The sequence below is a fragment of the Mugil cephalus genome, chromosome 2, assembly GCF_022458985.1.
Source record: "Mugil cephalus isolate CIBA_MC_2020 chromosome 2, CIBA_Mcephalus_1.1, whole genome shotgun sequence".
Classification (NCBI taxonomy): Eukaryota; Metazoa; Chordata; class Actinopteri; order Mugiliformes; family Mugilidae; genus Mugil; species Mugil cephalus.
Window position 1 is genome coordinate 868,772 of NC_061771.1, and position 144,179 is coordinate 1,012,950.

The 144,179-nt window shown below is 40.1% G+C and overlaps 7 protein-coding genes and 1 long non-coding RNA gene across 15 annotated transcripts; 1 reads left to right on the top strand and 7 right to left on the bottom strand.

Annotated features, from left to right (window-relative positions):
* Positions 1–28,841: 28,841 nt before the first annotated feature.
* septin3 (septin 3) lies at positions 28,842–57,282 on the bottom strand. 2 transcript variants are annotated; one of them, XM_047577424.1, is made up of 11 exons: positions 57,240–57,282; positions 56,880–57,104; positions 51,392–51,793; positions 51,156–51,284; positions 38,666–38,747; positions 38,324–38,461; positions 37,604–37,721; positions 37,363–37,458; positions 31,626–31,722; positions 31,485–31,536; positions 28,842–30,785 (listed from the first exon to the last, which is right to left on the bottom strand). In XM_047577424.1, the coding sequence occupies exons 1-11, from the start codon at positions 57,265–57,267 to the stop codon at positions 30,656–30,658; spliced, it is 1,497 nt and encodes a 498-aa protein (XP_047433380.1). In that variant the 5' UTR covers positions 57,268–57,282; the 3' UTR covers positions 28,842–30,655. The 2 variants fall into 2 exon arrangements, with proteins under 2 accessions (XP_047433380.1, XP_047433381.1); XM_047577425.1 differs by lacking the exons at positions 56,880–57,104; positions 57,240–57,282 and adding an exon at positions 52,897–53,085.
* Positions 57,283–60,681: 3,399 nt separating this feature from the next.
* LOC125003471 lies at positions 60,682–62,165 on the bottom strand. The gene is made up of 2 exons (XR_007112213.1): positions 61,904–62,165; positions 60,682–61,636 (listed from the first exon to the last, which is right to left on the bottom strand). It is a non-coding gene; the product is annotated as an uncharacterized LOC125003471 (long non-coding RNA).
* Positions 62,166–67,978: 5,813 nt separating this feature from the next.
* Positions 67,979–77,891, bottom strand: LOC125004614 (serine hydrolase-like protein). 3 transcript variants are annotated; one of them, XM_047579342.1, is made up of 12 exons: positions 77,030–77,885; positions 76,865–76,906; positions 71,690–71,803; positions 71,550–71,591; positions 71,145–71,164; positions 70,324–70,398; positions 70,099–70,208; positions 69,741–69,823; positions 69,622–69,656; positions 69,431–69,507; positions 69,204–69,291; positions 67,979–68,514 (listed from the first exon to the last, which is right to left on the bottom strand). In XM_047579342.1, exons 1-12 carry the CDS (start codon positions 77,040–77,042, stop codon positions 68,380–68,382), a joined length of 834 nt encoding a protein of 277 aa, XP_047435298.1. In that variant the 5' UTR covers positions 77,043–77,885; the 3' UTR covers positions 67,979–68,379. The 3 variants fall into 3 exon arrangements, with proteins under 3 accessions (XP_047435298.1, XP_047435297.1, XP_047435299.1); XM_047579341.1 differs by having other exon boundaries at positions 76,763–76,906; positions 77,030–77,872; XM_047579343.1 differs by lacking the exons at positions 69,204–69,291; positions 69,431–69,507 and having other exon boundaries at positions 76,763–76,906; positions 77,030–77,891.
* A 3,977-nt stretch (positions 77,892–81,868) lies between these two features.
* On the bottom strand, positions 81,869–96,372 carry serhl (serine hydrolase like). The gene is made up of 12 exons (XM_047579673.1): positions 96,191–96,372; positions 94,673–94,816; positions 94,169–94,282; positions 90,654–90,695; positions 90,548–90,567; positions 90,382–90,456; positions 84,845–84,948; positions 84,691–84,770; positions 84,058–84,092; positions 83,892–83,968; positions 83,720–83,807; positions 81,869–82,982 (listed from the first exon to the last, which is right to left on the bottom strand). The coding sequence occupies exons 1-12, from the start codon at positions 96,246–96,248 to the stop codon at positions 82,839–82,841; spliced, it is 981 nt and encodes a 326-aa protein (XP_047435629.1). The 5' UTR covers positions 96,249–96,372; the 3' UTR covers positions 81,869–82,838.
* Positions 96,373–98,216: 1,844 nt separating this feature from the next.
* Positions 98,217–102,077, top strand: mb (myoglobin). Of its 2 annotated transcripts, XM_047575888.1 has the most exons (5): positions 98,257–98,374; positions 99,274–99,519; positions 100,066–100,166; positions 100,711–100,930; positions 101,601–102,077. In XM_047575888.1, the coding sequence occupies exons 3-5, from the start codon at positions 100,084–100,086 to the stop codon at positions 101,739–101,741; spliced, it is 444 nt and encodes a 147-aa protein (XP_047431844.1). In that variant the 5' UTR covers positions 98,257–98,374; positions 99,274–99,519; positions 100,066–100,083; the 3' UTR covers positions 101,742–102,077. The 2 variants fall into 2 exon arrangements, with proteins under 2 accessions (XP_047431836.1, XP_047431844.1); XM_047575880.1 differs by lacking the exon at positions 99,274–99,519 and having other exon boundaries at positions 98,217–98,374.
* Positions 102,078–106,655: 4,578 nt separating this feature from the next.
* pane1 (proliferation associated nuclear element) lies at positions 106,656–112,055 on the bottom strand. 4 transcript variants are annotated; one of them, XM_047576845.1, is made up of 7 exons: positions 111,957–112,055; positions 111,820–111,867; positions 109,748–109,824; positions 108,864–108,962; positions 108,273–108,352; positions 107,331–107,422; positions 106,656–106,933 (listed from the first exon to the last, which is right to left on the bottom strand). In XM_047576845.1, exons 1-7 carry the CDS (start codon positions 112,014–112,016, stop codon positions 106,877–106,879), a joined length of 513 nt encoding a protein of 170 aa, XP_047432801.1. In that variant the 5' UTR covers positions 112,017–112,055; the 3' UTR covers positions 106,656–106,876. The 4 variants fall into 4 exon arrangements, with proteins under 4 accessions (XP_047432801.1, XP_047432773.1, XP_047432783.1 ...); XM_047576817.1 differs by having other exon boundaries at positions 106,656–106,892; positions 111,957–112,053; XM_047576827.1 differs by lacking the exon at positions 111,820–111,867 and having other exon boundaries at positions 106,656–106,892; positions 111,957–112,019.
* A 5,093-nt stretch (positions 112,056–117,148) lies between these two features.
* On the bottom strand, positions 117,149–124,244 carry zgc:158803 (LUC7 domain-containing protein). The gene is made up of 10 exons (XM_047578992.1): positions 123,686–124,244; positions 123,125–123,219; positions 121,638–121,736; positions 120,998–121,108; positions 120,671–120,814; positions 119,659–119,835; positions 119,358–119,530; positions 119,232–119,261; positions 118,870–119,031; positions 117,149–118,137 (listed from the first exon to the last, which is right to left on the bottom strand). Exons 1-10 carry the CDS (start codon positions 123,744–123,746, stop codon positions 117,906–117,908), a joined length of 1,284 nt encoding a protein of 427 aa, XP_047434948.1. The 5' UTR covers positions 123,747–124,244; the 3' UTR covers positions 117,149–117,905.
* Positions 124,245–128,037: 3,793 nt separating this feature from the next.
* On the bottom strand, positions 128,038–137,954 carry LOC125004736 (TRIO and F-actin-binding protein-like). The gene is made up of 16 exons (XM_047579599.1): positions 137,327–137,954; positions 136,815–136,954; positions 136,437–136,590; positions 136,276–136,350; positions 135,369–135,401; positions 135,070–135,138; positions 134,834–134,923; positions 134,594–134,688; positions 133,823–133,966; positions 132,566–133,154; positions 132,180–132,414; positions 131,456–131,567; positions 131,145–131,304; positions 130,822–130,938; positions 129,807–129,893; positions 128,038–129,693 (listed from the first exon to the last, which is right to left on the bottom strand). The coding sequence occupies exons 1-16, from the start codon at positions 137,759–137,761 to the stop codon at positions 129,526–129,528; spliced, it is 2,703 nt and encodes a 900-aa protein (XP_047435555.1). The 5' UTR covers positions 137,762–137,954; the 3' UTR covers positions 128,038–129,525.
* Between the last annotated feature and the right edge of the window lie 6,225 nt (positions 137,955–144,179).

A 144,179-nucleotide genomic window follows, 5' to 3' on the forward strand; every position in this document is an offset into this window, starting at 1 on the left:
CACTAATTATGCTTGAATATGATCAGTCAAAATCTAACTCTACAAGCAATTATTCACACTTGAAATTTATATTAGAGCTGATTAGTCCATGGGCCAGAGCCCAAAATTTCACTATTCGGTATCAGTCAAAGGGACGAAGGCTACCTATATTTTTTGGATAGATATATGTCTGTAGATAATTTTTTTTGTATGATAGCCTTTCCAGGTGAGTAGCTAAATATTGGTTATCAGCTCATGAAGTTAACCACCCCCTAAGGAAAACTGTGTTAGACGCATGTGCATAATCTGTTTTACCCTCATGATTAGGACTTTTCTCAATGTTAAATAATATTGTGTTTGGTATCATTTTAAAGGGGACCTTCTAAACTTCCATTTAAACCCAGTTGTGAACCTGTCTGATAAATATGGAGGTCACTGCAGCTCATCAAACCATCAAAAGCATACATTTTTTCACATTTTACGCCTAAACTATGTTCTTTCTTTTATTCCTGTAGGACATAGGAACATCAGAAACACAAAACACAAGTACCACAACATTCACCTGACTATAAGGTTTCAGAAAATATATAACATGCCCATATAATTTCATTGTGAGAATTCAAGATGGCGTCGGAGTCCATCTTTACCCATTTTTTAACTTTTGATCTTGACAACGCAGATGGTCATGTAATACCTCTTTTTGTATGTTTACAAGGGCGGGAAGTTCATTTCCAGGGTTATTTTTGAGATACAAGGTCAAATTCAAGGTCACTTGAAGGTCAAAGGTCAAATTTGGAATTATACTGTGCTCCGGTTAGAAGTAACCCCAGTCCACCACAACAGAAAGAAGCAGAGCCCAGGTAAATATCACTCCACCACTGCTGTTCTATCAATGATCACAATCAAAAACAAACAAAGGAAGGTTTGTTTTACTTCTATGATTATTCTATCAACACATACATTCACTTCAATTACCGTATTTTCTGCACTATAAGGCGCACCTAAAAACCTCCAATTTTCTCAAAAGCTGACAATGCGCCTTATAATCCGGTGCGCCTTATATATGGACCAATATTGAGCCACAACAGGTCTCGCAACTACAGTAAGCAGCCGCCGACTTCATTTTTTCCCCGTAGAAGAAGAAGCGCGCGGTGCATGCTGGGATATATGACTGTGTGAGGCGTGCTGTTTCATTTCCATTTGTGTGTTAATGTAAAGACCCCAAAATGGCTCCTATTAAGAGACACGCTTACGACGCAGAGTTTAAACTCTGGGGCGATCAGTCACGCAGTAGAACACTGGAATAGAGCAGCAGTGAGAGAATTTAACATTAACGAATTAATGGTGTGGAAGTGGAGGAAGTAACAAGATGACCTGCGCCAAGTAAAGAAGACTAAACAGAGTTTCAGAGGGAACAAAGCGAGATGGCCACAGTCATTCATCTCTTCACCGCGATGATGCCAAAGAGCTTTTTCTCCTGCGATAAATAACACCGCTCCGCTGCCCTTCCTCTCGTAACCGATAAACTACTGTATTTTCTGCACTATAAGGCGCACCTAAAAACCTCCGATTTTCTCAAAATCTGACAGTGCGCCTTATAATGCGGTGCGCCTTATATATGAACAAAGTTTTAAAATAGGCCATTCATTGAAGGTGCGCCTTATAATCCAGTGCGCCTTATAGTGCGGAAAATACGGTATATATAATTTGCTTCAGATGTAGTACTGTGGAGTGTGTAAGACTGTTTTAGTGGCTATCTAGCAAGAACTGAAAACTTACACTAACGTTAGCCTTGCTAGCATAATTTTAGCTAGAAAATTATGATGTTTGATGCAGCAAAATTTTGCATTCAGGAATCAGAGTATATCCTAAATATATTTGTAATGTACAGCAGCGGTCCCCAACCTTTTTTGCACCATGGACCGGTTTAATGTCCGTCAATATTTTCACGGACCAGCTTTTAAGGTGTGGTGGATAGATACAGGGCTTTCCACAAGCGCAGCTGACGGCCATATAGCCCACTGCAAAATTAAGTCCAGCCGGTTACTTTAATGACTATTATTTTTATAGCATCATTTACATTGTGATTCGTGCTGCTTGTAACGATAATCACAAATTACTCTGGTCACCGCCAACTTCATTGAACAAGAGAGAGAAACTCATCCGTGTGTGTGTGTGTGTGCGCGCTCGCGCACTCAGCGGCGTCAGTAGTGTGTCGGCGTCGTTGGTGGGGACAGAGATAATGCTTATTTTTTACCACTTTCACCAACCCGCGGCTCGCCTTTGGTGTGCGCCCCTCCCCCTGCACGGAAGAGTGCAGCCAATTGCAGCTAACAACTGTAGCATATGAAGCTACTTGTCACTTTCACACACATCATGTCACTTTCGCATAAATTCTCTTTTGTCTTACAACCAAAAGACATGCATTCATGTGTTGACTGTCCTGGCATATAACCACCGAATGCCTGGCCACCTGAGGTCAAACCAGAAACAGAGTGTCCGACCATTCCAGCATCGCTCGCTGTGTTCCTGTGCTATCTACTCACAGGCTCTAATCATCCTGTTCATGCAGCCCAGAGAGTTAAGCGACTTCTGCAATCATTTGGCCAAGACATAGTATATGCAGTTACATGTGGAAAAATCAAGCCTTCTAAGCACATTGTTCTGCCATTCAGTGTCACGTCATTAACAGGCAGTGTGGAGTTGATAAACATCCTCAACCGACTTGGGCACAGTGTATCCTATTCCCAGATGGCAGAGATTTACACTGCCTTGTGTTTTCAGAAGCTCTCGTCATCAGGGAGAGATATGGCCTTACCAGGTAACATCCATCCAAGAATATTTACAACTTTAGCCTGGGACAATATTGATTGTCTGGAAGAAACCATCAGTGGTGAGGGAACATCTCATAGAGTCAATGGGATTGCTGTGCAAGCAAAGCGAGTTAACCAAGTTCCTGTCCAACCCATGGCCAGTGTTGCCAAAACAAAGAAACGAAGAATTGATGCACCCCTGCCAATGCTGCCAACTTACAATGCCGGACAATGAGTGGGGCCACCACAAAGCAAAAGTACACATGTTGATACTGCTGCCAATACTCATCTTGCCAGAAACAAGAACACCAGTCAGTCAGCAGTTGGACTGGCTTCAACATCCTGACTCGAGGTGACATAATTTTCATCCCTGACAATGTAGGCTACCTGCCTACCATCAATGTTCCAGCAACACAAATGTCTACGGTCAATGAAGTGCTCAACTAGTCACTGAGCATCATGCAAGATTTAAGCCTAAAAGAGATTGTCTGTGTATGTGACCAAGCCCTGTATGTGAAGGCTGCTGAGATCACATGGAAACATCACAACAAGTTTCAGAACATCAAGGCTTGGGGTATTCCACACCATCTACACACTGATGGCAATATTGGAAAATGTTTCCAAGATGCTGGACTCCGAGACCTCAGCATTGAGTCTGGTGTGGTTGCAGAAGGCTCAGTTTCCGGTGTTATGGATACACAAGCTCCTGTATGAGGCTCTCATGCGACTGACATGCAATGGGTTCCTGTCTTGGTTGGAGGCAACTGACATGAATGACCTGGTTCACCTGGAATAGACGCTGAAAACAACTGACTGTCTTGGGAACAACGTCTCCCAAGACACTTTGAAGGAGGTTCTCGACAGCAGCTCTTGCACACGCATCATGGAACTGTTTGAAGTGTACCCCAAGTTCCTCAGAGATGGAAACGGCAGCCTCTTATCCTTCTGGATGTCCTATTTGGACATCGTTGAAATCTTGTTGGGGCTCATCCGAGCGTCTAGAGAGGGAGACTGGATGCTTCACCTGGGAAGTATTCGTGCAATGATCCCCTGGTGTTTTGCATATGATAGAATGAATTATGCACGGTACCTTCCATATTACTACACCCAGATGTGTCAGCTTCCCACCACACACCCAGATGTATAAATGGGGGCTTCTCAGTTCAACTGACCTCCACAAATCCTTTTGGTCGAATCCCTGTTGACCAAGCCATAGAAGAAATGGTGAACAAAGACACCCAGACCGCTGGAGGGACAAAGGGGTTCAGCTTGAAGCCAGGAACTCTGAGTAAATATTATTTAACAGCTGAGTACAGAAGCATGTACCTTAGACAGCTGAGAGACCTGACAGGCCAAAGCATGTCCAAACTATCCCATCCAGATCTACAAGGTCCAAGGATTCAAAAAGATGAGGCAGATGTCCAGTCTCTCATTGATGTTATGGAGAACAACTGGCTCAATCCTTTGTCCCCTGATGAGTCTGATCTGGTTAGCCTGTCCACTGGCTTCTTGGCTCCACCTGATGTAACCAGGGATCTCTTAAGAGCTCATGAGATCGGGGAGGAGGCCTACCAGGTTTTTAAGCAAACCAGGTAAGATAAGACCTCCTCTTCAAAATTCTATGACAGGATGACCAAGCAAAGTCTGAAAACATTCTCCAAGGTCAGCAAAAAGACATCTCATGTTATGAAAGGAAAAGATGTGGTTCTTGAGGCAGATAGAAACCTTTTCAGCCACATGATCCTGGTGGCTGAACACAGGAAGGTGAACATGAAAGATGCCCTTGCCCACCCACTGGGTCCTCTGCCATGGCCACTGGCAAATGCTGATGGATCTCTGCGAAAAACAAACAAGGCTGCACTTGCCAGAGAGCTGGAAAAGAATGCGTCTCCTGCTGAACAGATCCCAACACCATCTACAGCTATCATTGATGGGATGAGCCTGGTCCAAAAACTCAATGGCAACAACAAGACCTTTGCACAGATTGCAAAGTCAACCTTCACCTATGTTCTTCATGAGGGAGCAGAGAGTGAAAGGATTGATGTGTTTTTTGATGTCTACCGCCAGATTTCGATCAAAAACACTGAATGACTAAACCGGGATAGAGATATCACTCTCCAGTACAAGAACCTCACAAGTGGACATCACATACAGCAGTGGAGAACATTCCTTTGCAGTCCCTCAAACAAGACCAGTCTCATCAAGTTTCTGGTAGAAGAGTGGAGACGCCCATGATATAGAGAAATGCTGCATGACAAGGTGTTGTACATGACCTGTGAGGAAACCTGCTACATGATGAGTGTGAGGAAGTATCAGAGCTGTACTCAACACAAGAAGAGGCTGACACTCGCCTACTACATCATGCACTGGATGCAGCAAACACAGGCTCAAAAGCAGTGATACTGTCAGTGCATTTGCTGGTCGAGGGAAGCTGAATGCCCTGAAGATGGCAACAAAGGACACTATCTGCCAAGAGACTTTAGGTCGACTGGGGCAATCATGGGACATTAATGATGATCTGTTCGAAAAAATCGAATTGGTCACCTGCCGCATGTATGCTGCTACAAGCAACACTAGTGAGGTCAACCAACTGCGCTATCAACTTTTCACCACCAAAAGGGGAAAAGTTGAGTCCCACCAGTTGCCACCCTGTAGAGACTACCTCTATATGCATGCTTAACGAGCAAACTACCAAGCAGCTATCTGGAAATGCTGTCTTTAGGCTGACCCAGTGGTGCCGAGCCCTACTGGACATGGATGGACTGATGATGATGGCAAGCTGGTCATAGATTGAATGCACTCCCCGCCTGCACCAGATGTGGTCTTGGAACTATTGGCATTCAAGTGTGTTCATTCATGCCCAATGCCGAGCTGCACATGCCTGTCAAATGGTCTGACATGCACAAACATATGCAGGTTACAGACCTGTAGTAACCAAAAACTGCACGAAGATCCAGAGCCTCATTTTGAAGTAGGGGGGTCAGATGACGAGAGTGACACAGTGTGGTGATGGACTTGGTTTGGGATAGTTATATTATAGTTATGCTGATGTTAATATTGTTCAAATTATTAAAATATTTAAGTTTTTGAATCATATTCTTGTTTCCTATTTTATTGTGATATTACTTATTTATTAGCGTAGATGTTCATTGTGTATTTTAACAAATGTAACCTATAGAGACCACTGTGTGACCCACTGTGTGTATTTTGTAAAAAGAGACTTTGAAAAACTTCAGGCTCACAGTCACTTCTCACAATTTTATAATATGGATATATTATACATTTTCCAAAGTTAATTGGCTGATAGTTAATGATGTGCCATTAATCATATCAAATTTGACCTTCAAGTGACCTTGAATTTGACCTTGTATCTCAAAAATAACCCTGGAAATGAACTTCCCGCCCTTGTAAACATACAAAAAGAGGTATTACATGACCATCTGCGTTGTCAAGATCAAAAGTTAAAAAATGGGTAAAGATGGACTCCGACGCCATCTTGAATTCTCACAATGAAATTATATGGGCATGTTATATATTTTCTGAAACCTTATAGTCAGGTGAATGTTGTGGTACTTGTGTTTTGTGTTTCTGATGTTCCTACGTCCTACAGGAATAAAAGAAAGAACATAGTTTAGGCGTAAAATGTGAAAAAATGTATGCTTTTGATGGTTTGATGAGCTGCAGTGACCTCCATATTTATCAGACAGGTTCACAACTGGGTTTAAATGGAAGCTTAGAAGGTCCCCTTTAAAATGATACCAAACACAATATTATTTAACATTGAGAAAAGTCCTAATCATGAGGGTAAAACAGATTATGCACATGCGTCTAACACACAGTTTTCCTTAGGGGGTGGTTAACTTCATGAGCTAATAACCAATATTTAGCTACTCATCTGGAAAGGCTATCATACAAAAAAATTATCTACAGACATATATCTATCCAAAAAATATAGGTAGCCTTCGTCCCTTTGACTGATACCAAAATCCGGTCTGGCCCATGGACTATGATGGACTGGAATAAATATGACTGGTACAAAAGTTGTTAAATAAACAAGATTTTTATTAAAAAGTTACTGAAACAAGAACAATTGTGTTCCATTTTTTTCTTGTACCTGTGTGTGTGTACAAGAAAAAAAAATGGAAAAAATGTAAGTCAATGAAAGTGTTGTAACTCTGTTTTACTCTATAGCTCTGCAGTCTATCTCAAAGACAAACCACCATTCACACTTACGCCTAGGGTCAATTTCGAATCACCACTTGGCCTAATGAGCATGTCTTGGAGGTGGGAGGGAACCCATACAGACATAGGGAGAACATGCAAACTAGACTCAAACCTGGACCTATAGCTCTGACACAGGGTGGAGAGAGAGACAGAACAGCTAGCTGAACTATTGTGCATGAAAATACGGCGTGAACGGTAATGTGACTTTTATTTGATTATATTTATATATTATGTTTATATCACTGCTACACATTAAGTGGCGATCATTTTATTGTATTTTACACCAGACGTTACAAGGCTGCACATTTGCTTGTAGATTATCTCTCCATTAAGCTGTTACGCTAGGAGCGCCCCCTTCAGATTTGGAGAACTTCCGTTTGTAGTGACCGGTAATGCAGCATTTTTCGTTTGCAGATCGTTTCATGGTTTGCATCGTTTCTCTATTTGCAACGAGTTTCATGATGACGCATCTGTCTTTTTTTTTTTTTTTTTGCACCACGTTTTTTCGTTTGCACCACGTTCTTCTTTTTGTACTTCGTTAAGACTTGTGTTTGAGTTTGTGATTTTGCATCGCTTCTGTACTTGAAGCTGTTTTCTCGAATTGAGACGTATTGGGTCGTCCGTTTGGCCCGTGTCGGCCATCGTATTTGGCAGCTCAAAATATTTTTTTTTTCAAACTTGCACCACAAATATTAGAACATGCAACAGTAAGGCACAGTGTAGCATTAGCACCACTTTAGCACGCTAGCTAGCAACTCCAAACCATTAGCATCATCTTATCACGTTTTATGAAAATATTTATTTTCAAACTTGCACCCCAAATATTGGATCATTCCAATTCGCCAAGTTTTTTACACTAAATTGAACGATGACTATTTTTATTTTTGATTGTTAAAATGTGGTAATATGTTAAAAATTTGCTTTATATTTATTTTCCACTTTCATACTTTTTTTAATTAATTTCAGTAGAATAAAGCATAGACAGTCTAAGGCTATACTTTGTTTATTTGAAAGGCTGTAAACGCATCTCTTAGTGTTGGGATGTTCGTCAAGTGAACCAGTACACTGCAGGTCGCGAGTCAGCCTCTGTGTCATTGTCGACCATTGGTGCTGACACAGAGGCTGAGATGCCTGAAGCCCCGCCGGTTGAAAAAGCTTTCTGGACCAAACGACTTTGGGGAATGAACCACACGTTTATAATTACATTTATAAATTGTTTAATTTCCACAATTAAAACACACATTGTTTTACATTTATAATTTGCATCGCCTGCGTTGGACTTTTAATCACCGTTACGATTTTAATCGTGGGGAGTGTGGGTGGGACACACATTATTTTTATTTTATTAAATATTTTTTTATTAAACACAAATTATTTAACAGTACAGCCCAGATGCAATGTAAATTGTAATGCTAACGCCCGCAATATATATATATTTTTCATTTGTAATTTCTTTAATTTCCACAATTGGGGTGGGGCACACATAATTTTTATTTTAATAAAAAAAAATTTTAATAAACACAAATTATTTAACAGTACACCCAACATGTGTATGTAAATTTATGTAATTTTTTCCAACGAGGTGTGTGAGCCGGTTGGTGGAGGTGTGTGTTTGGGGGGTTTGGGTTGATATCGTATTTTGCTTGAAGTGACGATTCAAGTTGAAGGTACTCCAGAAACTGGTTGCTTCTGATGCTGTACTCATGGACCAAGTGAGTAAATGGGACCAGTGTGTTGTTATGGATTATGTGTTTTCAGTGTGTTATGCTTTTTTGTGACCATGTGGAAGGACAATGTGTTTTTCTTATTGAGAAAGTCAGGATTGTTCCAGAGCTGTGTGAAATTGGACGGTGCCAATGCTGAGTTTGTGACTTTGTGTAATTTCCACCAGGCTGTCAGAGTTGCTGAAATTCTTAACATTCTAAAACATTGATGTTGCTTGGTTGTCAGACTAAGGAATGGGATATCTGAGATAGTGATGTTATTGCAAGTTGCTTGTTCTACGTCTAACCAAGCGCTGTCTGAAATTTAACCGTCAGTCTGCCAAACTGCCTCAGAGCCTAGCTATATGTTTCAGGCAGAAAAGCTAAGGCATGTTTGACCAGTTCAGACCGACGCTGTACATTTTTTGTAACCATTAACTGCACTATGTAGTGCCTAAAAACTGGCATGAAATATACATGCAATATACGTGCAAAGGCTAAGGCATGATATAACCAGCTCACATTAAACATGAAAACTGTTTTACTATGCTATACACATGGTAGAAGTACAAAACAGGACCTGAAACTTTTCTTTGTTCTTTGAGTCCAGTCACAGCCTATCCATAGGAACACACGTCAAGATGCACTACACAAGCAGTTAACATATTTAGAACAAGAAAAACATCCATGCTGACTGTCACTGAATGTGTGGACACAGTGTTTGCCTGTTATGAAAACAGCTTGATTTTCAGCTGTTGTATCTTTGTATTCAGCTTCTGTCCATCCAAGTTCATATGATCTTCTGGAAAAACTCAAAGGTGTACTTGAGGTTTTCAGGAAAGGCTAGATCAAGGGCATAAATAAGCCCAAACAGCATGATGAACCCAATGATGATGCTGCCAACATTGTTGAGAACTCCCACGTCCTATGGCTCCTCATGTCCATCTTTTCGGATTGTGTAAATCCCCATGACTGTGGTGATGGTGTCCCTCTCTGCATCCTCGGCTGCAGTGAACTGAACAACAATGCACAAAACAAAAATAAGTAAAACGCTAAACAACAAACAGAAAATCATATACAACATATAAATGCACAGTTACTACATACAGCAGTGTAAAGCAACAGTTCATCAGTTGCCTTGGCCAAAAAAACTAAAGCTAATTCAGGCTGTAGCCTTCAACGTTTGACCTAAGATATCTGGCCAAGGTTAGGGATGGTTGTGTCAGGCTTTTACAGACTCTTCTGATGCACACATCAGTGTTGTTTCCTGAAGTCATTGGTTGTTTCATAGTATTGACCATAAATGACGCATGGAAATAGATTAGTCTCAGTATTATAGACTAACTAACCCCTGCAGTCAGAGCCTAACTTCACCTGCTGCATCATTTTGAAAAATGCTTAAAAAGTGGGCAGACACTGACAGAAGAAGGAGAGAGGAGGAGGTAAGACAGGGTGGAGCGTACTTCACAGACTGCTCCTCAGATTCCGGAGAACGTGGACTGCCTGAAACTGGAGCTGTCAGAGCCAAGGCTATAGCAGTGCAAGAGAGCTGTAGCAACATAATGTCAGCAGCTTTATGGCCAACATTTTTCAGTTTTAAAACTATGAAATTTCAATTATCCTTTAAGAATCTACCACAAAAAACATTCAGCAAAACTCAGGAGTGAGAAACCAAATCCATCCCCACAGGTATATGTGTCTGCGTGTACTGTGTGTGTATCCTTGTATGATAATTTACAGTGTGTACAGTGACTACTACGTGTCACTAGGTTGCAGTAATGTCCTGACGAGTAGAATGGAGGTGCCAGAAGACAGGAAATGCAGGATAAATGGAAAAAAAGATGAATTAGAGTATTTTTTATGTTGCAGGTTTATTATACTAAATGAGAGAATTTTAATAAACTTATCAAATATTCCTTGAAAAACACAACTGGGTCTTCATTGATATAGACAACAAGGCTTCTCAGGATTCACTCCCTCCTTATGTTGATGTCATCGCACTAAAACATGGGTGACAAATAAAAACATCTGGTTATGATGGTGGTGTAGGGATTAGAGCAATCTAAAGATCAGTAGGTTTTTGGGCTGTCTGTCGCATATGTAAAAAAAATAAACTGTAAAAGAAAACAGACATTAAATTTAGAAAATTATAGCTGCACTAGGTAGGTTTCAGAAATGATTAAGAACATGTAAGGTTTTCAAACACTGACTTTCCTTCAGGCCTCCCTCTTGCTGAGATTAAAATACTTGAATTTAAACCAGATTGTTGTTATCATGCTAGGTGAGTAGTACGTGCACGAGGACAAAGTGCCCACCATTTTGTTTTCGTTTTAGGACTGGTGTTAAAAGTATAAGTTATAAAGTATAAAACTTCTCTGGGTAACTGAAGACAAGACTAGTTTGGTGTTGACACAAGATAAGTTTACAGTACAATGTTAACGTTAGCTGTAATGTAGAGCCCAGCGTGGGTTTTCTGCATCTCGCTCCCGCTGAATTTCTGACCATTACCGCCTGCACCGCAACGTGTGTGTTACACACTTAGTCATCTGTTGTCTTTGCTTGTTTTTGTTTTGTTGTTGTTGTTTTTTTGTATATAGTTATCTTCTAAATATTGGCAAGTGTTTTAATTTTCTTTTTATGTTTTGCTTTTCGGTTTAGCCTCAGGGAGCTCAGGTGGCTTTCAGTATCTTTATGCACAAGTTGTCTGTATGGTTTCCTGAACTCATGATGGCCAGCGACAGACAAGACAAGACAGACAAGATTTTAAGTTCTCCGTCAATACAAAATTCAATGTCTAGATGAGCTAGAGCCATAGTAGAAACCTGTGACAAACTTAATCTAGTGGATACCTGGCATGTTTTACATCCTAAGGATAAAGCATATACATTTTATTCTGGTGTACATGAAACATCCAATAGAATTGATTTTGTTTTCACCCCTAAAATTTCATTGAGTAACATGAAGAGCTGCACTATTGGAGATATATTTGTATCAGATCATTTATATAACCTTAAATAATTTGAATCCTGCTTGTCAAAGCTTACCCTGAAGTTACGGCACGTTTCTGAACCATGAGAAACGTGGTTCAGAAACGTGAATTTTGAGAAATTCCTAAAACTCCAGTTAGACTATTTTGTAAAACTCCTGATGTTTCATCTTGTTTGCTATGGGATATTATGAAAGCCTATGTGCGAGGTCTCATCATATCTTACACTGCTAAATTGAAAAAACAAAAAACAAAAAAGTAGAGCAGAACAAAGGAAACTTGAACTATAACTACACGAACTTCAAACTAAATACAACTTACCCCTATCAGAAGAACTCAGAAATGATATACATGTGGTTAAGGCGGCACCGGAGAGTGTACTTACAAAGAAGGCTGAAAAATCTATGTTCTTTATGAGACAAAGGATGTATGAGTATGCTAACAAACCTAACCATTATTTGGCTAATCTTCTTTGAAACTGAGCTCCAGTCCACAATATCTCGTTTACCAAGGATTCAACTGGCACACATAGCTATGACAATAGAGTAATCAGTGAGACCTTTAAAACTTTCTATAAGCAGTTATACTCTTCACAGCTCAATTCACTCTCAGAGCAAGCTATGATTGACTTTTTTGCAAAGGTGGATTTACCAAAAATCCCAGATGATTTGAGAGATGATCTATGTAAACCAATAATCCTGAGTGAAATTAAGAACTGTATCTACTCCCCAACAACAAAGCCCCAGGTCCTGATGGCTTCAGTGCAGAATTTTATAAAAAAGTTTAATAAAATATTAGTTAATCCTTTATTGGACATGCTGTAATCCTCATTTGCGACTGGGGCTCTTCCTCCATCTCTTATGGAGGCCAATCTCTCTGGTACTAAAAAAAGGGGAAATCCTCTGAAGAGTGCTCTTCATACAGGCCGATATCTGGTTTAAATCTAGATTTGAAGCTTCTTGCAAAATTCTGGCCATGCATTTTGTTGTTTTGTTAAGTTACTCTTTTTCAGAATAAGAGCATAAGAGCCATGCGCCCATTAGGGGTCGATGTTGTATGTGTTGTATTTTACTTTGAAGGACTCTTCCGCCCCAAATGTGATTGTGTGCCTGACCTCCAACCGACAGATGTATTATAGATGAGTTCTATGCGATGTTTATTTTGCCAACCTTACATAAAGTGAAACTACGACTAAGACATTGTTGAGTGTTTTTCTCCAGTTAAAGTTACCACATATTTTTGGCAACAAGGATAAACTTTTTTTTGGATGTGTCGTCTCTGTTTTGTTGTGTTTTTTAGCTGTGCTAGGCTAAAGTGTGTTACTTAGCTGGCTAGGTGGTGGCTACGAGTGACCTGTGGACGGGACAGCACGAGAGGGGAGGCACTAGTGATGGGAACCATCGTTCTTTTTACTGTACCGAATCACTCGAATCAGTTCATTGGGTTCATGTTGGGTGTACTGTTAAATAATTTGTGTTTAATAAAAAAAATGTTTATTAAAATAAAAATTATGCGTGCCCCACCCACACCATTAAAATTGTGAGAGTGACTAAAAGTACAATGCAGTTTACATTACAATTTACATCACATCTAGGGTGTACTGTTAAATAATTTGTGTTTAATAAAAGATATTTAATAAAATAAAAATAATGTCGGTCCCACCCACACTCCCCACGATTAAAATCGTAACGGTGATTAAAAGTCCAACGCAGGCGATGCAAATTATAAATGTAAAACAATGTGTGTTTTAATTGTGGAAATTAAACAAATTATAAACGTAAAACAATGTGTGGTTCATTCCCCAAAGTCGTTTGGTCCAGAAAGCTCTTTCAACCGGTGGGACTTCCAGCATCTCAGCCTCTGTCAGTGCGTTTACATGCACGTGAAAAAAACGAATTATTGCCTTAATCGGACTATAACAGGAGAGCTTAAGTGCATGTAAACACGTTACTCCGATTAAAAGGAGTTCTCATTATCCGATTGAAACACCCAGATAATGTGATTGGAATCGGAGTTTTAATCGGATAATGCAGACAATCCGCTGTGGTGGCGTGTGACCCCGGAACAAAAATGTCCAAGAAAGCCAATCGCAGAAGAAGAAGAAGAAGAAGAAGAAGAGAAACGGAGCCATCTGAGGGATAGCGCGGATCTTACCTGCATCAGGAGTAGCGCGAACTGGATTCGCCACTGACCATGGAAGAACTATTAAAAGCATTAGAAAACATGCCTACAGGCAAGGCTCCTGGGCCAGATGGTTTCCCTGCCGAATTTATGAAACATTTCTGGTCAGATCTGGCCCCCTTGTTCCTAAGGACTGTTACATAACTCAAAAACACAGGTTGCATAAGATCCCAAATGAATACTGCTGCAATTAAATTACTTTTAAAACCAGATAAAGACCCAACACTCCCTTCCAGCTATCGCCCTCTGTCATTGATTAATACAGATATCAAAATTATTTCCAAAGCACTAGCATCTAGACTAGAGAAAGTAATTTCATCGATAATTCTCAATGACCAAACAGGTTTCATCAAAGGCCGACAATCTACAAATAACGTGAGAAGGCTCCTTAACCTGATCAGCATGTCCCAGTGTAGAAATACAGAAGTCATTGTTTTATCACTGGACACTGAGAAAGCCTTTGATAAAGTTAACTGGGCTTTCCTCTTTGCCACCCTTCAAAATTTCAGCTTTGGAGAGTCATTTATCCACTGGGTTTCTGCACTGTATAATTCACTTAAGGCCACAGTCACCACTAATGGTATCACATCACAAAGCTTCACCTTACAGAGGGGAACCAGACAAGGATGCCCCCTGTCTCCCCTACTGTTTGCTATATTCATTGAACCACTCGTATCAGCAATACGTCAGAACTCCAATATCCAGGGTATCCACTCATAAGATCAATTTATATGCTGACAATGTTTTACTTTACTTGCAACAACCTCAGAGATCATTACAGGAAGCTTATAATTGTATCTCAAAATTCTCAGCCCTCTCTGACTACTCAATCAACTGGTCCAAATGAACGATATTACCAATAACGGACACAGCATGGGATCCTGCAGACCATAAACCCCAACTTCCCTTTTCCATAGGAAATATCAAATACCTGGGCATAAACAACTCACCGAAATTGTCAGAGTTAGTGCAACTGAACTTTGATCCACTCCTGGAGAAAATCTGTGATGACCTGAAGCGCTGGACCAATCTTCCCATCTCTGTGATGGGACGCATAGCAACAGTTAAAATGAAAATTTTGCCACAAATTAATTACTTATTTTCCATGATCCCATTCAAACTCACAGCAAAATGGTTCCAGAACTTAGATTCTGCATTCACCAAATTTTACTCAAAAAACAAAAATAAGCCTCACCACCCTTCAAAAAAATAAATCGGAAGGAGGACTAGATGCACCGAACTTTACAAACTACTGCCTGGCAAATCAGCTACAATACATCACCAAATGGATAAACCCAGAAGCAGATTACAATTTGTGGCTAGAAATAGAACAGGCCGACTACCACAACATATGCATTTCGGACCGGCCCTTCATTACAATCACCCTTAAGCGTCATAACTGCTTCCAAAACCCCATTATTGCCGGCACTCTGACCGCTTGGTGGAAGAGTCTAGAGACCACAGGATACCAGCTGGAAACCTATGGGTTCTCCCCGATTTGGCACAACCCTGACTTTGTAAATAACAAAGTCCCTCTTCACCTCAGCACTTGGAAGCATAAAGGAATCACCCACCTCCATCACCTCTTCCAGGGGAACTTACTTATGAATCACACAGATTTATTTGATACGTTTGAAATAAGAAATGGAAACTTCCTCCAATACCTACAGGCGACCAAGACAATCAGAAAGAAAATCCCAGTGCTCCAGGACTGCATACAGCCACCACAATTCATCACCAACATTAAAAAACTCACACCAAAAAAGAAGAAAATCCTCTCTTTAATATATAAGCTGCTATCAATCATCCATTCAATACATGTACCAATATTAAAATGGGAAGCCGATCTTTCCCTGTCTACAGACTTTGATTTCTGGACTCAGATCTGCCAAAATATATTTAAAATGACAGCTGATCCAGTTTAAAATACTCCACAGATCACACACAACTCAATACAAGATGCATAAAATGGGCTTCTCCCAAGCCGACAAATGTACGCAATGCACCCAAAACAATTCAGATTCTTATTTCCACGCTCTCTGGCACTTCTGGTCACTAGTAACACAGAAACTCGCCTTAATTTTGGACTGCAGAATCCCATTAACCCCTAACTTGTGCCTCATTGGTGACCTCGAAACAATCAGTCTTCCTCACCATCTATCACAATCTGTCCTTGTAGCTCTCACCATCGCCAAGAAAACAATCCTAATGAACTGGAAGAACAAACAGTCACTAAACATTTCCCAGTGGTTGAACCTTCTTTCCGATTATATATCATGGGAGAAAATATCTGTTACCCGAAAAAATCAATTGACTCTGTTTGCCAAAAAATGGTCTGTGCTCTGCGACTCCCTCAACCTTAATTTACATCTTGACTTTGCCTGCTAGCTTTTGCCACTTCTGTTCCACTTACTGTAATGCTATAATAATATTTCTTTTATAGTGATGACTGTCATTATGGAAAAGATTTTATTGCCCTCTTCATCCAGGTTCACTAAAGAGGATCCCCGGACCACAACACCTTGAGCATGCATTAGGGGTGCCCTACTCCTTCTCACCCCTGGGTTGTCTTCCGGCCCTGAGCAGTTTACCCGGCTGGCCTCCCTCTCCCCCACGTGGGGTGGTGCTGGAGATTTGCCTGGGGTTCCCTGTGGCTTTGGTGCTTGCTCACTTTCCTGGGGTCGTGGTGTATCGGTGGCCGTCTCTCCCTGGATCTCCTGGTGGGCCTTGGCGGTCTGGGCTGGCAGGCTCCCTGTCCCCTCCTCTCCCTCCCCTCCCTTCGCCCGGTTCCTCCTCCGGCCCCTCCTCCCTTCCGCGGCCACGCCCGGCAACTTGGGGTCCCCCTTGTGGGGGGCTGCCTGAATACCACTCTGGGTGTGTCCGGTCGATCCGTCACGCTGGGGCTGGGGGGCTGCGGTGGGTGAGGTCTCCGTCCGTCTTGGATCCATCCTTGGGTGGATGGGGGGGTAGGCGATGCCATTGCTCAGCTGGTCGGTGTTGGTTCTTCTGGGTTTCCTGGGGGTCTGTCGCATCCTGGTTGCTGTGCTGGGCTGGGGGCGGGGTCTGGTTGGGGGACTTCCTGAGTCCTGGGGGCCCTCGCCCCGTCTGTGGGTCCCATGGGCGGCTGCTGCGCCTCGGCCCTGCCGCCGGGGACTTGGCCCTCACTTGCCTGCCTCCTAAATTGCACTCACCTCACACTCCACCATACACTATGTCACTTATTACACCCATGGCTAGGTACACCACATACACCCATCCCAAGTTTTTAATGCACCTCACCTTGGGGGTCCACCCAGGATCGATCAGGGTCAGGGCAGGCTGCAGGACAGTAGTGTGCTGCAGTCCTCTGACCGACCCGACCCTCCTGTTTGCCCCCTGTCTTAATGCACCACACCACATCCAGGGTCACAGGGTTACGGGGTAGGGGCTTGCTTCCTCATCAGGGGCTGAGGAAGCACAGTAATAGGGACACTGTCACTTTTCATTATCCCTTGGCACGGTTCGGGAGGCCTGGTCCTCCGCTGGCAGGGGCATCTTGGCTGGTGGTCTGTGGCCCCACGGTGGTTGGTAGGGGTACCTAACCTAGGTTCTCTGGTGTCCTCCTGGCCGGGCTTTGTCTCCCGGCGCTGCGTGGCAACGGATCTGTGGCGGCTCCCTTGGAAACCCGGTTGATCTGGTATCGACTGGTTTGGGTGGTGGCTCGGTGCTTTCCCTCTCCTTCGGTGGGGGGCTGGGGTCTCTCCCTGGTGGGTGGGGGCTCCCTCTTCCTGTGGTCTCCCTGGCCTGGGTGCACCAGGGGCATGGGGCCAGCACCTTGGCCCCCCTGCTCGGATGGCCCGTCCCTGGTTGGGCGCTGGGCCGGTGCCTGTCTGCGGGGGCTTTGCTGGGATCCTGGGGGAGTCCTCTCGGCGGGGCCTCTGGCTGCCCTGCAGGCGGGGGTTGGGTTTTGGGGGGGGGGTGTTGATGACGGTGGGTGGACGGGCTGTGGTGGCTGGGGGATATGGGGGGCCGCTCTGGCCTCCACCGATTTGTGCTCGCTTGGTTGGTCTGGGGGTGTTTGTTGTCGCTCGCCATGTGCGCTGGGGTGAGGCATGCCCCGTGGCTACGGTGGTTCTCTGGTCTTGTTACCCATGCGCCCCACACTGGGGTGGAGGTTCTCGGGGGCTGGGGCTTCTGACCTGACTCTGGACCCTGGTAATGGTCTCACTCATATTTAGGGAATGCCCACATGCATGTGTGTTGTCACCTGCCAGCCCGTACTGGATCACATCAAGAAGAATTGATGAGTCCCGGCTATTAAGGGCTGGATTATTGTTTTCACTCTATCACTACGGCCCTATGGCAGACTTCTCTCCTCTATAGTCCCCCCTGGACTCTCATCTCTCCAGAGATCTACACAACACCCCCCTGTACCCAGTCATACTTGAATGAGGTGACTTGAGAAGCACAGAACCCTACACACCACTAGTTCCTACCAGCACCACATGCCTCTCCTCCACCATCTATCCTTCCACATCTTTTCTGTCCTTTGTTCTCCCCCTCTATTCACTGAGGTGTAGCACTGCCCTCCCTGCCACACAAGGTTACTACACTCAATAAAGATCAACAGGATAGTTCCCAGGCAGGGCTGGTGATGGTCACACTCACGCACTGAACTAATAAAGCTTTCAGCTGCAAGAATATAACTACATCAACCTCATATAATGTTGACACCCTGTGGTGTTCAACTATGCAGACAAATGAAAAAAAAAAAAAAAAAACAATGAAAAAAAAAAGAACATTACGTACAAGATTAAAAAAATTACTGTTATCCTTCTGGTTGTTGTTTGAAATGCCGGTCTGCCGCATGAACGACTCTTGTTTATTATATCACGTCACCCGGAAATCGGGCTGTATTAACGAGGTATTGTCCCACTAAAAAGACACGTATTGCCACCTAGCATAGCCCGATTAAGCTCTGCATGTAAACGCACTGAGTGTCAGCACCAATGGTCGGCAATGACACAGAGGCTGACTCGCGACCTGCAGTGTACTGGTTCACTTGATGAACGAATCACTAACTGATCAGTTCGCGTACTGGTGGTTCACTTGGCGGACGAATCAGTAAGTGATCCATTTGCGAACTGACTTGAGTCAGTGACACAACACGAATCAGTAGATCACTAGCATTCATTGACTGGATCACTCTCCTCGACCCGACTATATTCCTCCATTTGCTGCAATATAGACTTAAGACCCAACACTAAGAGATGTGTTTACAGCCTTTCAAATAAACCAAGTACAGCCTTTGTGACTGTCTATGCTTTATTCTACTGAAATTAATACAAACAATTATGAAAGTGGAAAATAAATATTAAGCAAAATGATGGACAAAAACTACTGTATATTTTAACATATTAACACATTTTAACAATCAAATATAAAAATAGGCCTCATTCAGTTTAGTTCAAAAAACAAGTATATCAATAACAAGAAAATGGCATAAAAAATTAAAGATATGGAACGTGCATTAAAAATATAAGAGGACAACATAAATTTAAATAGGCTTAAATATGCAATAAAAATATATTTTTATAAATAAAAAATATAAAAACAAAACAAATATCTAAATAATTTGTAAACAAAAAATTAAAGAAACACGACAAATGTCAAACCCAACGTGAAAGACCCAACATTAGGAGGCACGATCCGTTGCAGAGGTGAGGTGCAGGGTGAAAGTGCAGAAGTTCAAAGGGGAAGGGGAAGCCTGGGCTAGGAAAAACGCATCAGACTCAAGCAACCACTCACCACCTAGACGAAGAGGGTGTATGTTCCTTTAACATGTTTGGGGTGGAGAACGGCTAGGAAAAACGCATCAGACTCAAGCAACCACTCACCACCTAGACGAAGAGGGTGTATGTTCCTTTAACATGTTTGGGGTGGAAACGGAGAAGGACCCATCTGAACCCTATTATGCCACAGTCAATGTAGGAGGACAGGACATTACGTTTGAGATTGATTCAGGAGCTACTGCATCTGTCATCAGTGAGGAGACATACAGTAGAACATGGGGGTCTAACCGGCCTCCTCTCAGACAATCAAAGCTCAGACTCAGGACCTACACAGGTCAGCCCATTCCTCACTTAGGAGTGTTTTTTGTGGACATTTCAACAGAGGGTAAAAAGGCAAAAGTCAGGTTGGTGGTAGCTAAAGACAGAGGGCCCAGTCTTTTGGGCTGTGATTGGCTTCGAAAATTCGTCTAAATTGGTATGACATAAAGTATGTGTGCACAACAGAGGACATTCTGCGCAGTACAGTGATGTGTTCAGGGACGAACTGGGCACACTGAAGGGCGTGACAGTAAAGCTCCATGTCAACTCTGATGAACTTTGATGTCACGCTGCTGTTTTTCAAGCCCAGGTCAGTGCCCTAAGCAATGAAGGGCAAAGTTGAGGAAGAGCACGAGCGGTTGCAGAGGCTGGGGATCATCGAGCCTGTCCAGTTTTCAAGGTCGGCGGCACGCATTGTTCCAGTTTTGAAAGAGGACAAACGGCACAGATATGCAGGAACTATAAGCTCATGGTGAATCAGGTCTCTAAGCTGGAGGAGTATCCGTTGCCACACATAGATGACCTGTTTGCAACCCTGGCAGGAGGGAAGCTATTCATGAAGCTTGACACGAGCCAGGCATACCAACAGCTGCTGCTTGATGAGGATTCAAAACAGTACGTTACAATCAATGCACACAAGGGATTATTTGAGTATAATCGCCTGGGGCCTTAATTATCAAAGTTGTGTGCGCCCAGAAATGTGGCATACACCCACGTCAATGTTCAGATATATCCAAAGTGAATTGACCGTGGAAATGGGCGATGACTTCCGCCATCATCATGGCTGGCGTACGCCGGTTTCAACAGCTATTGTTCCTTTGGCAACACTAAGAGGCGATGCTGAGGAACTGTCAATAATGTGAAATCAAGTAGTCCTCGAAGGATGTGCACCTCTGAGACACATTAATGCGCATGTGTTTGCAACCATGGGTGGATATAAAAGCATGCGCAAAGTGATGAAGAATACTCTATTAACAATGGCAGCCTTGGCTTTGTTAGAAGATTTCGCAAATGGTAACATTAGGCGTGAGAGAGTGTTTAGAGAACACGAAGATCTACTCGCAAATGACGACAACTGGCTCATGAGTCAATGTCGTTTACCGAGGCTAGTATTACTGGAACTGTGGGCAGAGCTGCAGCCAGCCCTAGAGCGCAACACAGCACAGAGCCAGGGGTTGTCCGTGCCCACACAGGTGCTGGCCACTCTGGGGTTCCTGGCAGCAGGGGCTTTCCAGCGAGAACTGACCGACCGGTCAGGAGTGTGTCAGTCAACCCTGACCCGAGCCATGCCAGCTGTGTGGGACGGCATCATCAGAATGTCATCCAGGTTCATCAAATTCCCATACAATGCTATTGAAGAGGCCAACATTAAAGCGCAGTCTACAGCAAGACCTGGTTTCCCTAGTGTAATCGGAGCTATTGACTGCTATAAAAGTGCCATTACAGGATTAATTTCTTTTTGTCAACATGAAACATTTTCATTCCATAAATGTTCAAATAATATGTGATGCACAAATGCAGCTCACTAACATCGTGGCAAGGTGGCCTGGTTCAACGCACAACTTGTCCATTCTGACCAACAGCATGGTTGGGAACAGGCTGGAGGCTGCCACGGTTGGCGCGATGGGTGGCTTCTAGGTCAGTAAATAATTTATCCGTTAAAAGTTGTTTTGTCGTAAGTGTTCATTTCCCACCGAAGCGCCTATAATTAGAAAAAAGATAGTGTGATTCATTCAAATGGTCTATGAACAAAGGAAACTAAATCTATTTTGCACGTTTTCTGCCTTCATTTGACCCCAGGGGACTGTGGCTACCCCTTGAGAAGGTGGCTGTTGACCCCTCTCACCAACCCCGGCACCGACCAAGAGAGGAGGTACAATGACCTCCAGTCCTGAACTGTGCAGTGGTGGAGAGGGCAATTGGCCCGCTGAAGGGAAGCTGGCGCTGCTTGGACAGGTTGGGGGGGAGTGCTGCTTTATGACCGGAGAAGGTGTACCGCATTGTAATGCATCGTGGCGTCCTGCACAATGTAGCACACCGCTATGGCATACGACTGCCAGAGCACATCCTCCCACCAGAGGAACTGGATGCTGGACCTTGGGAAGCAATACGGACCCGGTAGCATGTCATTTCAACCATGTAAAGAGGCAAGGACACAATTTAGCTACTTATTACAAGTGCATTTACTGCATTGCTAATGTCTCCAAGGATGGTTATTATTTGATCCAGACAATGATTGATGGCACAGTTCTGACAATTCCGTCTTGTGATTCCAGTACAGTTTAGGTGAGGACATGGGCAGTCGGGTGGACGTCAGCATCTGGCATGGAGTCACCGGGCGTGGGGTGCCAGTGAAGGCACCGCCAAAATTGTCTAGAATTGTCAGAAATAAAAATAAAGAGAAATTGAACATTGAACATGAGTCAACGTGTTTAATATCCTGGCAGCAATAATAATATTTCTAAGTTTAACACATTTATCTTGGGGATGATTTGTGTCACTGTAATGTCACCCACTATGACGGCCACTCTCTGACCCAAGAGTTGCCATGCAAACACGTTTTGGCAGTGTTCCAAAATCCTCCGCTTCACTTCCACCTTTATGTCAGACCATTTCTTTTTTATTTCCGTGTGCGCGCTGCTCCGACCCCACGGCATTAACAGTGTCGCACACTCACTCACTTTTCTTTTTTTGTGTTTATACCTGACAACAGACTACCAAATAGAGAATCACTGCGTGTCTCCACTTCATTTAATAACACTTCGACCTCAGACTCGATGAAGTTCCTTTTTTTCGCTTCACTCATGCTGAAATTCCGATCGTGCAGAGTGTAAAATCTGCGATGCAGGCCCTATTTAAATAAATTTCCAAATTTAAATTGGGGCGTGGACAGGGAGGAGTTTGGCACTCCTACATGTGTGCTCAATTCCATGTTGATTGGGATGTACAAACGAAAAGTGCTTGGATCCAGGCGCACGCACACTTTGATACATCTGATTTTGTTTGGGCGGACGCCAGTTTCTGGATTTTAGCGCACGGCATGTTTCAGTGAGAAATCCACGCAAGTCTTTGTTCATGAGGCCCGTGGTGTTTGGAGTCCCGCCATTTTCCAGTGAACAATGGACACTCTGCCGCAGGGGTTTCACATGTAGCAGTCTACCTGGACAACATTTTGATCACAGGATCCACAGAGGCGGAAGATCTGGAACAAGTGCTGAAGAAGTTCTCAGATGCAAGGCTACGATTAAAGCGCAGCAAATGTGTGTTACTAGCACTAAGTGTGACCTACCTGGGAGACAAGATCACAGCTGAGGGGCTCTGTCCAGTGTAACATAAAGTGAGAGCTATTAAGGAAGCCCCGAGCCCCAAGTGTGTCACTGAACGTAGATCGTTTTGGGGCATATTATGGCAAATTCCTGCCCGACCTCTCAAAGGTTTTGGCCACACTGTACAAGCGTCTTCACAATGACACTAAGTGGCAGTGGTGTGAGGAGCAGGAAGGAGCTTTTAAAGAAGTGAAAAGGCTCCTCCATTCATTGATGCTCCTAGTTCACTATGACCCAGATAAGGAGATAACCCTTTCATGTGACGCTTCGCCATATGGCGTTGGGGCAGTCCTTTCACATGTTATGGAAGATGGGTTGGAGAAGCCGGTCGACTTTGTTTTATGCATGCTGACAGCAGCAGACAAGGGATATTCTCAGCTGGACAAAGAGGGCCTAGCTATTGTTTTTGCTGTAAAGCGCTGTCATCTATGGCCGTGTGTTTAAAATCTATACGGACCATAAACCACTGATGAGTCTGTTCAGTGAAACCAAGTGCATTCCGCCGCTCGCGTCAGCTAGGATACAGCACTGGGCGCTCACACTGTCAGCGCCCAGTACACTATAGTGTACAGAGTGGGTAAGGATAATGCAAACGCTGATGGGTTGAGTCGGCATTACCTGAAACACCTAGATTAGAGGAATCTCCCTAAATAATCAAACGCATAAAATTTTGTTGTACGCTGATGATGTGTTTATGTTTTTAAGCTCCCCTGCACAGTCCATCCCTCCAGTTGACGGAACTAATTAATAATTATGGCTCTTTTTCTGGCTATAGAATAAATTTTTCTAAAAGTATAGCCATGCCGCTCAGTGACTTGCAGACATTGGATCCTGGCATTTCACAATCATTTTGCTGGTCTCCAGCAGGATTCTTTTATCTAGGTACAAAAGTTTCACCATGTGTAAATGCCCTATATAAATTAAATGTTGCCCCTCTCTTACAAACTATAAAACAAGACCTTGATAGGTGGTGTGGCCTGTCCCTATCCCTTTTAGGACGTATTCATCTGATCAAAATGAACATCTTCCCTCATCTTCTATATTTCTTTCAAATGTTACCATTGGTGCTGTCAAAAAAATGTTTTTACAAAATTGAATAGTGCTATTATATCATTTATCTGGCGTAAAAAGCGACCCTGGCTGAGGTACAGTTACCTATGTCTTCCTGTTAAAAATGGTGGCCTAGCAGCACCATTGTTTTCATATTACCGGTGTGCTGCACAGTTGAAGTTTCTTTTGGAATGGTTCATAGGTGACCTTGATTCTATATGGCTCAGTTGTGAATCATCTTCTTTAGGAACGATCCCTTTGCAGAATGTGTTATATATTTCTCCAGCCAGAGTTGCGACCCTAACAAAAGACAATCTGTTTTTAAAGAATATGCTGAACATGTGGCGTAAAGTCAGAAAATTGGAAGGGTATTGTTATTGTTTCTCTTTGTTAACTCCTATTTACGATAACCTGGACTTTCATCCTGGAGGGTGGTCCTGCTGATTGGAAGCACATGGTATCAAAGTTGTTAGGGACATGATTCAGGAAGACTCCATTCTAACATTTCAGCAAGTGAAAAGTAAATATGGGGTCACCCATAAGGAATTTGTTAAATGCCTACAGGTTTGAAGATTTATTCCCATGTGGGTTGAAAGATTTCAATGGGGGCCTGGCTATCTCACCAATAGAATCCCTTTTGCTATATGGTGTGCAGCCTAAAGCCTTCATTAAGAAGCTCTATAAGATTCTCTGGTTTCAATGTAGATAACTCTGTTAGAGTGAAAGACAAATGGGACTCTGACGTGGGTACAATAGAGCCTGATGACAGGGATTCCCTATGCAGCCATTCTTGGTATCTAATTCTGGCTGGGAAGGGCAATTCAAGATCTTACATAGGCTGTATGTCACCCCTGAAGACAGACCTAGAATGAACCCAACTTTGTCTGAGTTTTGTATTAAATGTCAATTTGCGGTCGGATTACTTATTCATTGTTTGTGGAGCTGTCATCTCAATCAGCAGTTCTGGATTGTAGTTGTTCAACAGTTTAATGTGATTTTCAAGAGTCTTCAACAGTTGAGTGCAGGGACCTGCCTGCTGGGAGTGAAGGACAAGTTACCTGCAGATTTTCACAACAGAGACCTTTTACACATTCTGTTACACTGTGCTCGGAAATGTGTCATGGCCTTATGGATCTCAGACAAAGCTCCCACCCTGAATCAGTGGAAACAAATATTGACTAGTATACTTATTCCATTTGATGCTTACTCTACAGCATTGAAGGATAAACCCTTTTTATTTTACCGGACATGGGATCCATTTCTTGACTATCTCGGTGCCACTGCACTTTGTAGGGTGAGGTCAGGACTTATAGACCTGACCTCAGAAAAGGATCAATCTCCCTGAACCTTTTATTTTCTTTTGCTTTGTAGTATTAATTACTAATGTATATTTTATGTTGCTCCTTTTCACAAATTCTTTGAATTTTTTTTTTTAATAAAAATAAAAATCATCACAAAAAATTCAACCTCAAATGTTCAACCTCCAAATTTCAACCTCTAAAAAGCTCACAAAGCAAAAAAGGTCACATTTAAAATACTAAATGATATTTATCCATCAAACCACTTCTTACATGTAAGATTTAATTGGGATAATAATCTGTGTGGATTTTGCACGAGTGACATTGAAACGGTGGAACATATTTTCTTTGAATGTGAACATGTTACACAATTTTGGGTATCGTTCAAAGCTGGTTGTTAACCAATCAAATTATTTTACATCTGTTAAACTGGATGTCGATTGTTGGAGTGCAATTAGAGGAGAAGAACTTGGACTTCCTGGTGAACAATTTGATCACGCTTGCTAAACATTTCATCCATAAATTCAAATACCATAAGGTGAAGCCCCACATCAACGGTTTGAAGAATGGACTCAAAGTATACAAGAAATCCTTGTATTACATGACAAACAAGAATGCCCAAAGACTCTTGTCTTTATTAGACTTATTTACCCTTGTGGAATAAGACCTTTATATTGTTCTTTCTTTTCTTTTCTTTTCTTTTCTTTTCTTTTCTTTTCTTTTCTTTTCTTTTCTTTTCTTTTCTTTTCTTTTCTTTTCTTTTCTTTTCTTTTCTGTGTCCTGATTGCCTGTTCAACATTATCAATCACACAAAATGTGTCTTAATTGTTTGTAATGTGAAGATACTTAAATAAATAAATAAAAACTCTGAAAAGCTGGACTTAACGTCCGGGTGACTAGGGAGAAGCAATCGATCTCCGTCTCTATTCAGCCGACATCTAGCCAATCAGATTACTCCATTGGACATGACGCGACACCGGCACATGATGACAGATCAGCCATGGCCACCAACAGGACTGGTTTTTGGTACGATTATTATTCTTCTTATTATTATTATATTGTGTTATTTTTACAAATCCTATTCCTGTAACTGCATCTTCTTTAATTTGATTGGGTATGACGCAAGTCTCAGTGATGTAGCACAGTTTGAGGGACTGAGACAAGAAATGATTCAAGGCATTTCAAGCATAGACCGGTCTATGAAAAGCTGAGATTATGGTGCATGCAATTTGGGTTATTGCCCCGACTAATGTGGCCACTGACAGTGTATGAGGTCCTCCTGACAAAGGTTAAGAAGCTTGAAAGGATGATTAACTCATCAATTAGGAGATGGCTTGGTGCCTTGTATGGGAAAGGCATACTGGAGCTCCCAGTAACTAGTCTAACAGAGGAGTTTAAGTGTGCTAAGGCTAGACTGGAGATGACTATTACTCAGTCGGAAGATCCAGTAGTCAGGCGGACAGCCCCTACGGTTGAAACAGGGAGGAAGTGGAACCCGAGAAAAGGGGTTCAGGAGGCACAGGTTGCCCTCAGGCTTAGGGATATCATGGGGCATGTGCAGCAAGGGCATAGAGGCCAGGATAGCTCACGAAGCAGGATTACGGATTTAGCGAGGTAACTTCAGGGTCAACCCTGGGTTTCGGGTATCACGAAGCTGGATACCCTTATCGAGGTGAGTTACCATGGTGACTTACTCTGAACAGCAAACCTGCTTCGGGTCAGGGTAACTTTCAGGATTTATCTGAATCGGACAAAAGGTTCCACCCACTGGCCAATCAGCTGTCTGGGAAAGTATCACGTGCCCTTTCATTGAAGACCTGATTGAGATTGGAGCCCAAATTGTGAGAAGAGCATTATGGTGTGAACGCACCTTCCAGGAGATAACCACACAAAGAAGAGTATATTTTAGCCATTTGTCCCTGCTCAGATCAAAATCAGGATCATTTCATTCAGGCCAACAACTTGATGTATTGATATGATGTAATCGTGGCATCAGCTTCCAGCTTTATCGTAGCCCATATAACATTATGGAATTAAGAAATACAACTCCCCAGGTGAAACGATGTTTTTGTGCTTGGTTTGTCGCCCGTTCTTTTTACTCCGGAGGGGTTACATCTGGGGGATTGTAATACATGTGATTCATCTATGCAACACAGTGATTGGGTTTCATGGCTTCTTAAATGTATACTAACTGAGCCATTGATGTGTAATTTACGCATTTATGCAATCTGCAATACCATGTCATTTGGCGTCTCTTCGATGCTGATTGACTTTTCGAGATTTCGAGTGAGTTTTACATTTTCTTCTTCATATTTGAGGAAAATCAGTCTCATGTATGCTGTCCTTTTTTTCTGGCAGATCAGCATTCATGATTGTGATTGGTCTGCTGCCTTGGAACCCGCCCTTTATACGTGCGCGTTCACTGATTCACAACAAGACAAACCTGGACTGATTTAGCGAGTTGATAACCAGTGTCGTGATACCACTTACCCAGATTGTCATTGTTCTGGATAGGTTCAGCTGGATAAGTTGGGAGTAAAACTGGATAAGTTGAGCTGGCTTTGTGATACAGGCCTCTGGTGAAAATTTCATGTCAACAGCACCTTAAGAAATATGTTTATGAAAAATTGTGATGTGTTCAATATTTTATCCGCTGCATGTTTTTATGAAAGATGTATGTTTATCTCGTTTCTCCTGCAGTTCTCTCTCTTTTTGGTTTCTACCTGGCTGGCCTTTGGCAGAAGGGTCATTCCATATAAACTAGGTCCTTTTGGCAAACCACCTCAGTGCTTTGTTCACGACACAAAAAAATGAAGCATGCAAAGTAAAGAACACTGCACCAACCATGAACCATGTAGGATGATCGAGTATGTTCTGGGGCTGCTTTATTGAATCTGGCACACTTACTTACTGCCCTTTATGCTTGCTGGCATTTAGGGCAGCAATGGAGGATTTTCACTCCAGCCTGTTTTGGACCAGTGTCTTTATAGAGGCCCAGGTGTGATGTAGGGTCTTCAACTCTCCTTCCACCGCCCTGCGCCAAGTGTTCTTGGTTTGGCCTCTTTTGCGTTTGCCATCTTGTGTCCAGTTAGTTTAGTTACTTTGCCACAAGGCAAAAATACTATAAAAAAAATCTAAATGTTCTGATGGTATAATACAAATAATCACAAATCATAAAACCATAGACACATATTTCCAAAAACATGGACAGTGCTTTTATTAAATAAAGAATAAATTACAATAGTAAGACATTAATGTATAAATAACTCCATATAACACTGGAAATTATACCTCAAAGTGTCACAGCAACTTTGCAAAAAGTGGTTATTAAATACATTTATACTGTGGTATTGTTTGAACAGGATGAATGATATGCATACGGTGGGCCGTTTTAGGAGTTAACGCAGCAGCGTTTCACCTTAAATTTATCAATTTAATGTACACATCACACATTCAGAAATAGTAATTGTAAGTTGCAAAAATGAGTGAACTCTAAGCAACATGGATACAAGCATGCACACACACAACACAGCAGAAACAGAAACACTTTTCTGGAAAACCTTTGACTGCACTAAAACCACAATAACTATCAACTATCATTTGTTGCAGACATCACATTTCATATCAAAATCATACAAACATGTATGACTTTTTAAAATGACACAATTGATAGATATTGAAAGATTAAATATTTTGTAGTTTTGGCATATTTGTGCTCTGCTGATGACAGAACATGGTAAAACTGTATCAAAGAAACCTTAAATATGCAGCTTAATAAATAAACTGATTTCAAATACACCTGCATATCATTGGGGTAAAAGGTTTCTTGTAAACTTGATCTGGATAAATATTTTGGTTATCACCATCAGTGGAGGCCCCAGACTGGACATGACACAAGGAGACTAAACTCTGCTTTAACATGGGAGAGTGTTGCCACCCAGTGGTGAACAGGATGACTTTAATTTTATAAAATTGGCAACAAACACCAGACTTCTGCTGTGTTATCACACTTGGGAAAAGACATCAAAAATATTTTATGCTCTCTGTTCACCTGTTATTAAGAAAAGATACAGTGATCACACCAATGATCAGATTTTTTTTGGGTGACAAAATACACCTTTTATGAATGGCCACCAAGATAAGTAAAATAAGGATATATGAATTGAAAACTCTTATAAATTCCAAATAAATAAATAAAAACAACACGACAGGGAATAGTGGTCCTCACTGACAGATTCACACCAAAATCTGAGATCCATCTTGATCAAGATGAAGAGGTGCAATTGCAAACTGATGGCACAAACAGCTAAAAACTTTTCTTTTCTGCAACCATTGTGGTTAATACTGAACATGCTGAGCTGCAACTTAGGTTATGGTGAATCACAGACTGACAGAATCCGCAGTACCTGTCATTCACAGAGATGCCCACATGAACTGCGTATCAGATGTGATTGATGTTGCAGACATTTACGTTGGTAGGTCTCTGCATTTATACAGGGAAAAGGAACACGAGAGAAAGTTCACTTGTTTGTGTTGCAGAGTTGGGTTTTAAGGATTAGGTTTAATATTTATGAAGTCACAGGGATCCTTTATGAGCAGTTGCTGTTGATAATTTTATATCAGCAAATTAAACAGGTGTGGAGCAGGCTCATGCATAGCCATCACACACAGGAATTTGGAGCAAATCAATGTTTGTGAAAATTCAAAATACCAAAACCTGTAGCATCATCATGATATACACAACATGGCACTTTCTAAGCTTGTAGTATCTGCACAATGAGATATGACAAGGAGTTGGCAGTAGATAGAATGTTGTTTCCAAATAATAGGGGAAATTACTAAAATGGAAATAGAAGAGTTTGATATGCTAACATGTGGAATGATGGTGGGAGTTTGGAGATGCAATGATAATTTTTACAAATTATATTTGTTTCAGCACATGCAGCAGTGCTGTGGTGAAAATGGTAATAATATTTTGTAGATTTATCTTTCAGCTGTGTGAATAACTACAGGTTGCTTTCTTGGGTGTCATTTGAAGATATGGGGTGCAGACCTCCATTCTCGTTCAGTCTCTTGGCACGGTAAGTTTCATAGTGAATGTTGTGAGTAACTTCCTTCAAATCCTGGAGGTGAGACCTGTGAAAGAGGAAAAGTTATTAGCAAACAGCATTATTGTATTTTTGAAACGCAGATTCTTATGTGATTCATTTAATACAGTAACAGAATTTGACACATTATATTCTACTATTAGAATAGAACTATTAGTCAGGGAATAAAGAAAAACAGTCAACTACGGTAATATTTTATTAAGCATTTGAGTCACTTCAGGATGGATCCAGACACAGGAATACAAATATTTGTATTTTTATGTATTTATTTATTTTTTTGCTTACAGGAGAATTAAACTGAACTTGTCCTAGTTTTCGTTGTTATTGTCTTTACCTATCAGTGGTTATCATGTTATGGTCCATGTATTGTCTGGTCAGTGTCCTGTCTTTGTTCACTAGCGGCTTTTAGTTGTGTTCTCTACCTGTTTTCCTAGGTAGAGAACACTGTACACTGCTGTACACATATAGTGGACAGTACCTCCAGATTCGATTCCCCAATGGGGAGCTCTTAATTATTCAAAATCTCGTTGCACTGTACAACTCATGTTCTGCATTGACAATAAAGGGTATTCTATTCTGTATTATTTTACCCCTAGATTTGTATTATTGTTAAAATATAAAGTATTGAGAAACATTCCTGATTTGACAAATTCATTTTTTTAACTGGCTTCATTAGTCCAACTTATTACACATTAGTATTTTACAACCTGTTTAAAAAACAGTTTACCTGATCAGAAAATCTCTCAGCTGAGCAAATTCACAATGGTTTGCATTTTCAACTGCAAGGGGAAAAAACAAAATCAAAGGACCATCAGCATAATCAGAAAGACACAGAAAGCAATTTAACAATAATTACTTTTTCACTTACCTTCTACGATCCCCCACGCTGTCTTCCTCCCCAGAACTCGCTTGCCATTCACTTGGTATTCTTTGTCACTCCCCACCACAGCAAAGGGCATTGCCTCCTATGGACAGGCATGCAAAAATGGTTCAATACACCCACGAGAGTTGCAAAATATTCATGAAATGAAATGAATGCACAACATGCCCTGATGTTCTGCTTAGAAGAAGTATGAGAGAGAGAGACTGGGTCAAGCTGTGTGAGAAAAGGGGCTGGGGAAGACTAATGTTCTTACAGCTGAGGCCAACAGTTTTGAGAATGACACTTGTAGGGGAATTAAATTATTAAACAATTAAGTCTAATAACTTCACTCGTCGAAAGGGGGCACCACTCACAGGTATACACTGTATCCTGTAAGAATTATTCAATTAATATTGGATCAATATTAATTATTAGTAATTAATCAATTAATTAATCTCAGTTATTAATGTCATCATATCTGAGGCTAATTACAAAATGGTGAATAATTAATGATAAACAATATGATGTATAACATAACAGAGTAATGGAAAATTATGAGAATTGTGAGAAGAATGAACGAAAAAGAGGACGCAAATGGAACTTAATTTCACAAAGATTTATATTTGTATAAGGTCTGTTTAGTGTTTTCACACGCATCAACTCTGCTGAAATATGAAGGTGATAGTCTGCATATGGAAACTACTTGGAGGCTGCTCTGAACAACTGGATCGGGTGACCAAATGTTGTCCTGGTGAGCGTGATCTTCCACAGTGGTATCGTCGGGGAAACCAGTGGTACAGGAATGTTGAGAGCAGATTGATGGACAGTCATCCAGGTCCGGACCTCAGTGTCGGTTGCAGCGGGAGTCTTCCTCAGTGATACGTAGACAAGGTGGCAATTATGAAGTTTAGCAGAGTTTGGTGTCGTGTGTTGAAAATTGGTTGTCAATGATGAAATTAAAAAATACTTCAGATGGCTGGTCAAAAATATCTACAAAAATATTATTAATGTGTGACTGTCTTGACAGATAAAATAAAATTCAGCCTGTACTTTGAAAAAGTTGCGTGTTCGATGTGGCGAGAATAATTCAAAAAGAAAACTTAAACACGCCAATAGGCATGCAACAAAAACTTTGAATTAAAAGTAAAAAGTTTCACAAAGACGAAGACGAACTGAAAAAGAACGAAGACAAAGAAGACTGAAAAACAAGTGAGAAAGAACTAAAGACTGCGAGAGAGAAATGAGACTGAGATTGTCCTGGCTCTTATCTTCCCTTCTCTCCAGGGTGTGTTGCTGTGTTACCTCTCTGTCTCTGCGTCTTTACTATGATTTACGTATGAATGCTTTCATTTCAAGAGTATTAAATAACCCAGAAGAACGATAAGAGAGACATGAAATCAAACACTTTCAATGAAACATCATATCGGCATGAAAACACGTTATCAAAAACATTCATTCATTTCTACGACTTTCCTCAATATCCTAATTCATATAGCTAAATAATAATAGTAAGTAACACTAACTAATATCAAGAAGAAGGAAAGGCAGATTATATTTGGGCTATGATAACAAATCTTGCTTTGTAGAATGTAGAGGTATTAAAACGCTATAACAGTAATACTCAGTAGAATTACATTCCAAAGACATTTCCTTAGCCAGCCTCTGGATAGCAGTATGGCTCCATGTTGGAAACCTATGATTAAAATACTCAAATGATAAGTTCGTAAAATTCTGGCTCAGAAAGACGAACAAAACGGTAAATTGTCTGTGAAGGTTCTCAGTCATCCAGGTCATGGTAATCCAAAAAAGCGTTGAATAAGTTAACCCAGACTGGAAATAACATCAGCCCTCGCCAGTGCAAAAACACCACCGTCGAACATCACCCCCCACGAAAGGAAGGCGCTAGTGTCACTGCAGAAGTACCGGGACATCACAATCCTTCCAGATGACAAAGGGAGATGCACAGTGGTGTTAAACACAGTGAACTACCACACAAAGATGGACAACCTCCTCAATGACAAGGACACGTACGAGACACTGAGACGTGACCCAACCAACATCTACAAAACCAGAATAATAAACTATCTACAACAGCTGGAGAAGGAGAAGGCCATCGACAGACTCTGTTATTACCGTCTGTACCCAGGGGAAGTGACACCATGTATTTATGGACTCCCCAAAATACACAAGGAGGGAGCCCCACTCAGACCCATTGTCAGCAGTATTAACTCTGTCACAAACAACATTGCCAAGCATTTGGCATCTATCCTGACGTCGTTAGTAGGCAACACCCCACACCAAATCGAAAACTCCAGGGATTTTGTGAACAAAGTCAAGGACGTCACACTGGGCCAAGAATAAACCATTGTGTCCTACGATGTTACTTCACTGTTCACCTGCATCCCCATGAGAGAAGCCACGGATGTAGTAAGAAAAAGACTACAAAAGGATGACACCCTGGCCTCAAGAACCAACCTCACCCCAGAACAAGTCTGTGTGTTACTCGACCTGTGCCTGACCACCACCTACTTTCAGTTCAATGGAGGTTTCTACAGGCAAAAACACGGCTGTGCGATGGGGTCCCCAGTGTCACCAATCGTGGCCAATCTCTACATGGAGGAAGTAGAGACCAGAGCTCTGGACACCTTTGCAAGTTCCACCCCCACCCACTGGTACAGGTATGTGGACGACACCTGGGTTTAAATTAAGACAGAGGAGGTGGAATCCTTCCTAAAACACATCAATGCAGTGGACAGCAACATCAAGTTCACCAGGGAGGACATCAGCGGGGACTGTCTGGCCTTTTTGGACTGTTTGATGCATGTTGAAGAAGACCAAAGCCTCAACATAGAAGTATATAGAAAACCCACGCACACAGACCAACACCTGTTATTTGATTCACACCACCCTCTGGAACACAAACTAGGAGTCATCAGAACCCTCCAGCGCCGAGGACAGACTGTACCCACTAGACAGGAAGGCAAGGACAACACATCAAACAAACCCTCAAAACATGTGGATATCCCAACTGGGCCTTTGTCAAAGGCGCAAAAAGATATCCCAGGAAAGATAGGGAAGAGGAGCACAGCAAAAGGAAGAACATCACCATCCCCTACATAGCTGGTGTATCAGAGAAACTGAGGAGAATTTTCGGAAAACACCACATCCCAGTTTATTTCAAACCTGGCAACACACTAAGACAAAAACAGGTCCACCCCAAAGACAAAACACCTAGGCAAAAACAGAGTAATGTAGTGTATGCTGTTCAGTGTAGTGAGGAATGTACAGACTTGTACATTGGGGAAACAAAACAACCCATCCACAAACGCATGGCCCAACACAGGAGAGCCAGCTCATCAGGCAATGACTCAGCAGTCCACCTCCAAAGGACACTCCTTTGAAGATACCAATGTATACCAAAAACAGTCCTGGCCAGAGAGGTCAGGTGGTTTGAGAGAGAAGTAAAGGAAGCCATCTATGTCAAAGTGTAAAAACCTTCTCTAAACAGAGGAGGTGGACTGAGATTTAATTTACCATCTATTTATAATTCAGTCTTGGCTTCTGTCCCCAAGAAGTTTCAACACCATTCACACCTTGAGCCTCCAGGCTCCCACTGACAATAGCTTCATTAGAGCTCTATTCATAGGGTAAGTAGTTCATTCATGAACTGAAGAAGCTACTCGGATGAGTGGCGAAACGTCTTCAAATTGTAAATGGTTTTGCTCTTATATAGCGCTTTTCTACTTACTCAAAGGTACTCAAAGCGCTTTTACAGTCAGAGACACATTTGCTCACACAAACACACACCATCACACATCAGTGCCAGTTGCACTGGGAGCAACTGGGGGTTCAGTGTCTTGCTCAAGGACACTTCGGCATATGGGACACTCGGGGGATCGAACTGCTAACCCTTCCGTTCATGGACCTTCCAGTTGACCTTATTCAACGCTTTTTTGGAAAACGGTAAATTAACACAAATCACAAGGTGGGTGTAGATTAAACATTGTAATTTTGTTACAAGTGTACATTTAATAGTTTGTAGGTCTAGTCAGAGATAGGTCCTCCAGTTCTTAATTTATTTACGACTATTATCTCCATGCGGTATGACGCCAGCACGTCTGTTCCTTATCTGTGGGGCAGGTTACACGTAATTGGGAGAAAAGTCTTAAATCCTTGTTTGTTAGCACGGGAATGTGCTTAAAATCTTGTTTTATGGCGTGGTTTTATGGTTTCAGAAATCTGCAAAGGAAACAAAAACAGTCCTGTCCATTATGGACTGTCCAGCGAAGTGACCCCTCCTTTCGGGTCAGGGGAGAAATCTGATGTTCTCTAATAGTCATTTTCACAAAGTCTGCTGCCTCATTTGATGGCAATTTGCATACTCCAGAAAAGACGAGTGATCAGATGAATTGCAATTAATTGTAAAGTCCTTCTTTGCCATGAAAATTAACTTTATCCCAAAGAAACATTTCCAATGCATTTCAGTCATTCCACAAAAGGACAAGCTGACATCATGTCAGTGATCTCTTGTTAACACAGGTGAGTGTGCTGACAAGAACAAGGCTGGAGATCACTTTGTGAGACTGACTGAGTTAGAATGATGAATTGGAAGCTTTAAAAGGAGGGTGGTACTTGAAATCACTGTTCTTACTCTGTTAACTATGGTTACCTGCAATTATTTGCTATTACTACTGCATCTAAATCAACCATTTAGTGGATCGCCAAGAACTTCAAGGAAAATGGTTCAATTGTTGTGACAAGACAGTCCAGCAAGCGCCAGGACTGTCTTCTAAAGTTGATTCAGCTGCGGGATCGGGGCACCACCAGTACAGAGCTTACTCAGGAATGACGGAAGGCAGGTGTGAGTGTATCTGCACGCACAGTGAGGCGAAGACTTTTGGAGGATGGCATGGTGTCCAGAAGGGCAGCAAAGAAGCCACTTCTCTCCAGGAAAATATCAGGGACAGACTGATATTCTACAAAAGGTACAAGGACTGGACTGCTGAGGACTGGGGTAAAGTCTCTGATGAATCCCCTTTACAATTGTTTGGGGCATTTGGAAAAAAGCTTGTCCGGAGAAGAGAAGGTGAGCGCTACCATCAGTCCTGTGTCATGCCAGCAGTAAAGCATCCTGAGACCCTTCATGTGTGGGGTTGCTTCTCAGCCAAGGGAGCGGGCTCACTCACAATTTTGCCTAAGAACACAGCCATGAATAAAGATGTACGATGTCTTTTCAACATGATGGAGCACCTTGTCATAAGGCAAAGGTGATAACTAAGTGGCTTGGGGAACAAAATATCAACATTTTGGGTCCATGGCCAGGAAACTCCCCAGATCTTAATCCCATTGAGAACTTGTGGTCAATCCTCAAGAGGCGGGTGGACAAACAAAAACCCACAAATTATGCAAGAATCAGTGCCATCAGTCTGGATGTGGCCCAGAAATTAATTGACAGCATACCAGGGCGAATTGCAGAGGTCTTGAAAAAGAAAGGTGAACATGGCACATATTGACTCTTTGCATTATTGTAATTTTCAATAAAAGCCTTTGACACTTTCTAAAGGCTTATGATTACTTCAGTATACCATAGTAACATCTGACAAAAAGATCTAAAAACACTGAAGCAGTAGACTTTGGGAAAACTAGTAACTGTGTCATTCTCAAAACCTTTGACCACAGCTGTACAGAAGAAGGTAATCACTGGTCAAATGCAGTGGGAAAAGACAAGAGAAGAACATCTTACTCTGATCTTGTCATTGTCGCTCTTGTCCTCCATGTCCTCGTCAAACTCTTTTTGTGGGTAAAACTCAATTCCACTCATCTCCAGCTCCTTCCTTACCTAAGGCAAAGGAACCAAAGCAAGGACAAAAATACAACTTCTACGCAACTGCAAGGACTCTCAATCATTGTTAATATAAAAATATTGATTATAGCAGCTTTAACAATTAATATGTAATGATAAGGACATTACTGGTAAAACACACCCGCTGTTTGAACTCCTGTCTCTCCTCAATGGTCATCGTGTCTGATTTGGCAATGACAGGGATGATGTTGACCGAGTGACTCAAGCGCTTCATGAACTCAATGTCTAACGGCCGAAGACTGGAATAGACAAAGTTAGTTAGTGAGTACATTTCAGGAGCTGTGACTCTTCAACAGCTGAAAAGACGACTGAGACAACAAATACTAGAAGGTAATATTGGTAATATTTCATACCTTTCATACCTTTTTCTGGTCTATCACAAAGAATTTACAGTGAGAATGTTTTTGAAAAGTTGGTGTATTATTAGACAAAGGTTGGGCCTCTAATAACTCCTGTTAGCTATCCTCTTGTTGTCAATTACCTCGCGTAAGAAGGTTGAGATATGCTGGGGCTAATACACAAAAGCCTGTATCCGTTTGTCCATTAAGGAGCAATTTCACACTTGTCAGTCAGATCTAATTGTTGGGTGTTCCAAGCACAAAGATAAGTGTGTTGTCTGTAATATAAAGCCACACCACTGATGAAGGGCTTTGTTAATGTGAAGTGTTTCTGTATAGGGCATTAACATAGTATGAACGTGTGTGTGTGGTTCTCTCCCAGCATGAGTGCCTCTGCCTGGAGATTAATAAACACACAAACAAACACATTTCAAGATAAGACACTTAAACATGGTTTGAGTGATCATGTCACTGATCTGTAGTTCTGCTGATGGCTAACTCACGAGTGTCCAGTTGGGGGGATAAAATAGAGACAGCAGTGCACCCTAGTGTCAGGGATGCGTTTCTTTCTGGTGATGTTGACCTCCTCCTTTAAGAACTTCTCAAACTGCTCATTGATGTACTTGGAAATTGGCTCCCAGCTGAAATAGGTCATGTTAAGAAAAGAAGAATTTACAAGCGTAAGACCATTTTCAATACAGGTTTGTCGTACTACATGCAGTGCAGCCCTCTCAAACTGAAAGTACAGTTTTGTTTGGTTACAAATGTATATTTGTTACTGGTAAGGTCAGGATGCAATTACAACATTTATATGGCTTTAATGATCTCAGACCTCAAAAACCCACCAGTTGTCATTATTAATTTGGTCTCCAAACCCTGGAGTGTCGACAACCGTCAGCTTCATCTTCACACCGCCCTCTTCAATCACTGTAAGCACATAAAGGAATGAACAAAAATGTTAAATGATAACTATTACTCCGTACATCCCACATGTTTGAGCAAGTAAACCTGTGCTCTATTAATAAAGGTCTTTTATTGAAACATTAGCCTGAAAGGCATTAGTCTGAAGGTACTGATTATGCATCTGCAAAAATCGGATAGTTACATTGTAACCCAGGTTCTCTGAGTGGAGAGACTATCTCTCCACCCTACAAATTCCATATGCATGGGGGACTGATCCCCATGGGGGCAGCTGATGTGGATTATTCTTTAAGACACACCACCTGTGGTGGCTGCGCATTAATTACACCTGTGGCTATATAGTCCCTATGCATGTGTGGCCTCTCCGGTTAACCTTGATTGGAGCACGTTACAGAGTGGCCATGTGGTGGAGAGACAGTCTCTCCAATCAGAGAACTTAGGTTACAATGTAACTATCCGTTCTCTATTGTGTCGAGACTAGCTCTCCTCCCTACATATTCCATATATATGAGGACTCTGTAAGACACACCGTGAGGAACCAAGCAGACAGACTGCTCCTGCGGGAGCCTAACATGGCAGTTGAGTTCGAATGAGACTTCACCGACACCAGAGTACTACCCCATGTGCTCAACTAAGAGAAAACAAGTGCAACCCTGTGATATCACATTGCATCCTCCATTAGCCAAGGAGCAAGACGCTACTAAGGCTACCCTGGCCCCGCCAGATGCTAAGGCCATGAATAAGACTGGCTGCCCAAGGCAGTTGGATCTGAAACAGACAAGAGTTGGTCTGTCGCTCTGTGGTCACGTGTCCTTTGGATATAAATTCTTAGGGCCCTGACAGGGCACAACAGTGTCCAGTCAATCCGCCCCGCCTCACCATCCTGGGTAGAGTTGAGGGGGTGCAATTCCATGGATTAACTGGCAGGGGAGTTGGTCCAGACCTTTGAGTGGAATGCAGGGTTTGGACACAACACCACCCCAGCATCACCCGGGAAGAAGCGGCAGCAATCCCAGGGATGTCCCTATAGGAGGGAAGCGATTGTTGAGAACCAGCTTGGTTTCCCCTAGACCGATTTGGTGGGGGATACCAAGACCCCTACAGCCTGATCCACGGGAGGAGGTGGGTCACAGCCAATTCTCTCCCAACCACGCACACAAGCCAGTCGCCTATATAGGCCTGACCAGTGATGGGCCTCAGCTGGCTTTTCAAACTGCCTGAGTACCAGCTCCAAATCGGGAAGCAGTGGTACCGAAAAGGGGCGTGGCAGACTGGCACCATCGTCATCAAAGCAGGAGGCCCTACGGCCTAGCTCTTCTTTTCATCGGAGGCATTGGACACGGAGTATAGCAGACTTTGCTCCTCCTGCCCTAGGGTGCCGGCTAGTAGATGGGGGCAGTCCCCTAGCTGAGAGGGAGGGCCATGTCGGCCATTCCCTAGCCGCACTAGGTGTATAGGGTGACTGCCCTCATTTGGTCATGCCCCACCACCGTTTTCAGCTGCTCCATCTTTTTTTCATGCCCACACTGCTGAGGCATAGCGGTTGGACACCTTCCAGAGAAAACTCTAACCCTGGCGGCCCTCACCCTCGCAGACAAAATAAAGCATTTCATGCAAGAGGTGGGGCCTTGGAGGGCCATGTGTGCATGATCCAGCCCTAAGCAATGCACACACCGCTCATGGTCATACTCCACTGGCATCTTAACGCCACAATCCATACACATGTGGCTAACAGGGCTGGACATTATTCTCTCGCAATCACCAGCGTGTGAACTTAAGTGACTCAGGCCCTAGTGGTATTTGAACCTGGGCCCTACAGCTCTCCAGTCCGTACTATACTGCCAATTGTAAGCTGTACAGCAAATAAACCATGCTACAACCACCAAGTGTGGCCAATCTTCACTTTAAACCAGAAATAACTTAAACCTTCAGAAGGACATAGAACAAAGCGTTTATCTACAACACAATAAAACTTAAGATAGTTCTCCGTGCTTCCCCACTACTGAGTCCAAACACTGCCAAGGCAGCTGTGCTTCGCCACCACGCCGGTCCAACGTCTCCTATGGTGCTTCTCAATGGATCATACAGCCACTCTGTTGGAGCCCAAGACCGGCAGCTGCCATCTCGGTCTGCATCTTCTGCTACAGATCTAAGGCTGCTGAAGGACGCTGTGTGGAGACATCCTGGGAGTTCCCACGGCAGCAAGGATCCAGATGTAGATATTTTCGACCGGCCTTCAGAAGTATTTTCCAATTTCCTTATCAACAACCACTTCTTCACATATGTACTTCTTCATAATGCCACTTTGTCTACGTAACACTGAGGAAAACTCCACTGTAACTGACGCTGAGGTCCAGACCTGGATGACTGTCCATCAAACTGCTCTCAGCGCTTCGTTACCGCCGGTTTCCCCAACAATACCGATGTGGAAGATCGAGCTCACCAGAACAGCCTTTGGTCATCTGATCCAGTTGTTTGGAGCAGCGTCCAAGGAGTTTCCATAAGTAGACCATCACCTTCACATTTGAGTAGAGTTGATGCGTATGATAACTAAACAAACCTTAAACAAATCTAAATCATTAATTTTAGAGACAACTGTATTGTTATTGGCGCTACATAAAAAATTTAACTGAATTGAATTGAAATTAGGTTCTGTTTGCGTTCGTTCAGACTTCTCACTTTCGTTAAACTCACTTATTTCGGTATTCTCATCACATTCCATTACTCTTGGACTTGGACTCCATCTACTCTACTTTGTAAATAAACCACATATTTCACTTAAGCTGTTGTCAGAAGGTCCTTGTGAGATGGAAATATGGGATTACTGTACTGAGAGCTGACGTCTCAGATATGATGAGATTGATTATTTAGGTAGAAATTTGGAGAAAAAAAAAATCACAGCTTCCTCCTGTAGGTGTCCTTACACTCCCTTAGTTTGACTTTGAGTTGCCCCTGTATCCTCTTCAACTCATCCCTATCTCCAGATCTGAAGGCCTGCTTCTACTTGTTCAGCAGATCCTTCAGCTGGCTGATGATCCAAGGCTTATTGTTAAGGTAACAGCGGACAATCCTAGTAGGAATTACTGTATCTTCACAGAAGATGATATATTCGGTGATGCAGTCTGTCAAGTTATCTGTCATTCCCAAATGGCTGGCAGAGGACATCCCAGTTGGCGTTCTTGAAGCAGTCCTGCTGAATTTCACTAGCCTCCTGACTCCACCTCCTAACTGTCCTTTGGGAAACAGGCTGTCTCTTAACTGCAGGAACATACTCAGGTGATAACAGGACCAGGTTGTGATCAGATTGACCCAACAGGGGCAGGACAGTGGATCTGTATTCATCTTTTGAATTAGCATACAGTAGATCCAGAGTTCTATTTTCCCGGGTCATACAATGAACAAACTGATGAAAAGTGACAGCTGAAGGAGGAACGTAAACTCCCACTGCCCTTCTTCTTACCTCTCTGGAGCGGTACTTTTTTTTGCATCGTTTATTTTGCTAGATGATAGTAATTTTTATTTTATTTGAATACAATCTTATTTTATTTGATCTTTCTAGTGTTTTTGTTGTTGGTTCCGTCAACTTTTCTCCACTGCTATGCTCTGCTTTAACACACCACGGCGCGCCCACAGCATGCTAGCGAGCTGGTTGTGCTCGGCAAATTGTGACTGGGCTACACAGGTACTTTAGTTTCGTTTTGTAGTTATGTTATAGTGTCCTCAAAATTCTAAACATTTAAAAGCAAGACTGAAGTGTATACATTTGTTTTAAATAAAAGTAACATCAATAAATTTAAGACCTTTCAAAATCGTATTTAAGACATTTTAGATTTTAAGAGCATTTTAGACTTTTTAAGACCCCACAGATAACCTGTATATAAATTAATACAGTCCTGCTCACCATTATTGGCACCCCTTCATTTTTTGCATAACCTCTACAATATCATCAGAAATGAATGGAAATGTACCAAATTTATATCATCAGGATCTTTTAATTGGAGGTCCAAAGTAATTTAATAAAGAAAATTGTTCTTTCAACTTACATATTGTTATTTCAAAGAAGAAACAGAAAAAACTGCATGCGCAGCAATAATGGCACCCCTGCAATATTTGGTTGCACACCCTTTGGCAGTGATGACAGTCTCCAAACGTTTTTTGCAGCCATCTATAAGCTTCTGGCACTTCTCAGCTGGTATTTTCTTCCACTCTTTCTTTGCAAATTGTTCAAGCTCTTGAACGTCTGCAGGTTTCTTTTCCCCAATGGCAGATTTCAGCTCATACCAAAGATTTTCAATCAGATTTAGGACTCATTGCTGGCTATTTTAAAACAGTCAATTTTTTCCTCTTCAACCATTCCTGCGTGCTTTTGGATGTGTGCTTTGGGTCTTTGTCTTGCTGGAGGACCAATGATCTTCAACTCGAATCAAGTTTTCTTACACTGGGTAGGACATTTCGCTCTAAAATCGCTTGATAATTCTCTGATTTCATGAGTCCTGTCAAGGCCTCCAGTACCAGATGCAGCAAAGCTCTATTTTTGTTTCATCTGTCCATAGAAATTTTTCCCAGGATTGTGGTTTGTCCAGGTACTCTTTGGCAAAGATTACTCGTCCCTTTTTATGTCTTTTCCTCTGCAATGGTGTCTTCCTTGGCCTTCGCCCATGAAGCCCCGTTTGGTTTAGTGTGCGGCGTATGGTACTTGTTGAAACCATGACCCCAGATTGTTCCAGGTTGGCTTTCAGGTCTGTGGATGTTTGGCGTGGTGTTTTTTTCCACCATTCACACCAACCTTCAAAGACTTCTGTCATCAATTTTTCTCTTCCCCCTCATGTCCAGGGAGGTTCTTGACAGTTCCATGCTTGGCAACTTCTTAATAACATTGCGCACTGTTGAGACAGGGATACCGAGGTCTTTGGAGATGGTCTTATACCCTTTGGAGGTCTTGTGTTTGCTAATTATCGCACTTCGGATATCCTTAGACAGCTCCTTTGTCTTCACCATTGTGACAAAGGAACAGGGGATAACAAATGGCTTTTTAAAACACGGAAGTCATCATTCATTGGCTAGTTCATGTCACATGGGCACAGACCATTTATCACAGGTGATTCTCATTTGTGATTTACCACAGGTGAGTCACAATGTGCTTCCATACTGATTAACAGCAAAAGGTGCCAATACCAGTGACACAGCAAGCTTTAAGTTTTTCTATTTTTTCCTCCCATAGTTTATTGTTTCAAATTGTTGTTTATCATTTACTCTTTTGTATCAAACACAAGTTCTCTATAGAAAAGAAATGTTTCACATGATTAATTTTTTTCAGAAGGTATTCCACATTATCTACTTAAACTTCATGGGTGCCAATAATGGTGAGCAGGACTGTATACAGTTGTGCTCAAAAGTTTACATACCCCGGCAGAATATTTGCTTTCTTGGCCTTTTTTCAGAGAATATGAATAATAACACAAAAACTTTTTTCCACTCATGCTTAGTGGTTGGGTGAAGCCATTTATTGATAAACAGCTGTGTTTTCTATTTTTAAATCATGATGACAACAAAAAACATCCAAATGACGCCGATCAAAAGTTTACATACCGCAGTTCTTAATACTGTGTATTGCCCACTCTAACATCAATGACAGCTTGAAGTCTTTTGTGTTAGTTGTGAATGAGGCTCTTTATTTTCTCCGATGTTATAGCTGCCCATTCTTCTTGGCAAAAAGCCTCCAGTTTCTGTAAATTCCTTGGCTGTTTTGCATAAGCCGCGTGCTTGAGATCTCCCCAGAGTGGCTCAATGATATTGAGGTCAGGAGACTGAGATGGCCACTCCAAAACCTTCACTTTGTTCTGCTGTAGCCAATGACAGTTCGACTTGGCCTTGTGTTTTGGATTGTTGTCATGTTGGAACGTCCAAGTATGTCCCATGCGCAGCTTCCGGGCTGATGAGTGCAAATTTGCCTCCAGTATTTGCTGATCACGTGCTGCATTCATCTTTCCTTCAACTTTGACCAAGTTTCCTGTGCCTTTGTAGCTCACACATCCCCAAAACATCAGCGATCCACCTCCGTGTTTTACAGTAGGAATGGTGTTCCTTTCATCATAGGCCTTGTTGACACCTCTCCAAATGTAACGTTTATGGTTGTGGCCAAAAAGTTAAATTTTGTTTGGTGTATTGTAGGCGAGATACTCATGGCATTTGTGCAGTAATGGCTTTCTTCTGGCGACTCAACCATGCAGCCCATTTTTCTTCAAGTGCCTCCTTATTCTGCATCTTGAAACAGCCACACCACTTGTTTTCAAAGAGTCCTGTATTTCAGCTGATGTTATTTGTGGGTTTATCTTTGCATCCCAAACAATTTTCCTGGTAGTTGTGGCCGACATTTTTGTTGGTCTACCTGTTTTAACAGAGCCCCTGATTTTCCATTTGTTAATCACAGTTTGAACACTGCTGACTGGCATTATCAATTCCTTGGATATCTTTTTGTATCCCTTTCCTGTTTTATACAGTTCAGCTACGTTTTCCTGTAGATCTGTTGACAATTCTTTTGCTTTCCCCATGACTCAGAATCCAGAAACGTCAGTGGCTGGATGAAAGATGCAAGAGGCTGTCTGGATCCCAGAAACTCACTCAGCTTTTATACACACACACTGATTACAAGCAAACAGATCAGAGGTGAGAATGTTACCTTTAGTAGCCATTCAAACCCATTTGTGTCAACTTCTGGCCAAAATAAACAGGGTATGTGAACTTTTGATCAGGGTCATTTGGGTAGCTTCTGTTGTCATTATGATCTGAAAAGAGAAAACACAGTCGTTTGACAATAAATGGTTTCACCCAACCACTGGGTATGAGTGGAAAAAATGTTTTTGTGTTATCATTCATATTCTCTGGAAAATGGTCAAAGAATCATAGATTCTGCCAGGGTATGTAAACTTATGAGCACAACTGTAACAAATAAATACAGTGCCTGGCCAAAAAAAGTTGTCATCTGGATTTAACTAAGCAAATAGGTACAAGCTTCGTATTGGATAATTACTGCATGGGCGATTATCTTTCAGCAAGTTATTTGGCCCCAACCGACGCAATAGGTAGCTTCTCATTTCTTAAACAACTATATCGAAAGACACATCCCGTGGTCGTACAAAAGATGTTAGTCTGTTTGAGAAGGGTCAAAACATTGGCATGCATCAAGCAAAGAAAACATCTAAGGAGACTGAAGCAGAAACTATTAAAATTGGGTAAAGAACTGTACAACGTGTTATTAAAAACTGGAATGATACTGGGGAACCATCATCTTCGAGGAAGAAATATGGTCGGAAAAAAATCCTGATTGATTATGATTGGCAATCACTTAAACGTTTGGTGAAATCAAATTGGAGAAAAACACACCATCCGGGTTTGCTTGCCTAGGTTTAGCAACGAATCACGCTTCTCAAACGCCCAAAAGAATGAGGTCAGCTGACTACCTGGAAATACTGAATGACCAGGTCATTCCATCAATGGATTTTTTTCTTCCCTGATGGCACAGGCATATTCCAAGATGACAATGCCAGGATTCATCAGGCTCAAATTGTGAAAGAGTGGTTCAAGCAGCATGAGACATCGTTTTTCACACATGAATTGGCTACCACAAAGTCCAGACCTTGACCACATTGAGTATCTTTGTGATGTACTGGAGAAGGCTTTGTGCAGTGGTTACACTCTCCCCTCATCAATACAAGATCTTAAAATTAAATCAACACTAGATGGAAATAAATCTTGTGACATTGCAGAATCTTATTGAAACAATGCCACAGGAAATGCTTGCTGTAATCAAAGCTAAAGGCAGTCCAAAGAATAAAAAAAAAAAAAAAACTTACAGTGCGTGTTTTTCTGGCCAGGCATTTTATACAATAAATTGAATGAACTGAATTGAATTTTTAGGATCTTTTCAGTTTTGCCACTTCCTTTGACCTTAGTAGGCTGTCTAGAATGACCACCAACTGCTATGACTTAGACAGCTTCCTAGATTACTGGTTCTTAATAATTAATAATTCTATTTTCTGACTTAATAAGTCAGCAAAAAGACACTCAAAGTAAAGGCTGTTATACTCCAGGATAAGCAAAAAGCTTGTCTTTTGTTCTCATGTCATGTCTGGCAACTAGTCTCTGATTGGTCAGAATTTTGAGTGGGTGCGGTTAATGTGGAAAAGTGGAAATACTAGTGGCCTCTCTTTGATCTGCCAGATGCTAATATTTGCAGTGTGACCGCTAATCTCTCTTGGGTAGAGGTTGGCATACTGTGTGGGTGCGTGCTGAATGGTGGGTGCATGCCGTGCACTATCCGCTGCGTTCCCAGCCAAAGGGGAGGACATGTTTGTTATTTATTTATTTTTTTGTCTGCATTTGTCTGCATAGTTGAACACCACAGGGTGTCAACATTATATGAGGTTGATGCAGTTATATTCTTGCAGCTGAAAGCTTTATTACTTCAGTGCGTGAGTGTGACCATTACCAGCCCTCCCTGAGAACTGTCCTGTTGATCTTTATTGAGTGTAGTGACCTTGTGTGGCAGGGAGGGCAGTGCTACACCTCAGTGAATAAAGGGGGAGAACAAAGAACAGAAAAGATGTAGAAGGGTGGACAGTGGAGGAGAGGCATGTGGTGCTAGTAGGAACTAGTGGTGTGTAGGGTTCTGTGCTTCCCAAGTCACCTCACTCAAGCATGACTTGGTACAGTCATCTCTGGAGAGATGAGAGAGTCCAGGGGGGTATGTGTAGGGTGTCCCAATGGAAGGAGAGAAGTCTGCCATAGGGCACGTAGTGATAGAGTGAAAACAATAATCCAGCCCTTAATAGCCGGGACTCATCAATTCTTCTTGATGTGATCCAGCACGGGCTGGCAGGTGACAACACACATACATGTGGGCATTCCCTAAATATGAGTGAGACCATTACCACGGGGCATGCCACACCCCAGCGCAGATGGCGAGCGAAGACCAACACCCCCAGACCGACCAAGCGAGCACAAGCCGGTGCAGGCCAGAGCTGCTTTTCGTTACAGCAGCTCCTACCCAAAGTGTACCAGTGTTAGGAACAAAGAGCAATGTAGGCAATAAGAATAAGTAAGAGAAATCGAACAAGAGAAACAAAGGAACACAAGGAAAACAAAGGAACTGGTACTAGACTTCAGCAGGAAGGACTTACATACACTTATTATCAGTGGCTCTGAGGTGGAAAGAGTGGACACTTGAGAGTGAACAGGAATGCTGCGTTGACCCGCTTTACACAATGACACTGATGTATTTGCCTGTCAGATTCTGATTTTATCACTGGACGTCCTGTCAGACTGTGTCATCGTAGAAGCTCCAGGGATGCGCACAGCTCAAAAACAGAGCTCCCATACTCCCATAAGAAACCGGTCTCTGACGGACAGAGATTTTTATCATTGTTTTTCAATTGAACAAATCAAATGAGTTGTTACACGATCACTAATGGAAGCACATAGGTGAATTAGCCCTATGGGAAATTGCACCGGGCAATCTTGATGTGAACTGCGCATGCGTGGCTGTATATACAGCTTGTATAGCGATGTGGCACACATTTTTATCGTTCATGGCAGAGCACTGGCAAGATCGGGAGATCTGCGAGATGCTCTCCATCTGAGGAGAAGAGGAGATTCGGCACACTTAATGTAATGGTGACGTTGGCAACGCGATGATGTATAAAAGGGAGAAAAAAACAGGCACGCAGCTCGAACAGCAGGAGGTCAGACCCAGGACTGCTGGCAATGTAAAAGTGCACCAAAGGCGGATCGACCCGGGTCTGAAAATCCTGTGTGAACCCCGTATTTTCGATGTGGAAGGAGTAATGGACTGCTATGGGAGGCCTCCTCAAATGCCTCAGAGACCTTAAGCTCCCTCTCAAGGTGCTCAGGAACTTTTACATCTGCACCACCAAGATCATCTTATGCGGGAGTATCACCACCTGGATGGTAAACTGCACCAGGAAGGATTGCCTGGCCCTCAAAAGGGTGAAACGTTCAGAGGAGCGGACCAGCAGAACCCCCCTCCCCAACCTGCCGAACATCCAACACAAAACGTTGCAGGTTGAGGACCAAGGAGATCCTGAAACAACCAAGTCACACTGGACACTCTCTCTTCTCCCTGCAGCTATCAGGCTGGCATTTCTGCTGTCTTAGGAGAAAAACTCAGAGGCTGAAGAAGAGTTTTTATCCCTATGCCATCGGTCTGCTCAACATTACTGTACGTTGCACTGTAATGATACACCTGCAATATTGTAAATGTACAGCGGGTAAAATAAGTATTGAACACATCACAATTTTTCATAGTAAACATATTTCTAAAGGTGCTACTGACATGAAAATTTCACCTGGTGTTGGTAACAAACCAAGTAATCCATACATAATAAACCAAAAAAAAAAAAGTTCAGAAATTAAGTTATGTGTAATAATGTAAAAGAGGGGGAAAATATTGAACACTCTCACTGATACTTATTTAATACTTTGTACAAAAGATAATCACAGCTTCAAGACACCTCCTATAAGGAGAAACTAGTCGTATGCATTGCTCAGGTGTAATTTTGGCCCATTCTTCCACACAAACAGTCTTTTAATCTTGAAGGTTCTTTTGGGCCTCTTCTATGAACTCTGATTTTTAGGTCTTTCCATAGATTTTCAATTGGATTCAAGTCAGGTAATTAGCTGGGCCATTCTATCAACTTTATTTTCTTTCTCTGAAGCCAGTTGAGAGTTTCATTGGCTCTGTGTTTGGGATCATTGTCTTGCTGAAATGTCGACCCTTGTTTCTTCATGTTCATCATTCTGGCAGATGGCAGCAGATTTTTCTCAAGAATCTCTCGGTTTTCCATCCACCCTCCTTTCAATTATATGAAGTTTGCCAGTACTATATGCAGAAAAACAGCCCCATACCATGATGTTCCCACCTCTAATCTTCACTGTTGGTATGGTGTTTTTGGGGTGATGGCAGTGCATTTTGTCCTGCAATCATGGTGTGTGTTATGGCATCCAAAGAGTTCTATTTTGCTCTCATCTGACCAGACATTATTTTACAGGCTTGTCCAAATGTTGTGCAGCAAACTTTAAATGAGCTTTAACATGCCATTTCTTCAGAAGTTGTCTTGCATGGTGAGCGTGCATACAGGCCATGGCCATTGAGTGCATTGCTTATTGTTTTCTTTGAAACAATTGTACCTGCTAATTCCAGGTCTTTCTGAAACTCTCCACAAGTGGTCCTTGGCTCTTGGACAACTCTTCTGATAATTCTTTTCACTCCTCTGTCAGAAATCTTGCAAGAAGCACCTGGTCGTGGCCAGTTTATGGCCGAATGATGTTCTTTCCACTTTTGGATTATGACCCCAACAGTGCTCACTGGAACGTTCAGAAGTTTAGAAATCCTTCTGTAACCAATGCCATCAGAATATCTTGCAGCAATAAGGTTGCGAAGGTCTTGAGAGAGTTCTTTGCTTTTACCCATTATGAGATGTTCCTTGTGTGACACCTTGGTAATGACACACCTTTTTATAGGCCATCAGTTTGGACTGACCCAGCTGATATTCATTTGCATTGATAAGGGGCAGGATGGCTTTCTGATCACTGATAAATTTTCACTGGTGTCTTTGCTTTCCGTGCCTTTTTCCAACTCCTTTTCTGTGTGTGTTTAATACTTTTTCCCTCTGTTAATTTACATTATTACACACAACTTAATTTCTGAACGTATTGTATTTGGTTTCTTTCTACGTATGGATTACTAGGGTTGTTACCAACACCTGGTGAAGCTCTCATGTCAATAGTACCTTTAGAAATATGTTTACTATTAGAAATTGTGATGTGTTCAGTACCTATTTTAGCCGCTGTATGTAAACACAAGAGCTATCCCCTTTTAAGTTTACATTTTCAGTTTACATTTTAAGTTTACAGTTTATAGAATAGAATAGAATAGAATAGAATAGAATAGAATAGAAATAATTTACTTTTCGAGAAAGTAAAATATTTCTATTATTTCTATTTTATTTTTTTTCACTTATATTTTTGACCTTGTGGGTTGTGAGGAATTATTACTGTTATTTATTTTACTACTGGCTGCAGGTACTAAAATACATATCACTGTGCATTGTACTATGTATAACTGTGCATGTGACAAATTATCTTATCTTAACTTATCTTTCTATAATAATGATATGTAACAAGCTTAAGCTGACAGTTAAAGTGCCTGTAGGAAGGGCAAAAATTGGCACATGCACTAATGGCTCCTGCTGGAAATAAACAGCAGTGTAAGTGGACTATTTGGGTTGTTTAAGAACATGATCAAAGATCATTTATTTTCTTCATCAAATTAAATGCAACTGAAACTTTCAATGAAATGGTCTAAAGAATGATCATCATTTCTCTTCCTGTACTCACCATGAGACACTGACTTTATCTCCACGGTTTTGGGGGTCTTTTCATCGCGGGCCCATCCCGCACTCCTCCTGCTCACCTGGGACTTGAATAAGGTGTTCACTAGAGTTGACTTTCCAAGACCACTGTGACCTGTTATAAGAGGGATGTGAAAAACAGGAAATAATATCAGTCAGCAGGACAAGAGAGACAGGAGAGTGCTACGACGTAAGGATTTTACTTATTACCATACAACTCACCTACTACCATGATGTTAAACTCAAAGCCTGTCTTCATAGTCTTCTTCCTCATCTGCTCAATGATGGTGTCAATGCCAATGTACCCTAGCAGAGTGGATCCCCCACTGGAGCTATGGGAGCTACCATGGCCATGACCACCACTGTGTGCTGCAGTGTGACTCCCACTGTGGCCAACACCATGACTGACACCATGAGTCACACCATGACTTCCCCCATGACTCGGGCCGTGACTCCCAATGGGCACTGGGATGCTGCTTGTGGGGGGAGCAGAGACACCGCCTCCTGCGATACCCAGGCCTTGGGGTGGAAAGGGGCTAGAGGGAGAAGGAGCTCCCACATTTGGAGGCTTGGCAGGGACGACTGGTTTGGGTCTAACCTCTGGAGGAACTATGTCTGACATGTCTAGATAAAAGGGAAAAGGAAAAACGTTTACAAAATGACAAGGAAGTAGGCCAGTGGAGCAATTCCTCTCTTTTCTTGTTCTATATTTAAGAAATGGGTTGTAGCACATGACACATATTATGGTAGAGAAATGCCAAAGATGTATTTTACGTAATTATCCAGTCCACTCCAGAGGGCAGATGCGTTTATTTATTATTGATTATTAAATACCTAACGTTCTTCAAAGAACTTTAGCAAATCATATTGTACGTGACAATCATATTACACACACACACATGTATATATATTCGTGCTGATATATAATCACAACTTCTTGAACATGGATAATGTATGGTTTGAGAATTTCAAATAATGAACTCAATGTTTGTGAGTTTTGGGCAATCAGTCAAACGAAATTATATAGACTCTGGGATCAAATATTTCTCAAACTTATATGATATTTTAAAGACCAAGACTGGACTGAAACCCCTCAGCTGAAACTCTTATCATCTTGTACAAGGGTGGCAGCAAAAATCTTGGGAGGAAATAAAAATCTACAGCCTTGATACCACCAGACTTAAGCAGGAAAATATGTTCTGTGAACTGAGGCTTTCAGTGAAGCTAACAGTGCACACAGGCAGATGGTAAAGGTAACAAGCGTCAGATTGAGCCAAGATGCTGATAACTTCAGGCCTCCAGGGTGTATGCACAGCCTGCTGCATACTGCAAGCCAGCCACAGTGGTACACACAGGTCATACAGTTCACAAAGAAAGCTCTGGCTGTCTCTTAACACTCGGTGGTCAGGCAGCCTGGTCCTCCCTCTCTGTCTTCACACACACTGGAAATTCACAGCTCATTAAATCAGCACCAGTCTGAGCTAAATGGACACATTAACACTGAACATTCACACTAGCACATTAATTATAAGAGCGAAAGGGTGTCAGTATATCAAATGAATTTAAACTGTAGCTTATATTTGTTGTTGTGCTACACACAAGTTTGCTCCACCAGTTTGTCGACCCCATTGTCTCTCTCCAGTCATGCTGGATAATAACGGCTAGCTCCGTTAGCTGGTTGCTAGCTATAGCCCGCTGTCGCTCGGCTCGTTCAGCCTCTTACTCACCAGTTTCCGTTCAGTTGACCTGCAAATCACTGCTCGACGAGAACACGGGCTTTTCTCGCTGCTCTACTGCGAGCTCTGAGTCCCAGCACTAATAACGCACATCCAGCAACAGAGATAACGATAAGACGAGCGGTCATGTGATGAGCTCGGGTACCTCCACTCTCCTTCCCTCTGGCAGTAAGCCCCCTCCTTTGGCGTTACCAAGGAGACAAGAGGAGAGGGAGTGGGGAGATGCAGCGCACATGCGCAATATAAACTCACCTCAAAGGGACATTTTTTGGTACAGTGTCTTCTGTCAGTGATATAGACTATTTATAGCGAAAAGATTGGACTGTGTTATAATTACATTTAAAAACAACACTCACCGGCCACTTTATTAGGTACACCTTGCTAGTAAAAGATTGGACCCCCTTTAGCCTTCAGAACTGCCTTAATTCTCTGTGGAATACTTAAAAGGTGTTGGGAACATTCCTCAGAGATTTTGGTCCATATTGACATGATAGTGTGATAGCACAGTTGCTGCAGATTTGTTAGCTGCACATCTATGGTGCGAATCTCCCGATTCACCACATGCCAAAGGTACCCTATTGGATCCACAGTCTGATGACTGTGGAGGCCATTGACAGTGAACTCATTGTCATGTTCAAGAAACCAGTTTGAGATGATATGAGCTTCGTGACACTGTGCATTATCCTGCTGAAAGTAGCCTTCAGAAGGGTACACTGTGGTCATAAAGGGATGGACAGGGTCAGCAACAACACTCAGGTAGGCATTTAAACAATGGTCAGTTTGTACTAAGGAGCCCAAAGTGTGCCAAGGTAGGCTGTGGCATTTAAACCATGCGCAGTTCTTTAGTGAGAGGCCCAAAGTGTGCCAAGAAAATATCCCCCACACCATCACACCACCACCAGCCTGAACCATTGATACAAGGCAGGATGGATCCATGCTTTCATGTTGTTTACGGCAAATTCTGACCCTGCCATCCGAATGTGGCAGCTGAAATCGGGACTCGTCAGACCAGTCAACATTTTTCCAATCTTCTATTGTCCAGTGTTGGTGAGCTTGATTTAACGGTAGTCTCAGTTTCCTGTTTCCTGTATTCTGCATTCCTTGGTTGTAACGAGTGGTTATTTGAGTTACTGTTGCCTTTCTATCATCTTGAACCAGTCTGCCCATTCTCCTCTGACCTGTCGCATCAACAAGACATTTTCGTCCACACAACTGCCGCTCACTGGATATTTTCTCTTTTTCGGACCATTCTCTGTAAACCCTAGAGATGGTTGTGCAAGAAAATCCCAGTAGATCAGCAGTTTCTGAAATACTCAGATCACCCCGCCTGGTGCCAACAACCATACCACGTTCAAAGTCACTTAAATCCCCTTTCTTCCCCATTCTGATGCTCGGTTTGAACTTCAGCAAGTTATCTTGATCACCTCTACATGCCTAAATGCACTGAATTGCAGCCATGTGATTGGCTGATTAGCTATTTGTGTTAAGTAGGAATTGAAGGCGTATCTAATAAAGTGGCAAGTGAGTGTAACACAGCCACAAATTCTACACAAATTCTCATGTATGATGAAACATATAGGTGGAAGTTTATTATATCAAGTATAGGTGGAAGAAGTAGCCAAAAACTCTAGCACTTAGAGTAGATGCAACTTGGTTATTGCACATGTTTAAGTACAAGGCAACAAAAATGCAGTTAGCATCTAGTAACAATAACTTAAGCGGATCGTGGCTGAGATGGCCAAACTTGACTTTATTGGGACTGTAAAACAAATAAAGGAGAAGCGTTCAAATTGTAAATTGTAAATTGAAATTATAAGAGTGGTGCTGATCGAAAGGTATGAGGAGATGGACGCGATATACGTCCACAGACCAGGGAGTGCCGGTAGGGAAGCTTGCCTCGAATCCATTACACCGTTGGCGTAGTCCTTCGCTAAGTTTCTTTTATTACATTCATTGTGTTCTGCTTGAAAGCTCAGAATTTCATAACGGTTGTTTTCTTTCGCTCACTAGTGTTGGGTCGATACAGTCCATTCACTCAAAAGATTCGTTCTTTCTTTGTTCGTCAAGTGAACCAGTACACTGCAGGCCGCAAGTCATCGCCGAGTCTGTGTCATTGCTGACCATTGGTGCTGACACAGAGGCTGAGATGCCTGAAGCCCCGCCGGTTGAAAGAGCTTTCTGGACCAAACGACTTTGGAGAATGGACCACACATTGTTTTACGTTAATAATTTGTTTAATTTCCACAATTAAAACACACATTGTTTTAAATTTATCATTTGCATCGCCTGCGTTGTACTTGGTGGGGCACACATTATTTGTTATTTTATTAAATACTTTTTATTAAACACAAGTTATTTAACAGTACACCCCCGATGTGATGTAAATTGTAATGTTAACGCCCGCAATTTTTTTTCATTTATAACTTTTTTTATTTTTTATTTCATTTATAATGTTTACTTACAATTAAACTACCTCATCTTGTTACTAGCTCGTGAAAGGGTAAGAAAAGAAAATATGTTTTTGTTAGTAAGATATCAGTAATATGATAAAAGTGACATTTAGAAATCAGCCACTGTATGTAATTGTACTAAGTAGGAAACGTTCCTAAACCATCTAGCAGTTTCATATATAACATTAACGTTAACTGCTAACGTAAGATTTGTGACTGAACTGTAGCTACATAAACAGAATGCAGCGTTGGTCAGAATCCAAGCGAACTGAAAATCGGTTGAAAATTCTGTGAGTTATGGTGATTTTTACCTCTGCCTCCGTTCACTAATACTGTAAGTAGACAAGGCTTCCCCCTCCCCAAGATGGCGGCCACGACGATGCATCGTTCCAATAGACAGAGACAGCGGGGGCAGAATCTAGTGTTTATATCTAAACCACAAAGGGCTCATACTGTAGCGTCCGACGGGACGTTAAAAGGATGACGAGGAGTGATAAGGAGTGAAAATATTCCGTTTATTGTTTTATTGCTATTAATATTTGGAACTGGAATAGTAACCATCGGTTTCTGTGCCTGGATTCCAGTTGTTTCTTAGTAATGCAGCAATCCATTTAGTCTCTTTTCTTTGTCAGTTGGAGATATGCTTTAACAACTGCTTTAATAATCATACTTTAGCACAAAATTAATTTTATACATAGCTTCTTGAAGTGGGGCTGTTGTTTACCCCTTCAAGTTATGAATTAAAACTTATCAGTGAAATATCAAGTAACTACTGTATGTAGTATGTTAAATGTATGCAGCGGAAAATACAATACCAGCTCTTTTCCCTAAATATATTTTAGCATCCTACAGCTGGAAGTACACAGTTGTTACTAATACAAATAATAGTGGCTGAGTTTGTTCATGAAACCCAGAAGGCAAAATGACAGCTGTGAAAAAACAAATGACTTTCCCTTGTGGTAAAGCAGAAGAAAAAAATCTGAAACAGTTCAAGGTTTTTGGTGATCAGGACCCTGCAAAAGTCAAAAAATAAATAAATTTAAAAAATATTTTAGTTTTGTGATCTAAAATAACTAGAATGCCAACAGATCTGTGACAACTACACAAACTCTCCACTGGTGAAATGCAGAAGCCATTTTCACAAAATACTGGTAATGAACAGTTTCCCCTCAGCTCTTTATTTGGGACATATACATGACGTGAACATACACCAATCACCCACAACATTAAAACCACTTACAGTAGAAGTAAATATCATTGACCATCTTGTGCATACAATGTTCTGCTGGGAAACATTTGGACCTTGCATTTGTGTGTATGTTACTGAGACATGCACCATTCGCCTAGACCAGAACAGGCAACCCCACCACATAGCAGTGACACTTTTTCATGGCAGCAGCCATCCCCAGCAGCATGCAACCTGACACACACACACAGAAAATATCTTTAGGAAAAGCAGCACAACGTGTTGACCTGGCCTTTTTTGGGATAGCACAGTAAAAACAAATTCAGCACAGTACTCACACTTTATCTCTGAGTTGCTCTCCCTTTGTCCCTCCTTTGCTTCTCTTTTTGCATGTTTTTGTTGTGTTTGTTTGACTCTGCAGAAAATTCCTCTGGTAAGTCTCCCTGGACTATTCACGTTGACAGAGTCAACGCTGTCATGTCTCTCTTCAGCACATCTGTTACTCTTCTGATAAGGAGCTTTCTCTTCAGTCTCTCTGCTATCCTGTTTGACCACCCCTTCACCTCAGTTCCCACCCCCAATAAATAGAACACAGTTCAACTCATAGCCACAAATAAAAACAAGACATTAAAAAAGCGCCTGTCTTGTATTAACTGATGGATTTGTTTTGAATTTGGTTTGGATATGTTTGTACTTACCCACATACACTGAACAAGGGTTGTACATCGTGACGTAATAGGGGTCCTCTGATCCCTCTGTGATAAATGCTCCGTCTGCTGCAGAGCAATTGAGTTGGTTTGGTAGAAGGGAAGATGCTGTTTTCTCCTCTGGTCTCTGGTTTACTCTATGCTGCAGCTGTGATGGCAGGTCAAAGGCCCCCTTTGAACTGATGCCAGAACTGTTTGTGTTGAATGGGCACTGTTCTACAGAAGGGGGCCAGCTTGGAATGCATTTCTCTGAGGGATATTCTAGTAACTTTGTTGCTCTCCCATGGAGGTCAGATTGCGCTGAAAAATCTTTCTGATTTAGTCCCTCGTCACTGACATTCACCTCTTTGCGATTTCTGTTTGGCCCAGGAGACAGTTTCTGATCCAAGTGATGTTTGTGTGAGCGAAAGTCAAGTTTTGAAAAAGCTCCAGGATGAGAGTCCTCCTGAGTTTGAGGTGCCAACAGATATGTCTTAAATTGATTTAATATGTGTGTGCACTGGGAAGCCTCCTTTTTCCGACCCATATCTTTCAAATGGCAGCTGTGAACCTCTGATAAACAGTCAGACTTCACATGCATCCGGGCAGTTTGACTCTGGGCCTTTGATGAAAGTCTATATTTCTGAGAGGACCTTATGTTTTGTGATGCCCCAGTTTGTTGAAAGATTTTAGATGCGTTTCCCACAACAGTCTGCAAAAAGTTTTCTTCCTGTTTTTTTCTGGGATTAGAAACTGACAAAAATGTTGTATCCACTCGCGTTTTGTCATGTAAGATTAATTGTCTCCTCCTTGTCTTGATGTTTGGTGAGACACTTGACTGATTCAAAAGAGGTTCTGGGGGAACTGACATTCTTGGAGTCACTGCGCTTTTCTCAGAATAGATTTGATGATATGATCTCTGATTAGAGGTAAAATCTGAGGTCTGTGTGTGACTGGTCTTCTGAAGGTAATCGGAGCATTTTTTTTGAAGGCTCGACTCAGTAGGCAGTCGATCAAATGCCAACTTTCTCTGAACAACCACAGCAGAATCAATCCCTTCACAAACAGATGTTTGTTGACCTGTGACTCTGCTTGGCTCAAATTCCTGTATCTCTTTGTTGTCTGACAACAATGAAGTGTCTGTATTCGTGGGAGTCTTCGGTGTATCTTTTGTGATATTTTCTTTTTTATTTGTTCTAAGTTTGTTTTGAAGGAAGCAGGGTGATGATTCTGGTAGTCTTGAGGATATATGATGCCAAGACTCTCTGCTCGTCGAGAGACAAACCCTTCTCAACTCAGCCTTGGTAAAATCCAGTAAGGCTTCTTGGTCAAGATTGTCGTGGTTTGTCTCATTTGAAGGCTCAACTTTAGTATTAGAGATGGGAATGGACCTAGCTCGTCTTTCTTTAGCAACAGGAGATGGCTGTTTTTCTCCTTGGCCATCTGAACCCATCCCCTGGCACATGGACGCAGGAGATGAACTCAGTCTGGGTGTTGGGACGATTAGAGTTGGAGATACCCTTAGCATTGGTTCTGGCTGCTCGAGTGACGGGGAAGAATCACTCAACTGCGAGATGGGAAGATGAAGATGATCACTTGGCTTTGATATGAAATTAGAGGAGAAAGCAGGAGAAGAATTTGGCTTTGGAGCAGGAAAAATAGAAATGCTGGGCTTTGTAGAGAGCGATTGAAAGCTAGATGACTTGGATCTTGTGAGGGTTGAAGCTCTCTGATTTGTCTGTGAATGCTGACATGATTTACCCCACAAGGACTGACTGGATGTCTTGGAGGAATAAAGCGAATCAAGTGATCTGTGGAAAAGGAAGAAAACTATAGTACATTAATTACTAGATTTTGTTGCACAGAAAAAATGACAACATAAAACATACATAAAACATAAATAAAAAACGAACATAAATTTACCTGTCAGCTGCTGGTAGTTTTGTGTTCTGTTTTTCAAAGACAAGTCCTTTCTCATCAAATGATGGGATTTGAATGGCTTTCTTCTTGATGACAGGAGACGAGAGAGAAAGAAGCGGTGACAAACAGTCTTTTGGGTGCTCCTTTGTTGGTCTACAGGAAGCAGATACTTGCGGGATCAAAGGTGGCAGACCATCAGAAACACTCATGCTGTTTCAAGCAACATGTAAGGAAGGGGATGAAAAGAAAGAGTAATTAAACAGGGGGAAGAGGAGAATTTAGGGGCCATCTGATTGTTAGATATTAATGTACATTATTTTCTTTAAACATTTCAGGAATGGTGAATATTCAGAACCCTATACTAAATTTAGTTCAAAGAACTGCATTCAAATTCATATTTCAAAGTATAGAATACAAAAAAAAAAGGTTTTCTATGTAACAGAATCCATTCATACCAATCTATTATCCAATATGTAGCAATTTATATTCAATAGCTGTTTGAGATGAAAGCAGTGTTATTTAACTGTAAGGCAATCTACTCCCATCCGAAAAAAATGCACATTTCAAAAATCTGTCATGTTATCGTATATGGTAAAATGCATAGTGTGATCATAAAGATATCAACTTATGTAAAAATGAGACACCAAATTACTGCACAGCACACTAACACTGCAGTCTGAAACAACGTGCCAGGTAGGCACGGACATCATGTATTCCTCAAAAAAAACAAACCCTCACAATGACAAAAGCAAGCTCTTTACATAACATTTGACAAAAAGCAAACCAACCTGACATGCTCTGTCTCTGTTGCCGACACACTGGGTGGGTAAATGAGACAAAGAGCGGGAGACTTGGAGCAGAGCAGTATAGGAAGCAGTGGGCACACAAGTGCCATTCTCTCCATTCCTTGACACTGAGGCTTCACTGTTTGGCTCCCACTCTGGTGTTTCATTTGACTTGGTTCATGGGGCACTGTGAAGTCTGAATGTGGTCTGTCTGATTACAGAACAGATCAGTGCTCAGATTATTTGCTTAACCAAAGTAGAATGCAGTGTGACACAGGCACACATTCACAAACAGTTCAGGAGCAACTCAAAAAATACCACAAGGTGTTGACTTGGCCTCTAAATTCACTAGATCCCAAACTGATCAAGTATATGTGGAATGATCCCCAGAGGCCCCTCCCCTCAACCCACAGGACTCAAAGATCCCCACTGACAACATTCTGTAACCAGACGCAAACAGGACACTCTCAGAAGACCCATGTCCATTCTCTGATGAGTCACAACTGCTCTGGAGGCACAAGGGAGACTTGCACAATATTAGGAAGGTGGTCATGCCTGATCGATGTATGTGTTGTATAGAGTAGGATACTGTAAAATGGAAATACATAAATTCAAACTGGACTAGACTGAATGTGTGAGTTTTCTGCCACTGGTTCTGAAACACACCACATAATAGGGCTATTATTTTACTCTAACAGGTCTATTTTAATGACATTATAGCAACCAATCAAAGATCAAATTCAAAGAAATTAGGATTCAACAGTTTTATTTTATGAACAAAGGAAGCATATGATCTCTAACTCAATTTCCCCGCCATGCTGTCAAGTAAAAAGAATGAAAAAAAAAGTACATTACTAAACAACACTAGGCCTATTTTTCTGCATCTTGATCCATCTAGGATAACCTTGGCACTTTGAATATTTCTGTTGCATTTTACTTTAGTTAAGTCACTACTAGATCATTTTTGGCCCGGCTGCGCTAACAATCCACATGCTATCAGCAGCTGCCACGCCGACATCAGAGAGAGAATTAAAAACCCTCCCCGCCGCAGCAGAAGTCATTATTCACCCCACTAATTAAATGCACGACTTAAGTAAACTCCATGATATACGGCATGGCAAGGTGATTGTCGAATTACAAAACGTATGCAAAAGTTGGCACAAGTGCAAGATGGCATGACATTTACAAACACATTTCTAAAGGGCAGCAGTCAGTTCACAATCTCTTTCTACGTGTAGTCTTGTTCTCCTTGTGCGTTTGGCTTTATTTTTAGAAATTATTTTAAACCTGTCGTATTCTCTTTCCCCTGATCTTCAGACAGAACTCCTAGAGATCAGAGAAAAGCTGGGCAGGGCAGGCCTTGAACTGTCAGATAATCTCCCATCCATTCTTTTCATTGTTTTTTCTTTGTCGATTGTTAAGGTGTTGGCTCCCGAGGTCCTAGCAGCACCGATGTCCAGATGGCCAACCGCCCGCCCGATTCGCCTCACCCTCTTGATCATATCAGGGCATTGCTATCGTCATCTCTGCAGTTCACACTGGCCACCAGCGGGTGATGCCGGACTGTTTTGTTGCTCCACTTGTGGGCATCCTGCAGCCCGGGCTCTAGGAAATACAGACATGCTCCGAAGCCCGCCAGCACCAAAACTGACACCAGCAGGTAGAGAGGGACGAACCAGTCCAAGAACAACCACGACATGACGCCTGTCGAGACAAATGCAGGAGGAGGGTGGAGGAGGAGAGGGCAGAAAATGGATGAAAGGGAAGGAGGAGAGAGATTTGGGAATGGGTGGAGAACGAAGTTATGCTGTTAAGACAAATACGCACGACTAACTGCAGCATCATTACTTAGAAAGCCTCTGCATAATCAGGCACCATACAGCCATCATCGCCTCTACCAAACCGAGGTACATGGTTGTGTAAAGTGGCACAGGTGCAGTCTAAAAATAGCACGTAAATAAAGGTGCGTACCTGCAGACGCTGCTCGATCGGTTGTTCTCTTGGTGTCTGATGGCGCTGGTTAGGTGACGGGCGGAAGCAGAGATCTAGCATTAAATTATTTGCAGTGCTGCAGCAACCACTGTTGCAGGAGAGACACCAGAAGTCACAGGTACCCTCCAAGAGCCACAGGATAGCGGAGCTGCATGCGGCTTCATCCTCCAGCTCCCGGCTGTGACGTCCACTGGAGGGACGGTGGTTGCCATGACAACAACCCTGCTAGCTGGCGGAGGGGACGGAGTGGGAGGGAAGAGGGAAACTTATATAACTATAATCTCTTTTTGTGCGTATCTGTTGGGGGGCCTGCAGCTGCAGTGTTTTATGAAATCACTAAGACAAAAGCTGGGTGCACACAGGATGGCCTACATATGGATGTTAAGTTGTCAGTGGATGTCTTTTTTTATTCACGTAATTCACCTAATAATCCGATAAACTTTAAATCAAGACTTGACCAAGGGCTAGGCGGTATTTCTTTAAATTCTGAGAGTATCACAATATTTTTATTTTTCCAGCACAATCACGTGTTCACAACATTTTCTACTGAAATGTTTAAAAATGAGAGAGGAATTAATGCTATTAAGATGGATTATTGTGAGGACAAGTAAATATTGTAGAATAATCACAGGTTATAATAAACAGGCAGAATAATAAACAGATTTACATGGCTCCGTGTTACCACGCACTACTGTCTGCTGATGTGGAATCCGGGGACTTTTACATTTTGGAGATTTTTTTTTTTTTTTAAAAAAGGGTCACAATAGACTAGTAAATTACGAGGATACTGGAAATTCAATAACGCCCTTCTTAAAGAGCTTAGCTAGAGACATTTTTAATGAAATTGCAGGCAATGAATATACATAAAAATGGGAGTATTTCAAATTTATGTATGTATGTATACATTTATATATTAAGTATTATTGTAAAGAGAGGTAAAGAGCCAAAAGCCCTCAACAAAACAGAAGCGCAATTACTGAGCAGAATGGTCTCCTCTCATCTAAACCCAACTTATCTCCTGAAGAGGAGCTAGAAGTAAAGGAGATACAGTTAAAGATGGATCAGTTGTATATTGAGTTAGCCAAGGGTGCATTTGTGAGATCTAGAGGCAAGTGGCTGGAAGAAGGGGAAACAAACTCCAGCTACTTTTTTGCTTTAGAGAAAAGAAATGGTCAAAGAAAGTCACCAAGTACGCTTAATATTAATGGCAGTAAATGTATGGATCCAAAAGTAATCTGTTTTTTTTTTCCTTTCTCCCCTTTAAATCAACTTGTACAAATCAGAAATCGGCAACCCTTCTTGTGAAATGTTTATTGGCAAGATTAAAAAACAGTCACAATTAATGAGGACTTCACTGCAATCGTGAATTATTTGTTATTATGTCTGCATTAAAGCACTGGTATTAACCATTTTTAGACAACATTCACATTAAATTTATATACTTTCATGTTTTCAAGAAATAAACGCATCAGAATTTGTATCAAACCAAAGATAAACATTTCCCCCTTAATCATGTCATCTGTCCCTCATTAGTGATGTCATCTGTCTATCACCAATCATGTATCCTCTTTTCTCTCAAACACACATCTTTATCTCTCAAGAGTATTTCTTCAAGTGTTACATAGAGTACATTAGGTTCATTAAGTGCTCACTTTATATAACAGAATAAATCTCTCTTGCAATTAACATTCACATTTACACAGTTGAACCCAAACTGAAATAATAAACACGGCTGACTCATAACTTGCCGCTCTAACCTGTGAACTGGTTGCAATTTACGTGTGCCCTTCACCAAGGCTGTCACCGTAGCCGGCCTTAACCTGCACATTAGCATTTCAAGCAATGCACTACCCACCCAAGATGTAATAATATGGGCCTCGTTAAAGTAATGACGTACCACATACATTGTTTTCACACATACAGTAATAACCCACAAATGCCGAGGAGCCGAAAGAAATAAACCAAAGTAAACATTTTACTACAGTGTCAGACGCCACTTTCTCTACTACACTAGTCGTGACACTTTCACACACTTAACAAGCTTTTAGCTTATGGACCACACGTCGCCGAGGATTCATATTAGCTTATAACCATCTGAAGTGACGGGCAAAGCGAGTAGCTAACCTGTAAATATCAGACAGATCAGTGAAGCGAAACAACTGTTGCTCATTCTCCATTCATCTGGATTATGAGCCCCGCTTCCGCGATACATCGCAGAGTCCCAGTGACGCCGCCGGTAAGTACTGCCACCGAGTGTCCATTTCACGCAACAGCATATCTTTGTAAGTCACACAGGACTTATTCTACATTAGACTACAATAAAATAATACAATAGCAATAAACAAAAAAGTTACTCTCAGAGGAATTGAAACAATAAAAACCAATGGCTAACTTAACCTCAAAACTGCTCCTTTCTCAATGAAAAAGGATAAATCCCCAGGTATAGACAGGATTTCAGTTGAATTTTATATTCATTTTGGGGCATCATTCAGGAACCTTTTTGTACTGTGAATGTGTGGGTCAAGGAGAGATGAGCAGGCTATTTGGTCAATAACAAAAGTTAATCTCAATACTTTGTTATATAGCCTTTGTTGGCAATGACAGACGTTTTCTGTAAATCTTCACAAGGTTTTCCACACACGGTTGCTGGTATTTTGGCCCATTCCTCCATGCAGATCTCCTCTAGAGCAGTGATGTTTTGGGGCTGTCGCTGGACAACAGACTTTCAACTCCCTCCAAAGATTCTCTAGGGGGCTCAGGTCTGGAGACTGGCTTGGCCACTCCAGGACCTTGAAATTCTTCTTACGAAGCCACTCCTTCATTGCCCGGCGGTGTGTTTGTTATGCTGAAAGACCCAGTCATGTTTCATCTTCAATGCCCTTGCTGATGGAAGAAGTTTTCCCTCAAAATCTCACGATACATGGCCCCATTCATTCTTTCCTTTACATGGATCAGTCATCCTGGTCCCTTTGCAGAAAAACAGACCCAAAGCATGATGTTTCCACCAACATGCTTCACAGTAGGTATGGTGATCTTTGGACGCAACTCAGCATTGTTTCTCCTCCAATCACGACAAGTTGAGTTTTTAAACCAAAAAGCTCTATTTTGGTTTCATCTGACCATATGGTATTCTCCCAATCCCTTTCTGGATCATCCAAATGCTCTCTAAGAAACTTCAGACGGGGCCTGGACATGTACTGGCTTAAGCAGGGGGACATGTCAGGCGCTGCAGGATTTGAGTCCCTGGCGGTGTAGTGCGTTACTGATGGTAGCTTTTGTTACTTTGGTCCCAGCTCTCTGCAGGTCATTCACTAGGTCCCCCCGTGTGCTTCTGGGATTTTTGCTCACCGTTCTTGCGATCATTTTGACCCCAGAGGGTGAGATCTTGCGTGGAGCCTCAGATCAAGGGAGATTATCAGTGGTCTTGTATGTCTTCCATTTTCTAATAACTGCTGCCACAGTTGATTTCTTTACACTAAACTGCTTACCTATTGCAGATTCAGTCTTTCCAGCCTGGTGCAGTTCTACAATTTTGTTTCTGGTGTCCTTTGACAGCTCTTTCATTTTGGCCATAGTGGAGTTTGGAGTGTGACTGTTTAAAGTTGTGGACAGGTGTCTTTTATACTGATAACGAGTTCAAACAGGTGCCATTACAACAGGTAACGAGTGGAGAACAGAGGAGCCTCTTAAAGAAGAAGTTACAGGTCTATGAGAGCCAGAAATTGCTTGTTTGTAGGTGACCAAATACTTATTTTACAGAGGAATTTAACAATTCATTCATTAAAAATCCTACAATGTGATTTCCTGGATTCTTTCCCCCCATTCTGTCTCTCATAGTTGAAGTGTACCTATGATGACAATAACAGGCCTCTCTCATCTTTTTAAGTGGAAGAACTTGCACAATTGGTGGCTGACTAAATACATTTTTGCCCCACTGTATATGACAGGGTCTGAAGCTGAAGGTGTCTGTTATTCTGTTTATCCATCTCTTTCTCTCTTTGTGAAGAATGCCACTGCTAATGAAATTAACAAATTATTTCTGGACTTCACTTAGAGAAATAAAACACACAAGCTTGAAAATGCGGTTCTATCCAATAGCAGAGCGGAAGGTGGTCTTGAAGTGCTTAATTTCATTGAAATCATTAATACTTTTAAAATCAATTGGTTAAAAAGATGTTTGATACATCAAAATTCATTGTGGTTCTTCATCCCCAATAATATATTTTTTTAAAAAAATTGGTGGGCCTGCTTTCATTTTAACGAGTAATTACTCACTCGACATGTTTCCGATCACAGTGTCTAAATTTCATCAGCATTCACTTCTTTTGTGGACACTGTGCTTCATTCACAATTTTTCTCCTCACAAAACTTTGTTATGGAATGACGAGTGTATAACTAAAAAGAATAAGTCTATTATTTATCCCAAATGTTTTGAGAGAAATATAAATAATATCTTGTCTGTTTTGGATGAACATGGTCTTGTCCTGTTCTATGGGAGTTTTTTTTTTTTTTATCTCATTAATTTTCCTATACCTTGCAAAAAATACAACTCGGTGATAAAAGCAATCCCCTCTGACTTACTTGGTTTAATGAAAAGTCACTTATCCTTTTGTCAAGAAGTTAGAAAAGAGGGGACATCTGTTTTGCTTTTGAATGGTATTAACATACAAGACAAGAAATGTAACAATAAACATATAAGAAAATCTTTTCAAGATTAAAAAATGTTTTCACCATGAGGAAACTTTTATTGGTGCTCTCATCTAGAGGACATAGACTGGGAAAAAGCATGGCTTTTACCTCACAAATACTGTATTCATAACAAAGTAAAAAAAAAAAAAAAACTCATTCACAAAATATATCTTGTCAACTCTTTCATTTCAAAATGTATGGATGTGGATAGCTCTTGTATTTTTTGTTGACATGCTGATGAAACTTTAGCCCATCTGTTTTTTGAATGTAATACTAGTCATTGCAATACTAGTCAGACTTGTGTTCCTATATCTTCACCCATGTTAACATGTCATACTGTTTTCCCTGAAAGATGTTATACGTTATTATGAAACAAAGAACAACTGTCTTCAATATTTAGTTAAATCTTCATTTTATTCACAAACAAGCCAACATTTGTTCACTTTTTGATTGAATTCAATTCACTTTACAAAGCCTTATCCTTTTTTAGTCATCTAACATTTTTAGATAACTATGAAAAAATATTGGATGTACCTGCTTTTTAATTTCACATTTTATTTATTCTATGTATTATCTTTTTGTACCTGTGGTATTGCTCTCATGTATTGTGTTATGTTAAATGTTTGACATTATTTGTAAATTGACTATTTAAATAAAGTTATTGGGGGAAAAAAAAGCTATATTGAAAATGGTCCGGTCGGAAACAGTGTCTCACGGGGCAGCATTCCGAAAGCTGTGTAATCAAATACACTGTTTTGCTGGTATATTAAAAATTCATATCATAACGGAAAAAAATACCAGTGTTATATTTGAACGGTATACCACCCAGGCCTAACCTGACCTGATGTTTGCTACCTCTCAAAAGCAAATGAGAGAGAACTGAAGCTGCGTGATAGAAAATACTCAAACTCAAATTAAATAAATATTTATCCACCTTAAGAGGGCAGTTCTTGCACGAAATTACAACAATTCTGCAAAGAGGAGTGGGTCAAAAGTCCTCCACAGGGCTGTAAATGACTCATTGCAAGTTATCACAAACATCTGATTCCAGTTGTTGCTGCTAATAATAAAAGCTTTCATTTAAAAACTTTATTTTGTGTTTACTTCTGTTATCTATGACTAATATTTAAAGTTGTTTGATGATGTGACACATTTAGGTGTAACAAACATGCAAAAATGACAACAACAACAACAACAAAAATAGAAATCAGGAAGGGGGCCAACATTTTTTCACACCACTGTATAATCTACCACATTTTACCCTACCAAATTGTAGAGTCGTATGGCCTAAGGTACAAACAACCTCCTGTCCGTAGAGCAGGACAGAGACAGCAGCCTGTCAATGAACGAGCATCTCTGCCTGACTATGGTGTTTTCCTTTATCAACTTTATTCTTTTCTTTGCATAATGTTTTACAGTCAACTACTCAAGATGGAGATATGCAGTCAGTGTCTAACAGAAGAAATACTAGAAGAAAAGAACAAACAGGTGCAAAAGTTATTTTATTTTTTTTTACACAAATGAGGCTGGGGACAGCTAAAGACAATTAAATGCATGAAGGTCTTAAGTTGAAAAGAAACACAAAATGATGTAAAATTAAATCAGCAGCAGTTCTATTTTACCAATAACATTTTTCGTGGAGGTTTACACATGTAGATAGGAATCTCTGACAATTTGATGGTAGTGACTGCTCAGAGAGAGATGAGATGAATGTAGCGAGCCATAATGAAATTTCACAACAAGAATTTGTTATGTGTTTTGGTCAGTTATAATTTGTGAGAGAGCTCCCCCAGCTGGTGGCCGCTGTAAGTACGCTGCAGGAAGTCAGAAACAAGCGGAGCAACAACTTCTGGGTTATTTAGATGGACGTGATGACTGCCTGGCACTGTCACCACAGTGTGCTGAGAGAGAGAGAGAGAGAGAGAGAGAGGGAGAGAGTCCGCTAACTTCTTGTACTGCATTAATTCATAAACCATTCTGTAATTCTTAAATATTTTGTAGTTTATACACTTTTCCAGTTTACTAAACACATTAGTCAAATCAAACCTCTTGATATAATGGTCCTGCTCTGTATCTTATCTACATGAAGGCTTTAGTATTCAGCATTTGGTTAAAATAATATAGAATTGTCACTGGGACGAATTAATGCTTCAAAAATCACAAGCAAATTTACTTAAGTTATTATTATACATAAGTCAGCTAAATTAGTTGGATTCTAGTTCCACAGGGAAACAGACTTCCGCTCAGCATTTCTGAAAGCAGAACAGGAGGATTTCCCATGAAGCTTTGTATGTATGTTTCTGTGATGTCCATATTAAGTTTCCTCCATCCACAGATCCCTATCTGTCCCAGTCTTGTGAAATTTATATCGTTTATATCATTTTTGACCACAACTCCTGAAATCATTTGTTAGTGATGTTATTATCAAGATGTCCCTTGATCACAACAGGACAGGAAGCCTCGTGATCCTCTGATTGTCCACCAAAATTCTAAATTATATTTGTTTAAAGCTACATATCAACACTGGATCAGTTATTTTAATGGTATTCCATCATCTGTTCTGATTTTCTCCTTCAACATTAAAACTCACATTTCTGTCACGATAGCCTTGGAAAACTGCAAAGTTGAGTTTCTCTTGGTTTGATTCTGGAGATTTTCCAAAGTATCCTTTGTCCCCTCTAGAAAAACAGAGATTTGAGCTTTTTTTTAGCTGCATGAGTTTAGTAAGCCACAGAAATTAGTGAATGAGGAAATACAAGGGAACTTTGGACAGGCATGTCTGCATTGTAAAAGCGCCATTAGTTGTAAATATCTTACAGAACAACTAGAACCGGGGCTTGAATCCTTGACTGAATCTCCAGACTCTGCTCCAAAGTCAACTGAACTAGGTTTTTCTGCATTAAACAGATAAGACATGAAGGGGCTTAGTGCAACGGCTAAAATAAACAAATGGTGCGTGGTGATCAAATTTGGTATGGTAAAGGTTTGAGAAGTTAAATGTGACTTACAAAATTAACTCGCAGGTCTCTGGAGAACTTAAATCCTGCAGAGGAGAAAAACATTTAGCTACTGGGAAATTAAAGAAAGCAATTCTGTATCTCCAGCAGAACACGAGATAAAGACCTACCTCCTTCGACTCGAGTTAAACCACGCTCTAAAAGGATGCGTGCAGAATGTTCAGATATTGACTTCGAGTTTGCGGCCAAAAGCCTGAAAAAATAAGCCCCAAAAATATACTGTTAGGGGGCTAAAAATTTGTGGATTTATAATTATTTAAATAAGGGATCAAAACTCTTTTTAAAATAACATAAATAAACAACATTTATTTAACAATAAACATCTACATAACCCACACTGAATTCTGGCACTTCAGTAGGAGATTTAATTATACAGGCAGCAGCTAAACTCATTTCAACTGAAATTTAAATGTATAAGCAAAAGCTTTATTTTATTTGAACAAGCCATAAAAAGGAATAGCATGTTACCTCTCCAGGGCCTTCTCATACGAGTAAACTCTGTTTTTCTTCTCTTCTGTGTTTTGTTCAAACTGTAGCAACTCGTCCATCCCCTGCCTGATCATGCTGGGTGTTTGTTTCTGTTAAAAAATAAGAGCCATGAAAATCTGAACCATCATCAGCAAATTTTTGATTAATGAACACTTTATTAATCAGTAGCTCATCTTTGCTGCAATGCATTAACTATAAACTTACTGGATCTTTAGGAAAAAATCCCAAAATGTCCAGCAGCACAAGGGCATCCACCATCTCAGGATACAGAGCGCTGAACTGTGGGAAACACAGTAAACACATTACATGTGGACAAAATTGTTGTCCTTCTATAAAGGACAGAAAAGGCCACAATGGTCACCAAAAAAGTTAAAGTTTACATAAAATTCACTGATTAAAATAAGAGATTGCTTTTTTTTTATTGTGGTTCAACATAATAATTTTATGAAACTGGTCTGCACAAAAATGATGGTACCCCTAGAAACGATAATTTGACCATATGGGCATGTTAAACTAAGGTGTGTCCTGTAATTAGTATCACAGATGTCTTCAACTTGTAATCAGTCATCCTATTTAAAGCCTATTTAAAAGGTGAAAAGTAGTCCCTGTGCGTTTTCGTATTGTGGTGCATGGTGATGGATCGATGTAGCAATGGAGCTAATGTTCACATTGTAGGCGCTTCACCAGTTGACAGGGATCACCATGACTGGGCTGCGACAACACAGCCCCAAATGCAACAAACTGTGATGCACTCTTTGTATAATATGAGCATTATTCATTTCACCTGTCAGTATAAATAGTGGGGTAAAAAGTCTGTTTCCTTCTGCAAAGTAGGATAAAATTAAAATACTTGCCCATTTTTCCTGCTTGTAACACATAACTTTGTTGCCTAATATGCAAAGCTTTGCTGCCATAATTAAAGTTGTTCATTTTATCTGTCAGTGGTTATAATGTACAGCATACGGTTCTCCTGTGCTGTATTTGTTAAAAGCTGTGATAAGCTGTATGTGACGAGTTTTAGTTACCATGGCAGCAATGTCACCACCTGTATGGGAGCAAACAGAGAAAATCCATTTTGTCACAGGTCTAGTTTTTAAAAGTGGATTTAGCTTTTGATTGTAAGGCTGCAATCAACAATTACCTCATTTTCTGAAAAATAGGCAATGAAATGTCACAGCAAAGTGAAAAAATATTCACAGTAATGTCTCTTGGTTGATTTTTTTTCCTAAATTCAAAAATATTAAATTTCCAGTAGTAAAAATCTCAGGGAAGCAGCGTATATTCATGTTTCAGCAGCTGCAACCACATGATTTTGTATCATCTTTTTGTGACAATTAAGCTACTATGATCAATTAATTTCTCCTGTGGATCACTAAAGCCTGTCTAAGTCTAAGTCTCAGTATAATCGAGGTTGTTTAAACGTAACTCACCCATGCTGTGGCCTATGATGGAGAACTTGGTCCAGTGGAGAGCTGCGGTCACATAAAACCCATCTACTTAGATCTGGCTGAACTCTCAAACAGCTGCAACTAATAGCTGAAACCTCATAAAACATCTGGAGCTCACACACCATCAACGACTCTGCGCACATCGGCCACGTATGCAAGACTTGTGTAGAAGACTCCAGGAGGACGGTGTGATGACAGGCCGTGACCAGCCAAGTCCACTGCCACATATCTGCACTCTGAGTAGGAGCAGAAAGAGAAAAACTAAACAACACCTGGAGAAAAAGTAACAGGCTTCACTGTTAAATTTTCTTGGTTTGTAGTGACATGTTTCTATTACTGTGATAACCCAAATTTAACCACAACTATACAACTACAACAACTTTAACAGCACGACAAACTACATCATCCATAATTATTATCCAGCTAATTATCACCTTTCTGACATTGTTTCAACATAAACTGAGCTAAATTATAGAGCAGGACTTTTATATTAGAATGCATTTGTTCTTGCTAATGTACCTAATGACCTGGCAAGTGATCGTGTACTGTATATACAGTGGGGGAAATAAGTATTTGATCCCCTGCTGAATTTGTAAGTTTGCCCACTTCCATAGAAATGATCAGACTCTGGTTTTTATGGTTGTTTACTGGTTATGGGTATGGACAGAATATCAGTCGAAAATGCATAAAAAACACACAATCTAAAAGTTATAAATTGTTATGTATTTTATTAAGGGAAATAAGTATTTGATCCCCAAGCACAACACAAGTCAGTACTTTGTAGAGAAACCTTTGTTGGCAAGCACAGCGATGAGACGTTTCTTGTAGTTGGTCACCAGGTTTGCACACAGCGCAGGAGGGATTTTGGCCCATTCATCTTTACAGACAGTCTCTAAATCCTTCAAGTTTCTTGGCTGCCTCTTGGAAACTTGGAGCTTCAGCTCCCTCCACAGGTTTTCGATCGGGTTAAGGTCTGGAGACTGACTAGGCCACTCCATGACCTTAATATGCTTCTTCTTGAGCCACTCCTTTGTTGTCCTGGCAGTATGTTTTGGGTCATTGTCATGTTGGAAAACCCACCCACGAGGCATCTTCAGTGTTCTTGCTGAGGAAAGAAGGTTTTTGTCCAAGGTGTTACAGTACATGGCTGCATTCATTGGCCCCATAATGCGGTGAAGTTGCCCTGTACCCTTTGCTGAAAAACAGCCCCAAAACATGATGTTTCCACCTCCATGCTTAACCGTGGGTATGGTGTTCTTTGGGTCATACTCACGTTTTTTCATCCTCCAAACACGGCGGGTCGAGTTAATGCCAAATAGCTCAACTTTGGTTTCGTCAGACCACAGCACTTTCTACCAAGCCTTCTCTGAGTCATTTAGATGTTCACTGGCAAACTTAAGGCGGGCCTGTACATGTGCCTTCTTGAGCAGGGGGACCTTGCGGGCACTGCAAGAGTTCAATCCATAACGGCGCAGTGTGTTGCCAACTGTTTTCTTGGTGACGGAGGTCCCAACTGCTTCCAGATCATTAACAAGCTCCTGCCGTGTTGTTTTAGGCTGCTCCCTCACCTTTCTCATCATCATCCTCACTCCATGAGGCGAGATTTTGCGGGGAGCTCCAGACCGAGGACAGTTGATGGTCCTTTTATGGGTCTTCCACTTGCGAATAATGGCACCAATAGTTACCAATAGTCACCTTCTCACCAAGCCTTTTGCTGATGGTTTTGTAACCTATACCAGCCTTGTGCAGGTCTACAATCTTGTCCCTGACATCTTTTGACAGCTCTTTGGTCTTGCCCATGGTGCTGTAGAAGTTGGAATGTAAGAAACTGATTCTTAGAGCAGGTGTGCTTTATATACATGACGAGTTAAGATCAGGAGTATTGGTAATTAGTTGACTGAGCACAGCTGTGTGCCACATGCGCACCAGCCAATCTGTAGGAGCCTGAATTCTAAGTGAATTGTTGGGGATCAAATACTTATTTCCCTTAATAAAATACATAACAATTTATAATTTTTAGATTATGTGTTTTTTATGCATTTTCGAATTGATATTCTGTCTATACCCATAACCAGTAAACAACCATAAAAACCAGAGTCTGATCATTTCTATGGAAGTGGGCAAACTTACAAATTCAGCAGGGGATCAAATACTTATTTCCCCCACTGTAGAAGGGGAGTTTGAGACTAAAAAGTGAAATTATATATCAATTTGATCTCTTGGTTATACTCCTCAATCTGTCTGTTAAGTATTTCTGCCTGCAGCCCTGTATGCACTCTTCATTATGTAAAGCAATGTAATGTGTATCTATGTCAAAATCTTGGTTCATTAAAAAAAGGGGGAAATAAAAAGGAAATATATTGCTTAAAGCCAGAACTGGGACACACAAACACACTAATAATGCATGAATAATGTTCAGGTGGCGGTACTTATAAAAGTATATCAATGCCAGGACCATGGACTGTATATTAAAACAGCATCCTGATGTATGTGTGGGGGCTTTCAATGTGGTCAAGAGCGGTGTGGAGGGCTATAGAGATGGCGCTGTCTATTGATCTGTTGGACCTGTAGGCAAACTCATGGCAATAATAATAATAATGCATTGGTTTTATATAGCGCTTTTCCATTAGATGCTCAAAGCGCTTACACAGTCACATCCTGGTGGTGGTAAACTACCTCAGTAGCACCACAGCTGCTCTGGGGAAGACTGATGGAAACGTGGCTACTAATCTGTACCTACGGCCTCTCCGACCACAGGGCTACAGGCCGGTAATCATTCAGTCCTGTGATAGAGGAGGTTTTTTAAGACAGGTGGGGACTGTGGCTTGCTGCAGTGAGCGGTTGAAGATGTTAGTGAATACTGATGGGCACATGACTTCAGCACCCTCCCTAGTATTCCATCTGGTCCTGGTGATTTCCTGGTGTCTGTGCCCTGCAGGACCTGATGTAGCTGAAGAGTGTTGGGCTGATCTTGTTCTGATGGTGTTAACAGTACACAATGGACTGACAATCTGACAGGATTACCTTACTGTGCAATGGCCAGTACATTTACACGTACTTGATAGAGAAAATGAGAACATATAAATTCTATGTCCTGAATGGTTATGTACAAGACTTAATTTACAAAGATTTAACAATTGAGTTTTGGTGTTAATACATAGTTAACACTGTGGTAAACCACAGTGTTAACTATGTATTATTTTTGATGATGGCTTAGGTCCACTCCTTTTGTTTCATTACATTTAACCACAGGTTTCTCTGATAAGGGTGGCAGGTGGTATACAATAAAATTTCAATTTGGAGCTACAACACAGCAAGATGACATGCTGATAAACGTAGCCTCCTGTTCTGCTCTGTGGTTTCTGCCTCCATCTAACCATTATGACATAGTCATGACGTAGGCCATAAAAGGGTCTGTAACTCCACCTCCTTCATGTTAGTGGATGGGACTTAGGCTAATCTAAAACACTTAAGTACACGTAAAATATATATTATTTTTTTCCAGGGAGGGTTATTTTATGTAGATAATATCATATTGGTGGAGGCAGACCAGACCGCAGTAAAAATGAAACAAAAATGCAAGTGTGCCTGAAGGAAGAGTGGAGGGTCATCGATAAACCAACTACTCGGACAGTAGACTACGGCACAGACTCTGCCGCCAAACTGTCAAGATTGAGTTGTTTGACCAAAAGAAGGAAGAAAGGATGCGTGTCCATATTTTATACAGTCTACGGCCAGGACCCAGGTTTCCCAGAGGAACATTACATTGCAAAGACATCAGATATTTAGATGACTGCCTGGTGGATTTAATGTTGTGGCTGATCAATGTATCTGACAGCTGGAGTTACATCAAATCTCATCAGGACTATAAAAACCTGGTAAATAACCCTACAGGGAGTGGGAAAAATAAATATGAATACATGATTAATAATACAATACAGTAACATATTAAAGCATCACACAGCATAGCACTAATAAATATTTTTTATATTTTAAGTGGGATCCAAGGAAGAATAGCTTCAGCTAGGGCTGGTCGTATCGATCTGAATGTCGATAGTATTGATACCAAGGCCAGTAACGTTATCGAATCGATACTGCGGAGATCGATACTTTTGTTATAGTTTTTCGTCTATAAGTCCAGCAAATTGCTCGTCACAAAGTTCATGTGAGTCCAGTTATCACCAAGTCTGATCGCAACAGGAGCTTCTCCATCCAGTTTAACACTCTAATCCTAGCATCACAGCGGTATCACACAGCTGATAGTGATGCCGTTATTGAAATGCGTCGGTACTCAAAGAGAAGACAATTACACGGGATACAGGCCCACTTCTGTTGTAGAAAATTAATGAGCAACATTTTCCTATTTATTTAATTATTTATTTATTTAGTAGTTAATTTTTATATTTATTATTACATTGCTGCTTTTGTTTAATTATTTGCTCAACTTTACTATTACCAACTTTTACTGAATAACTATTTTCCATTGTTGTTGTGTTGTTGACATTGTTTTATCTATATTTTTGTTACGTTGTTACGTTTTCTTATTTTGCACTAATGACTAATGACAATTTTTTTCTTAAATAATCGTATGCAATTTTGTCAATAATGCAAACCACTGTTTGGTAATTCAAAAACCGCGTACTTTAACAGATCGCTGAAGATCCGCTGGGTTCTGAAGGGTTGGAAAAGCTTAGAACAAGGAATACACATAAACTCATATGATTCAGGTAATTCAGACACACACATTATCAGCCTGTCCTCTTTCGTGCTGGGCTGTACACACGCTCTCTCAGCTGACGGCTAAAACAATTGTATGTAGTAAAAGGAAAATTATTTAAATTTTATATTGTTAAATTATTTTATATTGTAATTAATTAAGAAAACAATAGTAATTTTTCTAAATATTTGTATATTTTATCATATCACTAATTAAAGGCAAAATTACGAAATTATTCAATGAGCATGACATTTCAAGAAAAAGTATCGGGATCGGTATCGGCGATACTAGCCCACTGTTTACTTGGGAACGGATCGATACCCAAATTCCCAGTATCGCTCAACCACAGTTCAGCAAGGCCGCAGCTAATGGGGATCCTAATAAAACAAACAAAGTAGTCTATATTCTGCTGAAAGGTACTAAATACTCGTTTACCGACGGTTAAATTAACGTTACTCCTCTGTTTGTGATTTGTTACCTTTAGGCAGAAGGGGAATGAGGGTGTTGAATGTACCGCAGTTGTCGGCCCAGCCATGCAGGCAAAGCACAGGGCGGCCAAGATCAGGACCCCAGATCTTACCTCTGATCTCTCCCCATGGCACCGCTACAGAAAGCTCTGAAACTGGACACAACACACAACAACGATGAACTGACGGAGAGCAACAAAACATATCAATACTTTTACAGCTCAGTAGCCCCTGCCTGTCGACGGCAGGTTTCAAACCTCATAGTGTCATTTTCTTACCTTCTTCATGCATTGTAACATGCTGTTAATAGACGGAATGACAAACCAGGAAGCAAGCCCGGTGTATCTCATGGAGGATGCCGCCGATCGATACTGAAATATCGATACTTTTGATACCAGGTCTTTATGCTCTAAAATAGATTCTGAAATAAAAAGAATATCGATACTTAAGTCATTCGAGGTAGTGTAGAAACACATCGGAAAGTAACTTAACTTCGGAGTTCTGGCAACACAACAAATCTCCCCTGATAGATAACCCTAATCCTGTATTCTTTATGAAGCTATAATTTGAAATACACTGCGTATTGAGGTTTTAAACGCCGGCTTACAGGGCGGAAATGGCTCCAGGTTGTGTTACCAGATTGGGCGGTTTCGCACTCAACTGGGTAATATTGAAGTTTATTTTGTGAGTAAATGAAGAGTTGAGTAATATTGAAGTTTATTTTGTGAGTAAATTTTGGCATATTAGTGGGTTTAGGTTTTTCGAACAGGTATTGCAATGATCAGGTACTATTTACGAGGTTATTTTTTCCCTCGGTGCGGTCTTGCAGGCTTTGTTTTTGTTGTCATCTCACCACTTTCCAAAACATCAGGTGCATAGAGAAAACGAATGCATCCTAATATAACAGCACGGCACTAAATCCCTCTTCGTGACTATATAATGTTAAATTTATGCTGAAACGGATTACTGGATGATCATTTTTGGAGGATGCAGTTTATGGTGCTGTTAAACAGGATGAAATTAAACATTCAAATATTTCTGTTATTTAGCCTACTTATTAGCCTACATTTGTCGAGGTTGTCAAAAGAAATAGAACCATGTGCTTGTGCAAAACAATATAATCCAATAACACAACAAACTTTCTACAATGAAAATGCAATTGAAAAAGCTCTGTTATGTGAAACAAATGCTTAATACCAGAAGCGTCATGAAGATAACATTTAATACAGGATTCTTATATTAGAATGTGTTCATTTTTCACTGTCTTACGTAATGAACTGGCAAGTGAGTGTGTAGTTAAAGAAATCCCATCCTCCAAAGCTAAAATTAATATGTTAATTAACTTATTATATTTACTTGGTGGCAGAACACTCTCCTACTTCATACTTGGTTATCAATAGCTAGTAAAATGAATTCATGTTTTGTAATATCTCACAACAGTTTTTGTAAAATCATCTTTTATGTATGTACAGTACAATAAAGAGAAAAGAACACTGTAATTTTAGCCAATACTTTCGTATGTGGCTACTTTGTAGATTGATCTTTTCACAAAATTACTGGGATACTGAGATAATTAAATTGCAGTTGGACACAGGCTCAACTGTACTAGTTGTAGTCTCAACAAGCATAAACTACAGCAGTTTAATCATCTAACAAAGATATAGCTTAAAACCTGTTTCCACCTTCTTCCAAATTAACCTCAACAATATCTGAAAATCTTTTTTACATACACTTCAGAAAGTTCTTAGTTGGCTTTCACTCTTCTGTCCAGTTCATCCCAAACCAGCTCGATGGGGTTTAAGTCCTGAGACTGTGCTGGCCACTCCATGTTTTCAAGCTTACCATCTTGTTTTTTCCTCAGGTAGTTTCGGTATAGCTTGGACTTGTGTTTTGGGTCATTATCTTGCTGTAGGATGAACCTCTGTCCAACTAGGCGCATACCAGAGGGTATTTCATGGCGCTGCAGAATGCTGTGGTAGCCGTTTTGGTTCAGGGTGCCGCTCACTCTGTACAAGTCACAGACCCTGGATCCAGCAAAACAGTCCCAGACCATCACACTTCCTCCTCCATCTTTGACAGTTGATGTCATACACTGTGGAACCATCCTCTCGCCTACTACACGGCGTACAAAGATCCTACGTGATGAACCGAAGATTTGAAATTTCGATTCATCAGTCCATAATACATTCTTCCAGTCTTCAGTAGTCCAGCCGTTGTCCTGTGAGCCGCCTATCACACAAGCTGTTAACTCTCAGAAACTTGTCCTCTGATTCAGTTGTGGCTTTGGGTCTGGCAGATCACATCCTGTCAGAGTTTCCTCCAGTTTCTGAGTGCCTTTTGATGGTGAAGAAAACTGAACTCACTGACACCTTGACTTTCTTTGCAATTTCCCTGTAGGAAAGACCTACATTTTTAAGTGTTATAATGGTCTGTCTCTCTACCATTGTTAATTGCCCCTTTTCTCTCCATTTTGGTAGCAACACACTACTTTTTGCAGTACAATACTCTTCACCTGATGCTCATGAGGGTCTGGTACCACAGTGTGTTCCAACACTGCTTTTATGCAGACAGAGGGGGTTGTAAGTAATCCAGAAAAGTCGAACACCTGTAGGAATTAGTAGCACCAGCTTTCAAGGTTGATTCAACCTTCTTTGCTGCAGAACAGCTTTAAATTGTTAACCCACTTCATGTTCCCTGAAAAAGGCCTTTTTGTATAATTCTGAAATGTACATTATTTTTCAGTTTTGGGTAACCAAACCTTTTTTTTTTAACCTCTGGCTGTTCAGTACTTACCTTTGTACCATTTCAAGCTATTCATTGGGCTTGCATGACTTGAATTGGGTGTTCTAAAACTTTTGACCGGTAGTGTATGATAAGGAGATAAGCATGTCTATATTAACCCATCAATGTTCACTGCAGTACTATTTGGTAAAAGGATTTGTGCTCCAACTTCACTTGCGAGAAGATAAAATAAGGTGAAAATTCAGAGTCTTAACAAAGACTGATGAGAGAAACTTTGGCAGACAGGGACACATGTTTCTCATAACTGACTCCCTGTAGCTAAACTAATGAGTTTAGGGAACAACTGAAGAACTTTGCCTGGTAACTTTCCACGACTATACAGCTATATTTATCAATGGAGTCAGATGAAACATCAGCTGGCTAACTCCGGGCACCTACATTAACCCTTTATATGGCACTCATTGAAATACTTAAAAATTGTAAGGCATGAGAAAAAAAAATCATTTTCATGTAGAAAATCAAAGTCAATGACATTACCATATGTGGTTCCTTGCCCTTAACTGGTAAACACATGTAAACATGTATTTAGACCATTACAACATAAGTGCTGATTGAGGCACTTGTCAATACACACATCATCATCACATTAGACAACATTTGGCCCCTTCTTCATGGTACCTAATAAAGCAGTTATACCCTGATTTGTCCGGAGAATGTTACCTCGATATTTGCTGACTGGCTGGGTGGAAAGTGCATGCTTCTTAACCTTACTGAGAGGAACAGGGACACAATTTAAAATGTGCCCTGAAGTTATCACATATATGGTTTCTTGCCCCATCTAATTCATGCTCCTCGTTTTCTCCCTTCTCCTCTCCCTCTTTTTCTGTCTCTCTTTGTGGACAGCCTAACGCAGGTGCATACTCCCATATGAGCTCAACATATCTTCTTGTTAAAAGCAACTTTTTCCTTAGTTGCCTTAGTGCTTGCTCTGGAGGTTTCAAACTGTGTTCTGTAAAGCATCCAAATTGAGATGGTTTGGATTGTTACTCTCTCACTGTCACCATTTAATATTCCACAGAATAGACAAGGGCTTATATTAAACACACAGTTAATCAAGAGGCTCCAAACATTTTTAAAGATGAGACACAAAAGTTGATCCTCATTTCTATGGCTATACAGCAGCTAAAATAAGTATTGAACACATCACAATTACTGCAAAGAAACCAAAACAAATAAGTTCAGAAATTAAGTTATGTGTAATAATGTGAAATGACACAGGGAAAAAGTATTGAACACACACAGAAAGGGAGGTGGAAAAAGGCATGGAAAGCCAAGACACCAGCTGAAATCTATCAGTGACCATCCTGCTCCTTGTCAGTGGAAATGAATATCAGCTGGTTCAGCCCAAACTGATGGCCTATAAAAAGGTGTGTCATTACCAAGATGTCACACAAGGAACATCTCATAAGATTTCTGACAGAGGAGTGAAAAGAATTATCAGAAGAGTTGTTCAAAAGCCAACGACCACTTGTGGAGAGTTTCAGAAAGACCTGGAATTAGCAGGTACAATTGTTTCAAAGAAAACAATGAGCAATGCACTCAACGGCCATGGCCTGTATGCACGCTTACCATGCAAGACTCCATTGCTGAAGAAAAAGCATGTTGAAGCTTGTTTAATGTTTTCTGCACAACAATTGGACAAGCCTGTAAAATACTGGGAGACATAGTCTGGTCAGATGAGAGCAAAATTGAATTCTTTGGATGCCATAGCACATACCATGTTTGGACGACAAAATGCACTGCACATCACCCCCAAAACACTTTACCTACAGTGAAGTTTGGAGGTGGGAACATCATGGTGTGGAGCTGTTTTTCTGAATATGGTACTGGCAGATTTCATATAACTGAAGGGAGGATGAATAGAAAAATGTACCGAGACATTCTTGAGAAAAATCTGCTGCCATCTACCAGAGTGATGAAGATAAAACAAGGGTGGACATTTCAGCAAAACAATGATCCCAAACACAGAGCCAAGGAAACTCTCAACTGGCTTCAGAGAAAGAAAATAAAGCTGCTAGAATGGCCCAGCCAATCACCTGACTTGAATCCAATTGAAAATCTATGGAAAGAACTAAAAATCAGAGTTCATAGAAGAGGCCCACAGAACCTTCAAGATTTAAAGACTGTTTGTGTGGAAGAATGGGCCAAAATCCCACCTGAGCAATGCATACGACTAGTTTCTCCATACAGGAGGTGTCTTAAAGCTGTCATTACCAACAAAGGCTTTTGTACAAAGTATTAAATGAATATCAGTAAGCGTGTTCAATACTTTTCCCTGTGTCATTTCAAATTATTACACATAACTTAATTTCTGAACTTATTTGTTTTAGTTTCTTTCTATGTATGGATTACTTGGGTTGTTACCAACACCTGGTGAAAATTTCATGTCAATAGCACCTTTAGAAATATGTTTACTATGAAAAATTGTGATGTGTTCTAACTTATTTTATCTGCTGTATCTGTACATTTGTTTCAGAACAAATGTTGAGAGACAAATCACCATATAATATAATGTGAAACCATTTGAATATGATAAGTAATATAATGAGCAAATATAAAATTTCCGCCACAGGTTTAAACCATTACGTTACTGAAAACAACAAATATGTTAGTATATGTGTGTGTACCAGGCATGAGGTGGGTACGAGGTCATGTAACTGATCCTGATGGTTGTTCTACAGGTTCCTATGTTTGAAATTCGGCACTTTTTAAGAACTCTTTCTTTATCGTAGTGCAATGCTCTTTTTTTTTTTTTTTTTTTTAATGTAAAGGACTTTGTGTTGCATCTTTTATGTATGAAAAGTGTTACATAAAGTTTGACTGAGCACTGCAGACTCTTCTGGTTTAAGAATAAAACTGAATAAAAATCATTTGAACTCACCTCATATATGGATGCCTTTTAACACAATTAATTAATTTTCTTATCAAGCAATAAAAACTCAGTGAGATCAGTCAAACGGTCTCTATCCGGATAAACAGAGAGGTAAACAAAGAAGATTCTATTATCCAAACAGCCTAAATGTTATATTAAAACACCAAGCTAACAGTACAGCTGAGGAGATAATGTACATACAAAGGGCTGTTATTGTTTCTGGACTTGTGAAACTGTCATGTTTAACTTAGAAGTGTAGAATTTGCATGGTTTTTTGGGCCACAACAGACTCAGGAGTTACCTAGTACCAAGGTGAGATTAATCATTACAGTATAAAAACCAAGACTAATATAATGACTTGTTAAACCATTAGGGTGATACGACTCGAGGAATGAGTGATGCCTGTGGGTTGACTATAGTTTAGTAGTCAGATTATTCGTCAGTGTGCTTGAGTGTGAGAGCACTTTGGTCTGGAGGAAGTCCGACACAAGTGGAGCAACGGCTTCGGGATTATTCAGATGGACGTGATGACTGCCTTGAACTTTCACCAAGGTGTGCTGAAAGATGGGGACACAGATAATGAGTCAAGTATAGTCAAAGCACTTCAACCTAAAATTACTAACTTTCCAGCAGTTGCAGAAATACACTGGCATACGAACAGATTTGGTGACAAGATTGTTCATTTAAAGTGTAACTAATTATACTATTACTATTACTACTGTAACAGCTCTGTGCAAATTTCTAGCAATGGCTGTTGATAATATCTGCCTCTTTAGGAAGTACTAGCTGTACTATTTTCCTCAGTTACTCTGTACTGATGTCAATTTTCAAAATTTCTCTAAAGGCACACTGTGGGCCTTTAGAGCTTTTCTGAAGAAAAAAGCTGCTGGTGAAACTGATGCATTTCATACAGTGGTATAAGAAAATATTTATCACAGCTTTTAAATATCATTTAGGGTTCTGATACGTTCTTGTTTTGGTGTACAAACAAAATCACTTCATAAAAGGAATAGCTCATGGGAGAGTTTTAGCTGATGCACATCCTCTGCTCTCTCATCAGCAGTACTTGATAAGGTTCCAGTAAGTTCCAGTAGTATGTAGGTCACTGTTGAGGTTTGCAGCTATAAAAATGCATGAGAGATCACACTCATGCTATATTGTTACTGGTGCATTGCTGCAGCTGGTTCTTTGTCTGTCTGCAAGGCACAATTACAGACAGGTTCAATGGCTAAAAATAAACACAGAGATGTGGGCATACCTGTTTTACACAAACAGACTGAAAATGTTCACTCACATTTCTGTCCCTGTAGGCCTGAAAAATTGCAGATTTATAGTTATTTAACTCCGGCTGGTCAAACATTTTCTCTAAGCCATCGTCTGCTCTGTGAAGAAAAAGGATAGCAGGTATATTTAGTCTGGTGCACTGTGTTGTAGTATTAGTCAGGTCTACAAGGAGAATATCTTACAGAAGGACAAGAACAGAGGCTTTTATCCTTGACTGCATATCTAGACTCTGCTCCAAACTGATGCGTCCTATGTTTTTCTGAAAACATACACATACGAACGAACACATGTTTCAGTAGTTTCACATGTCAGGTTAGGGAAAAATAATGCAGTGCAGCAGTAACATACAAGTTTAATGCGCAGGTCTCGGGAGAAAATCACTCCTGCAAAAGAAAATGTTTTTATTGACATGTTCATATTTAAAGGGAAATACAGAAAAACTCTACTGAAAATTTCAGTAGTGGTAGTATGTGTGATGTACTGTATGTGTGTTTATAGGAAGAGCTAATTTTGCTTACAGAAATACATAATAGTAATTTTCTATTAGTATTTTGTAATATTTGTGTCTATGTACAGTAATGGCAGCAGCCTCTAACAAATAAATGAAGAATACAAAACTAGTTTAAAACATATTCAACATTTCAATTCTGAAGTTTCCCTTAAAATGTATGGCTACGTAAACTACATAACCAATTAACTGAGATCTAGTTATGAAGGTGTTAAAAAATCGGTTTGCACAGCTACACAATGGAGACACTTAAATGTAAGGTAAGAGTATTTCAAAACTGAGTAAATTCTGTTTTAAATATTAGAATGATGAAGTCACAGTGATTTCTTCTTAGCTTGATTATAAAGGGATGGAAGTGATTCAGGAGAAGACTGAAATAGATAAAACCCTAGCATTAAAGTAAAAAGACATTTTTACACTGAAAACATATATAGCAGACATATAAGCAGAGAAGAGGAAGTGTAAGTACGTACCTCCTTCAACCTCAATGACACCTCGCTCGAGAAGGATTTTTGCAGACTCTTCAGATAGAGTCTGATTTGCATCCAACAGCCTAAAAGTACAAAGTTACAGATGAGTGAATTTCAGTAGGTTTTTCCAAACAGCTGAAATAGAAAGGTGTTTTACCTTTCTAATGCCTTCTCGTAAGTGTAAACTATTGTCTTCTGTTCCTTCTTTTCAAACTGAATCAATTCATCAAACCCTTGTCTGATCACTGTGGACATTTCCTTCTGTAAGAAATGACAAAGAAAATATCACCAAACAGAAGGTTAAGTTGCCTGTAATTTCATTCAACAAGCAACCAACTGGTATAGTGGTGAGTTAGTGATGGTTTGGAGATGCATATCCATGGAGGGACAGTTAGACCTCTACAGGCTAAACAATGGCATCCTGACTGCGATTAGGTATCGGGATTAAATCATTGGTCCCACTGTCAGACCACACCTATGGAGGACCAATTTGCCACAATAAAAAAAATTAAAAATATAAATAAATTCCTACAGATATATACCAGAAACAATTAAATAAATAAATACCTGAATATTCCATAAATGTTATTTATTGATTTACTTATCCATTTATTTATTTATTGATGCATACACTTCAGCATGCACAACGTAATGTAATGCAGATGAGGGGGCTGTCCACACTGGCTGAACATTTCGCCAATTGGTTGACCGGCAAGTGCATGGATTGATTGCACGTCTTGCTTTTCACAGCCAGTCAGGTAGTTTGAATTGAAATGGGGCAGCAACGGCCAGCAGGAGCTAATATAGACATACTGGTAATAAAGAGTAGATGATTCATGGACATTACACTCATGGACATAATAAAGAGCAGAGACCGCATTCATGGACACAATACAGAGTAGACAGTGCATTGAAACATCGCTGTCATCTTGGACTGGTCTAAACTCAGCCTCCAGCTGCAGCTACTACGGCACTGAAGCACTGGACCAGAGCACTGTGCAGCCTCTCCTGTAAAATCAGCGGACCGTAAAAAACTGGTCACTAGGAGTTACTTTTCACAAGTAAGATTGAACATCTGTATTTTTTATCGCTATTGTATTTATCTCTATTATATCTATTGTATTGTATCTATAATAATCTGTTCAATCATGACTAGGTAATTAGAGCCAAATTAGCTAGTTATAAAAGTTAGACTATGTTAAATCTAAGTTAAATCTATGAAACTTTATAAATCATGTATCTATAACACAGATGTAGATTACAACTGACATTATCAATGTTGTTGTAGAAATAAGCCTAGTGTGACTGGTATAACACTGACAAGAGTATTTTACACAGGGTGGCGCAGACAGAACAATTGTATCGTTCTCTAGTAAAATATTGCTCATGTCACACCCACTCCACCTACTTTCATATACAATAACATTATGTTTTTTGTTGGTTCAGAATAAATATGCTTTATATGTAAATATGCTATATGAGACAGGTTCAGCCAAGATCACTTGGAGCTTATGTTGAATTTAACCAGACCCTCAGGTAAGATTCATGCTTTTCTAATTACAATGAATTCTTAAAATATATTTCATAATTATGTTATGTACTGTATGTCTTGTATGTGTTTTCCCTACAAAGGGGATGGAACAACAATCCATCTGTACACCAGTTCCAGTGCATCTTCCACCGTCTGATGGATTGCTGTCAGTCAACCTGGAGGTGCAGGATGCCACCGTGTCCCTGTCTGCAGTGGACATATCCTCAGCCATTTGACAACATTTCAGCCACTGCTTGTGACTGGATTGATGGTTGTGATAACCATTATTCAAAGTTGGTGTCACTGATGTGTCTGTGTTCCTTAAAATAAGCCTTCACCATATCACCAAACTCAGCTCTCTTACATTACAGAGTGGCAGTACAAGAAATATGCTATTCAAACTGTCCTCTTTCAATGGGTTTAGCTCAAACCCTTTCATCAAGGAATAGATAAGATAGGTTAGATAAGATAAGATAGATTATTAGGTTACATTAAATAAATAGACTGATTAGATAAGATAAAATAAGAATGATAGACTGTACAGATAACATTGTATGTATATACACTCACCGGCCACTTTATTAGGTACACCTGTTAATAAAAGGTTGGACCCCTTTTAGCCTTCAGAACTGTCTTAATTCTTCGTGGCATACTTTCAACAAGGTGTTGGAAACATGGAGATTTTGGTCCATATTGACATGATGCTATGATGCTCATCTCCCATTCTACCACATCCTATTGTTCTATTGGATTGAGATCTGGTGACTGTGGAGGCCATTGGAGTACAGTGAACTCATTGTCATGTTCCAGAAACCACTTTGAGATGATATGAGCTTTGTGATGTAGTGCATTATTCTGCTGGAAGTAGCCGTCAGAAGATGGTCCACTGTGGTCATAAAGGGATGGACATGGTCAGCAACAATACTCAGGTAGACTGTGGCATTTAAACCATGCTCAGTTTGTACTAAGGGGCCCAAAGTGTGCCAAGAAAATATCCCCCACACCATTTCACCACCACCACCAGCCTGAACCGTTGATACAAGGCAGGATGGATCCATGCTTTCATGTTTTGTTTACACCAAATTCCGACCCCGCTGTCTGAATGTCGAAGCTGAAATTGAGACTCGTCAGGCCAGGCCACATTATCCAATCTTCTATTGTCCAGTTATGGTGAGCCTGTGTTACCTGTAGTCTCAGTTTCCTGTTCTTAGCTGACAGGAGTGGCACCTGGTGTGGTCTTCTGCTGCTGTAGCCCATCTTCTTCAAGGTTTGACCTGTTGTGCGTTCAGAGATGGTATTCTACATTCCTTGGTTGTAATCAGTGGTTATTTGAGTTACTGTTGCCTTTGTATCATCTCAAACCAGTCTGCCCATTCTCCTCTGACCTCTCAAATCAACAAAACATTTTCATCCACACAACTGCCTCTCACTGGATATTTTCTCTTTTTCAAACCATTCTCTGTAAATCCTAGAGATGGTTGTGCATGATAATCCCAGTAGATCAACAGTTTCTGAAATACTCAGACCAGCCCGTCTGCCACCAACAACCATACCACGTTCAAAGTCACTTAAATCCCCTTTCTTCCCCATTCTGATGCTCAGTCTGAACTTCAGCAAGTTGTCTCGATCTCCTCTACATGCCTAAATGCATTGATTTGTAGCCATGTGATTGGCTGATTAGCTTTTTATGTTAACAAGCAATTGAACAGGTGTAGCTAATAAAGTGGCAAGTGAGTGTATATGTATTATTGTATTTGTGTGTATATATTGTATATTATGTGAATAACTTAAAGATATGTTACAGATGTATTTACATATTTCAAAAATCTGTGTATACCTTTTTTTAAAAAATGCGTCCGAAAGAATGGCTGCATGTCGCCAGTAGCTCCATGATGTAAACCTTTTTTTGGGTCTTATTGTGATATTGGTTGTTTTTTGTGTGACTTGTTCTTGTTTTTCTGTGCCTTGAACCAGTCAACATGGTTGACATCGTTTTTATCTTTTTGTGCTGTTATCATTTTGTTTTTTCTGGACTTTTTGCTAGGCCAGGGGTCAGGACCGACCCGTCCACCAACGATGGGAGTTAAGTCTAAACCACGACTCCTCCCCACCTGTAGTCAACCAATCATATTCATTTTGTGGAAACTGTTAAAATTGTGTGAAACTACTGAAAATCATCTATTTCTGGGACATTGGCCAAGGTTAACTGACACTACGCTGACACTACGTAACGGGCCAAACAACCACAACCACATCATCTTTGTGTATCTTTGTGTAAGAGTGTTTACTTTTATGTGCAACGAAGCTACTGTGACAAAGAGAGAGAGAGAGAGAGAGAGAGATAAAGATAGTGATTACTCTATCTGTGTTTATATGGACCATGCTGGTTAGAAATAAAATTTATACAATTATATTCATAGAATCAGATATAATTTCTTCGGTTTTTAATTAAGAGCTGAATAGAACTGTATCTTTGTATGTGTGTGCTTGCGTAATGTGATACACTACAAACATCATGTACCTGGACACAGACTCAAAATATTCTACTACTGTTAAGCCTACTGTCTGCGTGCAAGTGAAAGTATGTGAAAGTATGAAGTATGAAAGTACTCTTTCTCAACATAACATAACTAATTATCCTGTGTAATAGTCACATATCTGATGTTTGCAGCAAACCACAGGAAAATTGTTTGAGAATCCTGTGAGTTATGGTCACATTAATTCCTCTCAAACAGGTGAGTGAATGGAGCTGATCTCCATTCCAAGATGGCAGCCACACGGCTCATCAGCTCAATAGACATTTAGACATATATATATATATATATATATATATATATATATAGATATATAGGTATATATGTCTCCTACAGGTGGTAGCAGTCAACGCAGCTACTCTTCATTATGTCTATGGGAGCCTATGGGGGCCACTTCAAACCAGGAGGCTGAGGAGCTTAGCGTTGTACACCAACACAAGAGTTGAACCTCAGATACTGGGCGCCTGGCGGTGTGGCAGACAGACACGGTCAAGCGATGTACCACTTCCTCCTATCTGAGGGTCAATGGTTGTGCTGGTGTACGACGCTAAATGCAACAAGCTATCAAACAGGGTCCACTGCAAAAACTAAAATAGTGCTAACCGACAGTGTTACTTTCTGCCACATCAGCTAAGTGTCTCAGCTCTTACCTGCCATTGCTGTGCCATTTGAATTCAAACTACCTGGCTGTGAAAAGCAAGGCATGTGCCGTTGATCTGTGCACTCATCGATCAATCAATAGGCAAAAAGTTCAGCCAGTGTGGACAGACCCCTCAACTCCATTACATTTCGCTGTGCATGCTGAAGTGCATGCATCAATAAATAAATAAATCGATAAATGGATAATTAAATAACATTTATGGCATATTTAGCTATTTATTTAACTATTTTGGCATATATTTAGTTATTTATTCATTTATTTAATTATTTTTGGCATATATCTGTAGGTATTTATTGATTTATACATTTATTTGTTATTGTGGCAGAACTGGTACCTAGTGGAACTTGGGTTTCCTCCAGGTGCACAACAATGTCCAGCCTCGTGTAGAGAGAGTATGTAGGCAGTTCATGGAGGGATCGAAGGAATTCCACTGACTGGCCTCAACATTTGCCTCACCTAAATCCAATGGAACTCTGGGACATAAGTCTGGTATGTTTTCCTTAGAGTTTTTTGAGCAGTGTATTATGGAGACTTTATGCAATAAATGGTAAATAGCCTTGTTTTTATGAAGGACCTTTGTACCTATTGGTACTCAAAGCACTTTACAGTCACGGACACATCTATCCATTCGCTCACACAAGCACATATAACTGGTGTCTTGCTCAAGCACACTTTGAAAATCAAACCGCTAACCCTCTGGTTCGTGGACAACCCACTCCATCTATTGAGCCACAGTACAAGAACCTAGATTTTATCCAATTTACAAATTATGAGGTGTGTTATGAGTTATTTAAAGTGTTCAAGTGTAAACCAAGAGGATAGAAGAGAACTCGAACTACATCCACCAGAACAGATTCTATTTCTTTGTGGAGCGTTCAGATGAGAATTTCACTTGAAGTGATGTTGCAGGACAACTCAGAGGATGTGGCTGCTGAAACTTGTTGCAAGTGAAAAAAAAGAAGACATACCATGCTTGAAGGTAAAAATCCGAAGGAGTCCAGCAGAACGATGGCATCCACCATCTCGGGATAAAGAGCACCAAACTATGGAAAAACAATGTATGGAAAAAGGAAAGTGATACAACACAGTAACATAAATTATACATGAATTATAGTCATATAATAAGTCACTTACTATTCCAGCAATGTTTCCCCCTGAAATGAAAAGAGAAAGCAGATGTATAAATAACACATACCACAAATGCTTTAAAGCTCTAATTCTATTATATAGCTGCACTCACCCATGCTGTGGCCTATGATGGAGAATTTGCTCCACTGCAGAGCTGTGGGAGTAATTTCACACATCATCAACCAGGTTCATGGCAGAGTATATTTAGTTAAAAGAAGATTCAAGATTCAAGATTCAAGATCACTTTATTGATCCCCGCAGGGCAATTGTTTTGTCCAAGAGTCTCAAGATAACAGAGAACATAAATGTGACCAGACATAGACATAGGAATACGAGTCAAGGAAAACAAATAGACTAAAATAAAAATAAAATATTCTTAAAAATAGTGTTAGAATGAGGTAGTAAAGTTACAAAAAAAATATTCTGAAAATATACAGTCCACTCTACAATCACAGACATGAGATATATAGACATTTTAAAGTGTCTCAGTCCGGATCCAAAGTGTCTCAGTGTTTGTCTCAGTGTCTATAAAGTGTCTTGTATGTAGATGCAGATGCTCAACAGACAATTACCAATAACCGTTTTGTATTGTGATGGCTGTGGTGATAAATGACCTACTGAAGCGCTCTGTCCTACAGCTCAGTGACAGGAGCCGTTGCCTGCGGCTGTATTCAGCCAGGGTGTTTTTTTTTTTTATTTTGCTTATCTATTTGGATTATTCACGAAATTGTGTGGTATGGATATGTGTGGATGTGTATGGGAATGTATAGGGTGGGGTTGGATAGCGATGTTGGAGGGTGAGATGGGAGGAGGGGGCACAAGAAAATGTTGAGGGTTGGGGCTGGGTAATATATGCAAAGTGTATTTGGAAAAGCAATGGCTATTGTGTCTGACCAAACATCATAATTAAGTTCTTTTTTTTTTTTTTTGTCTGTTTTATTTGGTTAATGTTAAATGTTTAACATCCTGCAGAGATGAATATATTTTGAAGTAACACATGCTGAAGATTATAAAATGAAATTAAAGCTGTAGTTATGGCACATGATCAAACAGTATTAATTATTTTTTTCCCCCATTTATTTATTTATCTATTATTCTATTTTTTTCTTTTTTTGGAAGAGGACAAATGTTTCATAGTGAGGAATGTATTTGAGCCCTTCTCATCCAATAAAAAAAAAAATCAAGAAAAAAAAAGATGCACAAGCTTTGGAATCAATATCAACATATTTATTTAAGTTTTATTTTTTATATATTGGTTCATATTATGTTTACACTGGACTTTATCACCGGTCTCTCTGCCATTACTTATTTTAAAATTAAAATAATAAGTTATGATATACTTATGATTTACTACATACATTTGGTTTGTCTGAATAGCCTTTGTATTCATATATTTTGTGCTGAAGAAAAAATTATGCATTATGATATTTTTGAAAAATATCTATCTAGTTTCTGGGCTAAACACAGTACAGAGACGACATTACCAAAAGTTGTAAATGACCTAAGGCGCAACATGAATATAAAGAAACTTTCAGTTCTTGTTTTGCTTGACCTAAGTGCAGCATTTGACACAGCCATACAATTCTCCTGGACAGACTTCATGCCGTGATTGGCCTCTCTGGTACTGTTTTTAACTGGTTTAAATCTTATATTACAGGCAGAGAATTTTTATAAGCATAGACGAATGTTCCTCTAAAAGCTATGAATTGAATTGCGGTGTCCCCCGAAAGTCAATCTTAGGTCCAACTCTTTTTAATATTTATATGTTGCCATTGGGGGATGTCATAAGGAGACACAGCATTCATTTACACAGTTTTGCTGACACAAAGCTTTAAATAGCCATCTTGGTGACAATGAGCCAATTATGCCCTTTTGCATTGAAAATAGGGTTGCCACTATTTTTATAAATTCATAAATCATTTATGAAAATAGTGGTACCAGTTTCTGGTCAAGCAAGTTTATGGTGGGTTTACCCACAGAGTTTTCCCAATTTAAACCTCGACTTCCCACTAGTCTATCAGAACTGAAGAAGCTACTTGGATGAGTGGCAAAACTTCCTCAAGAAATTCTACAAGTCCAGGTGCCTTTATTCAACGCCTTTTGGACAAGACAGAGGTACTTGTCGTTGGGCCTGAAGCATACAGAGGAAAAGTTAATCTAAAACTCGAAGCCCTGTCCGTTAACACATCAGAGCAGGTACAAAACCTTGGTGTTATTTTAGATTCAAAACGAAATTTTAATTATAGAGTGGCTTTCTTTTATCATCTCAAGAGTGCAGCCATTTTTATCTCAAGCCCAGACTGAGACACTAATCTATGCTTTTATCACCTTTAAAATTTATTATTGTAACGCTTTTCTTTCTGGTCTCTCTAAGAAAAGCATTGCTCAACTGCAGCTTTTTCAGAACTCAGCTGCATGAGTTCTGACAAGCACCAGAAAGAGAGCGCAGACACATTACACCAATTTTAAAGCCTTTGCACTGACTACCTGTCTGCTTCAGAATTGATTTTAACCAAACGTTTCAACCTAAGTATATGGTGAGGCCCTGTTTGTGCAACAGTCTTCCTGAGGACCTGACGAAAACAGGCAAAGACTTACCGTTTCAGTCTTGCTTTAAGGTGAATTTGATTTAACTTTTAGTCTGGTTATGTATTGAATGTTATGTATGTTATCATTTCACATTTTTTAGTCTGACTTTTAACGGAATTTTACTTATTTTATTATTTTCATCTTTTTAGTCTCTTCATGCTCACTAATTAATAATCAAATGAACTATTCCATGACTGTATTAGTGTAGTAGGTGTTTGTGCTGAACTTGCATCACCGTTAATCACTGTTAAAATGATAGTTTTAACAGTAGAGTTTTAAAATCGCTGCATTGGCTCCCCGTGTGTTTCAGGATTGATTTTAATTTTTTTTTAGTAGTTTTTGAATGTCTTAACGGTCTTGGGCCTTCTTATTTGTCTGACTTACTTTTACTATATCAACCCTCACGAACCCTGAGGTCCTCTGGCAACGGCCTTTTAACAATACCACAAGTCAGATCTAGGACACACGGGGAGGTGGCATTCAATTATTATGGCCCCCGACTGTGGAACAGCCTGCCGGAGAACCTCAGGGCCGCAGAGACTGTTGATACTTTTAAAAAGTGGCTCAAGACTCACCTTTTCAATCAGGCTTTTTCATGATTTTAATTCCTATTAACTCTATTCACATTGGATTCACATTCACATCACATTGGATTTGTAATTATGTTATTTGTGTTTTATGTGGCTTACTTTTACATGGTTAATTTAATTACTTTTATGAGCTTTTATTGGTAAAGAGTGTTTCAACTTTTTATTTGCTATTTTATTACTTTATTTATTTATTTTATCTATCTTTTTTTTAATCTATTTTGTATCTACTTGTTTCAATGTCTTACCATATTTTATTGTTTTATTGCTTTAGTCTTTTAGTCCTCCAGTGTTTCCTCATGGGGTGGGGGGGTGCTATATGCTAAAGTGCTATATAAATAAATAAAGTTTGATACCACAGTATGTTAATATATAAAGATATTTTGCACGTAAGGTCAGTTCTGTCTTACTGCTCACAAACACGTCCTGCAACATCCTGCAACTTACACACCATCAACAACTCTGCATACATCCATCACGTATAAAGGAAACGTGTAAGGAACTCCAGGAGGACGATGTGAGGAGCGACCATGACCTGGCAGGTCCACAGCCACATACTGGTAATCTGATTGGAACGACAAGGAGAGAGGTTTAGTTTCAACAAGTGATTAAACATTCTAAAGCAGCAGTAGTAATATCATAATGACAGAACATGCATGTAGGAGAAAAGGAAGTTTTGTGGAGTCTCTTTTTGCTGCACCTGTGGTGGTTCTATAGTCGTAGAATAAAAATTATGAAACCAGATAGTGGAGGAGAAGCAGAACCGTGTATGATCTTGTATACTAAACAGATGCTTTTGAAAATAGTGAGGATGATAAGCATGACTTTGGACAGTGGGAGGACCCCAAGCTGGTTTCAAACCCAGAACCTTCTTGCTGTGAGGAATCAATGCTAACCTCTACACCACTGTGCCACTCATATTTTAAAGTTAGATAGTTGTCCAGTTCACATTTACCTTTAGGTAGAAGAGGAATAAGGGTGTTGAATGTCCCACAGTTGTCAGCCCAGCCATGCAGGCAGAGCACAGGATGGCCGTGTTCAGGACCCCAGACTTTACCTCTGATCTCTCCCCATGGGACCTTAACAGAGAGCTCTGAAACTGGACACAACACACACTTGTTTAGTCATTTAGTCAGTTGTGCTTTGAACCACTGAAGTGTTACCATGCATAAACTCTAATTGACCCACTGATCCTTCCACGAATACAACATAGTCAAAACTTTGCTTTGATGACTCACTCCATTTATTTCCCACCAAAATGTGGATCAATGTAACGCGAACAATAAATTACATATGATTGCACAACCCTTCAGATGGAACACCTGACCTGGTAAGGGTAGGTTCCAATTTATAGCCAGACCCTTTAATTATACCTTATGCAGATAACCTTCAAACATATATTTATTATAGCTTCTACACCCTCTATAGACGCAGTCTCCTGGGATTATTAGTATCTATCATATGTACTTTTAAGAATTGTTTTATCAGAATTAATAACAAACATGACAACTAATCAGCAAATTGACTTGAATAATCAAAACCAACCCAGCTGTTGTGAAGTAAAACCACATCCTTTCAAACTAGAGCTGCTTTTTCTGCATATGAGGTTTATATTTTTAAGCATTAAGCAAGACATAGCTAGGAAATCTGGCAACTTCCTTTTGTTTGTCACACACTCTCTGCCAAAGTTCTCAAATACTAAAAAATATTTTTTATGTTTACAATCTGTAAAATGCTATTAGTTGAGAGAACATTGTGATAAAAAATCTGACCACAAGTTCTGAGATGACTTCTGTTAACAGCCCAAATCAAAAATGTATTCACTAAGACTTTTTTTTAAAAAAGAAATGTATTGCTTCAGAAAGTTCTTTAGTACTTTGTTTATTATTTATTAATGAAGTATATATTTCAGGAATACTTCCCTTGCATTTCATGTGAATGCCATGCCTCATGTTTCCCTTTTAATAACATACACAACAACATACAGTATACGTGTGAATAAAAGTTTGCTGCATCTTTATCAAATCCTCCCAACAACAAAGTGCTCTCTTCTTAGTCCTTATTATTGTTGCTGATTTAAGAGATTGAAACGAACGTTATGTTTTAAAATAACATACAGCCTTGTGTAAGTTTACAGCTGCTCTAAAGGCAACGTTATTTCCAGAATCTTCACAGGCTCTAACCATTTAACGACAACACATGAAAGATTAATGCTGAAAAATGTATATATATATTTATTTCTTCTTTATGTTTACTTCCAAATTTAAATACTGTTTTCTATGCAGACTGCAGTCTTTGTTGAGTTTGAAAGAGATTAATAACATGAGAAACGAAAGGTTTGAATTAAAATTAATTGACAGAATCTCCAATATAATACATTACGGTCCACTGTCCTCTTAGGTTTTGTTTTGGTTTGGTTAAAACACTTTGCTCACTATTAAGTACTTTTCCCACACGAGTAGGCCCACTATACCTGCTTGCTTCATTGCAGTGGATGATATGTGTCTGACGCCTTTCAAAGCTTGCATCATCTTGGAGAGCACCTCTACCGATGAATACCTCAAACCGAACCTGTAAATAAAACATAAACGTGTCCCTATTTTTATTTTCTTTTTTTGTGGTCCCAGCTACTTCCGTACTTTGGACACCACCTGATGCAAACTAAAGCTGCTATTGGATGGACTGACATCTGACACGTGGAGCTATAGTTTAGGCCAATCACCAAAGGGAGAGGGGTTTACCTTTCACCCGATATGATGTCGCAAGTTAACCAGCAGAGGGCCTGAAGGTCTTTACTGTCGTTTCCGTGCTGTAATAATGCACTGAACTAACGCAGACACTGAAAATGATCAAGTTAAAATCGGAAATATATATAAAATCATACATACGTTGAGATTGAGTAGGGCTGTCGTTAAGCGTCCGCTAGAATATCCTGTTCTTTTGCTAAAAGAAAAACATTCTTGCTAAATCTGTCACACTTTCCATTGTTACCATGACTTCATAGATTAATGAGTAGCTGCAGGTGCCGGTGTTTTTGTTTGTTTGTTTTTTGTTTTTGTCGCGGGTGTTGTCTCTCGGGCTGCATCGAGATTATGCGCGTAGATGTGGCCAAGAACACTTCATTCCGCATTCACGCACCTCCAGACAGTAGGGACGTAGGCTACTGTATATGCCATGCTAGAAAGATACCAGCACGCAAGACACCTGTTATGGTGGCTGGTTATGTCTAAACACTACACAAGCTTTTCTTGTTGATAAAAAGATTAATATGACATAACATCTACATATATTTATGAAAGTCTGAAAACCATTCATATCATAGACACTTACTATAATTTGTCTTTTTTTATGTATAGTCGACCTACAATTGTTTTTGTCCCCTCAGCTCGAAATAAGCCGCCTGACTCCAACTTACTTGTTCCAACAAGTCATCTGATTTCAGGTGTAAGATGTCTTTGATAAATCTTGCTTCTTAAACATCTTGCTTCTGTAAAGCGCACTTTATGAACTTCAAGAAAATGTGGGTAAATAACTTAATAACACTAGATCACAACATCAGTAAAAATGGTGGAAGAGGTAGATAAGGGTTTAAAAAAGGTGTATGTAAGGCAAATTAAAAATGGGTTTTAGTTTTGTAATACTATGAACAAAAATGTGTTGACTGACAGCACACACATCTGTTTCTCTGCCTTACCATCTTACAGATGTTTTATAATTTATATAGACAGATATAGTCAAGAACTTAAGAGTTTTAAAGGCTGAAGTGTGGTGAATCTGATCACATCCTCCTTCAGGAGGCTTTTCTTCATGAATAATAAGTCTGTGGTCTGTCCTTATCCACTCTGGTGCTTCATATGAACAAATGTATTAGTCAAAGTAAAGTGAGAGAAAGGCATTGGAAAGCTGCCGAACACGGGCCCATTTGTGTACTTCTTATTTGATGTGCATACAATGTTAAGTGTGTAATTGTCATGCTAATATTAAAGAGTAACCTCCTTTAACATTCAGGTTGAACTTTATTAGATACCCAAGGACAACAACTAAAACTAATCTCCTCTCATGGATATAAATAGGATGAAAAAAACTATTTCAACATCAAGGCGGGGTTTATGGGAGAACAGATGCATGACACACTAGCTACATCTTGCCAGGTTGAAATACAGCCATTGCAGTAATTTCACTTCATGCTGGGTCTAAAAAAAAACATGCTCTCCTAAACCACCACGAAGCCCAGTGTCGAGTGGTTCTCTGCTTAAAGTCATTCCTCCTCTCACAGCAATACACAACAGTGTGCCTGTAACAAAGGTAAAGCATTCATTTACATTGAAAAGAGAGGGTAAAAACATCAAACTGCTTTCTGTTTGAGTGAATCATTAATGAGAAAAAAATAGTTAAATGAAGGGTTTAAATAAACTGCCCTTTGTGATAAGTAATCACATGACACATAATGTTTGTGTATAACCGGTGTGTTTCAACCTGAAGCTTCAAGGTGTTGTGAAGGTGATCTGAGGAGAAGCAGTGAGAGGCAGATGAATGGGAGGGCTGGAATAATTTGGTGACAGGACAGAGAGGGGGTATAAAAGGTCAGCTTTAGCAGGGGACAGTCAGGCCAAGAAGAATTTGGTATAATCACACAGGATATTTTTCTACCTTGCAGGTAGGTAATGCCTTTCATTAACTGTTTTATCATTGAAACTTTGATGAAATATGCTGATTTAATGTATCCTGACACATAATAGCTACAACGTGGAGGGAAAACAAAATAATCGGTTGATTCAAATTTAATTAGAGTTTGAATTTAAGAACTGCTGGACAAAAATGCAAAAATAATAAACACTGCACAACGGGTAAACATTATGTCACGTTCAGGATTCAAGTTTTATAAAATAAAATGAAAGAAATAACTAATTTCAGAGTTCAAAAGTGACTCAGTTAAGAAAACATCTCATCGACAACAACACTGCTTAAAGAAATTAAGTAAAAGCTAACTGTCTCTGAGGACAAATATATTTGTGTTTATACAAAGCTTTCATCCCCTTTTACGGTATTCAGCTTTTTTTTCTTTTTTTTTTTTTTTTACATAATAATGTAAATGAATTAAACATCTACATTTTAACATGTGGGATTTCACAGGTATTTATCTTCCTCTAGTCATAGTTGATGCACCTTTGGCTGCAATCACAGCACTGGAAGTCAGTGTGATCCTCAGGATGGCACATCTAGACACTGCAGTTTTAGTCCCTTCATCTATGCAAAAGTGCTCAACTTTTGTGATTAATCCAGTAGATTTCCTCAGTAGATAGCCTGAGTAGATGTAGACTTCACTGACTTCATGTTTTTTTTTCTCCCAAGTACTTTTTGCAAACCGCAAATCAGATTTCCTTCACAATATCCATATACTTTGCTGCATTCGCTCTGAATAATAAATACATAAATAAAAATACATTTTGGATCAGACAAAGAACCTTCTTCCACTTAACCTTGAATTCTCCCGTCTCCAGTGATTTGTGAAAAGCTTTCTTCAACAGTGGTTTTCTCTGTGCCTCTTTCTCATAGAGCTGGTGAAGGAGCTGTGCAGCTATTGTTGCGTGTAGAGTTGCTCACATCTCAGCTGCTGAACTTTTTAACTCCTTTAGAGGAGTCACAGGCATCTTGGGGACCTCAGTCATCACTACTTGCACAGCCACTCAGTTTGAGAGGACACCTGCTATATGCGTACCCCATGTCTCTCCCATTTCTTAACGATGGACTCCAAGATACATTTAGCAACGTGGAAGTTTTGACTGGGCCTTCCAGACACAGGTGTCTTTATACTACAGTTGAGACACATTCACTGCACTTACGTGATTTCCATTTCAGTTTAATAAGACCAGTCACTTTTAAAGGGTTCACTATTTATGTAACATTATGTATTATTAATTAACTGAAAGTACTTTGTAGAAAACTGTCTAACTTTGACGTTATAGTATTTTTTTGTGAAGCATTTTGTAAAGTCAAATTACACTGACCTTGATTTCATTTATAAAAGCAATAAAACAAAATACATGAAAGGGGGTGAAATCATATTATCTTTACACTGCACATGCTATTTACAGACTCATGACAGCTTTAAGAGCATTAAAACCAGCTGCACATCACCACAATAAGATTATGTTAGACTAACTGAGAGTAATGTATGTGTATCTCTCCAGTGAGGACTAGCCCTTGAACGAAGTGGTTCTTGGCTCATGGCCATTAAACGGAAAAGCAGGAGAAATGAACACAAACATCATGTGAACAGAAGACTTTGCTTGTATTCCTCTGATAAACGTGATGTAATGTTTTTTTTTTTTACTCCTTTCTCATCAGACTACCTATCCTTGGAAAATGGCTGACTTTGACATGGTTTTGAAGCACTGGGGTCCAGTGGAAGCAGACTATGCTACCCATGGGAACATGGTTCTGACCCGGTCAGTAGCTCTGGCTAGATAAGATTACTCTTTCCTGTAGGTCAGACTGTTCTCATAGCTGAAGCCAGGATTTGAGAAAACTGAGGTCCACCCAGTGCCACTTAAGATGTCTTTAATTGTTCTTCAATTGGACACTGTTGCCCTTCTCATGCAATGATTATGATAATTTCATTTGTATAAATATGAATAAAAATAGTACTAAATAGTACTAAATTATTTTAACTTTAAGGGCAACAACATATAAGTATTATCAGTATTAGTATTAATAATAGTGGTATTTAAAACTTAGTTTGTTCCTGTACATAAAAAATAGAAACACAACAATAAGACAATCTGAACAAAAACTGATAAGAATGATCTTCACTTAGTTGATGGCAGAGCAGGACAGGTGTACCTGATAAAGTGGCCACAGTAAAAATTATGCTACAGATTTTGGTGCACAATCTTTGGTGTTCTCTGTCATTAAGGTATTTATGGCTCAGTGGTATTTATGGCCCTGGCAATAATATTTTTGCTGAATGTTTAATTTCCCTGTCCTTTACAGTTTATTCACAGAGCATCCAGACACTCAGAAACTGTTCCCAAAGTTTGTCGGCATTGCGCAGGGTGACATGGCTGGCAATGAAGCCATTTCTGCCCACGGCGCCACTGTGTTGAAGAAACTTGGTGAACTGCTGAAGGCGAAAGGCAACCATGCTACCATCCTCAAGCCTCTGGCTAACACCCATGCAAATAAACACAAGATCCCCATCAAGAACTTCGAGGTAAGGTCTTGATGTCTAAATTACAAAACAGAATTGGAGGTAAAAAGAAAACAAAAACAAACAAAAAAAAACACCTAATAAAGACTATGTACCTTGGACGAGCAAAATTGACACTGAAACTTCAAGGAAGTACATTTTAGACACATCAATGGAATTTGCCCCTCAAATGAATTTATATTTAAAAAAAACAAAAAAAACAATTTGATTCACAGATTTCCCATATATATAACACCAGTGTCAATGATAAAGAACACATTTCTTTATATTGCAAAATAACAGTAAATAGTTGGAAAATTTGGATTAATTTGGAAGATTTTATACGTTAACCTGAAATCCAACTCCCAAAACAGAACTATTTATATAATAATTCATAAATAATCATATATAGAATAATTATTTATTTATCATTCGTAACATTTTATTATCAGGAAGAATGAACATACATACAATGAACAGTCATACGTTTCCTGAAAACTGTTTCTGATGAGATTTAGTCACTGTATATATTAGATGTTATTGTGATAAGAAAAACAGCAATAACCACAATGACAACAGAACTGAAGGTGAAGCTGACATGCAGAAACTTTCCTTTATGTGTCCTATTACATTAGCCATAGTAATACACAGGAGGTATATATAATTTTCTCTATTTTTTATTTTTCCTCTTCAGCTGATTGCAGAGATTATCGGCAAAGTCATGGCAGAGAAGGCAGGACTTGATGCTGGTGGGCAGCAAGCCCTGAGGAATGTGATGGCTACTGTGATCGCTGACATTGAGGCTGAATACAAAGTACTGGGCTTCAAAGGCTGACGACAAGCAACCCTGGAGTTTGAGGGCAGACAAGAAAAGTGTCTGTTTAGAAGTGCTTTATAAAAAATCCTCCTCACAAATGAAGCAATCACACTAGAAATCAACTGCATATTAATATAACTACAGAGTTGAAGATCATAAAGAACGTAGTAAGCTTGCTTTTATTGTAGGGTGATACTGAACAGCATCAGATTGTGTCGATTTTTCTTTCATCATGCTGAAAAATTAACATCTCCACTTTAACGAATTTCATGATCTGACATGATGACAGCTACAAAAATGTAATAGTACTGTAAATCATTGTCTCCTATTACCAATAAACTCACTCTTGCTCTACTCTGCCTATTATCTCATCATCACATACATGCGATTATTCAGGTGTTTCCTGAAACCTATTAAAATCACAAACACACCTGATGAATCTGTTATATTTATTACCTCCAGTATCCCCCTCTCATCCTTCTATACAACACGACTATTATGAATCAGTTCCACTAATAATGCACTATTAATTATAGAGGATTAAGGGACGCCTCTCATGAGAAGTGAATGACAGGTCCGAAAACAGACGAGCACATTGTTAGAGTCATCAGATAGTCCAGATGGGAAGCAAGTCAGGACTACAAGAGTTTAATATCAAGTATCTGTGTGCATGCTCACACACTCACAAACAAAGGTACACAAGCATATAAAAAACTGAAAACCTGGAGGAGTGTCACCAGAGACCATTACACATGGTTTTATCTTTCGGACTCAGTTTCCATTTGTAGTCACCTGATACATGTGGACGTGACAAGGCAGAGCTTTTTGGCACAGTTCTTCTCGCAGGGGACTATTAGAGGCCTTATCTCCTTCAGCTTCCTGTAAATTACAGCCCCTCTACATTTTAACAGTTAATGCTCCTCTTCATTTCCTGTCCCTTTGTTAAAGCTCACCCTGTTTTTCTTTTTTTTTCTTTTTTGTAACATAAAAATACTATGTGAATCCACGCTGAATGTGATCAACACAAATTTGCAACCCATTCACACAGGTTGCACAAGTATCTGCGAGCAGGTTGTTTCTTCGTGTTTTGTCTATTTGATCGTCTTTTAGAGCCAGAACACATGAAAGGATTCAGTGTTTCACAAGAAAAAAAAAGATCCACACTTCACACACTGAGATGGAAAAGTAACTGTGTCACTGATAGAGAATTATCCAAAAGAGAGAACACAGGAATCCAATCAGAAAAGGATGCTGTGAGGTGTTTCCAAGGACAAAGGCCATCTTTAAACCACTCAACAAGGGGAACAAGAACGAATGTCACCAGCACTTCACTGTGCAGTGACAGGATAAAGGGTCCAGTTATTGATCTACATGAACATTATATTTTCATAAGATGGTGAATATTATTTACTTCTCCTGACGGTGGTGTTAAGGAACTGATCACCTGAAAAGGAAAAAGCTCCATGAGTGATGCCTTTTCAAAAATGACATACAGTGGTGTGAAAAAATTACCCAAGCAAACACAAAATGTAGTTTTTAAATGAAGGTTTTTATTATTAAAGAAAACTACATCCAATCCTACATGGTCCTGAAAAAAATTATTGCCCCCTAAACCTAATAACTGGTTGGGCCACCCTTAGCAACAACAACTGGAATCAAGTGAGTCCTTTACAGTGTTGTGAAGGAATGTAGGCCCACTCATTTTTGCAGAATTACTGTAATTCAGACACATTGCAGGGTTTTCAGCATTCTCCTTCAGGATTTTTTTGGTAGACAGCAGAATCCATGGTTCCATTTCTCACAGCACAAAAGTCTTCCAGCAAGCAGCAAAACAGTCCCAGATCACCACACTACCACCACCAGATGTTACAGTAGGTATGATGTTCTTTTTCTGAAATGCAGTGTTGTGGCCTGTTGGATGAGTCATCGCTGCGTTCATGGGGTCGTTTTGGTCGTCTGGCCACTCTTGGGAAGGTTCATCATGTTTCTTGGAGGATTGCTGTGGCAATAATCAGGCCTGGGTGTGTGTCTAGAGAAATTGAACTCATGTGCTATAAACTACAATTAAGTTATGTTTTAACAGGAGGGGCAAACACTTTTTTACACAGGGCCATGTAGATAGATTTTCCCCTTAATAATATAAACCTTATTTTAAAAACTGCATTTTGTGTTTTCTTGTGTTATATTTGACTAATATTTAAATTTGTTTGATGATCTCAAACATTTTTGGTGACAAACATGCAAAAATAAATAAGAAGTCAGGAAGGGGCCAAACACTTCACACCAGTGGAAAAAAAATAACAAAGTGACAATTTATGAATGAAAGTATTTAATATGAGTAAATGATTGTCATTCCTTGTTAATTATTTGATAAGTTTGATAGGTTATTTTTCCTCAATCACTGATCTCTTTATTAACCTTTACTGGAGATTACAGTGGATGTGGAAACTTACAGGGCCTACAGGAGTTTTATGTAATGACGCACACACATAAAGCAGTGCTATTCTCTGTCCTGGAGCAGTGGCAGAGATCCATTAGACAGTAGCTGTTAAAATATTTATCTGGGCCGTAGTTATATTCGAGTTTATCTGCATACAGAGTGAAGACTGAAATCAGATCTGGAGATCTAACTGGAGACAAATTTGGAGATGCATGATAATGCCTGGTCCGAACATATGTACGTAACGCTGATCACTTGTGATCCGATGGCCCAGATCAGATCTAAACACAAGGTCTGAACAGGCCTAAGATATCAGCATTATCACTGACATTCCTCTGTCCCAGTGACTCCTCATTGTCCTTCCAGTTCCTGCAGTGATGCCAAAACTGTGTTTGGTTAACGGGCCTGATGGATAATTGCCATGATGATAGACTATTATTAGTGTTTGTGTGTATCAGTGCGTGCATGCAGACGTGACACCAGGCACGGAGCCTTTCTCTCTCCCCTTCTCATGTCCCGAGTCTCCACTGCTGATTGAGCTGAGGTCAAAAGGCTTGCTGCTATTCAGCAAACTCAGGTTACTTGCCCATTCAGAGACAAAAGGGACAAACATTACTTTTCAAAGACACTTTAGAGATGTGAAAGTAGAGAGACAGAGTCTGAGACAGAACCTCTCAAATATATTTTGACATTCTCATAAATATCACACAACACTAAAGAAAAGTATTTTTTTTACAAATAAAATGTAAATAAATCACTAGTTATGTTGTGTCAATCATATTGTTCAAAAGTAGCACGTAATGTAATGTTTGGTCACATTTAGGTCAAATATATATTTTTGATTTTAGCATTCATTGTGCAGATAAAGCAAAAATGAGAAGAAGAGGAAAATGTATTCCTTTGCACCTGACACCTTTGTACACCTGGATTAGTGAGCAGTCACGTGCAGCACGTGTCAGTCCTAAAATATGAACTGCCCCAGACCTTGCTACTAAGTGGTTGGCCAGTCATGTTTTTGAAAAGCGTTGCCTTTAAATACATCTCACTAATGGTCCAGGAATACTATATTCACATTCACACTAAAATACATTCTGCAACTTTTAATGCAGTTGTGCATTACTGTCTGCTGGTGGGTGATACTACACAGGTGTTAGACAAATCACCAAAATCCAGTGCTTATATTGTAAACCTCGATGCTGTAATGAATGCACAGCGGCCCTTTGAACATAGTAAACCCAACCCCATTTGAAGGCAAAAGCTAACCAGACAGTTACAATTACCAACTGAGACATCTGCACTGTTTGTCACAGTAAGGAAAGCACAGTTGTGTTAATGATAACTCAGTAACAAGAATGTACCACAACGAACTGATGCAACAACTCCCCTATGTGTAATGCTACGATGAACTGAAAGGTGGTTCATGAGTTCAAGTTCATTTCAAACACTCATGGTAACTGTCCATACCTGAACAGAGCTTTATCACAGCAGGAAAGGAGCCAGTGTAACTAATTACATTAACAATGACTTCATACCTTTTAGGTGAGCGACCTCAGGGCTTTGGCATGAAATGTGCTTTCTCACAGGGGGACAAAACCTTAGGAATAATAATTAAATTTGACATCAGCTGAATTTGTTTTACTTGTGGGTCTGCTATGACAAGTGTCCGCTATGAAAAGGTCTTGACCGGCCAAGCACGAAGCAGAGTCTATGCCTGTACTTTTACCAACTGTGACATGTCAAATGTTTTTCTCATTAGTTTAATTTATGCCTATGCCTCAGTCTGCAAAAGGATTACAGCTGCTTTAGGTGCTTCAGCAACAGTATTTGAAAGAAAGAAAAAGAAAAAGAAAAAATGGCAAGTCTAAATGTTCAAGAAGTTATGTTTGAACACAGAAAAGGCAGCCAAGAACACACATTATACAAGATCAGCAACCCACAAAAACACATGCATGAAACAGTCATGAACCATAGTGCTTTTTTTTTTAATTTCTTTTTGGCTGAGTGGTCATGCATTTATTTGTTAGGACATGCACGTGTAAAGGAGCCAACAAGGTCATAGATATCAGTGTTGTCATTGACATTCCTCCATCCCATTGACTATTTGTTGTCCCTTCAGTTGTCCCATAACAGTGTCTGGTATATCTGCGTGATGGATAATTACCATGATGACAACCTTACTATTTATAGTGTGTTCGTGCACGCATGCAGACGTGATAGCAGGCACAGTGCCTATGGTCACACTCCTTGCACCTCCCTCTTAGGTCATCCAGTTCATTTAGTGATTAAAAAAGGACACATTGAAAATATATTCTATACCTTCTAAAATCAATAATGGTTAAATATATTTTTGTCTCATAAACCATTAGCTTTACCAGCTTATAACGTCTTCACCAGCTTATAACTTCTTCACCTTCTTCTTCTTGGCAATATAAATTATATTTATTTTCCCTATTTCAGAAAACACTACATATACACAGAAAGCAAACTATATATAAATATATATATATATTATTTTATTTTTTTATGTTGATAACCACAGATGTAGCAAACAACATTATCCACTAATGCACATAATAGTGCTAATCAAAGCTTGGCTGGTCCATATCTGGGGGCCAAGTGCATCTCGTCAGGTTTGACAGATATAGAGAAGTAGTCATAGGAACAAGCCCAGCAGCCGCCTTCAGGATGGTCCACAGCCTGTCTGCGGCGGTGCTCACACCATCTGGTGTCTGGAGGGGAGGACAGTACCACATAAAGGCTTTTGAAAAAACTGAAAAAGACACAAAGATATCCAAGTCCAGAAACATTGAGCTAAATAATATTTGTGACAGTTTGCCACGTTCGATTTAGAATTCACCTTTAATACTAGATCAGTCTTTATCAAGTGAAATCACGCGTTTAACGTATGCCTAAGTACACACTGAAAATAGGAAAGGAGGCAGAACTCCCTGTCATACCCAGTTAGTAAGCCAAAATGTTGTGTCTGTAAAGTCTGTTAAGCAGATATCCGCTGGCTTCACTGAAAGTCAAAACCAGCTGTTAAAATAATGTCCATAACGGAATCGATAACTTAGTTTGAAGCTGACTTACACCATGTTCATTTTCCTCTGGAGTTCAATTTTATGTTTAAACCCCTGTCAATGTTTGCAGCTAAAATGAATACATACCATACACTCTGCAAACAGCAGAGGGGAGTGGAGTGATGCAGCCAGCTTTCTGACAGCGTCCAATCGTTCTGTGGGGACTGAAACATTACGAGCTACAAGAGACAAAAATATGAAAGATCAGCTGGTCAGATAGAGACACGGAAAAGGCTGACGTAAGACTGGATCAGTTTCAGAAATATTCTAAGTAATGAAATGTACTGTATAATACAGAGATCAGACATAACATTCTGACCTCCTTCCTAATATTGTGTAGGTCCACTCTTTCCAACAAAAGAGCCCTGACCCATCGTGGTATGGACTTCACTTGACCTCTACAAGTGTGCTTTGCTACCTGGCACCACAGAAGACAGGCACCAGTATAGCACCAACAATACTGGCAGATCCTTTAAGTCTTGTGAGTTGTGAGGTTGGGCCTGCAAGGATTTGTCTAGCAGATCCTGCATATGCTCTATTAGATTGAGTGGGAAAATGGGAAATTTGGTGATTCAGTCAACACCCTGAACTCACTGTTATTATTATTATTATTATTATTTTTTTTTTTCCCCAACAACCATTTTTACTTTGTGGTGGGGTTTACATTTACAGGCTGAAACCAGTCATTGGCAACAGGGAATAACACTTCCATGAAAGGGTTTTCGAGGTCCGCAACAATGCTTAGGTAGGTGATATGTGTCTAGTTAACATCCACAGGGACCGAAGGCAGCATCACACTGCCTACACTAGCTTGCCATCTTCCTTTAATGCATCCTTGTGCTATGTGTTCCTCAGGTAAGTGCTGCAAATGCACCTGTCCACCCATGTGGTCAGAGTGTTATGACTGATCAGTGTATATACAGTGAAAATGGTTCATAATTGTTGTGGTCTATTTGGTCTTTTCAGCTCATCTTTTTTGGCCTTTTTTTGTGAGAAGTGAAAACAAAAGAATTTAAGTCACTGCCGTACCATTAGTGACCATGAAGCAGACTTTTCCTAGGAAATATCCAGGGTCCAAATATTTCAGGGAAGCTTCTGCAGAATGGAAACTACAACAGACAAAATAATAGTGTGGATGTTACAGACTGAACCTTTCCATCGTGTTAGGATAGATTCATACCAACAGTACTTGGATCTTAGGCATATTTATAAAGTACATACAACACTACACAGTACTTCTTCCTGGCAATATGGCAGTAATGCCCCTGTTTACTTTACTTTACATTTAATCCCTTTATAAAAGATTTAAAGGCAATGCACTGACAATTATTCTGTTACCTGTTTAAATACTATGTCCTCTAAAATAAACATTTCTATCCTCTCAAACACTGCTATAGAAGTGGCATTGGTGCAATACTAAGATCATTTATCCAATTAAACACCATAAAATACCATGTAAAAGATTAAAACAAAATAGAAAACACATTTTCATTTGAGAGCATTCCTCATGTTTTTGTATTAGAAATAGTGAATTAAATTATAACAGGGTTTTAAGAGGACAACACAATTCAAGTTTAATTTAGGCAAATTAAAATGCCATGAAGTTGGTTTGAATGTTACCTGAGCTCTGAGGTCAGGTTGATGATGATCACCACCAGGTCTATTCGTGGACGACTCTCATCGTTCAGAGCGGGAAGGGGGAGATTCTTAGACAGTCTCCTGTTTGGTACAATGTATAATATAGACACTGATTGTTTGATGTAAGGCTGAACGATATGGACAACATTTCATATCTCGATATTTATGCAAGATATATTGATATGATATGACTACAGGTCAAGTGAAAACTAAGTGTTTTTCAGAAAAATAAAAAAAGAGGAAAATGCAGTTTTATTGATTAGAACCCTGTCAGCCATCCACATTAACATAAAGTCACCAATAAATAAATTAGAAATCAAGCATTTTACTGCAGCTAGGCTTTAACAATAAATAACATATTATTCTGCAGCTGGTAGAAGGTGAAACAACAGTGCAACATTTTAGTCTTCAAAAGAAAACATAACTGTACACTCTGCAGAAAAGGCATTACTTACAGAACAGAGTGTGTGTACGTGTATGCGTGGTGTGTGTGTGTCTTGTACTGGATTTAATCTGTGTTGTTGATTTGCTGTGATCTTATTATGTTTTTGTCATGAGTATGGTGGTAAAACGTCAATTACGTTTGGGTGATTTGTCCTCTTGTTTTTAGTCATATATATCATTAGAAAAGCAACTAAAATGCACATTTCTGTAATTATTTCTAGAGAGTTTCTCCTGGGGGGCACAATAGTAATAGATTTCACTTATGTACACATAGTTTTGCCACTTGACAGCACTTTGGTGCCCCCTAGCTACTACCCGCATGCCCACTTTCGATAGTTGCTCTAAAGCAAACCAGTTAGCAGGTGTTTCTTCCCACTTAGGGTTCAAGGATCTTTTTCTGTAACAAAGAAAACAATACTCACACATTCAAAGTGATGTTGGCCATCTCAACCAGAGCCTCTGCTAAACTCTGCTGAAAATGCTCCTCATACTCCACCAGCTGCGGCAAAAACACTGGATCAGTAACGTTACAAAACCTGATGGTCATATGCTACCAAATAACAAAATACACTTGGCTGTCAGAGAGGAAGTATTCCTCCTGGCTGCGCAAAACTGGTACCGGCGGTAAGTACGTAGGTAAGTAATTAACTGAGTACTTAGTTTGGCCTTTGGTACTTTGATAGACACATAGATACCCAGGAGAAACACTATGCTGTGGCATGTCTCCTCATAAACTATGAAAACCTCTTGTAAAATGATGGGCAAAGAAACATGCAGGACTTGACATTTTTTACATGACCTAATAGAAGTGGTAACTTATGTGATGTATTCATCGTGCTTATTGCACTTGTGTAGTTGTGTTTAAACTCTTATGAGAAAATGTGTAAATGACTGCACTCCTGTTTTTCTTTGCAAATGTATGTGCTCCCTGTATACTTATTGCGGCTTCTCTACAGAACACATGATCAGGCTTTATACAATTCGATCCTCAGTCTTGTTTAGCTGACTCTTTAACTACTCCATCATAATTCAACACAATTAATAGGCTGTTACCACAAAAATATATTTACAACTACTCATCCTTAATCATGGCCCTATTTGCAAAGTGAAGTGTGAAGGTAAAAAATAAATAAATAAAAAATAGCAATCCATATCTGATCATATAAGCAAAACTAAATGTAGCTGCAACAATTATATTAGACTTCGCAAAGCGTTTCCCCACTTCACTGACGGAAGATCCTTATTGAAGCCTAGATTTTAAGCTTTAACCCTCTATGGTACGCATTATGATGCCAGTTTTTTTTTGTCTTAAAATAGACTAAATAAACATAATCTAAAGAATTTTAAAACACATATATATATATATATTTTTTTTTTGGAAGTTTTGGGCTTCGTTGCCTGTAGGCAACATTGTACCATAACGGTAAAAAATGAAAGAGACCTTTTTTTTCAATTTGAACATCATTTATGTCCTAAACATGTATAAAATATTTAAAAGCATCAACAGGTTACAATATATACCATTGTAAATTTTAAAACATTAGAAAAGGAACTCTTTTGAAGGGTTTGTTGTCTGAACGATGGCTGTAGACAACATTGTACTATTGTGAAACAACAAATTGAAATTAATGTTTTGAAGAGTCAAAGTGTAATACTTTAAAGAAAGTATTCAAACAAAGATCATAACCACTAGAAGTGCGATTTCTACCATCTTCTTCTTCAAAGAGGCATAGAATGAGGCTGAATTCATTCTGTAAATGGAGGCAAATGTGTATAAGCAATTAAGGCAGCCAAAGTTCACTACAATAGTAGACTGTGGTCTACAGAGTATAGTAATAGCCTGAACCTACTGCAGCCAACATCAAATTTATCTTTGTTAAATTGTACAAATCAAAATAAAATTGTGATGAATGGCATGCTTTTGAACATGATACCTAAACACACAATACTCACACAGTCTCATGCTACCATCGTGATTCCATAATAGTTCACTGTTGCCTCAAGGCAACATATGCAATTTACCATTGTGGTACATTGCTGCCTCAGGGCAACAGTTACATTTTAACATGTTTCCATTATTTAAATAGCAAATAAATTGCATGGAACTATCAAAAATTAAAGTTTACTCATCTATTAGTGTGAATATATTTTTTTCCAGATGGAAAAGGGACAGAAAATCATGTTTTCAGACGATTTCTGTGGTGCAAAATGGCAAAGCTGTTTCCTTTGAATTAGTCTGCAAAAAAGGGTTCCAAGATGGTCTCCTGAAAGTCATGCGTCAAATTAAAGCATTGTGATTGGTTCCCTATGGTTTTCCCTCTTTTTGAAAGAATTGCATCATTCAAAGGGATGCATTGTGGAGATTTAGCAGGTCGAAAATGGGTTTGTTGCCTGAGGGCAACAACGTACCAGAGAGGGTTAAAATACACGCTGTTACCTTATCATATCAGAGCAGCTAACACCGAGTTATACGGACTTTAACACACAAACTCACCAAGATACTCGCTGTGTCCAGTGACGGTAGTTTATTAAACGGCCTCAGCTGTGACATGATATAGAAATACGTAAAACGGCTTCAGCTCTGTAAATGTAGTAACAAACACCGAACAACGTTTGCGTCATTTGTTTTACCCGCGCTGCTTCTGCTTCTGCTTCTTCTTCGAACCGTGCGTGTGACATCATTACGTACATGTGTAAACTACCAGAGCCGTATATTAAGAGAGTCTGGCCAACTCAACTCATGGGCGCCATGTTAGTTAATCCGAAATCGCTTATTTTTCACCATTAATGGGCCTATCTATAAATGATATTGCCAACGACGCTCATCCAAGTTTGGTGTTTATATACATAAATCTCCGGTTGACTTTCCAAAACGTAAAACAAAATTAAACGAGAAACTTAATACGCAAGGTTCCAAAACATTTTTCTGTGAGTGTGTGGTCGGAAAACTTTAACACTCTGCCAACCATTTCAAACCATTCATTCATAAAAATTAAATGGTCACCTGTCCGTGGGAGGCGCATTGCCTACGTCACCATCAAATTGAAATAAAATAAGCGTCTTGAAGCACCTTTATACATTATAAACTAGGATGGCTCCAGTTCTACATAATTTCCTTAATAATATATATATATATTTTTTTTATGAATAAGATTACCATAATTAACTGAAAGCAAGTTTACGTATTTTGTAATTATATTTTAGAACTCAATATGGCTCCAACATCTGTTAATATGTAAAAGGCCCTCACTTAAAATTCCCAGCGTCTAATTACCTTAAGTCTCTTAAGTATCTTAAATGAGCCTTTGTAGCCCAATCACCTCATCAGTCACGGAGCTGTGTTTACCTTCTCCTCAGTCTCCCGTGTTCATTTATTGTTCGAAATTACTCAGAAAAATTATAAATAGTGAAAATTAAACTAGTCTAACTGTTATTTAGTATTATTAATAGTATTATCGTTATAAAATTATCACGCTAGCCACATTAACTTAGTAGTAACCGAGGCAAAGGTACATGTAAATTAAATGTGTCTATCTACATGAACATAAATTACATGCACACGTGGGTTTCACAGTAAAAATGGCGGTAGCTGATATTTTTTCGAAGCATTTAGTCTAGATAACTAGCTGGCATCAAACTTCATTTATTCGTTAAGCGGTGTTGGTCGTTTTTGAAATCAAATACACATTAAGGCCGATATGACTTTATTGTTCCTATATAAATCTTAACAAACATCAAAGAGCGACATTGACATTTACCTCCCATAATAGGGAGAAATCAGTTAACATCCAGTTCTGACATCTCCTATACCTTTCTCCGTTTTTGTCCACTGGGGAAACGGTGGAGTTTCCCCCGTCTTTTCCCAGTCCTGTGCTGGAGCCGTAGACTGAGCACTGCGGCATATAACTTTTAATTCAATTTTATTCTCTGTTATTGCCACTTATCTATAGGTGAATATGGTTAGATGTATCTGACATGGCGCCCATGAAGCACGTGACCAGCCCAGAGCCAATCAGCATAGCAGAATAGCTCAGACGGTTCATTTCCTAGTTGGGCAGACTCTCTTTAATATATGGCTCCGTTATCTACGACTGTTTGCTGTCACCTGCAGGCTGCGTGGTGTCTAGCAACTCCCTCTTGTTCAATGATATTTAAAGCGCCTAATTTTAGTGTTAGTAGCTAAAACACAAAACACAACTTTATGTTGAATTCAGTCTGTTATACTGTGTCCAGAGGGTTACATCCACATGTAACCACAGTGGTATAATGCATGGACTATCTCCTACTACCTATAGTTTTAACTCTTTGATCTGGATATTGTCAACTTTATGCCAGAATTTGAGTCTCATCATATTTTGTCAATGTAGAAACAACATGAGACCCCAACATTTAAATATATAGGCACAGTTAGAGGTATTTACATCCCTCGGAAATTTTTGACATGTCTGCTTAATAATGTAGATAACACAAACATACAAATGAAACAGAAATATTATACCATTGTATTTGTTTATTCAAGAAAATGAATCTCTTGTACATATTTGTGAGGTCCAAATCTTATTTTCAGTATCTGGGGTGACCTCCTTGTGCAGCAGTAACAGTAAATAACGCCTGATATAAGTTCTGATCTGTCATCTACAGGAACTGGGAGGATTTTTAGCCCATTTCTCAGTCCAAAACAACTTAATTTCTGAGGTGTTGGTGGGTTTCCTTATATGAACTGCTTGCTTCAGGTCCTTCCACAAGATTTCTTTTGAATTATTTTAGGCCATTCCAAAACATTTAGTTCTTCTTGAACCATTCTTTTGTAGAACAACTTGTGTTCTTGGGCCACAAACTACTTACAGTTTTATTTAATGTAATGTGGCACTGGTAAACCAGGTAAAATTCCTGTGTACATGTATATTGTCCTGATTCTGATTCTTATTAGTGAGTCAAACCAAAATAACTCCCAAGCGCATAGCATAGTACAGCATGCTGAGTTTTGGCACAATGAGGTTGGGCATTGAATAGATTTCCCCTAATCTGATTGAATTGTCAGAGAAGAAATGCCAGAATAAATCATAAAATAAATTGGCTAAAATGATTCATCAAGAACCCATCTTCAATTTGGAACTTTATAACAAACTTTATTTTCTCTAGATTGGGAGGCCTAAACTTCCTTTTATATTGTAATTACAATGTAAAAAAAAAAAAAAAGTCCCCCTCAAATCCAGTTTTCATAAACAGACGCTTCTTCCTTGGTCATTGAGGGCTGAAAGATTTTTATTTGTCATTTGCAACCATTCAGAAGCATGAGATATTATGGAGCGATATTATGCACTCAGGTCACGGATTGTTACCCATATAATATATAGATACTAAGTAACTATAATGTAGGTACTAATACATAGTATATAGATACCAGTAAACAGTGAAAACAAGGGATAAAATAAGATAAGTGAGGTAGAAGTATAAATTAAAAGACAGTAACAAAATGCATGGAAGAAATCGTCAGGAGTCCGCATTCAGAGCCTCAGAGTGATCTTTATTGCGAGTAACAAAGGAGAGCAACGTTACAGCGCACACAAAGTACACCACAATGCTACTCTAAAGTGTAAATGCCTTTGTTCTTGTCTTTTACAGTTTTGGGGTCTCACAGGTCACACCTTCTGTCCATCCCCTACCCCTCATTTTAACCAGTCACACCATTAGAAATTGTCGTCATCACTGCTGTTGGGCCTCGTGACCTTGGATGCCTGGTGTTTTCATCGTGCTGTGCACCATCAGCCGGAGCATCGTGGTCCTGAGAGCCTAGTGCCTCTTATGGAGCATCATGATCTGTTCCAACAACCTTTTTTATTTTTTCCAGCTTCATCCACTTGCACTTTTTAAGAAATAATAAAGTTTATTGCAAACAAACTGAATTTTACCAAGTGCAACTATTTTCTACATGTTATGTGTCCTTACACACGTGCTCTTGTGAGGTGTACAGTAGATATACTTTTGATTTCAGTGCTCTCCCTTTGTGTTCTAGTAGCATATGCCTGGTGAAGGCCCATCATATCAAACACCATATTATAATCAAACTAATGACATTATAAACAGAGATATCATTGTAATCAATACAATATTATAATCAAACATGACCTCACTGTCATCTGCTTGCGTTTTTCATTTATGTTCTTCTTAGCACATCACAGGCTTTAAAACTACACTACATCACGACTGCTTGGAAAAAGTGCCACAGAGGAGACTCGTGAACATGGAGCAGAGGTTTGTTGCTACAGATGCAACACCAAGGGCCTTCACTACAGGATCATACTGAGGGGATCATACTCCAGCCCCTCACACCCAAGTATGAGAGACCCCACAGGCAGATCAAACTACCACAGAGACTAACAAACTACAGCAGCAGAAGGAAGCAGCAAGGAAAAACAGTTCTCTTGTTTACTTGTTTGTTCTAAAACATGAATAAGGCTGTTGAAAAGTATAGCAATGGAACAATATGTTTGCCTTTGTTTATTGAAGTCAGTTTATTGTTACACAACAGAAAAATGTTTACTAAGGCAAAATATAAAAAAGAAAGGTGTGAAATATAATTCAGAGTAATGGCCAGGCATATTAATATTGTTCTGAATGTGAACGAATATGTTCCAAGTTTTATATACTGAAGAGTTTTTAAGTTTATTCCCAAGTAAGAGGGGGATGTAGCATACTAATGGTGTAACTATCAGAAGAACAATACTGTACATGTGGGTATAATGAAGAGATTGTTAAGGAAAGAGGTGTTCAATGAAGTTGGTCCTTGAAGCATTCCACCTCCTTCCACGCTCCAGTCTGGATGATTCATGTTATAAGTAGTTAATATCAAACAGGTGGTTTTCGGGTTTCTGAAAACGCCAGCCGTGTTAAGGTGGAAAGCCCAAACGATAAAATATTTTACTGTTTACATCTGGACAGAGCACCTTCCCCCATACATCTGACTTTTGGCAAACTAAAACTCCCATTTAAAAATCGGATTAAAAAACAATTCATTCCAGGTTGTAACAAAATAAAAGAAGGGAGTGTATACTATATCTGCAAGGCACTGTAGAACAGTTATGAATGTGTATTACAATGCATTAGTTTCCAAATAGCATGACCTAATGTACCTAATGAGCTGGCAAGTGTAAGTACACAGCCCATGTATTTTTATTTCTGCTATTCTTAAATTGATTTATATATCTGAAAGAAAGACATCTGGCCTTGATTGGGTTTTCTTGGAGGAAATTCACCACTCAGAGCTAACTCACCCTAGTGATGAAATATCTTGAAGAAAACCTCAACAACTCCACTTTGACTTATAGATATACCATGACCTACTGGAGAATCATCACAGAAATATGAAAAAACATTAAGTCTTCTACCCAATGTGCAATCATCAAAAACTATTTTTAAATGGATTTTCTTTTATATTATCGGGTACATAACGTAATCTTGTTGTGCTGGAGTATACATTTAGACAAGTTTCTACCATTTCATTCTCATTTACTTACAAACTCAGGCAAGATTATTTGAAACACAACTGATTGATCCAGGACACCAGCACACCTCATTGCGAGCTCAGTTAATATTTGTATGACAGAATCAAAAGATCAAAGGATTTGTTTCTGTTCACCAGATGACACAGATTATACAAGAGTACCAAATAAAATGATAAGTACAGCAGAAAGGAAGGGGAAAGGACCAGCAGCACTGGACACTAAACTTTTGATGTTGCTGCAGTTTCATAAATAAAATGTTTCATCTAATCATGCTGTAAAAAAGAAAAACAAAAAGGTGGAATAATATGTACACACAACTGCAGCAGAACATTTTATTCACATAATAGTGACACAGCAAAGCAGAGCCCCTACCTACCCATGACCAGGGAATATCACAGCAAGGTATCAGTGTAAATATGTCATCTATATACCTTCACATGTCGGGATCTGAGTAGAAATATTTCCCTCCCTTCAGGGGGAAGAGCGCGATTATTTTAAAAGTACAAGCTCATCACTGCATCTTAAAGGATGTACATGTCAGATTTGCTGAATGAGTGTGTTATGGTTTGAAGGCAGCAAATAAAACTGAAAAATTAGAAGCACCTTCAGTCATTTACAGCTCATTTCAAGGATTGCAGCAACGGCTATGCCACATCAATGAACCCAGGTTCTTAAACTGATAAGATTCCTAATTGAACAGAAGAAAATAGTTTTAACATCAAAGGTCCAACTAAGGATAAAAAAATAACTTCATGTGAGTAAAATAAAAATAGACTTAAAGTAGGGTCGCTGTCTTTTCATTGATCACTGTGAAAACAAAATGATGACCACACTGCTTCCAGGTCAGCCTATCCTCCAACAGTTCTATAAAAGTTGGTTTGCATGTTTCCTTGAGTGCCACTACTGAAGTCGTTCCCTCATCCCCACCAACCACCCTGGCTAATGTCCCTCTTTATACATGAACACACATACAAAATTCCACACACATACATTCACACCAACACTCTCATCTGCTTATTTTCCTTTTAGTCAACAATATATCCAAATCAGAGACTGTGGAGACATTTCGCCCTGTTCAAATCTCCCCAGACTCTCGCTCCTCAGAGCTAGAGCGCCGGTCCCGTTCGTATGATAGGGATCTCTCTCGTTCCTTGCCCTTGGTCATGTCCGGAGAGGCGGACCTCTCCCTGTCATCCCAGTTCCCATACTCAGTTCTGTCCTCTCGCAGTCCTTCTCCTGCAGCCTCTCTCCATCTCTCCGCTGACTGCTCTCCATCCTGGGTGTGAGAAGATCTGTCTCTGGAGGATCTGAGAAAAACAAACACACAAACACACACACAAACACACACGGCTGTAATTATGAAACAAGGACTTCAATTAGTTTGCTTCTATCTATCTAGCTACACACACACATTTGTGTGTGTGTGTACTTTCCTGCTGCTGTGAGATTGTACAACCAAGCCTGCTCCTAGTAGACCACATATGTAGAACTACTGTTGTATTTAATATGCTATTTCAGTATTTACGTATGTTTACAATATGTTTACAGTGTTGTATCACTGTGAGATTAATTAAAGAATTATCCTATCTTAGATATAAGGTCCAATAACATTTACAATGAAATTTAATGAGTTGATTTGCAGCCTCATTCTCTCTGTTACAGCAGAACAGTTGGTGAAGTTGTCAATGGACAGCCATTGACAGGATTTGGACCGTTCCTCTGCTAGTATTAGCGGATGCCGTTTTGAGTGTGCATTGTAGTAGAATTTTTGTTGTATTTCAGGACTGATATACATACACTTGCTAGTAAGCTACAGTGACTAACTGGGCTCCTTACCGGTTTTCTTTGAACCGCCTATGTTGTTACTGTCACGTGATCAATGACTAGATGCACAGCAGTCTAATTGACTAGTCAAAATCCCCAGTACATACACATACATATATACACAGCTCATATGCAATGACTGGTTACATAATGTGACTTGTATGTAGTTAATCCTATCCTATGACTTTACATAAACTGAAAACTAAAATCCACACCTCTTCCTTTTGTGTCTGTGAGAATGGGAGCGTGATCGATGTCTGTCCTTGTGCCGATGTTTCCTCTCTCTCTCCCTTTCCCTCTCCCGATCACCACCTTCTTCTCTGGAATGCGAGGAATGGTGGCGCCTAGAACGATGGGAGGACGAACTGCCTCCATCTCTAGATTAATGATTTTATGGAGAAAACAAATTTTCATATTGATGACTGCACTGCACAGATTCCCAGATGATGATGTGATGCTGTAGCAGGGGTGGCATTTCTCATGCACTTTGTTTTGTTTTTAATTTAGTTTGCAAATTACACCGAACACAACATCCAAAAACAAACTTATTAAGCCATTCTGAACAGATCACGCATACCTGTATCGGTCTCCACTTTTAGATCTTGACCTTAAGACAGAAACACACACACAAAAAATAGTTTCCAAATGACTGACAATGACAGATGATTACTCTGTGCCCATAGTAAAAGTGGAAGTTTCTTACCGCCTTCGTTCCCTTTCTCTCTCCCATTCTCGCTCTCTGTCCTTCTCCCTTTCTCGTTCCCGCTCTCTTTCACGTTCCCGCTCTATCTCCCACTGTCGCTCTCTTTCATCTTCTCTTTCGCGTTCCTCTCGTCTTCTTACTCGCATTCTTTCTTGTTTCTCTACAACAGCTTTCTGAATTAAAGAATAAATAAATAAACAAGCCTCAGACAGGAGAACCTTAATAATGGAGGACAATGCATTCATAACTGCAATTTCTCTTTCTCTATTTGGTTCATATATTACTTTCAATCCATCCTTACCCTTAGCTTTTCAAGCTTCTCACGGATTTCAATGAAACCAAGGTGCAATTTGCCTCCAAAGTGGTCGGCCAAGCGTCGATCGTTGTCATGGAGACCCAAGTAGGCAGAGCACACCTCACACACCCGTAGTTTTTGTTGTTGAAAACTGGAGGCTGGCATCGAGTTCCTGTACACATCCTGCCAGAAAAAATATTTTTGTCTTAAGGGGCAGGAGTACAATTCAAATGAGCATTTCATTTAAACTTGAGAGCAGGCTGTGACAGGTTGTTTCAGAGACATTTCTTATCAAATCTTATGCACTCCGTTAGGAGGTAAGCAAAATTTTACACAGTACGGAGTAGAAAAATCTAAAGCCCCTTTCACATCGCATGAAAAACCTGGGTTTTTCGTGGACCCGTCATTCGACGAATTTTACTGACTTTGTCAAAGTCAGACGGCCTATCGGACTGTGTCAATGTAGAAGCCCTGGAGAGACCAATCTCGGATGGGCAGAGATTTTTGGTCATTTTTTAGATTGAAACAAATCAAATGTGTTGCGACATTATCACTGATGGAAGCGCATAGGTGAATAAGTCCCACGTCATGTTCAGGAAATCACACCCGGGGAATCTTGATGTGCGCGGCTTTGTTTATATACAACTTGTATAGTGATATGGTACATTTTGTTTTATCGATCATGGCAGCACACTGGCAAGACCGTGACATCTCCGAACTGCTCTGCATCTGACGGGAAGAGGAGATTTGGTGCACTTAAATGTGTAATGACGACGTTGTCGAGGCGATGACGTATGAGAGGGAGGAAAAAACAGGCACATAGCGCTCACAGCGGGAGGTCAGACCCAGGACTACTGGCAATGTCAAAGCGCACCAAAGCCGGGTCTGAAAATCCTGTGTCAACACGGTATTTTCCATGTGAAAGGGGTATTGTGACCATGCCTCTAGTCTGGCTACTGACATTTGTCAATTCTAACAAAACTAACTTGTTATGCAAAGTAAGAAAATCATTTCATACCTCTGCCTCTTTCTTTAAAGCTCGGGTCTTCTCAACCTTTTCCAGCAGTTGCTGTGCCTCATCTACATTGCCCTCGCTCCCCAGCTGCTCCGCCCGGGCCAGCAGCTTCCCGATCTCTTCATTCAGTTCATGGACACGTTCAGCCTTTTAACGTAGAAGAAACATTTTTAACAAAATAGCATTCGCGAAGTTAAGAAAAAAGCGCACAGATTCATAATGTGAATTAGCAGTTGTCCTTGTAGATTAATAAGTCTTTAATAAAGAGGACAGCGTTCAGGAAAAACCTATATTTAATCAAACTCACAATGCCTACGGTGAATTTGTTACCTTTGCAGCCACTTCAGCGCTGATCTCATCCTGTGTCTCAGCTAGCCTCTTCTTGGCAAGCTCAGTTCGGCGGTCACAATCAGCAATAAAAGACTGAAGGTGTTCTGCAGCCTATGAAAAAACAACAGTGAGACAATGGACTCGTATAACTATAGGGTCCTTAAGAATGTGTAATGGGTGTGTGCTTAACCGGTCTACCATAAAGTCCATGTATGTTTGTGAGCTATGTCCTCCGAGTGACATCTACAACTTATGCAATCACAACCCATTAGTGATTATGTTTAAATATGAATACACTAGAATTTCTCCAACTGTCATTATAATACTAACCACTAGACAAAGGTAGAACTTAAACATGGATTTGCTCACATTCAATTTAATAGTCTTTCTATTAGATAAAAGTGACAGCTACGTTACTACAAGGCTCCTCGTAATGCAAGTATTCATAGACGTACATTAACTGTCATTAATTTTTTTCATTTGGATTTGGCAATTGAGTTTCTTTTTTTTTTTTTTTTTGGATGGGTATTCCTGCACATCAAAATTTAAGCACATCAGAATCACACAAAGTAGTTGATAAGTAATTAATATCTCGACAACCATACATAAAATTGTGTGTGTGTGTGTGTGTACAACTTACATCAAGCTCAAAGAAGTACTCCTGCTCCTTAGAGGCAATCTCGTAGTCTGCTCTGAGGGCCAAGTCATGGACTTTGATACACTCACCCAGGTCCATCCTCTGAAGGAATCAAGAGTATTGGTGTGTTACATAGGTCTGCTTTCCATCACATTTGTTTTAAATTCACATGTTAATAATTCCATGAAGTTAAAATGCCGGCATATAATTCATCTCATTTCATCTTCTACTGCCGCTTATCCTCACTAGGGTAGCAGGGGTTGCTGGACTCTATCCCAGCTGTCATTGAGCAAGAGGTGGGGTACACCCTGGACACGTCGGCACTCTATCTCAGGGCCAGCACATAGACAAACAGTCATTCTCTCTTGCACACGCACACGCACACGCACACACAAACACACACACACCTAGAGTCAATTCAGGGTCGTGAGCATGTCTTTGGAGGTGGGAGGAAACCGGGTACTCGGAGAAAACCCATGCAGACACAGGGAGAACATGCAAACTCCACCCAAATAGGCCCAAGCTGGACACAGGCATCAGTGCTAACCACCAAGCCGCTGTGCGAGAGAGTAACTGGCTCTATCCTCCAGCACATTAGATTTAAAATGGGCGTTGATGGGATCAAAACAATTAGATCTAGCTTTATTTTGTGCTGTGTGAACATTCATACTGGTTAGACATTGCTCTGGTTAGACATTGCATCTACAAACAAGGTAAAAGTTTGTGTGTGGATTTGAGTAGGATAAACTGACTCTGATTAAGTGTACCTATAAGGATTGATGCTGGTTTGAAGGCAAAGGGTAGTAAGACCAAATATTGATGTGATTAAGATTTTTCTTTTGTTCGCTCACTTTGCAACAACCATTTTTTTTTGAAAGCATTAGTTTGCAGAACTTTTTCACATGTGCCTAAAACTTTTACACAGTACTGTATATCAACAGGTATTTTCAATTGTGCAGACATGCAAAACATTTGTACTGTACATTACAATAATAATTTTATTTAGGTACTGTGGTTTCCTCCCACAGTCCAGAGACATGTTTGTCAGGTTAAGTTGTTATTCTAAACTGACCATAAATAAGCATGAAAGATTGTTTGTGTTAGCCTGTGATAGACTAGCAGCCTGTCCAGGGTGTACCCTGCCTCTTGCCTAATGACAGTTGGGATAGTGCTCCAGACCCACAAACGGTTACGGAAAATTATCAAGACTATGAACCACATACATCAGCAATAGGGATCTTCTTGATTATGAAGTCCGATAGGTCTCATTTGTGTCTCTTACTTTAGTTTGTTAAATTAATCAAATGTGTCTAGATATTTATTGGCTGAATATTGGCTACATATTCATGACATGAGCAATCTGCCTCATTACACTTTTTCAGTGATAATGGAGAAGACCCTAAACCAAAACAACTGTCTTGTATTTTCTGTCTACAATGTGTATGATAATGCGCTGTTTGTACAAATGTGTATGTGAACAGGATACTCACAGTGCCTGACAGAATGTCATGAGGACATGAATCTAAGAGGTGACTTTTGCAGACTCGCTCATCTGTGAACTTGATTCGCTGCCGCATGGTGTCACCTTTAGAAATAAGAACATCACAAAGACATGAGTAATTTAGTGCAGTCTTGTCCTGATGAGGTTGGTATATGTGATCCAGATCGTAAACAGGTATATGCCAAATTATTGTAAAAAAATAAGTGTTTGTAATAGCATATAAAAAAAGAAGTCTAACATTTGTTACTAGGATTGATTCCTAAGAAACTGGCCAACCAATAAAAGAGCACGCCACGAGTAAATAAAATGCTGGCGTATTATTGTGGTGTCTTTTGTAAAATATGTACTTAAGATAAATGAATAACTTGCCAGGTAAACTGAAATACAACAGGTAGCTGGCCGACTAGCTATCCTCGTGCTAGCTAGCTAGGTTGGTGAAGCCTCTGTCGCTATCTGGCTGACTGGTTAGCTTACCGGCTAATGGAGCAACAATCACAAACTCCTGTCCACATTTTTGTCATCAATCTCTACCACACAGAACCGCGCTCACCGTCTCTCCCCGTCCCCATAAGCTGGTCCAGCATCGCTCGCATCTGTGCCTGGGCCGACATGTTTGTCTGAGTGTTGAGCTAACTCCTCGCCAGCAGTGCTCTTCACACATGCAGCCTCCTCAACTGTAGGCCTCGTTGGCTCCTCCAACGCCGACACAGACAACTTTTCCCAAACGAAGGAAACGTCCGAGTCCCCCTGAGCCAGCAAGCCGAATGTGTGTAACGTTAGTTGAATTTACTGGTTATTGTCGCACTTTAACACAGGCTAAAGGGGACTTTGTAACGGTGGGGCTTCGGGTCGGTTGAGCAAGTGCAATGTCTGTTTGAAAACTGCTGGAATCCTCTGGCCGTGTGGCAACAGCGGAGTGCAGGCAGGGCCTACCTAAAGCTGTATATGAAGCACTAACGAATACAGCAGTTACATAGCATCTAATTGTATTTCTTGCCGCACATCTCCAAGTTCTCAAGTTTCTACACGTCCTCTCTTCCGTCTTCTAAGTTCCCCCTCCGTGCGCGTCGCCGCGAAGCACGCTCTAGATCGTCCGCCTCGAGGAAGTGAAACCGTTCACCTCGCGCGCGGCTTTGGTGACGTTATACCTCGTTGTCACAAGAATAGAATTCTAAACACGGAAGTAAAGCGAAGTAAACTTCAAGTTTTTTCGAAGGTTTTTTTTTGGTTTTGTTTCATAGATGTATTGTTTGCACATTTTTGTACACAAAAACCTTGGATGAACCAGTAATTATCATACGAACCCATTTACAGATGGGGTGACTGTGAAGTTAAGCCTCGTTATTTTTTTATATTTCTTCGATACTAAACGGTAATTACTTTAACATTCACATCCTATATCTGGACCGAAATGTCCAGATACAGAAATGTAAAAATGTATATACACTCACTTGCCGGTTAGACAACATTAGGTACACTAGTAAAAACAAATGCAGTCTAACAGTTATAGCAGTCCTGTTCTAAATCATATCTTTATGCAGCTTATGCTATTCAGCATTTGTTTCAAATAACTGAGAGCGCTGTTAATTCAACTGTGTTTTCATTTTGTCAGCTGTGTTTTGTAGATGGTCTTATTTTTATACAGCGCCTTTCGACTTACTAGTACTCAAAGTGCTTTACAGTCACAGACACATTCGCCCCCATAAGCACGCACGCATTCACACACCAGTGACAAAGACGAAGGAACTGATGGTGGATCTGAGGAGGACCAAGGTGGCGGTGACCCCTGTTTCCATCCACAGGGTCAATGTGGACATAGTGGAGGATTGTAAATATCAGGGGGTTCACACTGACAATAGACTGGACTGGGAAAAGAACACCTATACAGAAAGGGCCAGAGTCGCCTCTATTTTCTGAGGTGGTTGAGGTCTTTTAACATCTGCAGGACTATGCTCAGGATGTTCTATGAGTCTGCGGTGGCCAGTGCTATCTTCTTTGCTGTTGCGTACAGACTGAACAGACTGATACCTAAGGCCAGTGACGTTGTGGGAGTGAAGCTGAACCCTCTGACAGTGGTGTCAAACAGGAGAATGCTTCACAAGGTGAAAGCCATCTTGGACAGTGAGTCGACGTGTTGGTCAGACACAGGAGTTCTTTCAGCACCAGACTGATTACACCACGATGCATCACAGAGCGTCACAGGAAATCATTCCTGCCTGTGGCCATTAACCGGTACAACTCCTCACTCTGAGGGTGTAGAACCCATACTTATTTATAAACATATTGATACTGATAATGTGCAATAACACATGTTCACTTCATGTCATATACTAGTACATATTCCCTGTATACTAGGGGACTCTGGTCTTTACTATGTGCAATAACCCATGTTTATAACTATATTGATCCTGAGATTGTGCAATAACACATGCTCCACTTCATTATTTTCATATACTTGTATATATTTACTTTTATATTCTCACCATGTGCAATAATTTCCCCCCGCTGTGCACTACCCCATATTCAATGTCACTGTAGAGCAACAACTTGGAACACAGGTTCACCTAAACTTGTACATATTGTTATATACATATATTATATTATATTATATTATATTATATTATATTATATTTACATTCTCTTACTTATTCTTATTGCCGAAAAGTAATTTCCCCCTGGGATCAATAAAGTAATTCTGATTCTGATTATTCTGGGAAAATATAACATACACTGATTCAAATAAACTGTGTCCTTGATATTATAGTTTTAGTAAGATGCAAAGAACTAAAAGGAACAAAACATTAAATTTTATTTACTTTGATCTGTTAAACAAATACCACTGTCACAATTTATTGTAAATAACGTTTTAAACATTTTTTTGAAAAAACAAACAAACATGTATATATATTGTAGCATATAAACGTATTAATATTTGTTGCCGTTGTTTTTCTTTAAAAAGAAAAGTCACGCCCATAAAAGTCGTCCCAGTCCCACGGACCCACCCATGTCTTATATACTGGAAAAAATGGCGACGAGTCTACTGCGGCTATTGCTGCCGTCTTCCGCCAGAAATGCGGCAATACTGACCCGTAACCACGGCTTGAACTCATCACACATTTCCAGGACGACCCAAAGCAGAACAGCGGTATCCACTCCGTCCGGTGCAATCCTACCCAAACCGGATAAAGTGAGTTTCTTCTCCTATGTTTAAGGCGAGAAATATGACCAACGTAGTAGGCGGGCTATGGTTCTGATTGACACTAACTGTGACCAATGGGAAGGCAGAAAATGCTGCGTTTTAGTCATATCATCCAATGAACATGTGTTTATGTAATCGTTGAGGAAGTAGGAAGTAATTTCCCAATTTGATCAATTTAAGTCACATTCCTGTTTTAAGATGCTATTTCATGTAGGTATTCGAAATGTTGTGTAAGTTGTTTAGCTGGGCACGTAATAATTTGATCCAAATATTACAGAGCTTGGTGTGTTTGCCAGGAAATGTCATGAAAGGAGAAAGGCCATAGCTACGTATGTTCACAGTAAAACAAGGAATTTAATTGAGATAATATGTTAAACTATTTAAATATTGAAGGTGGCATCACTTAGCAAGTGCTGAAACACCAGATTCCTTCCACTTTATCTGCAGTATGTCTTTTTTGTATCTTTCCTGGGTGAATATTTTTATTTAATTATGAACATATTATTATAAAATTTATAATTAATTTTTATTGTTGAGTATGAATGAGTGCATTTCAGTATATTCACACTTACTGGAATATATAGTGTGCCTGCACTCATGCCTTTCAACCTTGGGAACCCCTTCACCTCAATGTTAGTTAGCAAAGCAGGATCCACTTTAAAGGCACAGTCATGTTAGTTCATATTGTGCTTTTGTCCAAAACACCTAATTAAATATTGATATGACAGAAGACAATCACTGTATTGGACCTGTGCATTCATACAAATGCAAAGCACAATGTTTGGGAAATTCTTTTGCCTAGGATACTAATAACATTATAGCTGTATTAAACCAAACAAACTGAGGCGGGGGTCCTGACTTCTGGTCACTTGATTTTTTCAGACATCTTTTGGGCTTATCCGTATGACAGTAGTGGTGGTGCCTTTCCTGTACGTGGGAACTCTGATCAGCAAGAACTTTGCTGCTCTCTTGGAGGAGCACGACATCTTTGTCCCTGAAGATGACGATGACGATGACTGAGTAAGCTTGAGAAAATCTATGGTAAAGTGTACATCAGTCCGACCTTATGCCATCTTTACGCAAATTGACTTCTTGCACAACCTTATCCTGTGTGTAGGGTGTGTCAGCTGCATGTTAAAGGGTGCAGTTTGTGGCACTTGTACAAAGATGACAACTCCTAACAGATTTGTATTATTTATTTCAACAGGGTGTTTTGCGATAGTGACTGAAAGCAAACCAGCCAGCACAAGGAAGATAGGGAAGATGGGGCACTTTCCAAATACACCCGTCTACCTCCACCCTCCTCCTTTTTCTCTCCTCTCATATCTGTCTTGTTTTCACCAAAATAATTGATTGGAAATCAAATATCATGTGAGGCTGTCAAAACTCCTAGTTATGCCTTCACTCATGTTTGCATGTTTGTATGTGCCAATGCAATAAACAGTAGATGTGGAAAACACGTGTTGGTATTTAATCTCAACAGTCAATGGTTACCATGAATTTCTCTTCCAAGGCTTATCCAGTGATGACAACATATGCAGTGGTGTGAAACAGCATTTGCCCCATTCCTGATTTCTTTCTCTCTCTGTTTTTTTTTTTTTTTTTTTTTTTTTTTTGCATAATTGTCACACCTGAATGTTTCAGATCATCAAACTAATTTAAAGACAAAGACAACTCAAGTAAACCCAAAATTCAGTTTTTAAATTAAGGGTTTTATTATTAAGGGGGAAAAATCCAAACTTACATGGCCCTGTGTGGAAAAAGTGTTTGCCCCTTCTGTTAAAACAAAACTTAACTGTGGTTTATCACATCTGAGTTCAATTTCTCTAGCCACACCTGTTGTCAACCAAGAAATCATTTAAATAGGACCTGCCTGACGAAGTGAAGTGGACCAAAAGATCTTCAAAAGCTAGATATCATGATCTGAAGAAATTCAAGAACAATTGAGAAAGCAAGTAATCGAGATCTATCAGTTTGGTTATAAAGCATTTCTAAGTCTTTTACACTCTAGACAACTAAAGTGAGAACCATTATCAACAATTGGTGAAAATATGAAAGGTGGTGAACCTTCCCAGGAGTGGCCGGCCGACCAAAATTACCCCAAGAGCGTAGCAATGACTCATCCAAGAGGTCACAAAAAAACAACAACAACAAAAAAATAAAACAACATCAAAAGAACTGCAGGCCTCACTTGGCTCAGTTAAGGTCAGTTTTCATGACTTACCATTAGAAAGAGACTGGGCACAAATGGTCTCATTGGAAGAGATCCAAGACGATAACTACTGCTGAGCAAAAAGAACGTAAAGGCTTGTCTCAGTTTTGCCAGACAACATCTTCATGATCTTTAAGAGTTGTGGGAAAATACTCTGGACTGACGAGACAGAAGTTGAATTTTGTGGAAGGTGTGTGTCCCATTACATCTGGCGTAAACGTAACACAGCATTTCAGAAAAAGAACATCATCCCAACAGTAAAATCTGGTGGTGGTAGTGTGGTGTTCTGGGACGGTTTTGCTGCTTCAGGACCTGAAAGACTTACTGTGATAAATGGAACCGTGAATTCTATGGTCTAACAAGAAATCCTGAAGGAGAATGTCCGGCCAAGTGAACTTGGGTTCTACAGCAGGACAATGATCCAAAACATCCAAGCAGTCTACCTCTGAATGGCTGAAGGAAAAACAAAATGAAGACTTTGGAGTGGCCTAGTCAAAATCCTGACCTGGATCCTATTGAGATACTGTGGCATGACCTTAAAAAAGCAGTTCATGCTGAAAACCCTGCAATGTGGCTGAATTACAATAATTCTGCAAAGATGAGTGGGCCAAAATTCCTCCATAACACTGTAAAAGACTCATTGCAAGTTATCGCAAGTTAATGCTTGATTCCAGTTGTTGCTAAGGGTGGTCCAACCCTGGACCAGTTACGAGGTTTAGGGGGCAATCACCTTTTCACACAGGGCCATGTAGGTTTGGATTTTGTTTTCCCTTAATAATAAAAAAACAACAACTTTCCTTTAAAAACTGCATTTTGTGTTTACTTGTGTTATATTTGACTAATGTTTGAAATTAGTTTGATCTGAACCATGTGATGCATTAAATGATGCATCACACCACTGTATTATTCCTTTTGTAATGGTGTTGTATTTTGTAAATCTCTAACATTTTTTGCTGTCTTTGTTTTCCAAGATACATTTTTAAAGGTTGTCCTCATTGGTCAGATGTGTCTTTTTCCCCTCCTGAAGTGCAGCGTTGGCCAGTCTCAAGTGTTCGTTGAGGGAGCCCACCTCTAACTGGCTACGACCCCTCATGTCACTCAGCTCCACATAGGCCTCCTTAAAACGCTCATAAGCTGCTTCTTTCTCCTAGAGCGAGGGTAAACAGGGTGGACAAATCAAAGTCAAGCAGGGACGTCTGTTTAAATGATTGTAAATGCACAACATTTAGTTATCACTTGATGTGAGATCATAAAGCATACCTTGGTAAGAGATTGCACTTCATTCTGTAGACAACTAATTTCCTTTTTAAGATACTGCACCTCATTTTCTTTTGCTCTTAGCAGCGTCTGAAAGTCAAAATAGACTACAAGTCATGATTACAAGTTTAACAAGTTTTAATCTGGACCGCACCATTGCTTTCACTGTTAAAAGCTATTTTATATAATTACTTTATTTAAATTAAAGAAAATTATGTTTGAAGAAGCATATACACAGTCCTTCATGTGGAAAATTACGACAAAACTGTTAAAAGTTGTACAAAAGAAACAAAACGGAGCCAAAAAATAAAGTGAAATAAACAAACTTAATCGAATAGAGACCTATTGATTGAGTTTCTAATTTTGCTGAATCTGAATGAGTAGTACGTCAGAAAGTGGTGAAACATGTGACAACAAATCAACAAATCAAAGATATTTAGTTTAAACCAAAGAGTAGCAAATTTGAACATTTTAGAGGGTGGAAGCAGAGACACCAGTCACTAAGCACAATTGGAAATGGATTTTTCAGTCAAATAATCAAATGATAAATAGACTGCTGAATGTAAGAATGAAAAGCCACGGTCACTTTTTTAGATATGTTTTAACTTTTAACCACTCCGTAAGAGATGAGAAATGTGTTTTTATTTAGCCAGTAGGTGGCAGTATGTTGTACACTAGAATTCATCCAGAGACAGATAATACAATTAGGCCACTAGAAAAAATAATTAAATAAATAAATAAAACAAAAGGGACAGGCAATGCAGCTGCAAGGAACCAGTACTGGAAAGAAAAAGCAGTACAAAGCAGTACAAAATGCCTTCACCCATTTGTTTCACTAAAGTGGATTCAGAATCCAACAGCACACATGACGGATGATGCTCTGTGGCTCCCACTGATGACAGTAATGTCAATATTTGTCCATCAAGTCCAAGCTAAAATCCCAGGTGCAAAAATTAGCAAAGCTGGGTTGGGATGAAGTGAGAGGTTGAGAAGACTACATAACAGACCTCTAACATACCTCTAATTTTGATGCAGTACACTCCGTGTTGCAAAGGGATACTACATCCACCCTCCTGTGACCAGTAATGAAACTACGCATTCGGCTGATCTCCTCTGCCAGTTTGGCCTTAAGATCCTGAAAAAGAGATTTCTATCTTAAATTATGTTCCAAATAAATGCTGTGAGCTTGTATTCTTGTTATTTTTTTATTATTATTTTATACCCTTAGATGAAATCCTGTAGAAAATAGTACTAAATAGTGCTATGGGAATCATCTCCATTTTTAGAGGATGATACAGTTTTGTATTAAAGCATTAAATCAAACAATGCATGTACAGAAACCTGGTTTTCTTTCCGGAGCTGCTCCAGCTCTCTCTCCTTGCAGGTCAGCTCAGTCTCTCTGCCCTTGCTGTGTTGCTCAGTGCGGCTCAGCTCCAGGCACTTCTCAGAGAAACGTTCTGTCAGCACATCCAACTCACTGCGTAAGACGTCTGCTCGGGGCCTGACACGCAAAACGCACAAGTTCTAGAATAAATTATATTGTACCATCATGCATGGGGTTATGGAATGTAGAGTGTTTTCGGCCTGCAGCAAGAACTTGTGAGAAGTTGCTGTTGTCAACATAATATTAACAGAGACTATAATAAACATACATGCACTCTCTGTGTGAAGAGTCCATAAGTGCTGCTCCACCAGACAGCCTCATGGCTTTTTCCATCTCTCTGTCCAACGTTTCTCTGTGAGTGGCTCTCAGTGCTTCCATATCTTTGATGAAAGGTTAGGCAATTACTAAAATACATTTAAAACAATACAATTATTATATAGAGAGTTGCCCGACCAGATTTTAAAATACATAAATACGATCAGAAAAAGTGTGGATTGCAAATGGAAGAAGCAGAAATGACCTCCTACACACACAGTATGTCAACTTGCATCTGGAGCTCCCCTATAAGTTCACTAACTTTATTTGTCCAGGTTTACTTTGATCTAACACTAGTTGAGTTTGCTCCCATTAAATACTTTTCACCACATTCTTATCCATAGTAGAGAAAGGGTAAAATATTTTCTAACGCCAAAGTAATTTATCTGCTTAGCTTAAGAAGCTTAATGGCTTAGTTAAAGCCATTAATCCTGTTTTCTAGATACTTAAATCCAGATATTGATAACAACCAGTTTTTACCACACAGTGATTTTCAAAGTTGACTGAATAATTGGAGTTATGTGTTATTATAAGGTAAAGGAATGAAGAATCTAATCTTATGATATGAATTTTAAAGTACTCAAAAAAAAAATTGTTATTGTTATTGGTTGTGAATTGTGGTCCAAAATTCGGAATTGTAATTTAATGCACTGTAGCTTCCATACATCCTGGCTTACCTTGAGCTGCTATCTGGCTCTTCTCCTGCACTATCCTATGTTTCTGTTCTTCCAACTCCTTCATCTCCCTGGTATGTTTCTCCTGCAGCTCCTGCAGTGCTTTCCTATGGGCTACTTCCATGGCTTCCAATTTGACTCTACATGGGGCTCCGGGGCCACAGGGACTCTCCACCTCTATTCCCATGGCTGCCCGTTCCCTCTTAATGCTCTCCACCTGCTTTCGAAGAGATGCGGCCTGGGAGATCGAATGGGAAGGAAATTATTGACATGTAAATCACTTCTGCTTACTTTTGTTGCTCAGAAAACACTTTAAATAATAATTCATTGGTGTTTCTGCTAATCATTTTTAACCATTTTGAAAAGAGAGTCTAGTAGTTCTTTCTTACCTCCTTTTGGAGAGCTTCAGCTGTATTAGTTTGAATGATTTGGACACCATTTACGGGACTGGTGGCAGACTGTTCAGTCTCTTCATTGTCTGAGTGATAATTCTGGTTGCCAGTTAAGGAGTCTAACACTTCGGGGGTGCATGACTGATTAGCTTGGGCTCCAATAAGAAACTGTGAACTTGTGTCCCTAAATGACAGCGACTCAAATTCGGCCCACTTCCTGCTGACCTCAGTGTCCATGGTTTCAATAACAGGCAAAGGAACACTCCCCTTCTTCAGCTCCATGGAGTCCCACCTGCTTCCCATCTCACTGTAGGAGACCCCTTCCTCAAACCACTTGTTCCTCTCCTCCAGTCGCTTCGCTTGCTTGCGATCCAAGCTCTTGCCCTCTTCTCTCTGACTGGCTGGTTGGTCTCCGTCTACTGTTTGGTGGTGGTGGCCAGCGTGGTGGGAGTTTGCAGCCTTGGTGGTGGAGTTGGAAGTGGCAGGTTCATAGCCCGAGTCCTTGCAGGTGAACGGAGCAGGGGGTTGGCATGACAACGGCCCGTGAGAACAGGGGTTCTCTTTCTTGTTGCCGGTTTCTGATTGGCTGATTGTGGAGAGAGGGAAACACAGGAGGCTAGAGTTACACATCCGAAGAGAGACAAGAAAGGGGGTTCACAACAGACTGACAACCCAATCACTTTCTCTGCATTTCTTCACAACATGATAAACATAATTATTGATGCTAATTAAAATGATAACAGATTCCTTAAATACTACCTGAATTTTGATTGATATCTGCAAAGGGAACATTTTCAATCTTTAAGTTGTTTTGAGGGTTAAGAGGGAAGCTTCTGTTTATGATTTTATTCCTTCTTTTAGAGATACAGTTAGGTCCAATGGCAGTAATCAAGTGACTTGAAAATTAAGGTAATTTAAAGTGGTAGGAATTCCTATGCATTTCTCCAAACATATTCTTTATTGGTCTGGTGACCCTCCATGGTTAGTTATGTGTGTACAGAGATTTAATTTAATTTAACATATTCATGTCCTGAGACACTGGGCTTGTCTCCCTGTGGGCCCACCACTCACAGGATGAGCATGAAGTGTCAGGTGCTATGTGGTTCGGGCAACAGACCCAGGTGGGGGCCTTAGCAGTCTGATCCTTGGTTATGGAAGCTGGCTCTTGGAACATGGAACGTCTCCTCTGGTGAGGAAGGAGCCTGAGCTTGTGGAAGAAGTCGAGTGCTATTGACTAGATATAGTCAGCCTCACCTTGACACATAGCATCGGCTCTGGAACCCAAGTCCTTGAGAGACGTTGGACCCTCTTCTTTTCTGGAGTTGCTCCGGGTGAGAAGCAGGGGCCAGAGTGGACTTTTTGTTTGCCCCAAGACTCTGTCTGCATGTTGGGGTTCTCCTGGGTGGATGAAAGGGTTGCTTCACTGCACCTTCGGGTCAGGAAACTAGTTCAGACTACCTACTCTTTTTGGAGGCCCTAGGATGGACGCTCCATTGTCCTGCTGGGTGACTTCAACGCTCATGGGTTCAATAACACCGTGACCTGGAGGGGAGTGATTGGGAGAAATGGCCTGTCTGATCTGAACCTGAGCGGTGTCAGTTATTGGACTACTGTGCAAAACACTGTTCTTCATCAGTGCTCTTGGCACCACGATGGCCTAGGTCTTGGGATGATGATTGACTTTATAGTCGTATCATCTGACCTGTGACTGTATGTTCTGGACACTCAGGTGAAGAGTGGAATAGAGCTGTCAACTGTTTACCACCTGGTGGTGAGTTGAATCAGATGGCAGGGGAGGACACTGCACAGACCTGGCAGTCCCAAATGTATAGTGAGGGTCTGCTGGGAGTGCCTGGTGGAAGAACCTGTCAAGATGGTCTTCAACTCCCACCTCCGACAGAGCTTCGGAGGCAAAGCTCTCAATTGACAGATCTGTCAATTAGTACTTTTTTACAGTGTAATATATCTATTTTTATTTAAGTTAAGGACCTTATTACTCCCTCTTTACTGTAAACTCCAACTCACTGTGTGTTGTCCTCGATGGCCTGCTTTAGCAACTTCACCCAGTTCCGCTGAATTCTGGACGTCATAGCAGAGAGAGTGAACACTGCTTTTTTTGTCTGAAGATCAAAGGACACACACACACGCACAGTGCTAAACAGGAAGCAGCAAAACATGAAATTGGTTGACTTGTGAAAATGGGACAAGGGTGGTGTCTGACTGTCCATTTGTCTACTGTACAACACAAGTGCAGTAAACACATACTTGTATTTGGAGTCCATAGCTCTTCTCTATGTCATACTCTGAAACACTCAAACAGGATGCCAGGTCAATCTCTCCGTCCAGATCATCTGACTGCAGCACAGACAGAAAAGTTTGAATTTAATCAAGTTAAAGAAGGTTGAAGACTGTAATATAATATTCTGGAAACTTATAAGAAACCTGCATAAGATCTGTTATTTGAGAACAGGAAGATACACAGAATATATATAATGTCTTACCTCCTCAGCCTCTGAGTCTCTATAGTACTTTAGCGAAGTGTCACCCAGAATAAACCAATGTTTCCTCCACTGTGGAAAACACGGAAATCACATACGGCCATAAATAAACTGCTGGCTTATACACATATAACTGACAAGTTTATTTTACACTTTCACATTGCAGTCATGTTCATGTTCGTGTCTTGTGCGTTGTTTGTCAGGTTGTTTGAGATTGTGGTTACTGCAGGAATCAGCTCAGACGATGACTACAACTTCCTTTTCAAAACTGTAGGCTAATATTTAAAAGAACAGTCACTTACCTGGCCATGTTCATCTAATCTGGACAGCCATCCCTTCAAGTAGCAACATCTGCAAATACAGTATTATAAGCACACTGTTTGAAAGAATTCTTTTGTGGCTTGTGTCTCACTCTTGATTGTGAAACTGGAGGAAACGGAAACTGTCAGTAACAGACAAATGTGTCTTTATGAGATAAGTATGAGTCACGCTTCGAAAGCCAGGCAGGACATTAAAGTATGCAAAATGGAACATATGGTGCAAAATCGTAACTTCAAAAAAGGATAGCGACTAGTTCAGTGAACTATGATTAAAATAATGGAAACAGATTAAACATTATTAGAATGACTTGAAAGCAAACAGGTGCTGTTTGAACATTTTAGCACAAGATAATTGAAAACACTCACCATACATGACGTTGTGTCCAATATTTATTGAGAGAAAGAAAAATGGAGAAATTAAAAATGTACAGAAGAAGGAAGGAAGTCGGTGTCATCACACATTGCTGTTACTGTTATAGATAAAAATGAAGGTTGAGGGTGTGTGAACTACTAAAAAGTTCTCAGAAAAGAAAGTAGGTAAAAAAAAATTTAACATTTCATTTAGTAGTCATCCATTTTTCAGTATACGTAGACTCAGCTGTTTTCATCATTGAAAAAACAGCCCAGACACTGTAGGTGCAGGGTGCATAAGCTAAAACCATTGTAGAATGCATTAATAAAGATGATAAATTATATGAACATGCTGCCCTAAAACCAGAGTGTGAAGCAAAGAATTTTTCCTGCAAGGTGTTGCTGTGTTAGGGGAACCTGCAGTAACAACAGCTAAAATAAACACCATGGAGCTATTTAGAATGGATGTATGAGAGGCCTATTTTCACCCACACATTCTGATTTTGTCAGATGGAGGAAGTCATGTGACTGTGCTCACCTGCGTCAGCGGGCATTCAGGAGCTCGCTCCTTCACCCTTGAAGATCTGTGTTTCCCACATTTATTGTCTGAAGACTATAATAGAATGGACAGAGAAGGGTGCTTCTGTTAGCTCCAACACACTTATTAGTGGTAAATACAGTTTGTGTATTGCATCTTACCTCTGCATAAAGAGATGCTACTGACAGACTCCGAGACGACCTTCCATTCCCAGAGTCCTGACATTTCTCTCGTCTGTCTCGCCCTCTCTCTCTGCCTCTCCCTCTCTCATCTGAGTCAAGCCTTGAACTGTAGACATCTTTTTCATCTTGATATCTTCACAACCAAAATAAACTATAGACAAACTGAATACATCTGTTTAAATCTTTGACACATACATAAACACACTTGGGGCCCACAATTAAGGGTAACTAAATAGAGTTTTCTCCTTGCTTCACTTTTACAAATGTTTTATCTGGTGCAACAATGTAAAGAAATACGTACTGTAGGAATACAGAGTATGTATACATCACATTATGTCATTATGCCATACTACCAACCTGTATGACCTAAGTCTCTGGTTCCTGCATGGGCTGGGACTCTGGTTCCTTCTCCTCAGACCTGGATACTCTTCTTCTGACTCAAGCTGGATCTTTGGAATGTCAGCCAGCATTATGTAGTCATCAATGGTCATCCCAACCTTGAATTCATTACAACATTTAACATGACAGGTGATACAGAGAATGGCCACAAAATGACACAAATTGTAAGAGCAGCTCTATGAGGCTGTAACACTGCATGCTACTATGTTTATGACTGAAATGTTATGAAACACTCTGATTGAAGCCTGGCGACCACACATTCAGCAAACAGCTTCAGTGAGTGCAAAGAGTTTGAGTGTTTTCATTTGCCATACTGACACTGACAATTAAGAGTCCCTATAATTCACACTGCTAAACCAACATGCACAATAGCTATTTGAAATAAAGTCAGATGGACATATGAATGTGAGCCAATTTAACCCAAGTGATAGTTTCATTACATCAGAAACAACACTGACTGATGTAAATACCTCCTCAACTTCTACTGCGGCCTTTTTGGATTCAGAGATCAGCAGGGCCTCCATGCCTCGTCTAATATTGCTTCCGCTTCTGTCACCATTGACTCTGTCACTGCCCTCATTGCACTTATCAGTTTCTGTGTTTGCAACATGTGACAGTGATGCACCAAGGACCAGGGAGTCCGCACCCTGTCTCGACGAAGAGGAACCACGTGAGGGTGGGAGGCTGAGTAAAGAGTGTGAGGACCCCTGCGAAGAGCCTTGAGAAGTACTCAGTCTACCATCTCTGGAGTAGACCTCCCTTTTTGATGTATGGCTATGAGTACTGAAGCCATTCCTGGATGGTGATACTTCGCGACTGTTGCGTGTTCGAGTGTTGATGGAGCTGTTAAGAGCTGTTCTGGTTCGTGGTGAGGCTTGATATCTTTCATATGAGTTTTGCTGCATGGCTGAGGAGCCTCTGCGGGAGATACACTCCAGATTCCTGTACAGTTTTTCAGAGTCCAACCTGTTCTTGAATCTCTTGTCACCATTTTCTATAAGGGTGGACCCTCTCCTGCAGGTTGGACTGGAATGGCCTGATGTATGACGAGAAGGACCATGTGATGGAAGCTGAGAAGAGCCATGAGAGGAGGCATGAGACTGGGCTTGACTCCTTGAGAGGGAGTTCCCTCTCCGAGGTCCCACAGGAGATCCAATGGACTTGTAGCGATCTGGGCTCACAGAGCTGTGACGTGTTGGGGAATTCATCAGTGAGTCAGCTCCTCGTCTAAAGTTGGAGTGGTACGTGTACCTCTGTGGGGATTCACTTCTCCAAGTTTCCTGCATATAAGTCTCTGGGTTTCTTCTCTGGGAAGGCACGCCGAGGTTGACATTTCTGTAGGGGACACAGGCTTTTGGCTCAGGAACATAGTTGCTTGGGAGGGGATGTCCTCTTTCGTAGTAACGATGCTGTTGTTTATTGACCTCCTCCATCTGCCGATCAGCATCACCTCTTCTGTCTGGAGAGAAGTAACCACTCTCCTTTCCCCTGTCTCCTCTTGACTCTGAAATTTATACAGACCTCTGATAATTTACTTTATATGAAGCATGGAGGAGATCATTAGCAGAAACATCCCATTTCTTTTACACTGTTTTATGTTGAAGATTATGCAGCTTAATTGAGCTAGGTCACAATGTTCTGCTGTATATCTGAACAAGTAGCATTTGTCTGTGACTGACCTGATATCCTGTGGGACCGGTCCCTGCCCCTCCTTTCATCCATCCAGGAGCTTTCAGTACCGCGGGGGGGGAGAGGGATCCAGTCGTGTCATTTTTCTTTGGGCCACACCATCCCTCTCTGAACTGAGGGATCTGTCCCTCGCTAAGCAGTCCAATTGATTTAGAGAGCTGCTGGAATAAGTGCATAGTCAGTGGTTTAGCACAAAATTGAAGTCCCTTCCATATGTTCTTTTAAAACAAATGTCATATCATGTTGTTATTTTCATGATTTATATTTGGAGTTTTGAGACAGTGAATATTCCAATTTTGGGGATTTCACATACATGTTTAACTCAAGAAAGCAGAATTCATATATTTTATTTTGTTTGGCTGCACAATGAACATGAAACCAACCATGACATATCAAAGAATACTTTTATTTAACATTCCTTATTAAAAGGTCCAGTAAACACAAATCAACCGGTGGATTCCTTTGGAATAGTTGGATGCTTTCTTGCAGACAGCAAGATTCATACCACTGTCATGTAGGATAAATAAGCACATAAAGGAGTCAGTAACCTCAGTTAAGCAATAAACTAAACACTAGGCATAACAGCTAGTGTGGCTCCATCCAAAGGTACCAAAATTTGCAAACCTGCACCTCAAGAGATTGCTCGCTTAATCTGTATATAAAACTGCTGGACTAAGACTTGCAGGTGCATTCTTGACTGCTGTGAGGAAACCACAACCCCATCATATACGATGGGTGGTAATAAGCTGGTGATAAATTAGGTACAGGATCCCTTTTCATGATTTGTTCTACAACCATCAATGCTATGCCTGACAGAAAAGGTTCACAGGCTCCTGCGGACTTGAGATGCAGCCTTTAGATACAGCTAGAGCCAACAGACACAGGCCGAGGAGGAGGAGTGGCAGCAATCTTCCACTCTGATTTATGTATTAATCCAAGACCTAAGCAAAGCTTTAATTCGTTTGAAATCCTTACTCTTAGTCTTGCTCATCCAGACTGGAAAACACAAAAACCAACTCTCTTTGTTGTGGTGGATCGCCCACCTGCTCCTTACTCGGAATTTTTAGCTGAATTCTCTGAGTTTCTATGTGATTTAGTGCTTAGAACAGATAAAGTCATTAAAGTAGGTGACTTTAACATCCATGTTGATGTTGGCAGTGACAGTCTTAGCTCTTCATTTATGTCATTATTAGACTCAATTGGCTTTTCTCAGAATGTAAATGGTTCAACTCACTGTTTCAATCACACCTTAGATCTTGTACTAACTTATGGCATAGAAACTGAAGGTCTAACCAAATATTGTCACAACCCTCTATTGTCCGATCATTCTCTTGTAACATTTGAATTTACTATAAGTAATTACACAGAAATTGGAAAGACATTTCGTTATGGTAGACACTTATCTGATGATGCTGTAACTAGATATAAGGAATTAATACCTTCAGTATTTACCTCAGTGCCTTATGTTAGTGATGTGGATATCAGCAACCACAATCTAACTCAATCACAAATAGATTATTTTGTTGACAGCATAACAGCATCGCTTAGTACAACTCTAAATCTAGTTGCTCCTCGTAAAAAGAAGGTGGTAAATCGAAGGAGGGTAGCTCCATGGTATAATTCACAGTTGCGTAGTTCAAAGCAGGCAGTTCGAAAGCTGGAAAGAATTTGGCATTCCACTAGTTCTGAAGAAGCCCACATAGCCTGGAAAGATAGTTTAACACCTTATAAAAAAAAACTCTCCGTAAGATTAGGACAGCATATTATTCTTCATTAATTCAGAACATTCAGAACAACCCCAGATTTCCACTGTAGCCAGGCTGACAAAGAGTCACAGCTCTGTTGAGCCATCTATTCCTTCAGACCTCGGCAGTAATGACGTCATGAGCTTCTTCACTGATAAAATTGTTGGCATTAGAGATAAAATTCATAGCACCCTTCCATCTGTCAAAGATGTAAGTACAGTGGCATTAGAAACCTCTGTAGGACCTAGTCAACATTTGGATTCTTTCTCCCTAATTGATCTTCCTGAGCTCACTTCAGTTATCACAGCATCTAAACCATCAACTTGTCTTCTAGACCCCATCCCAACTAAGTTGCTCAAGGAGGTTTTTCCATTAATTAATACCTCCATATTAAATCAGATAAACTTATCTTTATTAACAGGATATGTGCCCCAGTCTTTTAAAACTGCTGTAATTAAGCCATTACTTAAAAAACCCACTCTTGACCCAGATGTTTTAGCCAACTATAGGCCAATTTCCAACCTTCCTTTTATTTCTAAAGTTTTGGAAAGGGTTGTTGTCAATCAGTTGGTTGATCATTTAAACAGGAATGGCTTGTTTGAAGAGTCTCAGTCAGGTTTTAGAGCTCATCATAGTACAGAAACAGCTCTGGTTAAAGTTACCAATGATCTCCTCATGGCTTCAGACAATGGACTTGTCTCTATACTTGTCCTGCTAGATCTCAGTGCTGCATTTGACACTATTGATCACAATATTCTACTACAGAGACTTGAAAGTGTGCTCAAGATTACAGGAACTGCACTAGACTGGTTTGAATCATATCTGTCAGACAGATCCCAGTTTGTCCATGTAAACAACAACTCTTCTACATATACCAAGGTAAGCTATAGAGTTCCTCAGCGTTCTGTGCTAGGACCAATATTATTCACATTATACATGCTTCCCTTAGGCAAAAATATTAGAAAGCACGGCATAAACTTCCATTGCTACGCAGATGATACCCAGCTATATTTATCCATGAAACCAGACGAAACTAATCCACTGGTTAAACTCCAAGCATGCCTTAAAGACATAAAGGCTTGGATAACCTGTAATTTTCTCCTTTTAAACTCAGACAAAACCGAAGTTATCGTATTTGGCTCTAAACATGTCAGAGATTCATTATCTAATCACCTGCTTTTGTTCGATGGCATTACCTTGGCCTCCAGTACTACTGTGAAAAACCTTGGTGTTATATTTGACCAGGATATGTCCTTTAATTCTCACATAAAGCAGGTGACCAGGACTGCTTTCTTTCACCTTCATAATATCATCAAAATTAGGAAAATCCTTTCTCAGAGTGATGCGGAAAAACTAATTCATGCATTTGTGTCTTCCAGGCTGGATTATTGTAACTCGTTACTGTCTGGCTGTCCAAGAAGCTCTTTAAAAAGCCTCAAATTGATTCAAAACGCTGCAGCAAGAGCACTGACAGGAATTAGCAAGAGAGATCATATTACTCCAATATTAGCTTCTCTTCACCCTTTAAAATCTAGAATTGAATTTAAAATCCTCCTCCTTACATACAAGGCCCTGAAAGGCCTAGCTCCATCACATATGAAAGACCTCATAATACCATACTGTCCCAACAGATCACTACGATCTCTAAATGCAGGTCTACTTGTGGTTCCTAGAGTTTCTAAAAGGTAGAGCCTTCAGCTATCAGGCTCCTCTCCTATGGAACCAGCTCCCAGTTTGGGTTTGGGAGGCAGACACAGTCTCTACGTTTATGGTCAGGCTTAAGACTTTCCTTTTTGAAAAAGCTTATAGCTAGGGCTGGACTTAACCATCCCTTAGTTATGCTGCTATAGGCCTAGGCTGCAGGGGGATGATGCACTGAGGACATGTCCTCTCCTCTTTCTTCCCTGGCTCCTGTCCTCTAATATCTTATCATTTTATTTCATCATTTTATATCTCTTATAATTTACTAACCACTGTGTCTTACTCTCTCCTCTCCGCTCCCCTACCCCTCCATCATCTTGTGAGGGTCTCTGGTCTGGAGTGCTGAATATCTGACCTGTGGAGTTCTAAGCAACATCTGCTGCTGTGGCCTCATCAACCAGCCCAGTCTTCATGGTCTGGAGTGCTGTGTAACAGACCTGTGGAGCTCCATTAACTGCATCTGCCCCAGTCATCATGGCCTCCTCCAGTTGTCCACTCCTACCTAGATGAACAATTCACCAACCTGCCCATAATTCCTGTTATACTCACAAACTGTCACAGATCCTCAGCTATATGTTATATTATTAGATCCTACATGTTTCCTTCAGCTTGATGTATGTATCTATGACAGAAGTTTGTTTATCTTGTTTCTCCTGCTCTTCTTTTCTCTCTATCTTCTCTGTTTCTACCCAGCTGGCCTTTGGCAGATGGGTCCCTCCATATTAGCTGGGTTCTGCTCAAGGTTTCTTCCTGTTAAAAGGGAGTTTTTCCTTGCTACCATCGCCCTCAGGCTTGCTCTGGTGGTTGCAGGCTGTTTTTTTGGAAGAGTCTTGAGACGATTTGTATTGTTATTGGCGCTATATAAATAAAACTGAATTGAATTGAATTGAATTGAACTTATTCCGCGGAATCAGAAAATCTAAACGGCAGTGCAGCAGGACACTTCAGATGGGACAATAATCCTGGCCGTGTCCTAAGAGACTGTGCAAAGGAGCTCAAATACGTCCTCATCAATATCTAGAACATCTCCCTGAGCTATGCTGTTGTCTCCAAGTACTTCAAAGCCACTAATTCCAATTCCAAAGACCCCCCATCCATCCAGATACAATGACTATAGGCCCATAGCTCTGACCTCCACCATCATGAAGTGCTTTGAGCGGTTGTATCATGCAGAACATCAAATCCCACCCATGACCTTTATGAGTTTGCATACAGGACAAACTGGTCTACAGAGGAAGATTTCTCCGCTGCCCTACGCCCAGCACTCACCCACCTGGACTCAAAAAACTGACATGTACTAATGCTGTTCTCAGATTTTAGTTCAGTATTTGACACGATCATTCCCCAACAACTGATACCAAAACTAAGTCATGTCAGACTCAAAACTTCCCTCTGCAACTGGGTGCTTGACTTTCTCACAGGCAGGCCACAAATCAAGCAGGTTGGCAGCAACACCTCAGAATCCTTCACGCTGAGCACAGGGGTCCCACAAGGGTGTGTGCTCACCCCGCTACTATTCATCCTGCTGAATCTTGAATGTAATAGATTAATTATTAAGTAATTACACAAATGTATGTCCTTGAGTATTCAGTGCTACCCAGAAACAACTCCTGAATATAAAAGTTGGTTGTTGGTAAAAAAGTGGTTTCAAAAATCAGGTTATAGGATACAGTCACCTGGATTGTATGTCAGTGTCACAGATATTAAGTTCCCACTCAGGACTCAGGCTGTGTACCAGACTCCACTCGTAGGTCCAACCACTGCTGATGTCATCACTACTGACACTTGTGGTCACCTCAGACTGTGCATGGTTATCATCATCTGCATCCTGATTTTTGGATTACAGAAAGACATTTAAGTGTTAAGTGCTCAAACAGTCATTGTATTTAGATTTCAATTTTAAGAGTCATAAATGTCAAGTTTCTAATAGAGACAGTGGCCGTTGTCCTTGATTTCATAAATTAGGCAGTTGCATTTTTATTTTCCAGCTTGGCACAAATGAACATGTTTACACATTTGATCATGATGCAGAGTCACTTGAATTATGACCCTGGCAGCATAACAGTAGCTAAATGATTGCTGGTATCCATACATTTTAAAGAACAAATAACTTACCTAAACTCTAAAGCTAAACCCTTTAGATATAAATAGAAAAACAGGTAACATCTCAAGTGCAACACATATTCTA

What these genes read in the sequence shown, in the direction of transcription:
- serhl (XM_047579673.1), bottom strand. Translation starts at nt 96,248, where the DNA reads ATGATGCAAGCTTTGAAAGGCGTCAGACACATATCATCCACTGCAATG. An exon ending in GATTTTTACCTTCAAGCATG is followed by an intron (nt 84,949 to 90,381) that starts GTATGTCTTCTT and finishes CATTTCTTACAG; the next exon opens with AAGGAAATGTCCACAGTGAT. An exon ending in AGGCCTACAGGGACAGAAAT is followed by an intron (nt 82,983 to 83,719) that starts GTGAGTGAACAT and finishes CCCATCTTTCAG; the next exon opens with CACACCTTGGTGAAAGTTCA.
- septin3 (XM_047577424.1), bottom strand. Translation starts at nt 57,267, where the DNA reads ATGTACAACCCTTGTTCAGTGTATGTGG. An exon ending in CCCTTGTTCAGTGTATGTGG is followed by an intron (nt 57,105 to 57,239) that starts GTAAGTACAAAC and finishes GTGGGAACTGAG; the next exon opens with GTGAAGGGGTGGTCAAACAG. An exon ending in GACAGGAGTTCAAACAGCGG is followed by an intron (nt 37,459 to 37,603) that starts GTGTGTTTTACC and finishes CCTTTGCCTTAG; the next exon opens with GTAAGGAAGGAGCTGGAGAT.
- mb (XM_047575880.1), top strand. Translation starts at nt 100,084, where the DNA reads ATGGCTGACTTTGACATGGTTTTGAAGCACTGGGGTCCAGTGGAAGCA. An exon ending in GGGAACATGGTTCTGACCCG is followed by an intron (nt 100,167 to 100,710) that starts GTCAGTAGCTCT and finishes TGTCCTTTACAG; the next exon opens with TTTATTCACAGAGCATCCAG. An exon ending in TCCCCATCAAGAACTTCGAG is followed by an intron (nt 100,931 to 101,600) that starts GTAAGGTCTTGA and finishes TTTCCTCTTCAG; the next exon opens with CTGATTGCAGAGATTATCGG.
- LOC125004614 (XM_047579341.1), bottom strand. An exon ending in GATTTTTTCCTAAAGATCCA is followed by an intron (nt 70,209 to 70,323) that starts GTAAGTTTATAG and finishes ATTTTTTAACAG; the next exon opens with AAACAAACACCCAGCATGAT. An exon ending in TATGAGAAGGCCCTGGAGAG is followed by an intron (nt 69,824 to 70,098) that starts GTAACATGCTAT and finishes TTATTTTTTCAG; the next exon opens with GCTTTTGGCCGCAAACTCGA.
- zgc:158803 (XM_047578992.1), bottom strand. Translation starts at nt 123,746, where the DNA reads ATGTCGGCCCAGGCACAGATGCGAGCGATGCTGGACCAGCTTATGGGG. An exon ending in AGAAGCTTGAAAAGCTAAGG is followed by an intron (nt 119,531 to 119,658) that starts GTAAGGATGGAT and finishes TCTTTAATTCAG; the next exon opens with AAAGCTGTTGTAGAGAAACA. An exon ending in CACAGACACAAAAGGAAGAG is followed by an intron (nt 118,138 to 118,869) that starts GTGTGGATTTTA and finishes TGTTTTTCTCAG; the next exon opens with ATCCTCCAGAGACAGATCTT.
- LOC125004736 (XM_047579599.1), bottom strand. Translation starts at nt 137,761, where the DNA reads ATGCAGCAAAACTCATATGAAAGATATCAAGCCTCACCACGAACCAGA. An exon ending in AGCCGATGCTATGTGTCAAG is followed by an intron (nt 133,155 to 133,822) that starts GTGAGGCTGACT and finishes CTCCACAATCAG; the next exon opens with CCAATCAGAAACCGGCAACA. An exon ending in TCTTCACACAGAGAGTGCAT is followed by an intron (nt 131,305 to 131,455) that starts GTATGTTTATTA and finishes TTTGCGTGTCAG; the next exon opens with GCCCCGAGCAGACGTCTTAC.
- pane1 (XM_047576817.1), bottom strand. Translation starts at nt 112,016, where the DNA reads ATGTACGTAATGATGTCACACGCACGGTTCGAAGAAGAAGCAGAAGCA. An exon ending in GCCAACATCACTTTGAATGT is followed by an intron (nt 108,963 to 109,747) that starts GTGAGTATTGTT and finishes TGTACCAAACAG; the next exon opens with GAGACTGTCTAAGAATCTCC. An exon ending in AACCTGACCTCAGAGCTCAG is followed by an intron (nt 108,353 to 108,863) that starts GTAACATTCAAA and finishes TGTCTGTTGTAG; the next exon opens with TTTCCATTCTGCAGAAGCTT.